The 116,246-nt window shown below is 39.2% G+C and overlaps 5 protein-coding genes across 6 annotated transcripts; 4 read left to right on the top strand and 1 right to left on the bottom strand.

Moving 5' to 3' along the window:
• Positions 1 to 3,834: 3,834 nt before the first annotated feature.
• On the top strand, positions 3,835 to 5,573 carry LOC124263631 (M-phase inducer phosphatase-like; the record flags this gene model as incomplete). The annotated part of the gene is made up of 5 exons (XM_046698280.1): positions 3,835 to 4,083; positions 4,215 to 4,376; positions 4,679 to 4,806; positions 4,952 to 5,069; positions 5,266 to 5,573. Coding segments are annotated over 5 exons (825 nt in total), but the record flags the coding sequence as incomplete, so codon positions are not given.
• A 6,040-nt stretch (positions 5,574 to 11,613) lies between these two features.
• LOC124263635 (M-phase inducer phosphatase-like) lies at positions 11,614 to 12,947 on the top strand. Its single transcript, XM_046698283.1, has 5 exons — positions 11,614 to 11,673; positions 11,835 to 11,996; positions 12,137 to 12,264; positions 12,401 to 12,518; positions 12,780 to 12,947. The coding sequence occupies exons 1-5, from the start codon at positions 11,614 to 11,616 to the stop codon at positions 12,945 to 12,947; spliced, it is 636 nt and encodes a 211-aa protein (XP_046554239.1).
• Positions 12,948 to 22,117: 9,170 nt separating this feature from the next.
• Positions 22,118 to 23,524, top strand: LOC124263633 (M-phase inducer phosphatase-like). Its single transcript, XM_046698281.1, has 5 exons — positions 22,118 to 22,183; positions 22,344 to 22,505; positions 22,651 to 22,778; positions 22,915 to 23,032; positions 23,311 to 23,524. Exons 1-5 carry the CDS (start codon positions 22,124 to 22,126, stop codon positions 23,476 to 23,478), a joined length of 636 nt encoding a protein of 211 aa, XP_046554237.1. The 5' UTR covers positions 22,118 to 22,123; the 3' UTR covers positions 23,479 to 23,524.
• A 28,727-nt stretch (positions 23,525 to 52,251) lies between these two features.
• On the bottom strand, positions 52,252 to 74,285 carry LOC124263641 (histone acetyltransferase KAT7-like). 2 transcript variants are annotated; one of them, XM_046698291.1, is made up of 13 exons: positions 74,156 to 74,285; positions 71,086 to 71,191; positions 70,325 to 70,597; positions 69,697 to 69,779; positions 67,845 to 67,931; positions 62,476 to 62,682; positions 56,351 to 56,548; positions 55,873 to 55,962; positions 55,362 to 55,502; positions 54,887 to 54,980; positions 53,978 to 54,124; positions 53,249 to 53,355; positions 52,252 to 52,919 (listed from the first exon to the last, which is right to left on the bottom strand). In XM_046698291.1, the coding sequence occupies exons 1-13, from the start codon at positions 74,168 to 74,170 to the stop codon at positions 52,803 to 52,805; spliced, it is 1,665 nt and encodes a 554-aa protein (XP_046554247.1). In that variant the 5' UTR covers positions 74,171 to 74,285; the 3' UTR covers positions 52,252 to 52,802. The 2 variants fall into 2 exon arrangements, with proteins under 2 accessions (XP_046554247.1, XP_046554246.1); XM_046698290.1 differs by having other exon boundaries at positions 70,325 to 70,612.
• Positions 74,286 to 76,653: 2,368 nt separating this feature from the next.
• LOC124263636 (M-phase inducer phosphatase-like) lies at positions 76,654 to 112,703 on the top strand. Its single transcript, XM_046698285.1, has 9 exons — positions 76,654 to 76,670; positions 81,833 to 81,996; positions 110,113 to 110,255; positions 110,607 to 110,846; positions 111,336 to 111,434; positions 111,611 to 111,772; positions 111,994 to 112,124; positions 112,299 to 112,416; positions 112,572 to 112,703. The coding sequence occupies exons 1-9, from the start codon at positions 76,654 to 76,656 to the stop codon at positions 112,701 to 112,703; spliced, it is 1,206 nt and encodes a 401-aa protein (XP_046554241.1).
• The last annotated feature ends 3,543 nt before the right edge of the window (positions 112,704 to 116,246 follow it).

Here is a 116,246-nt window from a genome sequence, read left to right on the forward strand (position 1 = left end):
TGTCCGTCAGTTGAATGGCAATTAAGGAAACTTTGTATTTACTTTGCGAACAAGATCTTTAATGTGGGCACACTTTCTGCATGAATTCCCCACTAGCTGGGCGAAGGTGTAAAGTAAGCAGGTTTATCAAGGGGCTGTTAGGATGATCTGGATAAGCTGGATTATGCACATGCTTGCAGAAACCGTGTTAATGTTTAGATGGATGTTAAATGAAATTGAACCACAATGTGGAATGTTTTTATATATTATTGGTTCTAGGTTCTGTTTCAGCTTCAAAAGAGACCTGAACATATTGCCGTTGTCATACACGAAAAATGTTTGTATGCAGTTTCTTGTTAACCTTTTCTCTAGATTACTGCATTACTAAACCATTTGAAGTGTCCCTTTAGTCGAAGGTAACGGATGACTTCAGTACATGTGGCTTCCCTTTCCATGACAAGTTAGAATTTAATAAGTGGATGAGTCATTTAGTTAGGTTGTACCCCACTTTGGAAATATTTCAACCAAATCAAGAATTTAAGGCTTCACACATTGTGTTCCTGTGGGGATTGGAAACTTTCACGTGGATGCTTCTGCTCACCAAAGCTATAATTAGAACCAAAGTACACATTACACTCACATAAATAAATCGGAGCCGTTTGAAAGTCAAAAACATCACAGAGTACAATGTTGACTATGATGACCGGAAAATAAAAAAAATGTATGGAAGCGTATTTTGGATGTTCGGGTATAACAGCATATATCTGTTAGGGTTAAGTGGGATGGAGTTTATGTGGAAGAGGTGGAAACAGGTTGGGTGGATCCATGCATTGGAGGATCCACACTTTTATCGTCCTGACCCGTGTATGTAGTCTGAACGTGTTTAACTGATTTTGTGTCATGTTAGTGTGTGAATAGAAAACACATGTGTGATTGTATTTAATCGATCGTGAAGAGGATTTGCTTTAACTTGGCGAACAAAGGTCAGGTGGTGAGGTGAAATTGGGTTTAACGTCGTGCTTGAGAATATTTCGCTCATATGACGACGTGCATGCGTGTGTATGTGTAGGTGCGGCTGCTTGTACTAGCCCAGACTGAAGCTGGTTTTATAGTGCTAGCCCACTGAGATACCATGCCGCAGTGAAGCATGAATACCCCACTCAGACACATTATACTGACTCCGAGCCGACCAGTCCTTGTTGTACCCATTAATGCCGAGCGCCAGGCAGGGACCAACAAGTACCATATTTTAACGTCTTTTGGTATGACGCGGTCAGGGATCGAACCCACGACCTTCCGCTCTCCGGGCGGACGCTCTAACCACTACACCACGGAGGTGGTCCGTTGTGTCGGAGTAGGGAGGGGTGCGTATGTAAGTAGAGCGGGGTGGGGTTGTGAGACGGGATGAAGAGTCATCTTCATTTGATGTCTTGATTGAATGTGGCCGTTATAATATTTACTTTGATTCAGAGTATAAGATGTGTAAAGCATTAGTATAAATTATTAAGCATTGGTACAACAATGTACCGTAAATAATGTTATCTCATGTTGAAAAGAATTGATGAAAATGGACGTAAGTCATGGGCAACTGAAATTAAAAGATCAATATGCATCTATAGTTTTAATTATGCATGGGATTTCCAAAACACTGATTTGTTTATTCACAAGTCTCGCAGAGTGTTAGAAATTGTAGTGCTCACTGTCTTATTTCCATGTTAAAAGACCATTCTCATAGCTTTCTACTCGACCATTAGAGCAGCATTTGAAAATGAATCATTCCTATTGACTAAACATAATAATACATGATAAAGATACCTGTATATCACTTTTAAGGGTAAAGGAATTAAACATCACCGAAAATACTGGAAGAAAAGAAGATATATCTGGAGTATGATGATTTTGTGAGAATATCTTAGAAGATGAGTTGCGAGTTACTGAGTTCTAAGATTAAATTAAAATTCTCTAGGTACTTTTCTACCAGTATTGTTAGTGATATATAATAAAATAAAAAAGACGAATTAATATACAATCCCATATATTCAATGCACAGACATATATGACACAAAATGGAAGGCATCTCAGTCCAACACTCTAGCGTATCTCTCGTTTCCCCCAACCCTCCATCCCCTCAGTAATATTTCATCAGTATATGGAATCCGTTAATCTGTGCCCCCGTCCATGCATACTTACATCTCCACCTCTATACAAACTATAAACTTTCAATAAACTGCACCTCAAATCTGGTCAAAATGTAATTCTTAACATTATATGTTGCTGAAGTGGCGTACAACCTAACCAATCCATTCACCCACATACATGTAATTCTAACTTGTCGTTCAAATGGAAGCCACATGTACTATGAATTAAGTAAGTAACTGTTCAAATTGTAATGAATCTATGTATGTTTATACTACCGGTTATAACCTGGATACCATTATCAGCGGAAACAAAGAACTTACTCTGAAAACCAGAAAATAGTTGAATCCGTGCACGATTTTTTCATCAAGACCAACGCTTTAAATTTTTACAGAAAAAGAATTTAATGAACTCAACAACAACCTTATCATGATTGGTTTATATTTTTCACAAATGGCTTGTTAGACACACAAAACCGTAACTCTCTATGTTTGTTTACTTAGACAATAGTTGTATTTATTTTTCATGTAATATGTATACATATATTATTTATATAATAGTCAAGATCGATGATGTCACATCATTTCATTTTGTATTATGTGTTGTTTGGGAGCGGTGTTAACATAAGCTGTAAAGCTTGTTCGCCAATCCCAATTCATTTTCATGAATGAAAATATGTTTAAACCAAAGGAAAGGTTAACAAGGAACTACTTTTTGTACATGCAAACATTTTATCTTTACCCAGGACAATTCGTTCAGGTCTCTTTTGAAGCTGAAACAGAACATCGAACTAATAAGATAGGAGAAAAACAACATTCCACACAATTGGTACAATTTCATTCAACATCCATCTAAACGTTAACACGGTTTCTGCAAGCATGAACCTAATCTAGATTATCCAGATCATCCTAACAGCCCCTTGATAAACCTGCTTACTTTACCCCAATTCATGCAGAAAGTGTGCCCACATTAAAGATCTTGTCCCCAAAGTAAATACAAATGTTCCTTAATTGTCATTCAACTGACGGACAAACCTACCTGAATTAGGAGTTATCAACACATGGGCTACCTGTACATTTGATGTTCTATCTGGTGATTAACCCGGGATAATCCCCCTAACACCCTCCTTTGGGTAGCTCCATAACTACGGGGACACAAGCGATCGCACTTTCACACCAAGCCCAACTTCCTTAATGCGTTAAAATTTAACTATGCCCTTATTATCCATTCTAATCGATTAAATGGATAATGAAACGATCAACGAGTGTTGTCTTTGCCATGTAGACATGTTGTATTAGTACAGGTATATAGCAAGAGGAGAACACAGACACAGCATCATTCGCCTAACACTTGTCCCAAAAGAAATAGCAATATATCAGATACTTAGTATTGTGGAAACTATTTGTTCACTACAATGTTTAAAAGGGAACTCACAGTTTACATGAGGTTTTCAACCCCCAAAAGCCTCGTTTCCGATGACGAAGACTCGCGGGATAGCGGTTTTGAGTCTCTCTGCAGTGATAGCGAGGTTGGCTGAATAACATATTGCACCTGTTTTGATATAAATTCGCGTGGTCGAAAGAAATATCAAATAAAACGATTATTTCGAAATGAATATGGATGAATGGATAAGTGAGCAGGACGACTTTCCTAAGCAACAAAATGGTGTTTTTCAAGAGACATTATACAATCTAAATGCAATGAATGCTTTTTCTTCAGGTGTCTCCCCAATCTGTGGATCACAGGCGAACTAGTCTCTATGGAATAAGGAAGGCTCTTTTCACAGGAAAGAGACCACGTGACCATGCTAATGAAGAGGAGGAATATGGTCTAGCCAGGCAGATCAAGAAACACAAAACTGCCTCTATTGTCCATGAAAAGAACCAGGTTGAAGCGCCTTCAGAAGTGATGAAGTCTGCTGTGGACAAAATGGAAAATGAAGGAGACCTGATCGGGGATAGTTCACAGGTTAGTGGTTATCTAGAACTTCAAAGAACCTCCAACTTGTCCAATTAATGTGATAAATGACATTCAACCTATGATGATGGCAGTCATATAGACATATAAGGTGCATTATAGTTTTGATTATTTGTTTTCAGGTTCATAGTCTCCCAACCATACAAGGTAGACACAAGGATCTCAAGTCTGTGTCTCCACAAACGGTCAGTCAGCTCCTTTCTGGAAAGTATGATGACGTCATTTCCTGTTACCAAATCATCGATTGTCGGTACCCCTACGAATATGAGGGCGGTCATATTGAGGTACGGCTGCTTCATATCTCTTATCTTACAAATATATGCAACACATGTTTATGTTGGTTTTGTACTTTTACACACAATATACAAATCTGAAATGACAGAAATCAATATTCGTAACGTCAGTAATCAAAATACTGTTATGCATCAATTCAGGTAATACTCTTTAATATCTGTCCACTTACATACATATGTGACACATTTTTATGTTGGTTTGGTACTTTTACACACAATGCACAAATCTGAAATGACAGAAATCAATATTCTAAACGTTGGTAAATCTAAATACTGTTATATATCCACTTCAGGGTGCGGAGAATCTTCACAACCAGGCTCTGATCACAGATTTAGTGACCAGTCTAAAGCAGAGTAACCCCACTCGACGGAACATCATCATCTTCCACTGTGAATTTTCCTCAGAGAGAGGCCCCAAACTGTAAGTATTTGTTGTTGATATAAACGACTTCAGATATACGTGGATCGGATTATAGTTTACTAATTGATGTCAGATTCTAATGAAATCAAAATAGATTATCTCTTTTAATGTAACGTTTCATTCAATGATATATCATCTGATACAGACTGAGACACCTGAGAAACCTTGACCGGAAGCTGAACAGTGACCGTTACCCTTTCCTCTTCTACCCGGAAGTATACCTGTTAGATGGTGGATACAGGGCCTTTTATGAACAGCATCAGGTAAGTCGAGAAACACCTTTAAAGTAGACCGGTTTCTATAATAGGGCAATATAAGAATTCCTATATTGAAGTAACACTTATAATATGAATATATATGATAAAATATCAATATATTATAGTTACTTTTGTACAATTGTGTTGTTTTTAGCTTTTGTAGAATTTTATGTATTAATGTACAATTACAACTATGTTTCAGTCTCAATGCAATCCAAGAAACTACGTTCCTATGCTGCACCAGGATTTCTCGAAACAACTACGTCACTTCCGAGTGAAGTCCAAGTCATGGACAGCAGGAGACAAACAGAGCATGCGCAGTCGACGTCATCAAATAGACGCGTCTCCACTCAAGATGTGTCTATGGTAATTTGGAAGATGAATTAGTGGCATGTGGAATTTCAACCGCTACCCTGGCAATTGGTCTTGAGGGATTTGTTATGTATTACTATTGTTTTTGTTGTGTTTTTGCCTGAATGTTGAGGCAATAACTGACTACTTTACACATACGTTGACCTGTTTAATCAAACATGCTGTGATATAATATTTCTACATTACGAATAAACACAGACTTACACTTTGTTCGTTTCGTTGTCTATCCATTCTGTAGTAGGAGTCTGTGATGTTTTACTGAAACTAAATGCACGTCTATGCAACCAAGATAACACTCGTTGATCTGTTTTCATTTATGCAACTAAAGTTAATTTAACTCCCATTCTTTAACATTGTACTAAGGTGTAAGTCACTAAGGTAACCTTAGTGCAATGTTAAAGAATGGGAGTTAAGGTTAACCTTAGCAAAGGTTGCTTCGTGAAAGGAGCCCCAGGTTGATTGTACATTGTTCAATACTGGCTAATGAAAGTCAAGAGAAACATTACAGTGTTCCGCTGACTCTGTGGGCTTGGGGTTAAAGTACGATTTCTTGTCTGCCCAATTTATATCAGTTACTTAGGTTTGAGGGATTATACAATTGTAATCACCCAGGTAGGACTTCGAATTTTCTGATGTAATATGGTACAGTGAAGTCCTTTCATTGTCAGCGGGTTCGATCCCCGACCGCGTCATACCAAAAGACGTTAAAATATGGTACTTGTTGGTCCTCGGCATTAATGGGTACAACAAGGACTGGTCGCCACGGAGTCAGTATAATGTGTCTGAGTGGGGTATTCATGCTTCACTGCGGCATGGTATCTCAGTGGGCTAGCACTATAAACCCAGCTTAAGTCTGGGCTAGTACAAGCAGCCTCACATACACATACACACACATGCACGTCGTCATATGAGCGAAAGCATGCACGTCGTCATATGAGCGAAATATTCTCCAGCGCGACGTTAAACCTCAATCACCTCACCTCACCTCACCTCACCTCACCTCACCACCTCACCTCACCTCACCTCACCTCACCTCGTTGTCAGCGCAATACAATTAAGAACGATATTTGACTGTATTTCGGACACAAAAATACATGATAGGTTTTAAAGTAGATTCTTTCGTGACTAAAACAAGGAAGGGGAAAAAGACGGTTTATATTCCCTTCTTGACATAAAATTCTGAATCTGAATAATGAAGATTCTTCGGAAAATTCAAGATCGTGACCTAGTCTTAAGATGGCTCTCACACTTTATACAAATAAAGGGGAAAACCATTTTGTCAACATTTTCAGTTTGTCACATGCAAAGGAATTAGAAAACGGACATTGCATCTTATGTGTCGTATGCGAACACAGAAGGAAACTATTGAACGTATAGTTACAAGATTCAAGCACTGGCCTGTCACGCCCAAGAAATCGGTTTGCTGCCCTTAACCTGATGTGGCTCTAATGAGGAAAATGCTTTCACAACTCAGCTCTGTAACCCTTTAGGACGTATTGTAACACCTCAACTGAAGACCAAAGGAAACTCTACCTCTAAGTTCATTTTGTCATCTGCGTGATTTTCAGTTGACAATATCTTAAATTAGCGATATAATCTAACAAAATGAACTGTACTGTCGCTTAGTCAGCACACACAGAATAGTGTTTATTCAAAAATGTGGCGTGAACAATTTAAATTGATTTATACCTTAAAGATTAAACAACTAAATAAGTTCGCATAATATATTATACGACACATCACGACGAAGAATTACTACGTGTAACAGATTGGATAAACATATCACCGGAGAAGAGATTGAGAATTCAATCAAGTCAATTAATCGGGCAAATAAAATATGCAAACTCAGCTGTATCCTATTTAGAATATTATTCAATGCTGCATTGGGTAGCGGTGTTTTCCCCTAGTTGAAATGTCGGTATGATTATCACAGTGTATAAAAAGGGGATACATAGTATCCAAATAATTACCGTGGTATTTCTTTGTTGAATGTAATGGGAAAAATATTCGCTTCTATTCTTGAACCCTGAATACGGCTTCAGGTTGATGAAGCATTAGATGAATGTCAAGCAGGTTTTAGAAATTACTATTCAACTATTTGAAATCGATTTGTCCTTCAATCAAACCAAAGCACAGATGAAAGGCAGCTTTCATAGATTTCCGTAAGGCATTTGACTTGGTTGAAAGAAACAAGCTATTGTATGTATGTATCTATTATGAAAGGTGAACATGGGAAAATGTTCAGAAGTTTTAAAGATGTGTATGCCAAGGTGTCAGTGTGTGTTAGAGTTGGAAGTTCGAAAACTAAATATTCACGACATCATGTTGAGTACGCTAAGGATGTATGCTGAGCCCACTGTTATTTATATTTTCCATCAATGAGGCAATAGAAGAAATGACGAAATGTAGACTGAGGAGTGTTTGTCAGAGATGACTGAACGATATCATGTTGCTCTTATCTGCAGAAAATGAAACATTGATTGAAGACACCGTGATAGGCCAACAAAGAAAAACTCAGAAGTTTACCTACAGAAGTCACGTATTATTGTTTTTAAAAATGGTGGATAGCCACGAAATGCAGAAAAATTGACTTATGTTTGTAAACAGATGCAAGAAGCATCCCACTATAAATACCTTGGAATTAATCACTTCATAACTAGATTAGTTTGGTCTAAAGCGTGCGAAAAATTAGCACTACAAGCTAGAAAGGCTTCATTTCCTAATCTTATTCTGAAGGGTTATCCTACTATTACTCTGAACACTTATTAGCAATACAAAGTGTGAAGTTTATTTAAATTGTCGCGATGTATTCAAGAATAAACCTGTTCATTTAATGTATAATAAATAATATATCAAGATAGTATAACATTTATCCCACCTGTCTCTGTGAACAAGCGTGATATCATGTGGTTTCTGAATAAACGCCTGGTTGTTGTTCTTGAATTCCCATATTGTCGACTCAGATTTACATTATTGTAGGATTCGTGTTGTTTCAGTTTCATTCTTATCCATATCTCTATTGAACTAATAGAATTTTCACAATATTGCCCAGTCATAGATTGCGCTTTTAATGTTGCAGGAATGCGAAAAACCAACAAAAAAAAATTAAACTTTAACAACAGTTCTTTCATTTTTCAGTTACAAGAAAACACTCTTGGTATACTAGTACCATTTTCACTTACATTTCTATATTTATCATTTTTGTCTTTTAAACACGTCCGTAAACAACAACAATAATTTATGCAATGATGATTGATTTATGATCTAATGTTTATTAAACATTTTGTATACTACAGGGACCCAGCTTTGCAGAATTTGCAGATATATACTATTCCAAAAAAGAAACGCATAACCCAGAAATCTGTTGCGAAAATGTTGTATTTTCAAACATGTATAACTCGTCCACAAATAGACTTTAGTACATGAATTTTTACATCAGTTTAGAAAAAGGTAATGTCTATACCACCAAGTGGATAATTTTAGATAACGGAGACGCTGAGCGCGATGGTGACCACGTAGCATGATCCCAACGTCAGTTCTCCTGGCTCTCAGTCCAATCTTCTCAACCTGTTCCGTACCGTTTGACCGGATATCCTCCGAAGTCCAGGCACCCTGGCTGCTGTGCTCTCACCCGTGGCAGTACGATAACGCAAATGTAGTACCCGGATTCGAGGTCTGCCTATAGGGGGACAGTCATTTGTTATACCTGTTTGGTTGTAACGAGCTGCAAGCAGTGATATCGTACTCAGACTAACATTCAGACGCCTGGCAACAGAAAATTGGTAATCTCCAGCGTCCATTCTTTCAATGGCGATGTTCCGTGTCGCAGCTTCAAGACGTGGCGTAGTGATTTGACCTTGAAATTCCTTCAAAACGAATGCCGATTTCCAAAAGTATCTGGATTTTTATAGCCAGACAGTGCATGCTGTTTGCTGCACAATTTCAACCAGTAGGTGATTTTTGTTGCGTTGTGGCTATGCCTTTTTAATTCTTGTAAGAAATCTCATCAAAATCAACATTTTCAGGTAAAGTCGATTTGTCACTTGTGCAATAGTGTAAAATCATGTTATCAACACTTTTGTTACATATTTGGACGATTGTTTGAACACAATAGGTAATTAATAGATTTTTCAAAATATAAAACGCCTATGCGTTTATTTTTGTGGGGATAGTATATAATCCTTCTCATCAGTAAGTATTATGGTGATCAAGGAACTCATGATATCCCATCTAAATATACGTCCTGTCCATCAATTAACAGAATCCGTAAACTAATGTCATCAGAAAGTGACAAGCTGCTGCCTAATGTGGCTACATTCATACACCTTGTACGGTCAAGATGTAAATATACATGAACCACTCACCCATAATAATCATAACAGGTACGAGGCCAGTCCTCAGTATCTGTACAGTATTCATTGATGTTTATATGTTGGACAAAGTACGGAGAACACCCTGTATTCTCTATCACTCAAAACCTCTTTCAAGTATTTCATGTCATATAATTGGTTAAAATATCGTCTGATATTAATTAAGTTAATGATATTTGTAATGAATGTCATGAATAGCCCCACTCTGTCATCTGTGTCTGTACTTGTATTCATTGATGTTTATATGTTGGACAAAGTACGGAGAACAGCCTGTATTCTGAACCACTAAAAGAATCTTTCAAGCTTTTCATGTCATATAATTGGGTATATTGTCATCTGATATTTATTAAGTTAATGATATGTGTAAATCGTGTCATGAATAGCTCCAGACTGTCATCTGTATCGGCACTAGTTTTCATTGATGTTTATATGTTGGACAATGTACGGAAAACATTCTGTGCGCTGTATTACACGAAGTAGAAATAAATATATAAAAATATGTTGTTGTTTTTAAAAATAACAGGTACTACCGGCCTTTGCCCAGAAATATACAGACACGAGCTAAATGCAGATATCTGAAAGGTAGAAAACCAAATTACACAGTAACCACGTCTGTATTGTAGTGTCATTTCTGAAGCTGAAACAGAACATGAAACCAATATAAAAAATACAAAACATTTCACTGTGCTACGTAATTTCACGTGCGTTCTAACAATAACTTGGTTTCTGCAAAGCATACCTCTAATCCAGCTAATCCAGATCATCCTAACAGCCCCTTGATAAACCTGCTTCCTTCACACCCTTACCTAGACTCAAGGGAATCCAGGCAGAAAGCGTGTCCGTATTGAAGATCTTGTTCCCAAAGTAAATACAAATTGTCCTTAATTGTCATTCAACTGACGGATAAAACTACCCGAATTATGAGTTATCAAAACATGGGCTACCGGTACATTTGATGTTCTATCTGGTGATTAACCCGGGATAATCCCCCTGACACCCTCGTACAGGTAGCTCCATAACTAGGTGGTCGCAAGCGATCGCACTTTCACACCAAGCCCATTAAACCGATCTCCTGTAATGCGTGAATGTTTATGCTGCTTTCTTTAACAAAGAGAAACAGTGTACGATCAACTGAATAACGAATCGATCAACGAGTGTTGTCTTTGCTATGTAAATATGTTGTTTTAGTACAGGTATATAGCAAAGGAAGACCACAGACACAGCATCATTCAAATGACAACTGCCTTTATAGAAAACACAGTATACCAGATACTTAGTATTGTAGAAGCTATTTGTTCACCACAATGTTTCCAAATGAATGTCAGAGTTTACATGAGCTTTTCCAGCCCAAAAGCCTCGTTTTCGACGATGAAGACTCACGGGACAGTGGCATTGAGTCTCTCTGCAGTGACAGCGAGGTTGGCTGAATAACATATTACACCTATTATGTATCTAATAGTGAGACAGAAAGATATATGCACAAAACGAAAGACAGTTATTTGGAAAAGTACATGGATGAAAGGGTGCTTGAGTAGGGCGACTTTCCTTAAATATAGAATTGTGTGTTTTCCATAAGACATGAAATAATCTGAATACAATGTATGTCTTTTTATCTTTAGGTGTCTCCCCAATCTTTGGTTCACAAGAGAACTGGTTTCCACGGCACAAGGAAGGCACTTTTCACAGGAAAGAGACCACGTGACTATGACGATGAAGAGGAGGAACAGGCTCCAGCCAGGAAGATCAAGAAAAACAAAACTGCCACCGTGGTCCATGAGAAAACCCAAGTGGAAGTAACGTCAGATGTGATGAAGTCAGCTGTGGACAAAATGGAAGCTGAAGGAGACCTGATCGGCGATGGTTCACAGGTTAGTGGAAAGTTCATTTTCCCACTGCGAATGGCGGTTACTTAGAGCTTCTGTATTACCTAATCAATGAGAAAGAGAAGGAAATTCAATATCTTTGTGATGTCAGTCACACAGACATTTTTTTTTGCAGTATTGTTATAATATATTTCATTCTCTTTCAGGTTCATAGGTTCCCAACCATACAAGGCAGACACAAGGATCTCAAGTCTGTGTCTCCACAAACAGTCAGTCGGCTTCTTGCTGGAAAGTATGATGACGTCATTTCCGGTTACCAAATCATCGATTGTCGTTATCCCTACGAATATGAGGGCGGTCATGTCAAGGTAAAATTATTTCAGGTCCCTCATTTTACTTTTAACCCATTTGTATGTTAGCGTGTTAATCATATTGTAAAAATCTAAAATAACATAAATCAATAATCTGAAATGTTTTTAATCGAAATATTGCCATTTTTCAACTTCAGGGTGCCAACAACCTCCACAATGAGGCTCTGATCTCAGACTTAGTGAACAGTCTGAGGGGGACGGACTCCAATCAACGGAACATCCTCATCTTCCACTGCGAATTTTCATCAGAGAGGGGCCCCAAACTGTAAGTATATACGTGGTTGATGTGAACGATTTCAGACCTAAGTGAGTTCAATTAAATGAGTGAAGTACCAATTACGTAAAACGTCATTATCTTTGTTAATGTAACGTTTCACTCAATGATATATCATCTGATACAGACTGAGACACCTGATAAACCTTGACCGGAAGCTGAACAGTGACCGTTACCCTTTCCTCTTCTACCCAGAAGTATACCTGTTGGATGGTGGATACAAGGCCTTCTATGAACAACATCGGGTAAGGTGAGCAACGTTTGTAAATTGAGGGGTGTACCTATAGGACAATATAGACATGCCTAAAGTTTAATTTAGGGTTCAAGGCCTATGAACAACATCAGGTAGGTTAAGAAATGTTAGGAACTAGCTGGTGGACAATCTATACAGATCTGCCTACACTAAAGTTATACTCTTTGATATATATGCCAATGTCTTTTTTAAAGTTCAGTTATTTGTACTGTAATAGTGTATGTATTTATATGTCTTTACAAATATGTTTCAGTCTCAGTGCAATCCAAGAAACTACGTTCCTATGCTGCACCAGGATTACTCTAAACAACTACGTCACTTCCGAGTGAAATCCAAGTCATGGACAGCAGGAGACAAACAGAGCATGCGCAGTCGACGTCACCAAACAAACACGTCTCCACTCAAGATGTGTCTTTGGTAATCTGGAGGATGAATTAGTGACATGTGGAAATTCACATGCTGCCCTGACCATTGGTCTTGAGGAATTTGTTATGTATTACTATTGTTTTTGTTGTGTTGGTGCCTGAATGTTGAGGCAATAACTGACTACTTTACACATGCGTTGACCGGCTTCATTGAGCATTCTGTGATATAATGTTTGTACATTATAAATAATTATAGAATTACACTTTGTTCTTTGTCCTCTATTTCTGTTCCATTATAAACCGTACAAGGAGAGATTTGTTGTTGGACCCAGCAAGTGTACCCCCTAATCCCTGTCGCAAAGGTTTAGTCAAATCCTATATAAAATCAAGGAAACCCTTTCTCAAAGCGTATTGAAACAAGTGGAAATATTTAGGTGTGGATTCATACACCCATACCTCCAAAACAATAAGTGTCGTTTGCCTTATAATATGACACTTTAGAATTCTACAAAGATGTTAACATCCAACTATTTTGTGAGTCTTGCTTGTGGAGGCTCTTCTGAGTGAGGACCGCCAGTAAAATCTGAATTTCAAATGTTCTGGTGAATGACCTAAGGAAAAAAAGTTTTCACACCTACGTTGCATGTTTTTACTTTTAGGTAATACTGTCAACCCATTATTTTAATCATCTCTCTCTCTCTCTCTCTCTCTCTCTCTCTCTCTCTCTCTCTCTCTCTCTCTCTCTCTCTCTCTCTCTCTCTCTCTCTCTCTCTCTCTCTCTCTCTCTCTCTCTCTCTCTCTCTCTCTCTCTCTCTCTCTCTCTCTCTCTCTCTCTCTCTCTCTCTCTGGTAATCACCCAGTTAGGACTTTGAATGTATACATATGGTGTGATGCAGTCTTACATAGTCAGCTTAATTACAATCAAGAAAGATATTCTGAATGTTAAAATGTATTATAGTCTGTTTGCAGTGAAAACGTATCGATGAATTTCACTTTAAACAAGAAAGTAAATCAAATAATGTGAAATTAAGATTGCGAATCCTCATAACTTCACCTTGCCAATTGAACATTGAAATCTCCGAATTTTATTCAACTTAGGATAAAAGTTGTTTAACAAACGATCATAGTTTCAAATCGCTATTATTGGTGTGTATTACAAGGGGGTATGCACATTAAATGAAACCCCGAGAACAAGAAGGGTTGGTTTCTACGGTAGTCTAAGTTAACGCTCATCACAGACCGCACGTGTGCATTTGTTTCACTATTCCAACTACTGCGTGTACACCCTTGTTTGTTATTATTATTTGCTGAACAACATTTTAGAACAATATGCAGATGCGTGTGGTCTAACAGTAAATTTGGAGAAAACAAATATTGTAGCTTTTAGAAGAGGTGGGCTCTTGTCGAAGCACGAAAAAATGGTTTTATAAAAGAAATAATGTTATAACAGTAGATTCGTATATATATCTAGGTATTCTCTTTGCGTCCTCATGTAAATTTAATAAATGTCATCTAGGGGTAAAAGGTCTTTATTGGAAGTTATTCATCACCTGTATTAACTAGATTTTTGTGGACTCTTCTGTTTTATTTAAGATATTTGATACGCAAATCCAACCAATTCTTTTATATGGTGCTGAAGTTTGGGGTTATAATAATTTCTATAAAATTGAAAATGTCCATCTCACTGCATGTAAAAAGTCGGTCCACAAACGTCGGTCCACAGACACCAAAAGCCATTGTATACGGTGAATGTGGCCGATATCCACTGTACATAAATGCACAATTTCAATTTATAAAATATTGGTTAAAACTTGTATCTATGGGTCATTATAGAATACCAAAGAAAGCTTATGACATGTTACTTTATGATGATAACTGTGGATATACAACTTATATTTCTTATGTTCGTAATCTTCTATTTTCACATGGTTTTGGGTATGTTTGGTTGTCTCAAGGTGTTGGTGATATTTCATTTTTCCTTGAAATGTTTCAGAATGTTGCAGTTGATATGTATTTACAGTCATGGAATGGTATTATACAAGAAATATCTCGATATAGTGTATATAGACGATATGAAAGCCTACTAGAACCAGAAAAGTACCTTTCTCTATTAACTAGTAAAAAACAACGAAATATAATGATAAGACTTAGGTGTGGAATTTTAAAATTAAAAGTTAACGAGGGAAGGTGGTTGGGAATTGAATTAAGTCAGCGATTATGTCAGTTGTGTAACAATGGAATTGAAGATGAGTATCATTTTATCCTTGTATGTAAACACTATAGGAATTTAAGACAGCGTTATCTACCATGTATGTATCACCACAATGCAAATATTCACAAATTTCAAAAGCTAATGAATTCAATGTGTAGTGATATATTAAATAAGTTATGTGGATATGTTTGTCAAAGCCTAATCTTAAGAGAACAAAATGTTTGAAATCTGTAACATATATAATACATCCTTGTATACTGTACATTGTATGTAATTAATGCTCGATGTAAACGTGCTATGTGTATATGGGCCAATGGCCTTCATACAAATAAACAACTTGACTTGACTATTAAATGTTATGAGTAAAATATTTAGTTCTATTCTTTAATCCATAATACGGATTTGGCTTCAGATACATGATGTATTACAGGAATGTCAAGCAGGATTTAGAAATGACTTTTGAACAGGTAAAGATTTCCTTCGATCTTTATGTGAGAAGTATTTGAGAAAACAAAACACAGATTTCATGCAGCTTTTATAGATTTTCGAAAGACATTTAATTTTGTTGATCGAAACGAGCTATTGTATGTATTTGTTATGAAAGGTGTACATGGAAAAATGTTGAGAACGTGTCAGCGTGTGTTAGTATAGGAAGTTCGAAAACTGGAATATTCAGGACCAGGCCAAGGATGTGTGCTAAGCCCCGTCTTATTTATATTTTTTATGAATGAGCTTGTAGGTAAAATAAAGAAATGTAGACTGCAAGAAGTGTCTGTCAGAGATGGTCTGAACGATGTCAGGTTGCTCTTATTTGCAGATAATGCAACACTGATTAATGGCACTGTGATATTCTACAAAGAAAACGTGACACGTCAAAATGCAATTTGTTATAGTGAGTGAGTGAGTTTTTGTTTTAAGCCTCTTTTAGCAATATTCCATCAATATCAACGCGGTCGACACCAGAAATGGGTTTCACACAGTGTACCCACGTGGCGACTCAAACCCTGGTCTTCGGCGTGACGAGCGAACGCTTTAACCGCTAGGCTACCCCTGTTATTGTTATAAATGGGGCTTAAGTTAACCTACAGAAGTCACGTATTATTGTTTTTAGAAATGGTGGATACTTACGAAATACAGACTTAACTGGAGACTGGAGTTGTGAACAGATTCAAGGAGTATGCCACTATAAGTACCTAGGGATTAATGCAAAGCTTAATTAGCACTACAAGCTAGAAATACTTCATTTCCTATTCTTACCTCACTAAAGGATTATCCACATATTTATCTGAATGGAGCATCGACAGTATTTGACAGTAAAATAGCCGGCCGCCTTGATTGTTATCCCTTACATTTGGTGGCAGTGGTAAAGAAAATTGAAGTTACAACAGATGAAAACCCGAAGTGTGAGTGAAAAACTGACTTTGTTTTTTATTATCGTCGCAGTTTTTGTTGAGTGTGCCACACGGAGTGAGATCAACATGTCCGTCCCGGAGGGAGAGAATGCTGTTGGCTCCCAGAACGCTGACCAGTCGTGTACTTTCGGAGGAGGTTTTAAAATGCCAGTTTATGACCCTAAGCAAATGATCTACGAAATTAAAGCCTGGGCATTTGGCTGGAGTTCAAGACAAAAACTTCACGGACTTGCACTTGCTTTACCACCGGGTCATTGTGCTAGAGCGTTTGGTCTCTGCCCCACTGAATCAAAATCTGACTATGAAACTTTCAAGAAGTATTTGATAAAACAAATTGACAGAACTGTTGAACGTAAACAAAATGCAGCTAGTGATTTCCATACTTTGTCACAGAAGGTTTCTGAAACCATTGATGAATTTGCGCATCGTTTGTCTTTAAAAGTAGATGTGGCTTATCCTTCATTTGCTAAATCAAATAAGGAAGAACTGTGTTCTCAGCGTTTCTACGATGGTCTGTATTCCAAATCTGTTAAGGGTCATTTACAGGTCATTGTTTGTCAGCAAGCTAAACTGCCCAAATTTGAAAGTCTTGTAGACATGACTCGTCGCCTGCAAGATACTCAGTCCCAAAACAATTCTGATAATTCTGCAGTTTTGCGTATTAAGTGTTCGTTTTGCAAAAAACTTGGTCATAAGGAGAAAGAGTGTCGTACTAAATTACGCTTAGCCTCTAGTCAGGTGGGTACACATTCTGGTGTTATGTCAGTCCTTTGGGCCACGTAGTGCAGCGAGTTCCAGGAGAGGTACGCATCATGAGAGAAGGTGTTACCAGTGTGGTATGCGAGGTCACATTGCACGATTCTGTCGCAAGAGTATGAATGTCGTACAACCTTCTGCTTCACCATCCAAAATTGTTGAAATTGGTAGGCTCACTACGCAAGCAGTCATCGATTCAGGTGCGTGTGTGTCATGCATTAGTGTTAGCTCGTTGGAGAAGGCTGTTCCTAGTGTTGTGTCCATACAGGAAACGAAGTCGAAGCTTAAGAGTTTATCTGGCGAGTCATTAGATGCTATCGGTACAGTTAATACGTGTGTCCGTATTGACGGTAGTATCTACGAGTGTACTTTCCATGTGTTGGAAAACAGTACTGAGAATGTTCTGCTTGGCTGGGATTTCTTATCACAATTTGACAGTGTTACTCTGGTACCTAAACATAATGAAGTCAAACTGGGTAACTTAATCGAGTCTGGTGACAGGGTTGCTACAGTACATTTGACGTTTGGACCTGAGAAATTTGAATGATCAGTTGCTTGACGAACGTTTCCCTTTAATGACTCCTAATGAGGCACTGATGAGATTCAAAACATGTTCTTGACATGAACTCTGCTTATAATCAGATTGTGTGGGATGAAACTTCTAGGCCCTTGACTGCATTTGAGACTTCGTCTGGTGTCTGGCAGTTCTCACGTATGTGTTTTGGCTTAAAAGCTGCCCCTTTAGCATTCCAACGTACTATGCATCTTGTCCTAAGTGGGTTGTCGAAAGATCACGTTTTGGTGTATCTGGACGATGTGTGTGTCCATTCGACCACGGCCGATGAACATTTGTCACTGTTGCGTGAGGTGTTTGAGCGAATGACGTCCGTTGGTTTGACATTAAAACCTTCCAAATGTCATTTCTTTATGGATACTATAGCATATCTTGGTTTCTCAATATCTGCTGATGGAGTTGGTCCTGGTAGAGGGGATATTGAGGCGGTTCGGAATTACCCGGTTCCTTGTACATGGGAGCAAGTGAGGTCATTTCTTGGTTTGGCTACATACTTTGTTAGATTTATTCCCAACTTTTCCGATCTCGTGTTGACACTCAGTCGCATGGTAGAATCTCGTACGTATGTTTGGCATGAAAGTGAACAGAGTGCGTTTGACAGAGTTAAGGCTGTTCTCACTAAGGCGCCAGTGTTATCACATCCTGACTTTAGTCCTAATGCTTCTGCATTTGTTGTTCAGACAGACACCAGTAAAACGGGTGTAGCAGGGGTACTTCTGCAGAATGATCATCCCATTTGCTATGCTTCGAAAAATTTGTCAAAAAATGAACGGAATTATTCCACTGTACATAGGGAAGCTTTGGCACTTATCTGGGCAGTACGGAAGTTTAGGGAATATATTTATGGTAGGAAGTTTGTAATCAAAACAGACCACAGGCCTTTGACATTTATTATGTCATCAAAATCTGATAAATGCGCAAAATGGTATTTAGAACTTTGAGATTATCAGTTTGATGTGGAATATATACCTGGGAAAGATAACATTCCAAGTGACATTCTGTCAAGATATCCCGTGGAAGATTCAGAGGAATTGCCTATATGTGCCTTATCAACAGATAAGGCACAGATATGTTGTTATCAAGCGTGCTCATGATCTTGCTCATTTTGGTGTCATACGTACATGGAATTTAGCAAGGATGACTGACAAGTCCATTACACAGAGACAAGTTCGAGAATACGTCAGTCAGTGTTCAGCATGTATAGAAGGCCCTCATGCTGTGCCCCGGAGTCCCATTGGTGTAACTCGGACGGCTTCAGTACCATGGCAAACTATCCACTGTGACTTTGTCGGACCTCTCCCTACGTCATCGAAAAGTTGTGAGTACGTGTTGACATGTTTGGATGATCTGACACGTATGGTGTTTGCGTTTCCCGTACGATCAGCTACCTCTGCGTCAGCAATGTATGCGCTTGAAAAACTGTTTTCCATCTTTGGACCGCCACATTACACACTGATAATGGTTCAGCTTTCACGTCCGCTGAATTCAAAGATTTCATGGATCATTGGGGTGTTGTGCGCAGTTTTACCCCGATAGCTCGTCCTCAAGCAAATCCAGTGGAAAGGGCACATAGAACTTTAAAATCATCTATGGTGAAAGCTGCAACCAGTGACAAGAATTGGGACAAAGTGTTACCCAAAATCGTGTTGGCTCATAACTCGTGTCCAAATAGAACAACTGGAGTATCATCTTATTTCGCCATGTTTGGCAGATCAAGTGACGTGTGTCGTCTCTACAGCAGTGTTCCTTCTGGAGGGGAGGAAGTAGCAGATATGAGTTGTCTGTGGGAACTGTGTTCAAAGAAACATGCTCAAGCCAAACATGAACGTCAAGAAGAAACGTGTGAGAGACAATCGAGAAACTTTGAAATAGGTGATAACGTTGCAGTTAAAGTTGTAACTGGTCCTAAATGTCGTAAGAAACATTTTCAAAGGGGTTTTGTTGTGAGTAAAATCTTTGGTGAGTTTCAATGTTTATTTCAAACAGCTGATACACGACGTAGAAATATTTTGGTTAGTGAAGATCTTGTAATTTTAAATCCCACTGGCGGGGAGGAATGTGAGATGTAAACATGAGACGGATGGTCCCTTTAAGTATTGCGATACCCGTGCATCACACACTCGACACGGTGAGCCAATCAGGTCTGAGTATTGTTAGCGGGTCGTCCGTGCTGCATGTGTGCATCAGTCTCGTCTTGTCTTCTGTCCTGTCTAGTCGTCATGAATAAATGTTGTGTGTGCCGGCCGGCCGCCTTGATTGTTGTCCCTTACAGTTTTTTAAACGATATGTACGCGATAATAAAAAAGGTATCAACCAGTGCGAGGTGTGTAGAACCCACCTATGTGTTAATTATTTTAGTCACTGTATAAAGTATTAGTGCAGACGGCTATACATGGATTGTTATCGATATCAGATCATAACATGCTGAAATCACTGGATGAAAGCGGCAGCCACAACTGGATAACACATGTTCATGTACTACTGTTAGAAACTGGATGTACATATGTTTGGATTGCACAGGATTGCGGCAACATATCAAATTTTACCCAAAGCTTAAAGCGGAGATGTAAGACTACAGAGATACGGAACTGGCACGCTAAAGTTACTTTTTCACTATTTCTAAAGCATTATTTTACAAACAAGTCAATATTCGAGCAAGAGAATTAGAAATACATTATGGGGTTTGCCCAAATAAGGACCTTTTCCGAATATACTACAAATTCCAGCTGATTTAAGATCTAATGTTTGTTAAAACGTTTCATGCTACAAGGAACCAGTTTTGCAGACTTGAGACGGATATAATATCATTGGCATCAGCAAACATGATGATGTCTAAGGAGTCATTATTTCCAATCTAAATATTCATCCTGTCCATCAATCAACTTTTCCTGTAAACTAATGTCAACAAAAAATGGCCAGCTGATGTGGCTTCATTTATACACTATGTACGTTCAAAATATAAATATACATGTACCACTCACCCATAATAGTCATTTCACAGATAACACGGGCCTTTGGTCAGAAGGAGACACGAGTTACATGTATGTATCAGACAAACAAATTACACACTAAACATTTCTGTATTGCATTTTTTGTCATTTCTGAAGCTGAAAGACAACGTGAAACCAAGAACAAAATACAAAACATTTCACTGTGCAACCTTTTTTCACATGCGTTCTAACAATAAGTTGGTTTCTGCAAAGCATACCTCTAATCCAGCTAATCCAGATCATCCTAACAGCCCCTTTATATACCTGCTTCCTTCACACCCTTACCTAGACTGAAGGGAATCCAGGCAGAAAGCGTGTCCGTATTGAAGATCTTGTTCCCAAAGTAAATACAAATTGTCCTTAATTGTCATTCAACTGACGGATAAAACTACCCGAATTATGAGTTATCAAAACATGGGCTACCGGTACATTTGATGTTCTATCTGGTGATTAACCCGGGATAATCCCCCTAACACCCTCGTACAGGTAGCTCCATAACTACGGGGGACACAAGCGATCGCACTTTCACACCAAGCCCATTAAACCGATCTCCTGTAATGCGTGAATGTTTATGCTGCTTTCTTTAACAAAGAGAAACAGTGTACGATCAACTGAATAACGAATCGATCAACGAGTGTTGTCTTTGTTATGTAAATATGTTGTTTTAGTACAGGTATATAGCAAAGGAAGACCACAGACACAGCATCATTCAACTGACAACTGCCTTTATAGAAAACACAGTATACCAGATACCTAGTATTGTAGAAGCTATTTGTTCACCACAATGTTTCCAAATGAATGTCCGAGTTTACATGAGCTTTTCCACCCCAAAAGCCTCGTTTTCGACGATGAAGACTCACGGGATAGCGGCGTTGAGTCTCTCTGCAGTGACAGCGAGGTTGGCTGAATAACATATTACACCTATTATGTATCTAATAGTGAGACAGAAAGATATATGCACAAAACGAAAGACAGTTATTTGGAAAAGTACATGGATGAAAGGGTGCTTGAGTAGGGCGACTTTCCTTAAATATAGAAATGTGTGTTTTCCATAAGACATGAAATAATCTGAATACAATGTATGTCTTTTTATCTTCAGGTGTCTCCCCAATCTTTGGTTCACAAGAGAACTGGTTTCCACGGCACAAGGAAGGCACTTTTCACAGGAAAGAGACCACGTGACTATGATGATGACGAGGAGGAGCAGGCTCCAGCCAGGAAGATCAAGAAAAACAAAACTGCCACCGTGGTCCATGAGAAAACCCAAGTGGAAGTAACGTCAGATGTGATGAAGTCAGCTGTGGACAAAATGGAAACTGAAGGAGACCTGATCGGCGATGGTTCACAGGTTAGTGGAAAGTTCATTTTCCCACTTGGAATGGCGGTTACTTGGAGCTTCTGCATTACCTAATCAATGAGAAAGAGAAGGACATTCAATATCTTTGTGATGTCAGTCACACAGACATTTTATTTCCAGTATTGTTATCATATATTTCATTGTCTTTCAGGTTCATAGTCTCCCAACCATACAAGGCAGACACAAGGATCTCAAGTCTGTGTCTCCACAAACAGTCAGTCAGCTTCTTGCTGGAAAGTATGATGACGTCATTTCCGGTTACCAAATCGTCGATTGTCGTTACCCCTACGAATATGAGGGCGGTCACGTTAAGGTAAAATTACTTCAGGTCTCTCATCTTACAAACACTTTTAACTCATTTTTATGTTGGCATGTCAATCATAGTTATAGAAATCTAAAATAACATAATCAATATTCTGTAACGTTTTTAATCAAATATTGCCATTTTTCAACTTCAGGGTGCCAACAACCTCCACAATGAGGCTCTGATCTCAGACTTAGTGAACAGTCTGAAGGGGACGGACTCCAATCAACGGAACATCCTCATCTTCCACTGCGAATTTTCATCAGAAAGAGGTCCGAAACTGTAAGTATATACGTGGTTGATGTGAACGATTTCAGACCTAAGTGAGTTCGATTAAATGAGTGAAGTACCTATTACGTAAAACGTAATTATCTTTGTTAATGTAACGTTTCACTCAATGATATATCATCTGATACAGACTGAGACATCTGAGAAACCTTGACCGGAAGCTGAACAGTGACCGTTACCCTTTCCTCTTCTACCCGGAAGTATACCTGTTGGATGGTGGATACAAGGCCTTCTATGAACAACACCAGGTAAGTTGAGCAACGTTTGTAAATTGAGGGGTGTACCTATAGGGCAATATAGACATGCCTAAAGTTTAATTTAGGATTCAAGACCTATGAACAACATCGGGTCGGTGAAGAAATGTTTTGAATTAACATATAGGAAAATACATATAGATTTGCCTATACTGATTATATACTCTTTGATATATATATTTTAATGTCTTTTCTTAAAGTTCAGTTATTTGTACTATAATATGTCTTGTATAATTATAATTATTATATTATATGTCACAAATATGTTTCAGTCTCAGTGCAATCCAAGAAACTACGTTCCTATGCTGCACCAGGATTACTCCAAACAACTACGTCACTTCCGAGTGAAATCCAAGTCATGGACAGCAGGAGACAAACAGAGCATGCGCAGTCGACGTCACCAAATAGACGCGTCTCCACTCAAGATGTGTCTTTGGTAATCTGTAGGATGAATTAGTGGCTTGGGACATTTCACATGTTTTGGGGGAATCAGTTTTGGGGGACTCCTTATTTATTGTTCTTCTTTATGTTGTGTTGGTGCCTGAATGTTGAGGCAATAACTGAGTACTTTACACGTTTGTTGACTACATTTATCAAGCATATATATTATTTATACCATGCGAATAAATACAGATATACACATTTTTTGTTTTCCTTCTTTTCTTCATACTGTTCTATAAATATATATTCGTGGATTCTCAAAAACCCTGTTTGTTGAGTAAACTATATTCATTTCACCACTATCCCACCTCAGAAACGTAAGAAAAACTTCATTCCTTGATCCATAGAGCAGTTGTCACTTATTGACCTCGTACATAGTGCATGAGTTCAGGACATGAAAGTTGTTGTCATCTGAACTGGCCGAAGGTTGTGAGGTGAGGTGAGGTGAAATTGGGTTTAACGTCGTGCTTGAGAATATTTCGCTCATATGACGACGTGCATGCGTTTGTCTGTGTATGTACGGCTGCTTGTACTAGCCCAGACTTAAGCTGGTTTTATAGTGCTAGCCCACTGAGATACCACGCCGCAGTGAAGCATGACTACCCCACTCAGACACATTATACTGACTCCGAGCCGACCAGTCCTTGTCGTACCCATTAATGCCGAACACCAGACAGGGACCAACAAGTACCCTATTTTAACGTCTTTTGGTATGACGCGGTCGGGGATCGAACCCGCGACCTTCCGCTCTCCGGGCGGACGCTCTAACCACTACACCGCGGAGGCGGTCCCGAAGGTTGTGAATACGGAATGGAATGTAGAAAGATATCCAAAGTATCATAAGTTTTAATTATGATTACACCTTCCCAGTAAAACACAGATCTTAGTACTTGTTTAGACTGCCACTAGTCAGACCTCCAATTTGTAGAAACCGCAGGGTCTGATTGGGTTAGATCGACTCTCTGAAAGTGAGTAGAGAAACGCTTTCGTTGCTTATATTTACCAAAACATGACTTGTTTGCGTTACTGGCATAGTTTTCAAGTTGTTTCTGCAATGTTAATGACTGAATAAGATAGCAGGCGAATAGTACTTTTGAAAACGCAGCTTAGCTAAAAGAAAATGTCATACACTGAATTCATGTGAACACAAAGTTGCCTCACCAACATGATTAAATGCAATAATTCAACTGATGTTTTAGAATTCCTAAATCCACTAAGAAACTGCTTACAGCCATATGTGCTCTTACACATTGGCGGTAATTTGTTCTTAGACCAAATAATCAACGGAATATTTTAATATTATAGAGAACAGTTTTTTTCTAGAACTTTTCATCAGATGAACATTTTACTTGTGTTTGCATGTGTTTATGACGTGTGTGTCAGGTAGTAGGTTCATCCTGTAGCAAACATCTGGTATCATCACTATTTGACAGTCATTCATAAACAGATGCACATGATATACATGTGACAGGAGTCGTACATAGAGAATACTACACTCGGTCTCATTACATACGAATTATACGAAACGAGTGTCCTTCCTATGGTATCTGACCGAGCGAGTGTGGTATTTTATTTATTACCCACGTCTTACATGCATTAATTTGACAAAATAGCGTATTTTTGTTATGTTTTGGGTTTCATACCGAAACCGGTTTCAGTCTCAGTTCGACTCACAATTAAAAGCGACACGGCAACGTTCGCAATGTTTTCCCACAATGCATTTAAGTTGTAGAATGAATGAATTCACGTGTTTGTTATGAATGAAAAAACTGTTACGTCAGAATGTGACCTAACTGAGAGGTCATCGGTTATCCAATCAAATCGTTAGAATCTCAGGTCAAGTCGTTACGACACAGGTCACCGCGATACGACACTCGTGTGACGTACGAGATTAGTATGCAACTACCCATACGTTGACCACGTGGGTAATAAAATCGACTGTGTGACGAGTAGAGATTTGTAATACATGTGTAAAAGGTTTTGTCCCTTACATTTAGGAAAAGGTCTTAAAGCAGACCATTGTTTATATCACTGATGTACGAGGTGCTTTTAAAACTACTTTTAAAATTGTAAATTATACAGTCATTATTTTGTCAAGTATATTTTCGGACAAGTTAAATCCTAACATGAGTTTACCTAATGAATTCACAAAATCAGATACACTCAGTGGATTTACAAAAACGTCGAGGAATGAGAAAATTAAGACACGAGTATCTTCGAAATTTTAAACGCTAAATAGTTCTCATTTACTGGAATCACACACTTACAAGCATGATCCGACTAATACATTTCATCCTGAATACCCGCTGACTGAAGTCTGTGCCTTCTTGCAGACAGTGCACCTTAAATAAATAGTCGCAAAGTGAATAGAAAAAGAAGAATTTATTAACGTCTCACTTGTACACGACTGCCTCCGTGGTGTAGTGGTTAGAGCGTCCGCCCGGAGAGCGGAAGGTCGCGGGTTCGATCCCCGACCGCGTCATACCAAAAGACGTTAAAATATGGTACTTGTTGGTCCCTGCCTGGCGCTCGGCATTAATGGGTACAACAAGGACTGGTCGGCTCGGAGTCAGTATAATGTGTCTGAGTGGGGTATTCATGCTTCACTGCGGCATGGTATCTCAGTGGGCTAGCACTATAAAACCAGCTTCAGTCTGGGCTAGTACAAGCAGCCGCACATACACATACACACACATGCACGTCGTCATATGAGCGAAATATTCTCAAGCACGACGTTAAACCCAATTTCACCTCACCTCACCTCACCTCACCTCACCTCACCTCACCTCACCTCACTTGTACACAACATTACGTCAAAGCAGCTAAAATATATAGAGATACATTAAAATTGTATACAACCAATCGCACAGCGATTTATGAGAGACGGTACATGTTTAGCAAGCCCATAGTAAAATATAACTAAATTAGATATAGCATTATCCATATGTACATAATACAATATTTAAGACTCAATGATATAAAATATTCCTTCGAGACCCTTTATCGTCCTTAATTGCCATTGATATGAGGTTCGGGTGACGATCCCCGACATGAAAAGTACCCTATCCAAACATCGCCCCGGTACATGTGGCCTACATACTGATTAACACTAGATAGCCCCCACCCCCACCCCCACCCCACCTCGTAAGGTAGTTCCATATCTATTCTGGACACAAGCGATCGCACTTTCACACCAAGCCGACTTAACCGATCTCCTCTGTGTTAATGTCTGTTGTAATCTTTATTACGTAGTATATTTTAGTGCAACGAAACGATCAAGGTGGTCTGGCTTGTTGTACCGCGCGTCCGGTAATTCTGCGCAGCTGCAATAGCGTACTTCCGTATCGAAGGTAAACATCGTCTGCTACCACATTTACGCTTGAAATCGGGACATTTCTACAAGGGACTGGCTTTTAATCACTAAAGGTAAGTAAATAACAGTAATTGAGAGATAAATTGACAGTTTTATGAAAATTCGTTTTCTTCAGACTTTTAAACCTTTTTCTTCATTATTCATAATTGGATTTAATATGAAACACTCTTCCTTACATTGATGAAGTGATTTTTGAAAATATTCTGGCCCTACGCTTCCATACTTCGGATCTCCAGCTGGTTGTTATGCGCATCAGTTGCTGCGCTGAATTACCGGACAGCAAGCGATGTTGTCAGAACGCCGGTAAGGTCAACCGTATGACATAATGCAACGTTAGAATCTTATAGTCGTCAATAAAAATTATATTTCTATGTATATATGATGCATGCCAGCATGTTTAGTCACGTAAACCACAAAAAATAAGAGACGTTAGTTGCCGTGTTGCGATCGATGTGCGCGGAATTACCGGACGGTAAAACTCATTGTATACATATGGTGTTGTTTTTCCCCAGTACTGGTGTGTGTGTGTTGTCGCCCATATACCTAAATGATCTTGAACAACACGTCTTTGCCAGTAGTTGTAATGGTTTTCGATACGAAACGCAAATTAACAGTATTGACCTCTTACATAATTTTATTATATTGTTATACGCAGATGATGCCATACTGTTCAGTGAAAATCCAAAGGATTTACAAAAATCCCCGAATGTCTTCTTTCGTTACTGTAAGAAATGGAAACTTAATTTGTCCAAAACGAAAGTAGCCATCTTTGGAAGCTGCCCTGCGAAATCTTCAAAACTTCACTTTACCTATGGAACTGAATGACAATGACAATGACAATACTTTATTACCCTAAGGGGAATTCTTTTTTTGAAAGTGGTCACATGGTTACATATAAAAATGACATAAAGGTTAATAAAACACAAAACAACACAATAGGCAGACAAAGTTAACAGTCGTTTAAAAGGCGAATACTGGCCGGAATAGAAGGATTTTGAACTCTTTTTGTTTTAAAACGGGGCATTTGGTATCGGCGGCCTGAAGGTAACAGATGGTATTCAGAAAATATAACATGGCTGGAATCAGATAAAATTCTCTCAGCGAGGTTAAGAACACGGGAATTAAAAAGAGAAGATAAATCTGAAACAGACACCCCAGAGATTTTACTTGCAATTAAAATGATTTTGTTAAGATAAGATTTGCTTTTAATATTAAGAGAGCCATACCAGCATTGAATTGAAAAATTTAAATACTTTCAACAAAACAAAGATAAAACGACTTCACCTTTTTGCTTATGTTAAAAGATCTCAGTTTGCGCATAAAATACAATCTTTGCTGGCGTTTCTTAAAAATAAAATCAGTGTTTGGACCCCACTGTAGTTTATTGTCGATGATAGTGCCAAGATATTTGTACTGTTTTACAATTTCGATAGTTTCACCCTTGATATCAACAGACACAGTGTCACTTTTATGGTTTCTAAAATCCACAATGAGTTCGTTGGTTTTCGCAACATTTAATGGCAGGTAGTTGTCGTCACACCAGTGTACAAAATCCTATACGTCTTTTCTGTGCTTGTCGTAGTCAGACTGGTTAACACATGTCATCGTATCTCAATCAAGTGATCAACAGCATGAGCATCGATCTACGCAAATGGGATACGATGACATGTGTCAACCAGGTCGGCGAGCCCCACCACCCGATCCCGTTAGTCGCCTATTACGATAAGCATGGTTTGCTGAAAACCAATTCTAACCCGGATCTTTACGGGTTAGTTATATTTGGGAGGAACCTCGAAACGTTGCAATGACAAACTGAAAGTAGCACTCGGACACACGTCAGTGCATTAATATGATCTCTATGAATTCCAGTTAAATTGTTTCCTTAAAATTATAACAACACGAAATTTTTTTTATTATGTTTATTATTACTGTCACCAATATCGGACACACAAACACATGAATGAACAGTTCTGACCTGCAGAAACCCGACACAAAGTTCAGGGGTAAACTAATAAATAACACATACAACAACAAGACTACACACCGGTGTGGGCAACGCGATAGCTGTAGGTAACTCGGAGGTAAGTATTTCCATTTGAAATAAATCTATGTTAACGAAAACAATAAATGTAATGTCTTTAACGGTTTGCCTCGTCTCACTCAAAATGCTGATGTATCTATTTTTTTTAAACTTCCAGGGGCGGTGGGGTAGCCTAGTGGTTAAAGCGTTGGCTCGTCACGCTGAAGAACCGGGTTCAATTCCCGCATGCGTACAATGTGCGTAGCCCATAGTGGTGTCCCCCGCCGTGATATTGCTGGAATATTGCTAAAAGCGGCGTAAAACCATACTCGGTCAGTTTAAAATGACCATGTATTACCCAAGACTACTTGTTGAACACTGTCGACGGTGGGAAGTTTACCAGGGAATGAGCACTTCGAACTAACATGCTGAACTGACAGCCGCCATCAGTGCTTGGAATATAGTAAGTGATAGTGGTGGTCCGATTAATTGAAATAATCGAAGATTGGTCGTAGTGACTAAACGACCAAGCAATCGATCATAATTTCTCATAATCAAAACACAACCAATTCTGGAACACTTGTTTTCATTAACAATATTTTTCACATGGTTGGTTTTGTCTGTTACATTTCATAAGAACTACAAGCTCGTTTCAAGTCATGATTGAATTTATCTTAAAGGCTCCAAGAAATTTATGTTCCTAACATACTAGTCATCCTTTAAAGATGTGAAATTTTTCCAAAAAGCCCCAAAAGAAATAAATGGTTTTTTCCTTATTTTTATGTGCATTAACAAATTTCATAAATGACGCTAACCAATTATTTTCGATGATTGATCGGTTGTAATGAACCAATCATCAATTATGAGATTTTAACCAATTCCCAACACTAGTAAGTAGTCATTTATAAAATACTACATAGGTTGTCGGCTCCTGAAATCAAGTAGGCCAATCCGAGGCTGAGACGTTGTGTCCAGTAGACCGATATTACAGGTGGGTTAACCTTACTGCCAGATGAGGCAGGCATGCTGTTTCTTCATCTTCAGTTTTCGTCACTAAAGAAGTTTAAAGGCGCACAGTCGTACATGGAAAACTGAAAATTGAAGTAAATATTTTAGCGCGGAAGAATCTAAATGCGTATTTGTAACAGTTTCTTAATCTCATGTATGGAAGTTTCAACATAAATGCAATTGTTCCATTGTATCTGTAAAACAACAAAGCGTCTATGAAGCATTTAAAGTGATAATGGAATATTCAACCCATTGACCCTTTAAATCTGATCATAACTAGGATATAACAATCAATGCCAAGTCTATAACACGGAACAGAAACCAATTCTAGACGATATAGGTATGGGTTGTCCGAATAAGGGAGTCGGGCTGTGACGAGAACCAAGATTATTGTTTAAATGGCCGGATAATGTTTTTATACAACACAAATGCAATGGCCTCCCTTTACGAAACTAAGGTATGAATGGCGAAAACGAATCGAAAACAATTTAAGTGGCTATCTGGTATGTGTCCTTATATATAGTTGGGTGATAAGAAGTTATGGATTTACCTCATCAAAGCTGCCCCTGTATGCCAGGAGCCCGTCCCCGGCGCCAACCCTCAGAGCTGACCGTGGGGCTTTCATATGCTCCGTGACTCCTGTGGTCATCGAAAGGCGGAATTAACTTACAAGTCACCAAGAACTGATGCATTCTTATCATTGATCATGAGGACTGTAATCTGTTTGTTTGATAACTCAGCACTCAGTAACAATCCAGTCACGTGACGATGGTCTGTCAATGATGGATTCGGGGGAAACAAGGCCACCACAGGTAACGTCCTATGAGGATACCGTGACAGAATAAACCACGTGACCAAATCTGACCATCTGATCCAATTGGTCATCTCCTACGACAAGCACTGAGCAGCTGGTGGTCTATTTGACTGACTGACTGAGTTTGGTTTTACGCCGCTTTTAGCAATATTCCAGCAACATCACGGCGGGGGACACCAGAAATGGGCTTCACACATTGTACCCATGTGGGAATTCGAACCCGGGTCTTCGGCGTGACGAGCCAACGCTTTAACCACTAGGCTACCCCACCGCCCCCTGGTCTATTTGAACACCGCAATGGTCCCGTTTTAAGATTTATCAAAGTAGATTTGTCCAGTGTGATAGTAATGACGGGAAAATCAAGTCAATGTTGTTTGATGCAATAATTATCATTAGTTTGTCTTTTTAACGCCTGCATGTAACTGATCAAGTGTGGACCAAGCAAATACATGACCAACAGCAAAAAAGGGAAAGTGTTTCCGTTAAAAAAGTCAAATTGTCGGAATTAACAATATGTTTCACACGTTTCCAATATCAAGCGGAATGTGTTTCCGGTTAATTAGGTGCAGACTGATGGGATTTGTCAATATATTGTGTAACATTAGTGAGGTGTTTATGTTCAGTGCTTGCAACACTGTAACATAATGCAGCTAAACTAACAGTCACATTCACCAGTGAGTAACAGGGGACGGTTACTTTTTGAACCGACGTGGGGAATCGAACCCAGGAGACGTGAACGCTTTATCCACTAGACTACCTTACCGGGTTTATCAATATAAAAAATTAATAAGGTTACCTCACCTACAGTGGTCTCCTGTATAGCACTCTCTCCAACCTGGAGCCGCAGCACGCCATTGTCTTGGGCAAGCCGCACCTCTATCTGGTACAAATACAACACATTGGTGATTCAAAAACTCTGTGTGTGTGTGTGTGTGTGTGTTTTTCATTTAAAAGCGGCGGTCTGCACCAGACAAGCCAGTACTCAAAAGCATGAGCACCGATCTGCGCAATTGGGAACCGATGACGTGTCAACCAAGCCAGCTAGCCTGACCACCCGATCCCGTTAGTCGCCTCTTACGACAAGCATGGGATGCTGAAGGTACATTCTAACCCGGACCTTCATTTCACTTAATGAAAATAAATGGGTATATGTACCTGACAAACTATATATAAGGGAAAACACGGGACAGATTAAGATTAAAGTTGGCCCGTGGGCGAAGGGCCTGGTTCAACGCCGACTGAACTATATTTCAGATATGTCACGGAGTGTCAGCTCAAGTTGGGAAGAAAGAAGCAGACTTGGATGTTTACATCTTTGGTGAAACACATGGACACAGGTGTGCACCTGTGCGGCAGGTGTAGGGGGACGCAACGACCGAATCCCAACTATGTCCATAAGAGTGAGTGAGTTTAGTTTTACGCCGCTTTTAGCAATATTCCAGCAATATCACGGCGGGGGACACCAGAAATGGGCTTCACACATTAACCACTAGGCTAGACCACCGCTCCCCTTTCCAGACGAACTATGATAGAGTTGTCACGTTTCTAGAAGTCCGAATGTTCCATTTTTTCAGGAACCGTTAAGAGTTCAAAAAGTATGAATACTGCTGAAAGGGCACTCCTTCACAGTTATTAGCTAAATATAGATCAGATTACATTAAGAATTCCTATTTCAATGAACCAGTGTACAAAGTTATAAAATCGCGATCATGATTCCTTTCTCGACGAAGGCAGTGTAATAAAATCAATCAAATATTAAATGTTTCTTAAATGGAACATTATTTGAGTAGTCAAGTATGCCTTATTGTTTCCCATGATTCTGATGTTCTACTATTAAGTTAACCTGTTATGTAGTATTACCTCGTCTGGGTCTTCTTCCTGCAAACCCCTGAATATATTAGGGATTATCAGGAACCGGTTCCTTCTTGGAACCACGACCCTTTCTTCGGGACCACGTGACGTTGTAGTTGGAGGCATTGTCGTCTGCTGTTGTAAGCTGATACCAGACGACATGTGAGTTGAGACATGGTCCGCTGCTGTCGTCTGCTCGGTGGCAGTGTCAATATGGACGGAATGTGTTGAAGGTTGTCTATGTACAACAAAATCAGTCGTGGACTGTGGTGTAGGCGTCGTCTGCTCGCTAACACTGACGTCAGGTGCTGAATCTGTCAACGTTGTAGCAGCGTGGAGTGAAAGACGGCTAGATGTGCACCCACCTTGTGGGGTGGAAGAGTTTGTATCAGCCTCTCTGTCTGAATTTGTACTCCTGTTGTCTGTAGAAGTCTGTTCTATAGTTTCCATGTCTTCGCTATGGGTCGTCATGGATTCTGTCTCCGTCGTGTCAACATGCGTTGCCGTGGAAGGAGTGTCCGCGTTGTGGCTGTACGTCGTCGTGGATGGTGTATGCGGCGTCGTGGATGCTGTCTCCATGGTATCAATATTCGTTGTCGTTGAGGGAGTGTACGTGGTGGTGGACTGTACGTCTGTGATGTCGCTGTGAGTGGTGGTTGACGCCGTCTCTGTAATGTCGACATACGTTGACGTCGACGGCAACTCAGTAGTGATTTTATACGTTGTAGTGGAGTGTGTGTCCGCGATGTCGCTATACGTTGTTGATGTTGTTGTGGTGGTGGTGGACAGTGTAACCTGGACGTTGTTGTACATGCTGGTGGCGACGGACGGGTTCTCCGAGACAATGTCTACGTGGTACGCCGAGCTGTGGGTATTTGTTGTGTCCTCTTTGTACAGTTTTCGAACTGCAATGATGTCATTGTTCACAGTCGACGCCTGTAGAAGAAAACATGTCTGTGTCAGCACCATACCATGGATTTCACTGGTAAACGTGGGAGACCTGCATCAGGCTTTCATACCAACTGACGCGACGATAAATAGACTACTGGTTAACGTGGCGTAAAACCCAACTCACTCACTCACTGAGATTGATTATTGATGATTGGTTGATTGGTTTGTTGTTTAACGCCGCACTCGGCAATATTCCAGCTATATGGCGGCGGTCTGTAAATATACTCCTTAAAAAAAGTAGGGGAACCTGAACTTTCAATTTGAATAGGAAGTATAAACGTTAACAAACCTTTCAAAAACAGACATCTTATGAACGCACCACGATTTCTCTTTATTACCATCCCTAAACACAACGCATGGGATGCACGTGCACAACGCAGCAGCATCATGCACGTGCCATTCATTTATTCATTCATTGGTGTCATTCTTGATTTTGACAGTTTTCAAGAAGGTCGATAAATCACTGTTGATCATTAATTTGGACAAACATTTTGCACCATCCAGTTGTTAGTGTTTGCTTCTCGCCGTTTTTTGTTGTTGTTGTTTTTAAATGAAAATCGTACACATGTAAATGTCATGTCACACACCAATCATCTTTCAAGAGCGATTACTGTACAAACAACTATGGCCATAAGGAAGTGCAAGTGGCGATGCCCTCTCAAAACATTCATTATTTTCATATCAACATTGACTGACTCCGATATATCTCCCAATGTTTTTCAATCGTAAATTAAAAATGAAGTTCCTGTAGTATAATTGAATCTGAATCAGACAATCCAGTGATCAACAACATGAACATCGATCTACGCAATTGGGATACGATGACATGTGTCAACCAAGTCAGCGAGTCTAACCACCCGATCCCCTTAGACGTTTTATTAATGACCTTTTCGATCTTTTGGAATATGTATAATTTATAGCATAATGAAAATTACTGTCGAATTTCAATTACAATCTTACTCCGTTATCTTCCCGAGCTCCGTCGTCTGCCACGTCGCCATGGTTACCAGAATGTTCACCGGAAGAGAAACGTGGGCCTTTTTCTGAGGTTTCGAGTGGCCCTGTAGTGTCGTTCTTGGTCTCACCGTTGTTCATGTCATCGTCTGACTGGAGTGGGTCGATGAAGACGTCTGCCGTTGTTGCCGTGTCCGAAGAGCGTTTAAGCCTCTGTGAAAATAACAGTAAGATTCTCCGATGTTTTTGAGCATGTTGAGTTACGAATATCATATCAGTTATAAAAACGGTGTTACTAAAGGAGAAGGTAGCACGGATGCTACACCCTCGCTGCTCTGTAGATAACTGCGTGAGTGAGTGGAATAAACGTAACGTCGCATCACCATATTGAGTGAGTGAGTTTAGTTTTACACCGCACTCAGCAATAATCAAACTATATGGCGGCGGTTTGTAAATATTCGAGTCTGGACCAGACCATCCAGTAATCAACAGCATGAGCATCGATCTACGCAATTAGGATACGATGATATGTGTCAACCAAATCAGCGAGTCTGACCCGATCCCGTTAGTCGCCTCTTACGACAAGCATGGGTTGCTGAAGAATAGTTCTAACCCGGATCTTCACGGATCCCTCGCCATGTATCAGCCATAATCCGAGTGGGTGCGTGAATGGATTAAAACGTAACGTCGCATCACCATATCAGAATATCGTCGCATCACTGTAAATATTCTCACCGGGTACAGTAAATGCTAAAACTGACCTTCTGTTTATTATGAGTGAGTATCAGAATATCAGCATTCGGCATCAAAATGTAAACTGTAAAGTATTTTCAAGGAATCGGGTACTAGTAGTAAACGTCTGAGACTTGCACCACTAAAACTGACCTTCTGTTAACGTTATTATTGGAACAAAATTATTTATGCGGGAGGAAATTTTTATTATTTCTTATTATTACGCAGTAAAATATTACACAATAATTACAGAAAACGCAGAGCTATTTCACAATAAAACTGACATGATATATTTACAGGTATACATTTTCCGGATTCAAATTTGTTGCATTAACGAATACTTTTTGAAAAATTTATGGTGGAAGCCTGTATATCAAAATGCTGATCAAATTGTCAACTATTTTCTTTTCTTTACTGGCGCTCGCGAATATACATGAACACCACATAAGCAAAAATTGGGAAAGAAATGGACAGATAAGGAAAAGAGAGATAAAAGATAAAAAAGATGAAAGAGTGCAGAGTGCGGCGGCTCAGAAAACCTCACTACATATATGTCAATTTGTTAGATTTAATCATTTGGTAATTTTAAAGACACTGAGACATAACCATTTTTGGAACAATGGTCAGAGCGGCGTTAAGACCCTTTCCATTCACTGACCATAATCTTGTGTAAGATCTTCAACATCGATTATTTGACTTAACATGCAAAGTTGAGTGCCTTCTTGAACATCAAGGTATAGCACCAATATCACAATAAGATATAACTACAAGAGCAGTTTGAGAGGACAGTTAGTATTGCATGTATGTATATCAAGAATACAGCTCAAACCTGTATCTGTTTTGTATAATCCACACTAAGTTCCACATTCCTGCTGAAGTCGATTCCTTCCGCCGGATTCCATGTTTCAGCTATCTCAACAACCTTGACCCCGAGACACGTGCCGTTATGAAATACCGTCAACGTCGAAGATCCAGCGTCCACGCCGTTGGTGATGATGGCTACTCGGCCGCCGGGTGCTATTTTGGCAGGTTTGATTTGGAAGGAGAAAGCAAATCCTGTTCGCAGATCGTTGTGTGAAAAGAACGGATAGATGAGAGACCCGCGACCGTCCAGCCACGCCTTGCCCCCTCTGAAGGTGACCTGCCCCTCCAAACCTTGCCAAATGCCACCTTCGTATTGCGAGGGGTGTCCTCGTTCAAAGTCGAAGTGAAACTTTCGTCCACAACCTGTCAACAACATACAAAATTTACAAATCTGATAACTGTGTATCTTCCTATGATTATGATTAGACTGAAAAATAAAATTCTGTAGTAGAAGCATGTTCATCGTGACTGGACTCAAAATGTGACATCAATCAGACTTGTTTTCTCGAACGGCCTTGCTGAAATTAGGTTTGGCTGAGATAACGTGGTTGAATACCTGTTATCAATTATTAATGTGTCCATGCGTATAATGAATTCTGAGTTTGGATTTACGCCGCTTTCAGTATTATTACAGCAATGTCAGAGCGAGAGACACGTTTAAGGAATCGAACACGGACCTTCAGCGTTACAAGCAAACGATATTCTCAAAACCATTGATCCTTATTGAAGATGTGGGGGTTTTGCATGTGTTTGCTTCTGGGTATTGGAAATTGTTAGAGACGAGTGAACAGTCTATTTCAGGTGATAAGTCACAGTGTCCAAGGTAAGAAAAAGTGAATATTTATGGTTCTTTGGTCAATGACGGCTGTCCAGTTAATCAGTTTGGCTAGCCATATTACGTACATGTCAAGAATTGGCTACCCAAATGTTGCCAGGTGGACAGTCAAAACGGGTCATCGGTATGAAGAGCCAGCGCTTTACCACAGGGTCACACTTTCATGAACCTTTGAAGATCCGGGTTAGAATTGGTCTTCAGCAACCCATACTTGTCGTAAGAGGCGACTAACGAGGTCGAGTGGTCAGGATTGCTGACTTGGTTGACACATGTCATCGTATCTCAGTCACGTAGATCGATACTCATGCTGTTGATTATTGGGCTGTCTGGTCGATTATTTAAAGACCGCCGTCATATGTCTGGAATATTGCTGGGTGCAGCATTATACAACAGTCAAACAATACATCTTCACGTCTCAAGTATCAGAAATTATTTAGTATATTAATCTAGTTTCAATACCGAATGTTTGGTTATTTCACACTACTAATAAAAAGGACCCAAACCCCCATAATCATAATCATCCACTATAAGCATGGTTCTTTTATGGACCCGACTATAATATATAGGCTTGCGTTTATGAACCAGTATCGACATGTTGACAAATTAATGTCCTGTACTGAATGTACCATGTGTAAAAGGAACACATGAATTATGTCCTTTTGTACAGATATAGACAAAAGTAAGCACCATGTTATAGTCATGTTGATTTATGTTGTTGATTTATTGCACGAACGATTGACAGTATTGACAGCAGACGGGGGCGGTTCTGAGTGAGTCATGTTTGTTATTGTACGTCCTTGACGATGTATGGTTTCCGTCGATAACAAGAGGGAGTGTGGCCTTGATGGATCTGTCTTGACCTGTCAGAAGAAGACATGTTCATTGTACCTGGGCTACCTGTAAAGTCGTTATCGTCAGTCAATCAATCACGAGCACTATGTCAGGGACTGGGCGTGTGCCGTATTCACGTCCGCTACTTAGACTTTATAACAAAGCATGTATGTATCTGTCTGACGGTCATTGAGTGAAGCAAGTACCGAAAACAGTATATAGGATCTCATTCTACGGTTGGTTGGTTGTTGTCTTACGCCACACTCAGCAGTAATCCAGTTATATGGCGGCGGTATGTAAAAAATCGAGTCTGGACCAGACAATCCAGTGATCAACAGCATGAGCATCGTTCTACGCAATCGGGATACGATGACGTGTGTCAGCCAAACCAGCGAGCCTGACTACCCGATCCCGTTAGACGCCGTCTTTTACGACAAGCATGGGTTGTTGAAGACCAATTCTAACCCGGATCTTCCCGGGCCTCAGTTCACCGCTAAAAACATCCAAGATGGCTATCAGATTGCAAGTTGTCACAAAAAGTATCTATTTGTGGCATATAAATTCATTTGATACTGTTTTCTTTCTATATTGTAGTCCTTGTTCTTACAAATAAGTCGTGTCTATAAACAGTATTCATAATGCAATGAGGAGTAATATTTTTACATGCATCTGATATTTCAAAACGAAAACTAGTTCAGCCAGGTACAGCATTCATCGCCGAGACGTAGCCGTTAGTTTGCATTCAAAATCGGCCAATATTTATCGATATTTACCCGTTTACATGTAATTATGGTGCGGTGGGGTAGCCAAGTGGTTAAAGCCTTGACTCGTCACGCCGAAGACCCGAGTTCGATTCCCCACATGGGTACAATATGTGAAGCCCATTTCTGGTTTCCCCGCCGTGATATTGCTGGAATATTGCTAAAAGCGGCGTAAAACGCACTCACTCACTACATGTTTTATATGGCATGTCGATGACTTTATATGGCATATCACAGACAGAAGATTCCAACCCGTTTTGAAGAATCTGATGCAGAGAAGGTGACAGACATATTTGAAAAGGAAAATTTAGACCTTTTATTTAATCATAAATGATATGTCATATTTTGAACTTCACTTTCTCACGAGAGCCCTGCTCCATTTGTGAAAGAGGTACATAAAGGACGTGATCTAAACTACCCGTTGTCAGACTTCAGTTTTATGGAAGGCACGGTGGCCTTGTGGGTTGGAAAACTGCCGATTACGTGCCTTACTCTAACAGTGTGGGTTCGAATCACTAAGGGAACCAAATAACACTCAATTCACTCTCTGACTCACCTCGCGGCGATGGCCGGCTGTCGCAGTGTGACGTCAGAAGAAGGAGCAGTATCTGTATGGGCCACTGCGAGTTCATTGATTGGCTGAAAACATTCATATTATTAATTATTCATAACAATGTTACTAACGAATACCTAGGCGATTTAAAATTACCGATAAACAAATGCGAGTAAACTATAAATCGTAAGAAATATTTGACTATCTGAATACATCATGAGCCTGACACTACCACTAACGTCTTGTCTGAGCCACTAATACCAAGTGTAGGTCATAAACACACGCAAAGGTAAGTCAGTTGCCACTAAATACAGGGACACATACGTCCTTGTTTTCCGTAGGCAGAGTCACGTAATCGTGCCCACACCTGACAAACTTTGACAGTCAGTATATTCATCTTAACGCTCTGTTGATTTTAATAAATTTTAGTGATAAACTGCACAAAAACGTCTTGTAAAATACAACACTTGACGATGAACGACTGTCACGTCGTTATCGTTGATGACGATGTCGGTCGTCGCGGTAGTTGCGGTCTGCTGTCAAAAGATGACTGTTACATGACGTGACTGACTCCCGCTGAAACTAGAACGCGCTCCAGGAGTACATAGAACGAGATGTTAAGAAGCGTTAATGCTAATTTTGACTAATCATATTTGTTAATTATATGCTACAACATTTGGGGGTTTAACGAACTTTGTTTTCCTTTTGCCTTTGTAAAGGTGTGGGGCTTAATCAATTACAGAATAATTTCTTTGAGTTGCATTTTGGAAAGTACAATATTGAATCAACTTTATGGATAACAACTTCTTTTATTTCGTGAGTGCGACGTTTCGATACAAGAATCTGAATCCGTATCGGAGCGTTGCACTCAGGAGTTATAAAAATAAAAGACGTTTTTCTCCCTCGTCAAACTGACTTGCTGTAATATATAACTAAAATATAAAACATTTGTACATAGCGGTGTTAACTAACTCACTCACTCACTCACCGTGGTGTAAATGTGAATGTAACAATTTGCTCGGTAAAGACGTTATTAATATCATTTTTACATATCCGAGACAGAAAACTGACCCAAGTCTGTGAAACAAGTTCACCACCCAATAAAAAGTGGAGATTTTCGTGACATGAAATACATCACAGCTGCCACCCAAAACGTGACAGCCTTGTGTCGGTCACTAGTACTCTCGTTGACGTTCAGCATGCAGTTGTATATGGTAAACGCTATTTACAGTTAGAAAGTGTGTTGTTCACATTTACAAAACACGTGTATGGATCACGTGCTCCCAACAAACACATCTCTCGCACATACAAACACACACACAAAATGTGCACCATTCATTGACATGCACGTGAAATATGTAAAGCATGATCTCAAAGTCTCTTCATGAAATCTATTGAAGGATATATATTTAATTTGTTTTAAATATATGATTCATTGAACTTCATATGAGGCAGTTATTTCTTCCAATGCTACAAATCAATTTCATTATCTTAAATATTTTATAATAATTTAATCATGAATATTATAAACTACTACAGAGCGGGCTGATCACATACAGTTTACAACCTACCTTAACAGAGGCAAGTGCCCCTCGCACCCGGCCACCAACGCGCTCGAAATGAGAAGCTGAATAATTTCGTCAACATAAGACGTCCCCCGAGGCTAATCGGCACAATCGCATGTTTCATATATATATGAGGAAATATCGTCTTTGAAGTTTTGCCAACAGGTAGAATTTGCATATGTCTCGGCGTGGCTGATATGACAGGTGTGATACACTTCCACCTCCAGTAGCGGGAATCATGAACCCACCTGCCCCGGGGAGTGGGATAAAACATCTTATTGTATCATATATCAAGATGACAAATCATTATGAAATGTGTTACAATTACAATGAAATCGCAATTATTTTCCCTGTAAAATTGATTTATACTTTATGTTCATTTCGGTCGTCGTCACTGAGACTCCATAAACCATGACTGCAGTATCAGCAGTGACTGGGTACCCGATAGGATGAGATGGTAATGTGACTGTTATACTCCATAGGAAGCTGAGGATGAGTGAGTATGGTTTTACGCCGCTTTGTTTCTTGTTAATCTGAATTACGGGAGATAATCACAGCCATTCAGTGTCAATGAAGTGTCAGCGTTCCAAGTTCCAAGTAAATTATGAACATAATATCGTACACATGATTTATGACGTCACACAGCTTTCGGAAATTTATATTAATAATATAGGAAATCGAACCTGACAATCGACGTGACTTAAGCGTCTGTCTGCCTTTACTTATGATGGGTCATAATTACGACAGGTGTTCGTCAAGGTAAGCGTGTATATCATAGACAACACATTTGTTCTAATCCTCTTGTCACTGAAAGACCTCGGTATATCCTGCTATGGAAGAGTTATACGACATACACGTTTCTGGCCAAGTCTCATTACGACAAGTTGATCCTAGTTTATGTCCGGGTGAATACATTTACATACACCATATGTCTACATAGACACGCAGGAAATGAAAAGTGAATTTAAATAGAGAAGAGCAAAACACCGCTTATTATACATAACTATGCAGTGAAAAACGTCAAGCGCGGCTAACTATATATACACCAGAAGATAGGCTAACTATATACACCAGAAGATAGGCTAACTATATATACACCAGAAGATAGGCTAACTATATATACACCGGAAGATAGGCTAACTATATATACACCAGAAGATAGGCTAACTATATATACACCGGAAGATAGGCTAACTATATATACACCAGAAGATAGGCTAACTATATATACACCAGAAGATAGGTTAACTATATATACACCAGAAGATAGGTTAACTATATATACACCAGAAGATAGGTTAACTATATATACACCAGAAGATAGGTTAACTATATATACACCAGAAGATAGGTTAACTATATATACACCAGAAGATAGGTTAACCATATATACACCAGAAGATAGGTTAACTATATATACACTAGAAGATAGGTTAACTATATATACACCAGAAGATAGGTTAACTATATATACACCAGAAGATAGGTTAACTATATATACACTAGAAGATAGGTTAACTATATATACACCAGAAGATAGGTTAACTATATATACACCAGAAGATAGGTTAACTATATATACACCAGAAGATAGGTTAACTATATATACACCGGAAGATAGGCTAACTATATATACACCAGAAGATAGGCTAACTATATATACACCAGAAGATAGGCTAACTATATATACACCAGAAGATAGGTTAACTATATATACACCAGAAGATAGGTTAACTATATATACACCAGAAGATAGATTAACTATATATACACCAGAAGATAGGTTAACTATATATACACCAGAAGATAGGCTAACTATATATACACCAGAAGATAGGTTAACTATATATACACCAGAAGATAGGTTAACTATATATACACCAGAAGATAGGCTAACTATATATACACCAGAAGATAGGCTAACTATATATACACCAGAAGATAGGCTAACTATATATACACCAGAAGATAGGTTAAGCACCGTTCAAAGTATACAAATAGAAACATGTTTAGAACTTGGAAAAATCGTTTTGCACCACTTACATTATATACAACATGAAAAAAGGTTATGTGCCTGAGAAAACTTTAAGTACTTTCTGTATATACACTTGGGAAATGCTAATCTGTTCTTACAATATTATATCATAAACTGAGGTACAAAAGAAAGCACACTTTTTTCTAGAGCTTTTGGGTTCTATATAAAATAAAACAGCGAAACTATTTACGCGTAGTTTGAAAGTGTTTTGATTGTTATTTTCAAATACTTTCATGACTGATGCGGTCGGTGATCCAACGTTACTGATGACGATGACGTCACTATGAGCATCCGGTTGCGCAGATGGAGAATGCGCAGGTGATAGTCATCTTGCCGGGTGGTCACTCTTGGTCTTCCATTTCATGGACTGTCAGATGTCAAGCCAGTCTGGTTGACGCGTCTCATCAGTATAATGATGATTTGCAGAAATTTCTAGAAAGTCAAACCAGTTTTCATAACATTTAATCATCCCCCCAAACAGGTGTGTACTTTCTTTTGAACGTCAGTTTAGTTATAGGCCATGTGCTACATTATACAGCTCGTAAACAGTCAGCATCTGGCAAAATGTTAAGTACAACTTAGTATTTAGTATTTAGTATTTGCATACGTCAGAATTCGATGAGAAAGTCTTATTTTATAACTGCTTTGACACTATTTCATCCCAACATCAATTTCGTAAAAAGAAAATATTTTCTGTCGTATGAAGTTAACCAATACTTGTATCAACAGTAACAACACGTTCAACGTCCATAACAAAACTGCTGAAGTCAGCGTCTATTCTGTTATGGTCGTTTACTGTGTTTATTTATCCACTAGGCATGTTATTATGATAGCAACACGACCGTGAAATACGGCGAGCTTAGGCAAATTACGAACTGCACGGGAGTTTCAATAGTTAGATTAAAACAGTTTGTGTCACTGTGTCATGAAAAAGTGTATTTAATGAATAGAGGATGTGATACTAGTGAGTTTGGGCGCTATGTGCTGAGATTGTGCTCAACGAGAGAAACAACGCGTTCTCTCTCAGTACTTAGTTCATCTGACAGATTCAATTACACTAACCACTTCGTATCGTTGCTCCAAGAGCGGACATAAAAGTTCTCCGAACAGTTCTTAATTTGCTTTTCTACTATTTATACTCTGGAAAAAGGAAACGCGGAAGTGGTTTTCAGATGTATAGTTTATGTCTTATATAATAAATAATCAACAGATTGTTCAAATCTGGCACAAGTCAATGTCACTGACCGAGGTTCATCATAGCACACATGAAACAAACGAAGGCCATCTGTTGTCAATATCTTGTATGTTCACCCATTCTTGCAGCAGTGAGGTGAGGTGAGGTGAAATTGGGTTTAACGTCGTGCTTGAGAATATTTCGCTCATATGACGACTTCAGGTGGTTTTATAGTGCTAACCCACTGAGATACCATGCCGCAGTGAAGCATGAATACCCCACTCAGACACATTATACTGACTTCGAGCCGACCAGTCCTTGTTGTACCCATTAATGCCGAGCGCCAGGCAGGGACCAACAAGTACCATATTTTAACGTCTTTTGGTATGACGCGGTCGGGGATCGAACCCGCGACCTTCCGATCTCCGGGCGGATCTTGCAGCAGTGCTTGTGCCAACAGCTGGAGATTCTGTGACGTGATCAAGAGCATCGATCGGGTTTAGATCTGGAGACCTTGAAGGCCCTTGCAATATTGGATGTTGTCTGTCCCCCAAAAAAAGGTCATTGTCAGTCTTGCCATATGAGGTCTGACGTTGTCGTGCTGAAAATGACTGTGACGCTGCCCTGCACCAAGTTCAACCGTTATAATGTGAGATGGCAGCCCACGTCATTACACCTTCTCCATTAAACCTGTCCACTTCTTGTATGCAGTTTCGAGCATAAAGTTTCTCAAGATGTCTGTGAACAGTGAAGCTTCATCAATAAACCAAACACACTTCCATTCCTGTTGTGGCCATACACTGTGGCCTTGACACCACTGACGTGGCCTTGACACAGAATGATTTCCTCGAACTGGTCGTCTCGGGCGAATACCTACGGCGCGTAGACGGTTCCTCAATGTCTGGGCTATAATCCTCGCGATCCCAACATTGCTGTAGCTGTAGAGGTGGCCGTGGCGAGTCTGTCAAGTAAATGACGAATCGGAGTGAACCCACCACCCCACCCCAATCAACTATTCTGGACATAAGAAATTCATATTCGGTATTTTTTTTGCATGAATACCAGCAAAACTCCATCAGATATTTCAAATTTTTCTACATTTGCATCTTTTGGTTTTGCAGAGTATATATCTCCATGATATCCTTATTATAAGTGTGCACATTTATGTTTTCTTAGTAATACTTTTTGTTGTTGTTTTTTAATTCTTTACATATTTAATCAATGAAAGGCCACGCGATATTGGTAACCATGGATTCATGTGTATGTACTTCTGTATGGTCTATAATTAGTTCTTGGTCATTTCTTACCGTTTACCTGTGATAAACTTCGAGAACTTTCTTTTGGTCTGATCCAGATCCTGATCCAGATCTGACCGGGAACCTTGGTCATCACAACGTTCTTGTGTTTCACAGAGTAGTAACGTCTACGATCAAGGTTTCCTGTCGAGTTTAAGCTGCTGCTTCGTGATATAACGGAAATATTGTTCAAAGCGGTTTTAACTCATGCCATATTCTTGGAATAATGGATATAATTCGACAGATTAGCTTTTAAGCTTAAATGTAGGCAGGTAGCAGTCGATTTGAATGCATTTGTAGTGTCATGAGTGAGTGAGTAAAGTTTTATACCGTTTTCGTATTGTCCCAGCAGGATCACGGTGGGGATGTCAAGGAAATTGGGCTCAAATATTGTAGCCATTTGGGTGGAATCGAAGCTGTGTCAGGCATGATGGAGGAGTTACCCTTTAACCACTAGACTGTAATACTGGTCTGTATGACTAAGAAAGTGTGGCTGAAAGTATCGAAGGTTCACATGCAAATACACACACGCATTCACGTGTACACACACACATACGTATGCACTCACACACTCACAAGCGCTCATGAACACACACAAACAACAGAATGCACAACCCCACTCATTCAAAACGTTATATTTTGGATTACACTTTCTCAGTAAAGTACAGATTCTAGTACTTTGGATGGGTTGAGTCCCATCCGGGATTCGAACCCACATTCCTAGAGTCAGGCACAGAATCGTCAGCACACAAAGTCGGCGATCTAACCCACTCAGCCAGCGCGGACAACTGGTACTCTAGATAACGACCTTTGCATGCTCATGCATAAACGCACGCATGTATTTGCACATTCAGAAGCACAGGCGACAACACACACATACTCAAACGCACGTACGTTCACACACACATGGAAGCATTAACACACGCTCAAGTCTGAGAGCAAAACGTTATGACTGCGAATAGGTCTGGAGTGTTTATCATTCACAGAATTCAACATCGAAGTGTAATTTGTCACCGCACATCGGGTGTAGTCAGTAGATGACAAGTTGACAACGTACCAGACAACAATGTTTCCAGATCTTCCCAGGCGTCTGTTATCCCCAGATTGATGTCTAATCCGACACACAGCCCCATTTATTGTGCGGCACGTTGAGACAGGTTCGCCATGATGCCCTGTGGGCCACTCGAGGTGGCGCAGTCTGTCGGCTTCAGATGTATAACCACATACATCACTGCAGGTGTTACGTTTGTGAGTCCAGACGTCAGGTGTTGATGGTTTGCCAGCATACGGTGGAGACGTACACCGTACTTCAAAGATAAAATTGTGTATCGTTCTCCCCCATGTCTCTGTGGGATTAACTGCAATTGCACACACCAAAATATACCCTTCAGTCCATACGACTGCTCTCTAGTCCATTATTATACATATGATATCATAATAAATGGATATATCGTATTTTTGTTTTTTTTGGTTGATTTGTTGTTTAACGCCTCACTCGGTACTATTCCAGCTATATGATGGCGGTCTGTGAATAATCGAGTCTGTACATCCAGTGATCAAAAGCATAAGCATCGATCTACGTAACTGGGATACAATGACATGTCAACCAGGTCAGCGAACCTGACCACCCGATCCCGTTAGTCGCCTCTTATGACAAGTACGGTTGCTGGAGACAATTCTATCTCGAATCTTTACGAGTAAATGGATATATAATATTTATACGATAAATAACTATATATACTAAGCAGCAAAGTGTGGAATTTTTCTTCGCAGAAACGGATAACTGTAAACTCATTTAATGTTTTGATTGTATATTTTTGACAACATCTCCAACTTTACCTGATCAAAGACATTCCTTCCCAAACTCAGAATGGAACCCAGGAAATGGTCTCAAAATCGCAACCTGATCTCGGAGATGGTACAGTGTTCTCCATGTTTTTCATGCAACTCATGCTGCACGTGCTGTTCACAAGGACCAGCCCTATAAAATGCACCACAAAACCTGGTTGAAACATTCACATTACAACGTCAGCAGGATGTCGCGACTCACGACAGCTCAGAGGAACCAGGCGCTAGGAAGACTTGAAGCTGGCCACACTGCACAAGACGTTGACAATCACTTCCAGGTCAACGTTCGGACCATCTACAGGCTGCAGCAACGTTTCCGGGCCACCAACACCACAAATGATCGCCCCCGTACTGGCAGACCAAGGGTGACCACAAGGCGACAAGACCGCCATGTTGTGCGACAGCATGTACAGAATCCCTTCATGCAGGCATCCGAAACAGCACGCCAGACAGTGGGAACACACGGAAGACCAATCAGTACTGATACAGTACGCCGACGTCTTAACAGCGGGAACCTCCATTGCCGTACACCTTAACGTGGACCTATCCTCACCCCTCGTCATCGGCGTGAACGTCTACAGTTTGCCTACAACACCAAAACTGGCGATACAGGCAATGGAGAACTGTTGTCTTCACAGATGCGAGTCGGTACTGCGTATCACTGCAGATGGCAGAACAAGAATATGGCGACGACGTGGCCAGCGTTACTCAGACCAATGTGTTATGGAAAGAGACTCATGGGGAGGTGCAAGCATCATGGTATGGGGTGGAATAGGCCTGAACCAGAGAGTGGGTCCTGTGGTGTTCCAGAACCTTGGTCCAGGAAGAGGAGGCGGCATCACAGCGATGCGCTACATCGACCAAGCTCTCAGACCCCACGTCATACCACATTTCGCACGTCACCGGAACAACATTTTCCAGCATGAAAACGCCCGGGCCCATACTGCCAGAGCTACACGGGACTTCCTACAGCAGAACGGTGTCAACATTATGCAGTGGCCAGCCCTTAGTCCTGATTTAAACCCAATTGAACATCTTTGGGATGAAATTCAGAGGAGACTGAATAATGTCATACCAAGGCCGAACACAGCCGATTTATTGCGCCAGGCCTTTCTCAGAGTGTGGTTCAAGGTGCCAATGGCCTTCATCAATAGATTGGTGCACTCCATGTATAGAAGCTGTACTGCAGTTATTGCCGCTCGTGGTGGTCACACTAGATACTGAAGTCAAGAGACTGAATGGACTGCAAACGTTCACGTAATGTCTTGAAATTGTGCTGAGTTATTCATTGATGTGTCAAGATATTGTACACAAAAAATGTTTTTGATCCGCTTATTATGTCCATTTCCGTTTTGATTTGATTACAGTGCCTATCTAATTTTGAATTCGTACTTGTGGGGGTTTTATTTTGCTGCTGAGTATATAACATGATATGATATTTGTTTGGTAATCGAAGATGAATTATATAATGCATCCGAAAAATCGGAAACCCCGCCCAAATAACAGGTATACAAATTAGTAATAATAGTTCGTAATAAAGTGGGCTAAGAATAGCCAAGCGGTCACTAGCCACGCCCAAGACCTGGTTTCGTTCTCCTAATGTAAACCCACCTGTGTCTCAAACTGAGATGTTGCTTGAATAATACCTGGCTTGATGTACTTGTTACAAATGAAGAGTAAATGTTTTGCTCCATGTCAGCAATATTGCAGCTGTACCACGAGCCTGGATTCCAACCCGAGGCTGACAGCATGAGCAACAGTTATGTCGAAAACCTACAGAGATTTCATGAAATAATTTTGTCTCTTATGGAACACGACTTAGATCATTATGCTAGTTAGTTAATATGTTCCTTTTGGGGACTAGTCTGGCCCTCTGTCCGTCATTGGTTCATACTAAAACCGAATATCCATATCGTCCCAACGTGTATCCAGGTATCGTTACAGTGAAACAATGTTTAACACGGTGAGTTTAGTTTAACGCTGTTTTATACAGTATCCCAGTTATATCACGGCGTGGCAGGCTATATAACGTCACAGAAAAGCCCGAAGTGATGAGACGTTTTCAACTTGATTGAACCAGCGAGTACAGGTATGGTGCTGGTCAACACGGGCTCCTGGCTCATCTAAGGGACATTGAAAAGTGCGGTGGCTCAAACGGTGCCACCAGTATGCCCCATACATTCACACCACGGACAGAATGAACAACCAGCTCTTCTCTGCCGCCTCGGCAGCCGACGACATATTCAGGCAACATGGTATTTTAGCAATATGTATGATGGCGCCATGATAACTTACTAAATCCCATGTCGTGCTCGCAGAAACGGGTGAACAGTGGCTAACATTCTCTTCCCACAGAGGTTACTTAATTCATATCTTCCTACGTGGGAACATATGACTTGAGTAACCTCTGTGGGAAGAGAATGAGTGGCTAAGTGAATCTTCTAAAATTATAAAATACAAAATATTACTGCATCATTATGGATTCCTGGAAAAGCACCCCCAAACGTATTTGGTATAACTAACGCTTTGAACTATATTCTTGTCATTCCAGTCAGCCTGGTTATGGTGAAAGTCCCAAAGCGATGGAGCACTCAATCTTTAAACCTTCAAACCCAGAAACACAACCAGGGCGAAGTCAATACGGGAATGGATTGGGTGATCAGATCAGAGACGCTATTGATTGTGAGTCAGTATACCTGGATGCCAGTGCCTAGCTTACAGACTGTTTTCAAGTCGCTGTCATACAGCAGGGATACTGTGGAATGCGGTGTTGTCGGTGCTGACAAGATCACAAGACCGCCTCCGTGAAGTAGCAGAGAAGGAGAGCGGAAGGTCGTTGGTTCGATCCCCCTGTCGCGTCATATGAAAGACGTTATACTGTTGTACTTGTTGGTACCCTGGCTGGTGTTCGGCATAGGAATACAACATGGAGTGGTAGGTAGGTATGTTAAGAACCCACATGGTATCCCATTGGTCTGGCAGTATTCAACCGGCATTAATCGGTACCAGCACGCACACGCACACGCACATGCACACTCACACGCTGTACAATTCCAAGAATCTTTAACAGAATGCAAACGTATTTCACCTCACTACCACAATAAATACAACAAAAGACGGGTATTTTATTTAGGTGTTTAATTACTTGTTCAGTTCAAATGTAACAGATACCTGTTACTGTATACACCCACGTGTAAGTATGTACAGACTGCCAGATATATTTGATTGTTTGATCCACCGTTTGTTGTAGAGACCTACAAGAGAGCTATAGCAAGACCTACCCCTACGTCTATCAGTGGATGCAGTTCACACACGCAGTATAGAACCCTTTTTAAAAATCTGTACAAATATACATAATTTATCATAAAATTCATTCTCAAAAGTTACTCACATATAACTTAACATCAACAATATAAATGGTAAAACCAATAAAATAACGGGACAGTCTGAGAACAAACTTTTAAAGATATACACAGAGCACCGCGGACGTTGTAATCAGTTTTACTGTACTCTTGTCCCTTCTTTCTGGTAACCATGGTAACTGCTGTAGTGGAATATATGTCACCCGTAATACTGGCAATCTGTAGCATCTCTTCAGTCTCCATCTTTACCCATAGACTTGCTGGCCCCATCAGCGGCTGTTGAACATGCTAAGATGGCATTACCGTTAGGCCCAGGCCCACCCCATTTTCCTGATGAAGCTGAACGTTAGTAATGCCCCTGTGACAGGTCGAGCTGTGTCCTGTTCATGGTTGTTGGAAGGAGGTTAAAGCGGTGGTCATTAAGGTTTCAAACACATGCCTCTTTTAATATTCCAAACGTGAAGATCCTATGTTCAAAGATAAAAGCTTCAAAGATATACATCTCACCTTAAAGCTCAGATAAAAGCTTCAAAGATGTAGACCTCACCTTAAAGCTGAACTCACGATCCAATGAAGATCTCGCTTTCAAGGACAAATATCTCACTTTAAAGGATGAAGGTCTCACCTTCAAAGTTTAGGACCTCATGACAAAATATTTTCTTATTCAGCAAAGAAACTATCTAAAAGGAATGCACACTTTAGGAAAGGATCATTATTCTTGATCAAGTTAAGATTGTACCAAAAGTAGTTTCTTCTAACTTTAATTGAAATTTCTCTTCTCTTCAGCTCACTGTGAAGTGCATGCAGGTGAGAAATACATTAATGTCTTTGGAAGGCCTGTTAACTTTAAAAAGAAAAGCTGTCATAATTCTTAATTCCAACAGGAATGATAATTCTGATGGGCAGCTTGGTAACTTATTAACATCGTGACCTGTTTACCCCCTTAGTTTCATAACTGCCTGAAGAAGGTACATGTATATGAAAATCAATTCCATTGTAATGTGCAGATTGTGAGGAAACATTTCTGTACACCTTTAATAAAAAAGTATTGCAAACCATATGAGTTTGGAGTCTGCACAGCTGTGACACAAATATTTGATTACATCAGATTCAGATACCATTTCCTTCTGTTGGACATGTTTTTCAGATCTCTAAATTTCATTCAATAGTTTGAATTTTCTTTTTTAAATTACACTGTGTACCATGTGTCTGTGGGTTACCAACCAACAACCTACAGAATGCTTTGATCCCAATGTTACAGCCAGCTACACTCCATTGTAGTCTAGTTCCAACTGAGCAGGTCAAACGTTCATCAACCAGCTAATGTTCTGCTTGCCTTTTATGGTCAAATTTTCCTTCAGAACACCTTGACAACAGTACGTAACCATCTTTACTTGTCTTGTTCCTTGTGGGTAGATCACTCCCTGTCCAACCTGACAATCTTCTGTACCTTCAACACAACTGTCTGGTCCCATGTAGGTTACTTTGTGAAAACAGAATCACAGAAACAGTTCTCTCTTCCAGGGTTACAGAATCATTCTCACTAACCATCTCCTGCACCACACAGGGGAGTGCCTCACATGACAAGCACAACTCCTACCACACAATGGACAAAGCTTTGTCTTTGAAAGCTAGACGTATCTTATAAGAGCGTAACAGGCGAGTCTTACCATTCCTGCCTTCCTAGTTCCTCAAACGAGTTTTTGATTGGTCTTCATAAGCTGAAATACTTCATACCACTTACTGAGTTCCAGGATTTTTCGCATAAGTCTGTGAAGTGTTCTGGGCAACCACCAATACCTTACATTACTTATTGCATTCCAGGCTGGTGCTTGCATTCCCAGGATACCAAACCTTGTGGTATGGGCTTGCTCTCACAACAGGACACACCTCATACCTCAGTTCTAGGTTGGTTCTTGCAAGACTGATCTGCCTTGTATACCAAAGTGGCATGAGATTGCTCTTACAAACCAGAAATACCTCACAATCATCATGGTTTCTTATGCAAGATACAAATACCTTCTATTCATAGTATGAAAGGTAAGTTCTTGCGAACATCACATGACACCAGGGGTACAGGATTCTGCTGTTTAACTAGTATCTCTCACACAGTGAAGGGGTAGAAGGTAGTCCTCAGTGACATCAATACATAACAGTTTCAAGATCCACGACATGTTCCTGGGAGATGAATATCAGGCAAGTACTTCCTCAATGTTTTGTTCACCATTCTGACACCAGAACACTTGCCCTGGACAGTGTACAGTCAGCCTCTACAGATGCCGGTTTTCCACACATTTGGGTCTGATCCCTTGAGTTTCTAACATGACACGGAGTGTTCACATTTATTTCCATCCCTCCCTCCAAATGTTACAGACTCAAAAATCTCTACTTCACACCAAGTTTTGAGGACACAGAGAGTTGATGGTACATGTGGACCCTTACACTCCTGGTGCCCACTAGAACCGGAGGTATCCATGAAACTCGACATGGGGGATGATCATAAAGCTGTATTTGTGCGTTTTGATGGGGGTGTCCATTTAAGACATCCTGAATCAATGGCCTTGTGGTCAGGTGGACGTTTCGCTTTCTTTTCCAAATAATCATCAATCAGATCCTGGGAAAAGAAACGATTTACAACTGTCAGTAATATGACAAGCAAAATGAAATACAAAAATACGAGTGGATTGAATCTCAGTTTGATTTGTTTGTTTCACAATCTAGTGATCAACAGCATCAGCATCGATCTACGCAATTGGGATACAATGACATGTGCAACCAAGTCAACAAGTCTGACCACCCAATCCCTGTAGTCGCCTCTTTTGGCAAGCATGGGTTACTGAAGACCAATATCCGCATTACAATGGAAATATTGTCCAGTATGCTTAATGGGTCATTGAAAATCTGTTACAGATGGTGTGAAGATGTGATGAAGATCTGACTCACCTGACGTTTGAGTACCAAGTGTTTTCCCTTCCAGTATTTGAGCATTCCCAATGCTTGTAACGTGCTGACAATGTCATTAGCATTGATTGCTGTTTCCTGGCTCACATCTGGAAAAATAACAAGTCACATATGTGTCACAGATTTCTTATAAATATGCCACATGGTGCAGCATCAGAAATTAGGAGAATCATGATTCATTGACATATCACCAATATATACCAAAGCACAATGCCAACCTACATACTTATCAAGTCACAGGTGGCAGTAGAGGTGAGAATGTGATTAACAGTTAAAGAACATGTAGCCTATGCATATGTAACACAAATTGAATGTTTTTATGATACTTGACTATTAAGACAAATAAAAAGTGCAAGATTGTTTTTGGGTAGCTTTTACCCACACCCACATATGCCTGAAGTCAGCCAGTGGTTTATCCTAAGCTTGCGTAATAAAAAATAATCATTAGTCAACATGGGCATTAAATACTTCGTTCCAGATGCAACTGAACTGAACTCCAAGCTGAAAGTTGAAAATGGGATGGTTTCTGACCACTCATATGATCAGCGTAACCGCTTGATAATGGTACTGATTATAAAGCTATTGTAATTTCAACACTACTTCCCAAAAATGGTCCAACAACTATATAGGTCAGAATGTCTCACAAAATGGCTTCAAATAAATATAATCATACTATCTGTGTCTGAGATAGCATTTAAGAAGGTGTGTTACCTTTAATGCAGATCTCGCTCCCACTGTATTTGTGCAGGTAACCCAGGAGGACCTCCTTCCAGTAGCTGCGGTACGTGATGAGACCCAGGTCCGACAGGGGGCGCCCCGGTGACCCGATCTTCTGTTCCACCTTGCTGAGTAGGTAGCCTAATGGGGGCAGAGAAATACAGATTGGACGAGGACTACTTAAAATGTGGAAATTGTGGCAGTAGAGATTGTTGAACGTTAATCTGCAATGATTGTCACATCTCCAGGGATCACATTTTGTTAACCCCATGCAAAGATACAAGTCAGGCTCCATAGGCACCGATTCTCCCTCTTTTTCTGCTATATATATACACAACTTGCAATGAAATGTCACAAAACATCTTGCCCAAACGAATCTAACTGATATTTTAGTTCCTGTTCATCATTGATGCCACTTAATGAGAAATATTTCTACATTTAACACAAACATAGGTATTGTGCTGACAAACAAAGAGCCTCAGGATGAATTCATGATAGTGAGTGAGTGAGTGAGTTTAGTTTTACGCCGCACTCAGCAATATCCCAGCTATATGGCGGCGGTCTGTAAATAATCGAGTCTGGAACAGACAATCCAGTGATCAACAGCATGAGCATCGATCTGCGTAATTGGGAACCGATGACATGTGTCAACCAAGTCAGCGAAACTGACCACCCGATCCCGTTAGTCGCCTCTTACGACAAGCATAGTCACCTTTTATGGCAAGCATGGGTTGCTGAAGACCTATTCTACCCCGGATCTTCACGGGTCGAATTCATGATAGCCAGATTCTGGCACAACTAGGGGAAGTAACTCAGCAGATGCCCTAGATATCCTGAGCCTACACTGCACCTACACACCAACAGACAGAGGTTCTGATGGAAGTGATTCTGGGAGGTACTCACTGAAGTCTATCAACATCTTGCCGTAACCCTGGCGCATGTACTGAGGTAATGTCAAAATGCAGGACACATTGTAATTCAAGAATGAGTTCTTCTCCTGCAAAACAAAACAAAAAAGTTATGAATACAGACAATTTGACGTACGTAATTGATGTGGAAAATGAGTGCTGTTATACAAGACCTTCAGCTCTACCACAAGATGGCCAATTAGGGAACTTAACTAAATTAATTAACAGTAGATTCTAGAGTTGTTGTCCACTGATTAAAGAATGTGTGTGATGCAAGATGATTGTTAGAAAATTCTGTAAAGCAATAAGGTACTGAAGTTGAAAATGATACACTGGGTGTCGATATCATGATGGAATTTTGTGATGTTTATTTGTATGCAAGCAACTTAAAATTATTTGAGTAATAGTGTTTATTTTGCACTTTTACATAAATGTGCAGCTCGTCTAGGGCTGTACGTAGAGGTACCAACCTTCGAGAAGTAGCCGACTATGTGACAGCCTCCCTGGTCATTTTCGGTCATCACATAGAAGAGGAAGGGCTCGACATCGAAGTAGAGTGTCTTGTGATCTAGAAACAACTTGGCCAGCAAGCACAGATTCTGGCAGTACACCTGCAAACAGGGATGTGATTGTATGTAGTCTTCCCAACACAAACGTGACGCCGATATCGGTAACAATTTCTAAATTGGAATGAAAATAAAAGAATTGCCATGGAGTGTTATTGTAGTATTTACTACAACTGTGGCCCTGCAGACACTTGTACCTTACATTTCAGGTGAACCTGAACATAAGTTAAGTCAGCTATCACAACAAATATGGGGTACTGGGGACCTAGGCAGCTCTTAAAACAAATATGTTGTAGTGCAGATTAACTCCAGGTCGCCACACAGAGAAATACTGGGATCCTTGGCAAAAACAAAAGATGAAACAGTTAAAGAAGCAGTATGAGGTAAATAAGAATCAGTTAAGATTGTTTCTCACCTTGTTCTTCTTGCCGTCTACTTCAAACACTGATATAGAACCCTTTCTGTAGATCTCATCTCCAGGCGGATGACGCCAGACACATTTGGCCTGAAGAGAAACATACATAGAAATAAACTCATGGTCACTACAAATAAATCATCAGGTTATTCTGGTTTAAAAAATTGTGGGGATGAAGGAGTAAGAATATTCTCCAAAACATTGTGTTCCTCATAATGAAGAAGCAGAGATCCATAATTTTCAATAATTATTTTCAGTTCTCATCTAAAGTTTACATAAAATTTTGTAACCTTACACGAGCATGTGTGTTCTCTTCACCAGCGACGATATGATATTGACCGACAAAAGATCAAATCCAAATATTACTCTAACAGCAAGCACAGTTTTCGAAAACATTCTAACACTGACAGCTCACATCGTGATTATCACAGTTCTACAAGAGACTGAACAAGTGATACAATAATACAGAACAACCTACCAGATGCCTTCGTAGAATGGTGGCTGTTCTCATATATTTCAGACAGAATTCACAAAGGTAGATTTTCGGTAAGCGGGCATATTCATCTGGATACGGTGACGAATACCACGTGGTCAGTTCCCACCGTCCAATCTCTAACTTTTTTATTCTGTACTCTTGCTGCTCGCTCCTCTGATAGTGCTGCGTTAATTCATGCTCCTGGAAGAAACGACAAATCATTCAGTTTACTCTTGGCTAAATACAGAATTGCATATAAAATCAGGGCTACAGAACAAAATGGGAGCTCAGCATGTGATGACACTTCATCTTCTTGGGGCTTTTTTCTTGATACTGTAAACGTAGTATATCAGACAGCAGGATTATTACCATTTTGAGCAAAACATTTTAGAAAGAAAAATTTATACACCTTGAATAAACCATAACACATCAAGTTTGAAGATAGAAATCCTGGGAATCTTAAAATGATGACTGATAGTAGCATAAACAATCATACTTAACTGTCGCTGTAATGGATTTCCCAAAACATAATTAAATAATGAGCCAAATCCCATCACAATTAGGGAAAACAGCAATGTGTGTTGTGGCCGCCATGGAAATTGGTCACATGACAGATGGTTTGATACAAAACAGATTACCATGAAAGCGACTTCGGAAAGAAATAATACAGCAGTATTTTATTTATTCATTTAGATACAAACGTTATATCATCATGAAGCGAATAGTCACTTAACACTCAATCATCTCATTCACAACAACCCGGCTTGTTTGAAATCACAAAAGCTTCATATACAGTATAAGTTAATTAATCCAGATCGTCAGAATGAACATAAGACTGATGTGTTTTTCATCTCTTCCGGGAGTAAACGGGTTAGTATATCGCACAGATAGGGGACAAATGACAGGTTAAGTTCACTGCTATTGTCAGCTGGCAGTCCGGCAATTACTGATTGCGCGAATAATTGAAATCGATGTAGTCTAAACTGTCAATTCCGCGAAAATTGCACCACGCGAAAATAAGTACGTTTACAGTAGTTTTGATCACTAACACAGACATTAGACAGCAGATTATACAATTTTGAGCATAAAAATGTCAGAAAGAAAATCAGTTACATTTTTCTTCTAAAACTCATGAAATCAGAAAACATGCCTGTGGTGGTAGAAGCTGACAAGTATCAACTCATTAATGTCTCAGAAAACCACCCAGTGGTACATGATACAATCATATATACTTTTCAGTATGTACAAAACACAACAAAACATCATACTGATACTGATATTGGAAATTTTAATATAAATTGTATATTTATATACTTATCCTATCTCACGGTATGCACTTGTCTCTCTTGATTCGACACTGAGTGGAACGATGTAAACTTTTTTCCCTAGACCTCTCTTGTTCATATGCCCAAGCACTCCATGCTACCCTCATTATAAGACAGCTTCCTAGCTCTCATGCAAAGCATGCGGCATACACCACATGACTATCTCCGAATCATCATTGTCAATCTTGGAGCCACTGGATAATATCCATCTTGGAGAATCTGCATAGCAGGGAGGATGGGCGGGAATCCGTTGTGTGAGATAGGATAAGTATATGAATATACAATTAATATTAAAAGTCCAAATTTTTAAACTGATCCTATCTCATGGTATGCACTTATCCCACGGTCGGACGGCGGGACGCAGATACCCTGTGTCTTGACAGTGCAAACAGCAAGAACTGTGCAGACTGATGACAACCGTAGATAGCGATGCACAAGGGAGGCCTGTTACGACTAGCGCAACTCCTATGCTTGTGCTGAGTTCTCTTGAACTCCTTGGCTTACTAAGCACAACGTCTCCCAGGGAGATGGGTGCTCCCGTAGCGATGTGGTGTTCGGCCGCAACCTCTGAAGAAGGACGCAGCTCAGCGAGAAAGGATGTCACTTCGCCACGATTTTCAAGGTCATAACACCTCGTTTGCATCGAAAACCTCTGCATCGCGTATTCTGATGCCTTGGTATGGAAGCCAAGTGAAGTAGTTCTTAAACCCATAACTTGAGAACAATGATTGAGATCCTGTTCAACTTTGTTCCGTATGTAGAAAGAAGCAGTAACGCGCAAGTGGAACTGTCCCTCATGAGGATTGGCGGCAGCAACCCTGCAAAGTGGAGGCTCACAGGATCGTGCCACGCATTCAGAAAGCCAATGTGGCTCAGGAAACCTCAGCTCTGGAAGCGAACAACAAGGGTATGAAGAGGCGCTTTCGTAGCCATCGACGAGCCTTGGAGGCAGCAATGTAAAGGTGTAGAGCCCTAACAGGGCAGAGTGTCAAATCTTCAGTGTCATCAGGCCCAAAGATGGACAACAGGGGAATGGTAAACATCCAGTCCGGTTGCCCTGGCAGTTGGTTTTTCACGATGAAGTCCCAGTGGAGACCCAGGAAAAAAACTTACCATGCTTCTTCCGCTCGAACCGCACGCGATTAACAACAAGCGTGTGAACCTCAGATATACGAGCAGCAGTAGCCATGCTACCAGGAAGAAGAATGTCACTTCACTCGAAGTCCCTGTCTTCTAAAGGTTTGTAGTCTGTAGAATCACATGACGAAGGACAACGGACAATTCCCAGGCCGGAAGTCTGAACTTCCTGGACTGGTCGGTCAGTTGTAGAAGTGAACAAAACCCGTGTTAGTAGCCAAACCGAGTTGATAGCAGCCAGTTAGGTAGCTAACGTAGTACCCTAGAGTTCCCTAGTAGCACGGAGATGTTGCAGGAACGCAGAAACGACCTGAGTAGAGGCAGATTGGGAGATAGATTTCCCTAATGTTACAACAGCCTTCAAACCTTTTCCACTATCGTTGTAGAAAGAACGGGTCGAATTACGATGAACTTAATTGATAGCTGTGGCTACTTGACGAGGGTAGCCTTGGCTATGAGTAATTGGTGGAGATGCGCCAAGGTGTAGATTAAGGTTCTGAGGGGTCCAGAGGCGTAGTTCCGGGTGAGGGTGAAACAGCAGGTTGCCCCAGTTGGGAAGCAGTACTGGGTTTGGCTCTGCCAGGCTTCTTAGGTCAACAAACCAACTTCTCGCTGGTCAGGAAGTGCTCGACCAAAAGCAGTAGAATCTTGCTGGGGATCAACAGCTTCTGTATTACGCATGAACACCAGAAATGGGCTTCACACATTGTACGCATGTGGGGATTCGAACCCGGGTCTTCGGCGTGACAGTTTCGGGAAGATGAATCAGTTCCTTGGGATTGTTGGGCTGAAGGTACAGGCACAAAAAGTGCTGTAACGGCCGAGGCTGAACTCGGTATGTTAGGGCTTGATCTGACGTCAGAAAGCCTAGTAGCTCCTGCCACTGAGATAGCACTGGAGCAACACATCGCTAGATCTTCATCCACCTGTCTTGAAGGGCGAACATCATCCCATGACTGGTGTTAAACAATGTATCGATGAAGTGTGGTCCCTGGATTGATGTTACCCTAACTGCCGGAGCAGGATGGTGGTGAACTGCAGTTGGCGAAGAAGTACGAATGAATCCTGTTGTGCCTGGATGCAATCTATGTAGCTTCGAAGGTGAAGTAGCGCCTAAAGTTGACCTCTGTAAGTGAAGGCTAGTGCTGAGGTAAGGAGACCTAGCAACTCTTGTCATTGCTGTAGGGATATCTGTCCTGAGATAGAAACGTTTAAATAGTCAAGCTACCATGGCAGCACTGACCGAGTGCTGAATGTAGTAGAGTCGGCGTATAGAGATTGTCAGTCAATCTACAGACACGTTCACACTGTGCACGGAGTGATGAAGGTCGTAAAATCGGTGATCTCAGGAACGTTGGTTTGCCAAATGAAGTATTGGTCCGCCAGATGGAGTGATAAAGTTAGTAGATTTGACGCATGGAGATCATTGATCTACCAAAACATTCGTAAAGTTGCTGTAATGACTAAGGTAAAAAAGCCTGGCGATGCCACTGAAGGTTTCCAGATGAAGGCAGTAAATAGGTGCCTGGGGACCATGTGAGCAGAACTGCTGTGACCTCTGTACTGAGGGCTGGGGCTAACTTTGAAAGCCGAGTAACTCTCAGTGAACTGTCTCTCTCGGATGGCTGACGAATCCCAACATAATCACTCTTACCGGGAATGGCACTGTTCATCGTCACTGGCAATAAAAGGCTGGGAATGTTATCCGCTTGTAGTTGCTAGACAGATCTGTCGGTGTACTTCATAGTGACTCTTAATATAATAATTCTCCCGTAAACAAGGGTTGTCCGCCATTTGCAAATGGTACCCACAATGCAACAGTGACAAAAATCCGGGAAGTACACAGATGATCCGGAGAAGGGTGTTCCTTTGAATACCGCTTGGAAGAAAACTGTATGGGCGAAAGTCGGTTCATCACATGCCGTTTCAGTGAAGTCTTCCATTTCGGCGAATGTTGATCCGACGAAGTTCGATTAGGTGAAGTCTGTTTAGAAGACGATCGATCCGGAGAATGCCAAAGCAGTTCGGCGAAAGCTGTTCCGTAGAGAGCCGGTCTAATTCTGGGGAAGGTGGACAGTCCGGCGAAAGTCAAGATGGAGGGGAGCGGACAGGCGAAGCGTGTTTCGTCGAACTTTGATTCGATCTGGCAGGCTTCGGCGAAGCAGATCAAGGTAGCTGGACACAAGAAACCACTTCTTTTCGCCGAATGGGAAGGAGACAGCAAAGTAACCACTGACAGGCGTTGAGGCGAGGTAGACTGGTTCCTCTCACTTCTGGATGAACGACGAGAGCTAGAACAGCTTCTGCGCTCTGCGCAGTCCGGTGTAGAGATCAGCTGATTCTTGTCCGAAACAGATAAGCCAGGTTGCCGAGATAATTGGTCCGGTGAACGAGAGACAGAGAGCGTAGTTCGAAGGTCCCGCTGTGTAGGAACATCCTGTGGGGTGATAGATAAGTAAGAATCTGACGACGCTCTCATGAAAAACCTCTTCATTCGAGGGAGGGGAATGTGACTGACGAGCAAACAAAGTAGGACGCTTAAACACTGTATTGCACCGCAAACATTTCTTCCTCTTTTTTGTCTTCCATGTTGTAGACAAGTGTTGAAAACGTTGAGCAAAGCAAACGCATCCACACTCATGTGCGACAAGAAAGAGAATGATGATTCGGCGATAGTCCGGTGGGCAGCTAGTGGTGCATGCCGCATACTTTGCATGAGAGCTAGGAAGCTGTCTTATAATGAGGGTAGCATGGAGTGCTTGGGCGGATGGACAAGAGAGGCCTTGGGAAAAAGTTTACATCATTCCACTCAGTGTCGAATCAAGAGAGAGAAGTGCATACCGTGAGATAGGATAAGTTTAAAAATTATATGGACAGACAATGTAGAAGTGCAGACCAGATAACCCAGTGGAGCCCTCATGTAATGGTAATTGTGTTCTGATTAATTGAAATAATCGAAGATTGTCGCAGTGGCCAAACGACCAAGCAATCGTTCACATTTTCTCATAATCGAACATAAACGATTTTGGAACTACTGTGTTAGTCTTTGAAATACTTGATAATGGAACGTATCCTAGAAGTTGTCAGGGCCTGAAAACGTGTTTATTTCACTTCACTATCTGAAAATATTTCTCTAAGACTCCAGGAAGTTTATGTTCATGATATATCAGTCATCACTTTAAAGTAGCAAGTTGCATCATGTTATACATATCTGCAATAACAACCTGGATAGGAAAATCTGAAAAATGACGCTAACCAATTTTTTTTCGATGATTGTTCGTTGGTAATGAAGCAATCATCAATTGTGAGATTTCAACCAATTCCCAACACTAGTAATGGGACACTTTTACAGACCTTTAGAAATTTTCAGCATACAATAAAAAACGTTAAGATGTACAATTTTCGATCTGCAAGGAATAAGAGGCAGGACTGAATACCAGTTTTGGGATGGGGTGGGGGTGGGGGTAGGGGGAGGTTTAATTCACAAGTAAAATCTGTGCTGCAGAACATATCCATTATCCCACTCTCTGCAACCCATGCTGCTTAGTCTATCGGATTTATGGCTTAGATCTCAACATCTTTCAAAGCACCCAGATTAGATTAGATCTCAGTTGAGACCGTGGGTGTTGTATCTCAGTTACTGACACTCTCATTGTGACTACTCACCATTTTTTCACAGGCTTTAGCTTGTGCCTCTTTGAATAACTTAAGATCATACTCTGAAGCCAGTCCATTGAGAAGAGGTTGCCGAGTTGTGTTGTACTTCTCTCGATGCTTCCGATGTTTGTCTTTCTCCTCATCTAACAAATCTGCATGCTTCTTTCTTAAACTTCGTATTCGATCACTCTTGGCCTTTTGTTCTTCTGTTTGTACCTGCATTCAAAACATGAACAACGGATACAGACACCAGCCAAGAGAAACTGCCACTTGTCTATTAAACCATCCTTCATTATCCAATATATCTCAGTCTGTAAAGATACATCCTGGACCCCTTCATCACTAAAGCTGTTTCAGAGTGAGTGAGTGAGTTAGTTTACTTTTACGCAATTCAGCAATATTCCAGCTTTATGGCGGCAATTTGTAAATAATCAAACCTGGACCAGACAATCCAGTGATCAAGAACATGAGCATCAATCTACACAGCTGGAATACGATGATATGTGTCAACCAAGTAAGCGAGCCTGATCAAGCAATCCCATTAGTCAACTCATGCGACAAGCACTGTTTCAGAAAAGATATCACTATCTCCGTTATTACAAGCTTTGAACATGTGGAGGTCTGGGTAAGAATAGGTCTTCAGTACCCAATGGTTTGTAAAAGGCAACCATAAGGATTAGGTTTGAGAACCACTGGTGTGGCTGATGAATGCCATTGTATCCTAATTACATAGCTTGATGCTCATGATGTCAGTGGATAGATCTTATTTACAGACCACAGTCACACAGATTGAATATTACTGAGCGGGGATTTAAACAACCAACAAACTTAGCACAGAATTCCTCTTTCTCAAGAGTATTAAATCTAGTCAAAAAAGACACTCTTGAACGACAGTTTGCTGTAGATCTACCATGTATATTTCTGCCTCATGTGATCCTAAATTGACTGTTATAGCTGGGAAAGATGCAGTCCTGAGTATTAAGACAGGAATGTAAGTCTGTAAACTACAGAATGTACCAGATGTACTTCTGACAGCACATAATAGTCAAGTAGATTGATGGTGATAGTCTACAACTAATGACTTTGGTTGATCCAATGATTTATCGACCTTGCACAGGTGATATTCACCAAAATATCAATAAATCACTATATCAACCGAAACTTAAGTCAGTTACTGTTGTTTTATGTGATACAATACTGAGATGGCCATGATTTTAATATCTGACTTGATCTGCACCTATCAACCTTCTCGCCGGCCATTGTTTGGAAAGGGAAGCAACTCTGAATAAATATCGTCACAGGAACAAACTGATGCCCACCCTGTGCAGTTGCAATTTACAAGCAGGATCAGGTGAGGTGAGGTGAAATTGGGTTTTACATCGTGTTTGAGAATATTTCGCTCATATGACGATGTGTGCATGCGTGTGTATGTGTATGTGCGGCTGCTTGTACTAGCCCAGACTGAAGCTGGTTTTATAGTGCTAGCCCACTGAGATACCATACCGCAGTGAAGCATGAGTACCCCACTCAGACACATTATACTGACTCCGAGCCGACCAGTCCTTGTTGTACCTATTAATGCCGAACGCCAGGCAGGGACCAACAAGTACCATATTTTAACGTCTTTTGGTATGACGCGGTCGGGGATCGAACCCGCGACCTTCCGCTCTCCGGGCGGACGCTCTAACCACTACACCACGGAGGCGGTTAGCAGGATCAGGAGTTTACGTTATGGGCTTACCACACAGTTTAGCCAAGTGGGGTCAGCAGATTGTTATAGTAACCTCATGTGAGGTCATCAAGTGGCTATTCAACCATTTAGATGAAAGGAAATTTAGATGTGATACAGTTTAGCCAAGTGGTGTATGGTATTATTCAATTTGGAAAAAAATAATTGTTTTGGGGATTAAATGACTAAATGTGAGTTATGTCTCTAAAAAAAAATTAGGCGTGTCGAAAAGGCACCGAGAACATCTTTTATCCGTGCCATTTCAATATTTACCGTACCATGGCACACTAATATATGGGGTATTTCGAACCCTGAGGACGATTCTCAGATCTAACCTATGGTTTTAGCAGTCTGGACCTTGTGCAAAAACTGATCTCAGTCCTTCATCCATAGTAAGACAACTGCTAAATCAATGAGAACTTATGCACATGTGAACATTTCTTATTAATGCAAATTTGGAAATTTTAACTGTAAATTGTATATTTATATACTTATCCTATCTCACATAGTGTACTCTCTCTTTCTTGCTTTGACAGCTGAGTGGAAACGAGCTGTAATAAAGTTTTTGGCATCTCTTGTACCATTCACCCAAAACTCTCCCTATTCTCCCACTCATGGACAATCCAAGCCTCTGTGGAGCATGCAGCATGCCTAAAGCAGGCAAGCTGCATGCCCCTGATTGATCACGTGACTCCTCTGTATGATCATTCCTTTCTTGGATTGTAATCAGCATAATGGGGAGGTCGGGCAGAAATCCATCATGTGAGACAGGGACAGTATATAAATATACAATATATAGTTAAAATTTCCAAATTTTTAAACTTTATCTCCTAATTTTAAGGTGCAGATCCTATCTCAAGTTTGAGGCTAATCATGTAGTCTCCGGCTTCACCAGAAGGTTGACTGATACCATTCAGAAGTGAGGGAGCAGCTGTAGGTACACGCTGGGGATTGCCCCGTGTACATGTAGGTAGGCGTCCTGACGTTTGAGGCTGATCATGTAGTCTCCCGGCTTCACAATGGTTCTCAGAAGGTTGACTGATACCATTCAGAAGTGAAGGAGCGGCTGTAGGTACTGAACGTTGGGGACAAGAAGGATCACTGAGTAGAAGCCAAGGGGTTCTATTGACTGTTTTTCTAACAACGTATCTGAGTCACCGGATAGGTTCACCAAACCGGATTGAACGTCAGAGGAGGTGACCAAGGAGCAGGAGCTGATAACCCAGGGTGAAAGTCTTCAACACAAACGGGTCTTGCAGGATGTTCCAGTTCAGAGCATAGTGACCCATTCTTCTGCCGACAAGAGAGTCCGAGATAATATCCGAGAGTCACTGCTTGCTCGCCCCGGCCCACAACCTGGGTTGGGCTTGGAGGAGCGCTTGGCTGAGGAGGATCGGGTAGGCTTTCTACCTCAGGCCCAAAAGGAGCCACTACGACAAATGGAGTCCCGAAGATCCGCGTTGTTAGGCACATAAGAGGCCAGACGAGAGATTGAGAGATTGCTTGAGAGATTCTTGAAGTTGCATTTTTTGTAGATTCAGAAGCTACAAGGAAACTTAAAAGTGGTTCTTTCTGTGAACTTTAGACGCGACTTCTTAGATGTGAGAGTTGAACAAATAACCTCGGATGGGGAAAAGGTCAACTCGAAAATCAGTCCTCCCAAGCAGTGTGATGAAGGGGGCTGACCTGCGGATGGCTTAAATATATCCAAGGAAGTGAGTAATGAAGTCTGAAAATGTTCAGTTATCAAGGTCATGGCACCTCTCATATAAGTGTGGTCGTTGGAATTAGCATGTTCTACGGAGGCCATAACAGTGTCAACAGCCGACATGATAAGCTTGATCGCCGGGAGAGTGTGTCGAATAGTAGGATCCATGTGAGTTAGATGTGGGAATGGTTCCATGCAAAGAGTATCCTGGGTTGGGCTTGGAGGAGCTTTCCACCTCGGCCCGAATAGTAGGATCTATGTGAGTTAGATGGGGGAATGGTTGCATGCAAAGAGTATCGATTGCCTCATCTACAGCTGGGGAGTTAACCAGCTTCAAGAAGATGTGTACATGTGCTGCCGAGATGGAAAATCTGGGCGACACAATGCCATCGCAGACCCGCTTCAGGTTCTTGAAAGCCTCGTCGAGATAAGAAGCCAGCTGAGTGATACACATCCGTGGGGGCAGGGTAATGGATGCCAAGTCACTATCCCTCATGGCAAGTGAGTGGAGTAAATCATTAGCCAACTTGCTCCTGGGTAATTTTAGATGATCAACAATCCATGCGAGGATATGAGACAAATCAACAAAATCCACACTACCGTCAGGTGTGGACAGATCCGCCAAATGAGACGGTGAAGGAAAGGCGGAGTGATGAATAGGAGCCAAAGTTGTAGGATAAACCTGGGGAGACAGCTGAAGTACAGTAGGTTTGAACTGATGAGCTGGGCAAAATGAAGACTGTTGCATCTGCTTCCAGACAGATGAGAACGCTTGAAATATCTTGCGACGGATCCCAGGAGACAGGCAATATGGAGTGAACAGGATCGTACACCAAAGCTGCAAAGGCATCATCAGAGAGGGTCTTGCATGAAGTACAACATTTATCCCAGCTGCACAATCCAATACAGTCAATGCAAGACGTGTGAATGAATATCCGCAGAAGAGAAAATCTTCCTGCATACGGTGCAATACTTCCTTTTCTAGATGAAGAATCTTCTTTCCCCATAATGGGATATAAGTTGATCTCTAGTTTACAGCACGTCAGCACAGCTGTGTGACAAGAAATTGAATGATCATACAGAGGAGTCACGTGACCACTCAGGGGGCATGTTGCTTGCTCCACAGAGGCTGGGATTGTCCATCAGTGGGAGCAGAGGGGAGAATTTGGGTGAATGGTACAAGAGAGGCCAAAAACTTTATTACAGCTCGTTTCCACTTAGCTGTCGAAGCAAGAAAGACAGAGATAGGATAAGTTTAAAGATTTATGAAGACTTATACTACATTCATAAATCACTGCCATGGTAATTACTGGTGGTCCGATTAATTGAAATAATCAAAGATTGGTCGCAGTGACTAAACGACCAAGCAATCTATTGTGTTTTCGCATAGTCGAACACAAACAATTTTGGAACACTTGTTTGCATTAACAATATTTTGCACAAGGTTAGTTTTGTCTGTGTCATTAAATTTACATTTCATAAGCACTACAAGCTTGTTCCAAGTCATGATTGAATTTATCTTAAAAGACTCAAGGAAATTTATGTTCGTAACATACTAGTAATCCATTAAAGATGAGGAATTTGCAAATGCATTTTGTGCAAATTTGCAAAAACATCAAAAAAGTTTTTGTGCATTAACAAACATAACAGGACATTTTTATAAATAACGCTATCCAATTATTTTCGATGATTGATCAGTTGTAATGAACCAATCATCAATTATGTGATTTTAACCAATTCCCAACACTAATGGTAATGTTCATTTATTGTGACTGTCATCAATAACATTTACAATGTGAAGACAGAAAATTCAATTTAACACTTAATGGATCAACATAGTTCATATTTGGCATGAAGCCGACCCATCGCAAGCCTACACATGTAATTTTGTCAAAACAATGAGAAGAACTAATCTTATTATAAATCAATATATCAGGCTACCTGTCTCCTCAAATCTCGTCTGTCGTTTAATACAGCAACTATTTTCTTCCTTTCTTCGGAACTCTTTTGTCGGTCATCATATCGCCGCTGTTGAAGAGCACAGACATTGCCATGTAAGGTTACAAAATCTTAAATTAATTTCAGATGAGAACTGAAAATGATCAACCATGACCTAGCAATTGAGGACATTGCCATGACAACCAAAGAAACTAAGCTCTGTTTACTGAGCGGGAATGAGAGGGGTTTGAGACAGAATTGAGCCTTAGTTTCAAAGTGGGAGGACACCCATGAGTACAGTTTGTAATGACAGAAAAAGATGAACTTGAGTTTTGAAGCTGTAGATCCTGTCAGTCAGTCCACAGTGAGTTGTGGTGCCTTAAGCCAGTGAACATCATAATTAACAAGTTAATATTCCAGTCACATCAGCAATAAATCAGTCATGTTATGTACAACTGCAGGTGAGTCACATGTAGGTATATGGGTAAGCACTTGAGTGTGTACATGGTAAGAGTGGGGAAATGTGGACAATGCAGAGTTACATGAGAAGACATGTAAGGTGGTATTTGGGTGGGTACATAAGTGAGTATGTGGGTTTGTCAGCAGGTAAGATGTGTCTCTATGATATATAGATAGATATTCTTTATTTTCTCCATAACATGAAGATTACATTTGTATGATAAACAACAGTACAGTAAAGGTTCTAACGATTAGTACTTATATTATACAGTAATATTCAATTGTGAAAGAACTGGAGGTATTTATGAACATTGCCGGAGTATGCTCTCCCAACTGCGAACAGAGAGACTAATCATTACCATCAGTTCTGACCAAACATTATAATCCAGTACATCTTTACAGTGGTCAGGTATACCTCCGAGGAGGAATGACAGGAATACATCATCGTCTTCCATCCACATTTTAACAAAAATGTCTATGTCAACAATATCACAGATTCTTTCAAATGGAGAATTCCTTTCACTAATTTATACTGGCATGACATAAAAACATGTTTCATAATGTCATGAGCAACTGTTCTGCATAGACATTCCTTTGATTCTATTGGAGTTGCACCAAGCCTTATAATTCTCGCAATGTCAGTGAAGTTCTGAGGTCGTTCTAAAGCGAGTATCCATAGTCTATGTTCTCATCCTGATCTTATTGTTAGATATCTGGAGAGAGACAACCTTGTTTGTAGTACATTTACCAACCGCATTTGATCATATGTAGTTACCTTATCTTTGACTAGTTGCGACCAAGCATTTTTCTTCATAAACTTAGAATCACAAATGTAGTTACGGATTTCACTAAGCAGATTGTATTTGGAAACAAGCCGTAACAGGTTAAAACAGGTGATTTCATATCAAACTTAATCTTGTATATCAGTGATTCTTTACAGTGGTATTGGCCAAGGTGGGATAAAACATTTGTTTAAAGCTGTATCTTGTGTTGGCATTACAGAGTTTACCAAGGAGTAAGAGGCTTTGTTCATCTATATATCCTTGTAGGGATGTCTCTGTGTTTGTGCAGTTGGTGGTCGAGTGAGCAGTCTGTGAATGGACATGTAAGTGGGTACGTAAGCGATTACATGGGTATGTGACATGGCATGTAAGAAAGTAAACTGGGTATGTGATTTAATACATAAGTGAGAATGTGTATCGAGGGCATGTGTGTCTGTGAGCAGGTAGACACGTCTGTGTTTGTGTAGGGTCTGGTTTATCCAGCAACAGTTCAGATATGTGAACGGACATGTTAGTATGTAAGTGAGTATGTTGGTATGCGAGATGGTGGGTCAGTAATTAGGCATGTGAGTAGGTATGCATGGTGCATGTGTTGGTGCAGTCACTGACCATACCTTGCATTCCTCAGCTGTAGTATTGTGATACAAGGGGCAAGCGGTCAGTGTCCGGTGGGTTGCATTACGACCACTCAGATGACCTGAAACATATACACATCCAGGAATCTAATTCCTTCCTCATGTGAAACAGGCATCAGAAGATTCTCTCACCCCGATTTTTCAGATCTCTGAGCAAAATACAATCCTAAATCCACACTAAGCATATATCTATTGTGAAAGTACACCCAAGTGTTCAATGTCTTAACCCCATCTTGTTCACAGATCATTCCGATCTTCAGTGCATAAACTTTGATATAGTGCAACGCTGGATTTATTAAACACATTCTTTACTGTTAGCAGCTGAGCGCTTTCAAATAACCAAATATTGAGTCAGGAAAGGACAGAACACAAAAACAATTACAAAGACTGGCAGCTTAAAATGGTAAAAATGTTGATGACTAGCAGACTAGCAAGTACTATTTCATAAATTTATTTCATGTATCTGTATGTCTACTTATTGCTTATCAAAACTGGCACAGCTATAAGCTTTAAATTGTAATTCTCGTCACTGCTTCAAACAAGCATTACAGTACTGGGGACCTGTTTCAACCCCGTAAAATATGGTAGTGTATCATATCATAACAACCTTTGGAATCACAGCCAGGCAAGGGACACCGTGACGACGTCTCGTCATAGTTTGTTTGAGGTGTTGCTCGTTTCTCAGTCACTGCCCACAGAGGGAAGTCAGATGGTATATCGCAGTCTTTCTTATTGTTTGTGTGACTGTGGTCTGTGAGAACTCGCGGATGCTTTCCTCGACTCCTCTTCTCTGGGGGGCCTTTTCCGGACTGGTCAGGTTCTGACTCGGACCCAGACACCCGCGGCTCTCGTTTCCTCTTGAAGGCTGGCCGCTGGACAACTGCAACACCAGGCTCTACTTACAGAAATACTGAACATTAAAACAATATCTGGAAAAACAGAACCCTTCATCAGAGGTCATAAATACACATACATAGTGTTCAAAGTCATGGGGGGCTGGGTTATGAACATTTGCTGTTATTGAAGGGAATCTGTGGACATTGTAAATCTTTAACTGTTTAACAAGGGACCTTAACTTCATATCCGAACACTGCAACTGATAAGGATGCAAGATATATACATTCAGTTATTCAGAATTTTGGTGACATTTTATCATGATTTAACATAAGGACTACAGAAGGATTGTGAAATCACCCAAGTTTTTAATCTGAAAAATTGTGCTACTTTTTAATTTGAGAAATGATGTTTGTTTCCAATCAATAAATCATAATAGTTTTCAATGTGAAGACTTGTAAATTCTCAGAAATACAAACATTTGCAACAAAGTTCCCCTAAATATTGGAGATGTGAAGACGTAGTGGATCTCACCTGTAGATCGCCGCGTGACGCGGACTGGCATGAGGTCATCATCACTGTCGTCCTGGGTCCCTGCTGACATGTCACTCTCCTCCGACACCGACTCAACGTGTGACCGCTGAAACAAGATAACAAGTCAGTCTGTGGGTTTAATGCTGCAGTATAACTTTATGCCACTTTTACCAATATTCCAGCAATACCACACTGGGAACACCAGATATGGGCTTCACTGATTGTAACTATGTGGGACATGAAACCTGACACCTGTTATATAACAAGTGAAGGCCTTAACCACTAGGCTACCACAATGTCCCTATTCAAGGAATGTAGGGCTGTGAATAATCCATTCTGGGCCACACACAAAGCGAGGGATGGTACTAGTACAGCTGAAAGAAATCACTGAATTTGTAAGTTCCCTGAGTGCAGCAACACTGCCATGTTTACAGGATGTTGGAATGATCTATCTATGGATACCAATTTAAGAGATGTCAGAAGGCAATTTGGGAAAACCTGCCATATTTGTTTGTAAAATTGGACTAAGTTCTTATTTTGTTTCTCAGAAGTATTTCAACACTGCATTCAATGTAATAAATTAACACTACTGACTGACTGAGTTTTCGCCGCTTTTAGCAATATTCCAGCAACATCACGGCGGGGACACCAGAAATGGGCTTCACACATTGTACCCATGTGGGGATTCGAACCCGGGTCTTCGGCGTGACGAGTCAACGCTTTAACCACTAGGCTACCCCACCGCCCCAAATTAACACTAAGGATCAAAACATTTTCATCTTTATAGGTCCTGATATCAGTGAAATCAAGTCACTTCTACAAAACATAACATTTGGTGTAACTTCTAGCTTTAACTGACTTATGCTTTGGATACAGTAAAGAAGATTGGTCTCTAAACATGTCTGGATAACTACATATATCTGTTACCCAGATTTGAAGTATTCAAATCATTCTGAAACTGGTCTGTGCATCCTACTTGCTCCCTTACTATTGAAACAATCAGAAAACAATCCACTGACAACACAAAAACAGCAGCCATACACCCATCTATACACTGCAGCCTCCATAAAAGGAATGCCTGCATGAGAATACTAAACAAACCTGAAACACACACCGGATGACATGACACACTAAATGTGAGTTAGTGTAGTTTTATGCCGCTTTTAGCAATATTCCAGCAATTTCACGGCGGGGGACACCAGAAATGGACTTCACACATTGTATCCATGAGGGGAATCGAACCCGGGCCTTCGACGTGACTAGAGAACTCTTTAACCACTAGGCTACCCCACCGCCCCCATATACTAAATGTTTATACAGAGCATCTTCAGTGAAACACTGTAGTGTCAAACTCTGATGTGTCAAACTTTTGTCTCGCAATAAAAGCTTGGTCCCTGCATATTCACTATTTATTTAAACAACATTTTGTGGATGTTCCAAACCTCCGGTTACTAGAAGTATTGTGTGTGCCTTTAACTTGGACACAATGGTGTTTGACTTCATTATGATGTTCAAACCAGGATAAGGAATCAGTTACCGGTAATCTCATAAATCACAAAATATTGACATTTCACAGCACTTTACCGTGACCAGCTCAGAGACCCAGGGTCTGAGGAAATGACAATACAAATTCCAATATTAGAATATAAAGAAAAAAGGCCATACTTGCATTGTTAAAATACAACCTTAAACCATCTCTAAGAAAATATTAAACAGGGGAATATTCTTTTCGATTATTGTATTTCAAGTGAATGAAGACCTGTTGATTGATCAGAGCGTCAGTTATTCAGTGAGTGACATATATAATGGAAAACTTGAAATTGAACAGCATTTGAAACGTACATTAACAGGTCCTGGGTGTCTTCTGATATAGGTCAGGTGAAATGTGTTTCACATCAAGCTCGCTCACGGTTACTGCACTAATATAGCAAAGTGTGATGTTTGTATTAGTCTGGACTTGCTGGTTTTAGCATGCTAGCCCACTGAGATACCATCCCGTAGTTTAACATGTATATTGCAGATAAACACAGCATACTGATCACCAGCTGATCAGTCTTTGATAGCACTTCAGTCAACAAGTACCAACATTTAACATCTTTTGGCTTAATTCGAATGCTGCTAAGCATTGGTTTTGGACAACAAAAGACACTTATTTCAAAATAACTGTTCCTGACAGAGTACCACCATAATATTTTATGTTTACACTTTTACTCTCTTGCAATCAACACAACATAAATACATATTTTGTACATAATGTGATTCGTGAAAATGTGTAGTTAATCAGAATGAAAAGTTATGCCTCGAATGCTGAAATATTTGACTTAACTAAATGAGCAGGAAGTGTTTCAACTACTTGTCGCCACTGATTGTTTGAATATCATAAACATATACATTTACTACTAAACCTTAATACTGTGTTACCATGGTAACAATATAGGTACAAGTAGTAGGTACACAAAATGCACAAAGACAATGCTACAGTTTGACCATTAAAACAAACAAATCAGTGGAATACAGACTACAAGTCTATATAGGCACTCCTCTACCACTAAACATACTGGCTATTCTATCACTTAAGTCTGTTATTCATCAAGCTGACACCAAGGATTTTAATTCACCATAGACAAACTATCAGTCCATATTTCAGGCAACGGAGCCCATATCTAAATATATAACATGTCAATTGACAGAACAGACTGGTCAGTAGAGGTTAAAACAACACTAGTCCTGAACAAATCGTTGTTTACAACTGTTTGTTGTGATTTGAAATGGATCATGATTACTCACACTCAACCTCTATTAATGGGTCACAACAAGCTATCGACATTAGAAATACGGATTCACGTGCAGGCAACATACTACAGGATGCCTTAGAATTTCAGAAATTGCTTTACAGCTTTTCGCCACCAAGCAGGAACTTGTTTCTACGATTTTCTTCGCCGTTTAAAATCCCTAGTCGCCATTTCATTGATCAGAAATATTTGCTGATGGCGCGTAATGGCGATCTGTCGTGTTTCATGACGATCTGACAGATTATGTATGAGATAAAGATAGTGATGTGGGTGTTTACCGTTCGACGAGGCATTTTTCTGTGAAATTATGAAGTTTTTAAACACTTGTGGCAGGTTTCCAAGAAAATTTCGTAGGCATTAGCCGCCGGTCGCGGTAAAATTTGAACTTCCGGTTGCATTTAATCTGTACTTCCGCTTTTTACGCGCTCCTGGTGGAGACTATGTGAAACTAGAGTTATGTCCCTTTACTATAGGGTCGTCATATTGGAATGTGATGAAACCGGTGTGGTTTCACATGAACGCTAATTAGTTGTCAAGAATATTGATATTTGTTCCTCAACGTTATGATTTTATACATTTAGTTATCATTTTGTACTATGATATCACACAGACTTATTTCTTTCCATTTGAGTTCGTGCATTAAGCCCTCTGGCTACACATATTGCGATCACTGGATTTCATTTTCAACGAAGCAGGTTATTTAACCAATATTAACCAGTCGCAGATTATCTTAGCGTTGTCAAATTGTACTCAGTCGTTGGAATTTAAGGATGTCAAGTTGTTAATTAGATGGTATATTCTTTTTTCATCTCTACGAAAGGAATTCTCACATGCAAATTATAAATGTTTTTAGTGCGGTTTAACGCCACATTCAGCAATATTCCAGCTATATGACTGCGGTCTGCAAATAATCGAGTATGGACCAGACAATCCAGTGATTGATATCATGAGCATCGTTCAACTCCCATTAAGACACGACAACATGCCTCAGCCAAGTCAGCAAATTAAGAAAGATGAAGGCCACAGGCCTTATATTAATAACGTGGACCTTTTGTCATATCTTGTCAAAAAACACAATTTGCTGGACCTGACTTCTATAAAATAACATGCGAATGAGACAATTTCTGATTTTGAGAGGGCGGTGGGGTAGCCTAGATGTTAAAGCGTTCGCTTGTCACACCGAAGACCCGGGTTCGATCCCCACATGGGTACTATGTGTGAAGCCCATTTCAGGTGTCCGCAGCCGTGATATTGCTGGAATATTTCTAAAAGCGGCGTAAAACTAAACTCACTCACCTAGTTTGATAAACCTGTTTTCACAATACATGTCATATTATAATGTAGATAAGCGTCTGTTCTTATCATTGTTGGCCAGAGCGCGACATCTATACATGCTTCCGATTATATATGCATTCTACTAGTCATATTTGTGAAATGCACATGCATATGTTACATCAGTGGACAATACCCTAAAACTCTGGTAACCCGGGTAACATCAGATTAAGGAACTGGTCAGTCAGGCGTGCTTTTCGTAATTTTACACACAGTATATCACCAAAACGTACTTGTCTGAAAATGTGTTTGGCATCAACACTTTGATTTAATATCTTTACACGATAATGTTTTTTCCCTACTGTTTTCATTTTGGACACGGATAGTAACTGTTGCCATTAAAATTTACGCCTGCTTCGGAAGTTATTGCGAAACATCAACTGAATGTAAATCATCAACGTTTGCACGTCGAGCCGAGATAAATATATTTTACGGCGCTTCGTTATATTTTCATTATTTTGCGTCTTTTATATAACAGAAATTTTAGATGTAGCTCAGTGCGTGTGTAGGTTATGTTTAATTGTATTTATTATTTTTTGTTGTTATGTTTGAACGCACTTAGTAATTTCATACATTAGAACAACATGCGTCATCGGAATGAGTCATGATTGCAGAAGTGAAATCGATATGTACTAGAGTTATGCCCCCTTGATCACGATTTTAAATATCACCCACAGGTTAACCGCAGTTCATGGATCTTGGCGGTGAGTTGATCACGCCAGAGAGTTGAGTGCAGATTTGTTTAAGATTATGTCCAGTTTATATAATAAAAAGGAAATACACTTTCAGTTTTGCCTACAAGTACAGCGAAAAGTAAATTATGTTACACTTGTGTTAAAATATTGATAATGTGTACTTGTCAGTTCCTCCAAACAGAACAGGAACGTTTTGGTACTATTATGTTACTTGCTTTTGCATCGTATGTGGCCGAACAAGTTAATTATATTCTTTCATTTATAACAAACATCTAATTATATGATCCTTTGCTATCAAGCGGAATGTTGGCATGGAAATTATCAGACATGTTCAAACAGATGGCAAAACTCCATTGTTTTTCTCACATTTTCGACTTTTGGAATTCTTAATTAGTGATGAGATTCACTCAAAGTGAAAAGTTTTTGTTATGCGGATATATTAAACAAAACCTTTATTTGAATTTTTGGATTGTAAAGGGGAAACTTTATGAGAAGGTTCGGAGAAAGGCAACCTCTGTCGTACCCAGGTGTTACAGGACATACGCCATCCTTGACAGTTCAGATTTCACTCACTCAAAGTAATAACAAGAACCAACGGATATTTAACGAAGGCCGGTACGTTTATGTATGTTGTCTCCTGCCGCATTAAGCTATATTCAGAGTAATGATGGCTGCGGTCTGTAAATAATCGAGCCTGGGCCAGACGATGCAGTGACTGACATCATGACCATCTACACGACTGAGGTACGATGACGATGTCGGCCAAGTAAGCAATCATGACCATCGACCCCATCAGTTTAGTTTTTCGACGCTTTTAGCAATATTCCAGCAATATCACAGTGGGGGACACCAGAAATGGGCTTCACGCATTGTACCCTTGTAGGGAATCGAACCCGGGTCTTCGGCGTGACGAGCGAACCTCTAGGCTTTCCCACCGTCCCTTCTCTTTTAAGGATGGGTTTGTTTAGGACCAATTCTTACCGATATCTACAGGCTGAAAATTGTTAGAAACAATATAAGTACGGTCGCCAATAAAGAGCTTTCTCACGAAATGTCTTTGCTATAGACAAGATGGAATGACTTGGCATCACTAAATGCATATACGTCTTTCAGGGTAACAAACGAGACTGTTTTTTTCAACATCAGTGGCCGTTGCTAAAACTGTTAGCAAACTTAGCACATCTTTCAATTAGAATATTTCTGTACTTATACATAGGACAGTTGAAAAACACTACACGTTTAGAACATGCCTCACATACGTACACCAAAACCTCTCGTGTCTCTCAGGATTATGTTTTCGGTTACTAAGCGTTAGTCTTCAAATAACCATTCCCCGTGATTTCTAATCGAGTATATTATATGATCAGTAGGTTATTCAACTTCAGAAGTATAGAAGACTTCATCATCATCATCATCATCATCATCATCATCATTCTGCAAGGTGGATAAACACTGATAAGTTCCGAATGTTTCATCCATGGTGTGTGTGTGCGTGCGTGCATGTATGTATGTGTATTGTGCACTCAAGATGAAATATTTATTTAGACTGTTCTTTTACTCACCCGTTTACAAATTGTATGATCATTCGATTCCATCCACAATTAATGTCGTAAACGAAGATTATTTGTACAGTCAGTATGTTTGCAAAGTTATCAGATCTTCATCCGAGACATGGAATGCACGCGCTTTACGTCAGATCAGAGCGTAGATATGACTGACTGACTGAGTTTGGTTTACGCCGCTTTTAGCAATATCACAGCAACATCACGGCGGGGGACACCAGAAATGAGCTTCACACATTATACCCATGTGGGGATTCGAACCCGGGTCTTCGGCGTGACGAGCCAACGCTTTAACCATTAGGCTACCCCACCGCCCCGCGTAGATATGAGGTTTAAATAGTAGATAACAGTTGCATTCATCTTTCAGGGATTCAGTGGAAACCAATTTTGACAAGACATCTCTTGTTCTATTCCATTGCTACCGGTAGCGCAGGACATGCTTACCCTGTTCGCAAATATGCGTCATCACTGACTTTATATATTTGGCCCTTTACGTCGAACAATTTGTTTCTGTGTATAATCGATACTCTGTTTCTGTATCGTTTTGTATTTCAATGGTTATGATACAGAAACACTGAATGATGATTAATTAATTATTTGATTATACCAGACAACCATAATCACAATTAAACGTGTGAAAGTTGATATTTTGATATATTGTAATGCTACCACAGGTTATCAAATAGCATTGTTTCATGTGCAATTACGTTATCAACAATCTAAAATTAAATACATAACTGGCATTAAGTCGTTTGTCACGTGTCATAAATAAATGGAAACTGTCTACCGGTAGATAACATCGGGCTACGGTGTCGTTAATTGAAGCAGTTTATCTCGAGCCATCTTTGGCAGGTGCTGGCTGACTAGCCGACGTATTTCAATTAATGCTCCGATTACCTCTCCACTAAGTCAGTGAATGTCTCGTGGCTGGGTTACGTCTTGTAACGAGAAATGTTGTCACGGTGAATCATCGTGTAACGGTTAATGGACCTCTGTATGGACATGATGTATAGGTCTCCCGTACTGAACAAGGACAGGTTACTGTTTTAACCACTCGCTGGACACAACAACTGGACTGTTGTGACTGAGTGTGTCCACTGTAAGACATACCTGGACAAGGTATTGATAAATGATTGCATTAATTACGATTAGTGATTATGAATCAGTGAAAGTGAATGTCAAAGCAATTCTGTTCCTTGTTTCAAAGATTCACTGAATCATTGTGTCTAGACACAAATAATTAATCACAACAAACTGTAAATCGGGGAATACAACATATGGAAAACTAAACAGATGATGAAAAAGAAGCCCGCACGTCATCGTGAATTTATTGTGTAATGATATCACATCATAAAAGCACTTCTCTTCCTGAAACAAATACGTTTTATTTTAAATTATTTTTATTTCATAAACGAAATATGGACTGGTAAACAAGCAAAGCATTGCTCATATAAATAACGCACAAATATATATTTGAGTTAAAGGGCTTAACAAGTGTATATGCAGCACCAAATTGTCATCATACCGATAGGTCGTATATATTTAGAAAAAAACAGAAGAAAATATTCCATATTAGTACCTGAATATAAGTGTCAGTTCAGTGTTGATATGTTCTACTTATCGGATTGTAACTATTAGATTATCGTACATATATGTTAAATATCATCTCAAGAGATACACATGATTTTTAATATTTGTATTAACTTTCAGTACGGTGTTTTGGATTTGATTCTTTTAAATATTTTATTTTTATGGATATTTATGTTCGTGGGTCCTAAGTTGTATTTTGTTATGTGTGAATAGTTGTTCGTGTTAAACCATTGTCAAGTTCACCACCTAAATAACTAACCGTGTATGTTTCTTTCATGATGGAAACAGTGTAGAAACCAAATCATGGCCAGTTATCTTGCTTTGTGAGTATATCAACATCAAAGTCCGCATTACGACACTCTCTGTGTAAATATTGGTATTTGTATTGACCTGGTCGGAGACGATCAGGCACCTCCAGGATTACTTGGAAGATAATCGCTAATCTGAATATCGTCCTAATCCCAGGGAGACTACCAGGGAAGGTTACTGGCGTCACACGAAGACTGGGTCCATGGACTTCCAACAGATATAGACACGTAGTTGTGCTGTCATGTGTCAACAAAAACAAATACAGACGGGTGGTGGACATTAAAGTGTTATTGTATTGTTGAGTATGAGGTGTGCAACACAATGTATAATTCATTACATATAACGATTATAATACATTCTATATCAGAATTGTAATTTCATAAAAATATATCTTATTCCAAAATTCCAGAATAAAATCCAGCCCAAACCATTGCATGTTCATTGCAAGAGAGAAATCTTCATTATTTTTGAGAAGGCAAGCAAAAAAATGAAGTGTGATTGTCTGTTACCCCATTGCTTAAACAAGCCTCTATGACCTGTTTTGACAAACGGGTGTTTGTATGGACGTCAGAAAGATAATCAACCTTTAAATACATTTAGCCATGTCCATATTATAAATATCAATAATAATGCTCAGTTATTGACGCTTGTATATGTTTACATATGTAGTTGGTATATCAAAAAGTACTGACAACAAAGTGACGCGATCATCGTGGATATTCTTGATCAGTCCTCGATGTTTTTGTCAAATATTAAAGATTACAGTTGAAGTAAATCCAGCATTTATGATTGATACATTTTGGAGACAATCTATGAAACTGACATGCTGCATTCTTCAGGCTGGACATCAGTAGGTGTAGCTAACGGTTACTGTCTACGTGTAGGTATTGTACGTGTATATTCATCTTGAACAGGTTCAAAGTTTATTTATTCTTTTCGTGGAGAAGTATTTATATGAACATTTTTTCTGTTTGTCTACCATTTGGAAGTTTTCATTTATGAAATAAGAATATGTTTGTTTTAAACATATTTTATTCACAGAGAAAGGATTAGTTCTCCAACTTAGAATACCCTCTCCTTGGTATGTACATAGGTAATTTATATAAGAATATGTCCAAACCATAACATATTGTGGACAACGTCCAAGCAGTGTATGGGAGACATTTCATCTACCAAGCTTAGTGCTCACTCGTTAAATCATATTCTGATAATACAGAAACAACGTTAAACATGCAACCTCTGTTGCCATATTATTACAGCGTGTTCACATGCGACTTACACCATTCCTTCTAAAACGACTTCAGTTTCTGGCTTGTCAAGGCTTATAATAGCCATTTATAGTTTTCGTCAAAGAAGTTGAAACAAAAGAAGAACGGTATGGTACTTTATGGAATGCAACTTCTTTATTATAATTATTATTATGATGCGACGTTTCGGTATAGATTCTTATACCGCTGTCAGGCAGTCACACCACTCACGCCATATAGTAGCATACCTTTCTTATTCTTCATCAACTTTTAAAAGGCCAATCAAACAGATCAAGTTGAAACAGATCGATCAGCTAATGAAACTACTATTGAAATCATAACATATACATATTTACTGTGATAAAATATTTACTAGTAGCCTAATTTGATGTTTCAGTCTTTTATTTTATTCATTTTCTAAGATATTTTTATTTTGGCTGAATGAGGATGCATATCTCTTGCTGACCTAAAAAGTATGTCAAAATCCTTTAAATATCAGCATCCGGTCAGTAACTTTTACATCGTCCTAATATTTGTATATCGGGATCTTAATAGACAAAAGAACAATACTGACAGCAGTCCACTGTGCAAATATTTGCCCTTAATGACCTCCCCAGACATAAGGAGTTGAGGTGATTGACACATCGTCAGACAGTAGGTTCTTCCCGCTGTCGGCCATTTCCGGGTTGTTGAACCCAGCAATTAGACACTTGAGAAATAATGTAATTACGAGATAGACATCGCTTCCTTCTACTAAGACATGGGTTGGGAGATGTTCCGTGCAGAAGTGCCAGCTCGGGGGGTCAGGGATAAAGCCCTGGGGGTGGGGAGAAGAGATAGGACAATGATACTGGCTTTATTGCATATGTATTACTCATATATTAGCTAGAGATATGCATGTGTCATCAAGACTAGAAAATCTCACTACTTCGATGCGGTGTAATGGAAATAATAAATATTTATTTCATATTCATTATTGAAGATAAATAAATAGATGTATAATTAGTTCAGAATGCACTCAAAAGGTATACAGAGTTTTCAATACACATTCTTGCGATCTAATTGAATGAGAAAATCACGGAATGCTTCATTATCAAAAAAGAGATCCCATGTAATAATTTAAGGGCAAGGTCTAAGAAAGCCCTGCGCAAGTTTGCTCCGAACAGACAAATTCATTTATATTTATGAGGAAGTTTCAGAGCTAAGCTTTGCTTCTGTAGGTCTCACCTGATGAAGGAGCAAGAATTAGCTTTGAAACGTCGTGGCAACAGAAAAAGAATCATCATCATCATCACCACCATCATCATCACCATCATCCTCTACTATACAAACCACCACATCATCATCCCCGCCGTCGTCACCATCATCCTCTACTATACAAACCGTCATCATCGTCATCATCATCATCATCATCATCATCATCATCATCATCACATCATCATCATCATCATCATCATCATCATCCCGCCGTCGTCGTCATCGTCATCATCATCATCATCGTCGTCATCATCATCATCATCATCATCATCATCCTCTACTATACAAACCACCACATCATCATCCCCGCCGTCGTCGTCGTCATCGTCATCGTCATCATAATCATCATCATCACCATCATCACCATCGCTTTACACATCATACACCTAATTGCAATTAGAAGGATCACTTTTATTTGTATGACCAGCTCCTTAACTTACAATTCATGGATAACTGCATCACGTCCCAAACATCAAACACAACGCCGCCGTATACCAGTAGGCCTGGGATAGGGTACCACGATTTAAACATATAACGACTTAATTAAGAAACACCATCCCTATGAAGTAGCTTTGTCGGCGTGTAACGCATAAAGACGATTATACCCGATAATCTCCTAATCGGATAAGTTAAATCTATATTATTAGTGATCACTAGTAATGTTTTAGTGTTTTATTTGTTTTGTAGATCTAACAAGGCGATACAGCCCTTGCCTTAATCCAGCACTCAGTAGAAAATAAACTTTATGATTTTATTGGGGTCGAGGTACCTTATTGTCAAACATCACACTTCATGAACCAAGTAAGAGAATTCATGTTTTATTGCCACATGAAACAGAAATTTAAACTTACGACATGTCGGGCTTACGTTTCACGGCTGAATCCTGAATCATGAAAGCTGAATCATGGTTGATGAGAGTATGTCCGTGCTGAAGCAAACGTTCATGATGGAGACGGTAATTTATCATTCTCCATTCTTACAAAACTCTGAAAAGTACATTCACAAACTCTGACTTGACCCATAAATTACCAACGTTATCAAGGCGTCATTAGCCTGAAAACACTCGCCAAAACACAGCAAATGTCCAAAACCAATCTTTTTATCCGTATCGAATACAACCATGCATCGCTGTATGTAGCTACTTCCCTTTAGCGTGCCAGGATCCTACGGAAAGGCGTAAATAGAATGAATAGATAACGGATACTCCGTCCGGGTGTTCCAACTGATTAACGTCTAAAGACTGATCATTGATCGTCTTCACACATTAAGTTCACACATTATGAACCATCCGTAAAATCAAGACAAGACACGACACTGATAAGTTAGCCATTCCTCCAAGATTTGGTGGGAAGATATCAATGTCAATGAAGGTAACTTCTATGTTGGAATGCCGAAGGTACCGCTAAAGCCCTAACTCACTCATCCATGTTAATGTTTTTATTATTTTTACCACACTTCATTTAGTGTAATTTATTTTATTTTTCTGGTGATGCCAGTTACTTCTTATGGCATTACGGTACGGTTACTTCATCTCACGTAGAAGCTGAACTGTCTCACTGACGTCAACATCACCCCAGAAATGATCAGAATACATAAATGGTTGGAATCCTGGATAGGAATTAACCCCCCAAAATATTAGAATCTGTACTTTACTTGCTGTCCAACTATTTATGCAATGCGCTAATACGTTTTGCGCGTAAGATTATTAAGTACCTTATAGGCAAAAGTTGCTAGGATATCGCTCATTTTAATTCGACATTTTAAGCATAATATTTTACAGTTTACTCCATTTCATTTACATGTTAGGTACCTACAAATATGAATCTCATGCTGTCAAATTTATACGAGTGTCGTGTTTGTACAGAGATACGCCTTGTCATTCAAGCACAATAAAGATGTTATGCATAGTAACGTTTCATGCTTCTATGTTCCCCCAACCTTGAGATGCAAATTAAAAACGGGTTTGGATACATCTCCGGTAGCCTATACTTGAAGAAAGAGGCGACTTGATGTAATGTGTTTACAGGCTTATGCCATGCATGCACGTACCTCATATTTGCGTAGGAGCGGTGGGGTAGCCTAGTGGTTAAAGCGTTCGCTCGTCAGGCTGAAGACCCGGGTTCGATTCCCCACATGGCCACAATGTGTGAAGCCCATTTCTTGTGTCCCCCGCCGTGATATTGCTGGAATATTGCTAAAAGCGACGTAAAACCAAACTCACTCACTCACTCATATTTGCGTAGATCGATGCTCATGATGTCAATCACTGGATTGTCTGGTCCAGACTCGATTATCTACAGTTCGCCATCATTTAGCTGGAATACTGGGCGGCATTTAACAACAAAGAAAACAAAATATCCTGGCGGTTTTATAAATATGGGCGTTAAACCCGGGGTAACTCACTCACTCACTCATTCTGATTATTAAACCAAGCCACGAGGGACATCCTGCAACTAATTAAACTAAATTAATATGAACATCAGTTAATATTGATGTGACTGTTTCTGCTCGAGTCAGCAATAAACACCACGAACACAATCTAATTGAAATTACGAATCTTATTAAGCTCCATAAAACTCAATTGGGAGTTTTCAACATCTCTAAACATGGTAAAAAACTGTGTGCTGAAAACACAAACTGCCATTTCAGGTTCATTTCATCGAGTTCGTTTAATCCGTTAGACCGTTTAAGATAATATCAGATAATGAAACAGATTCCCAACAGACAGTTTTATGAGGAGTAGATGGGGGTTTTTTAAAAGTAGGATGCTGTAAACCAGACCCTGGAGGACAGTTTGTAGACGAGGGTGCTAATTGCTGTACCCAGGGTACGTTGATCTCTTCAGCTGGCAGCATGGCTGTCACAAGGTTTCATCACACAAAAACCTGTAGTTTATTGAACAACGAAAGCTACGGAATTCTATTTGAACAGAACTTGGATGCATTGTTATTTTAATTGTTTAACACATATTAACAAAGCATCTATGTGTTATTAACAAAGCGGGAATGAAAGAAATGTTGAACCTGTTTGTTACATAAGTAGAATAGATGAAAAATAACCAAGCGTCATGTATATACTTCATGTCGAAAGTTTAAACTCACTAGTGCAAACATAGCCACTTACTCCAGGCAACTGTTCTAAACTAAATTTTGCAAAATATTCAATACTGTTTAAAGGTACTGTTTACACATGAACTGAAATTCGTAACGTTGAAAAGATTATTGTCATGAGTTCAATTTATGATGAAAATCAGTGAAAATTCACGAATTCTTAACAAAACTTAACAAACCAACACGCAGCTGTTCACATGCACAATATTTGCACATGCTTTTCAGCAATTTGATGCATAATCCTCGTACAATTCATTTGCATAAGGTTTGCAGATGGTGCCCCCAAGTTAGTGGAGATATCAATCTTTGATGTAAACATATATGTATACATAACATATAGTGTGTATACACACACATAACATATAGTGAGTGTTTTATGTGAGGCTAAACTTTTGAATGGAATCATATAATATCCGTTCCGATGGCCTATGAAACAAGTAAATCTTCTGGTCACTTGTATTCATATCCACAAGGCAGATAAAACTGTAAGAAGCGAAGAAAGTATTTTGATTTGAAATATGTTCTTCAGACACCGATGGCACATGGGACAAGACTGATGTAATTGTGAATAGACACACACCTCTGTGTGCGTATGCGTCCGTCCGACTCAAATCATAATATAGTTGGACTATTGGCGATTCAACTATTTAAAATTGTAATTCGTTTCAGTTCATGGAATAAAACAACTATAGGGACAGATTGTTTTTACTCTTGGTTAGGATCTACATTCTACATTCAAATAAAATACTGTTAAATATCAAAATTTCTGTCTACAGATGGTTGAAATATGTTGTATCCTGCCAAGGGCGATGGCGATTTACAACTGAGTTTAGGTATTCATTACATATGTATTGTGAAATCTGTGTAACAATCTGGGAGTAATATGACATAGATTCTCATATCATTTTGTCTAGTAATTGCAGTACTCCGAAATGTGTGTTTTGGCTGAATTGTCTTGTTTTGTAATATGATATACACAAAGTAGTTACAATCTAAAACAGGGAAAGCATGGACACCATGAAACAGCTCCAATTACACGATGCGTCCTTCCGTGATGGACTGCTATGTACAACAACCAGGAAGTGGTCCACAAAGAAGCGTGCCTCTGTGTCAATCACCTCAACTCATTAAGGATCGAGAGGTCCTTAATGGCAAATATTTGCTCAGTGGACTGATGTCAGTATTGTTATACACTGTAATGTCATTGTTCTTAAGTCGACGTTAAGTGTCCCTTGGGTAAATAGTTTGTCTATCGTTACGTTTCCCTCCTTAAAAGCCGGATGTTTCCAGTTAATGGATTATGTACCTAACGGGTATTACTTTCTATCGATAACATGCAGGTCTTTTGAACAGTTTATAATAATGAATATGACAACTGAAATTTCACTTTTGTTATACTAAACTAAATGAATAAGGATACATAATCAAATTTATTAGCATGTGCAAATCTGCTTATCGGATTACGTCTGATTAAAATGGTTTGCCAAGTTTGATGATGTGTGTTGGGTTGCAACATTCATTCATTCATTCATTCATTCATTTTTTTAAGATGTAAGTTGAATTTCTTATCACGCTTACCAGTGACTGTTTATTTCAATATATGCAGCACCTTACACTATAATAACGTGTTCTTCTTCTATTTGGGACGCTTCTTGAAGAACACAAAAACAAACATATAAACGATGCCAGAAGCAAGTACTAGTATATGCATTCATATACAGAGAATAGTTGTATACAGAAGTATTACACAAGTACAATGCTCGAATTGACATCTTCCATCATTGAGGTGTAGGTGTGTGTCAGTTTTATGTAGTTAACAACTTTCTACAGCAATCAGAGGTTTTGTTAGGAGGCAGTTTTATGGTAACCTTGAGGTAAACATATCTACATGACGGTTGTAAACTGTGTGCCTTCAGGTGATCGCGGGTAGGGAGACGTTAATAGCTTCTGATTTGGAACTCTGAAATCTTGGGAAAGTTTAGTAATAAAACTTTCATTATGTATATTTAAATACTGATGTTGTGTCCATGTATACTTATGACAACGGTATGCCAGAATCTTGTTAACTGGAACGCTGGTCAATTAGACAAGGTCATAAAGTATGTCCATCTCTGAGTTAATGACGTATATGTATGGTCAGGCTGACATTGCAGCATTATATATGTGCTTCTTGATTGCTGGTTATTAGAATTGTTATTATTGTTGTGGTTTACAGGTGCTGGGGTCATCAGTTTGTTATATAAGGAGCTGACAGACATGTTGCATCATTTGTATATATGAGACCGTAATAAAACATATTTAACAAACATTTGTGTCGTACAGGTGAAATATTTCTTGTATTGCATTGTGAATCATTTGTAAAGTACCACCTTGCATTCTTGAAATCTTATTTATATCTTGCAGACTGTAAATTCAAAATGTCAGACGCCAGAGAATAATCGGTCTTGAATGAAATAGAGCGTTCAATTGAGACAAAACAGTGAGGGAAACTATATGAAAATCGGAGAAAATGGTACAACAGAAATATTTTTCAGATCAGCTCTATTGTTCTACAAATAAGAATGAATAATGAATTCCAGTGCTTAAAATACGATAATAGTATTTTGGTTATTACGTCACGCATGTTGAAATAAATCTTCGTATTTTATGTAATAATTAACATGTTGGTGTTATTGTGGTTTTAAGTTCCAATACAACTTTCCCTTAACGTCTACAGAAAGGATTTTATGCACTCGGTAGAGAGTGGAGACTTTTGGTTTTTTCTGTCGTTGAGGTCATAAGTACGACCTCTACTACATTATGAGAGCATCTGCTGAAGTTGGTATGACCTGTGGAGGGCTATTGCCTCAGATCCTAAATTTGTATTGCTAATATCATTCTACATGTTGAAGTGTAATTTCATTATCTGGTTTAACTGTGAGGGTAGTGTTAAATTTGATATTGTTTTTTTCCGATTTTTTTTAAGCTGTGAAAGATAGTTTTGATTTCATTCTCGATATGACCGTGGCATGCATTGATCAGAAGTTAGATTACAATCTCGACTTTAACAAATATTGATTGGAACAGGACACAGCAAGACAAAGCCGTTTCAGGATGGTATACAATAGAACTGTTTACAACATAGCCACGGGTGAGAACAGTAAGTAAATATTGTCTCTATCCCTGTTGCTGCCATATTGTGGACACCATGCAGAAGACGAGTAAACATTCGCCTCTCAAAAAACAGGATACACCATGTGTTTTGCCATCAATAGATGTAGAAGGATGCAGTTTGGGACATCTGTAACATGTGTTTACATCATCAAGGAGGGGGCGTTTGTACGTCTGACTACAGACATTAAGAACTTAATCAATAATCGATTATGTACATGAACATCCGAATGTGTGTTGAACGCTTTTGCTTCATAATGAGTTTGAAAATCAAACAAGCCAATAGTCATATAAATATGTGCTTACATCAGATACCATTCAATACAATAATGTAAGAAATACCAGTTAAAGACCGCGTTGATTGCTTACATCTACCAGATTATGAAATAAAGGTATATATATTCGAAATATGAACAAATAATTGTGTCAAAGGATCATCGAAGTTTGTATTACCAATGTTTAATTCTAAGTTCTTCCTTTGCGAACAAACGTGAATGCATACAAGGTACTTTGTATACAAAACTGCATACACTCAAAATATGTGCATTCGAAAGTATATGCATTAAAAAGCATGCCTTTATACTTGTTCACGTTAAAAAGGTTAGATTGTCATTAAGGCCGTCAGTGGAAAGAACTCCACACGTTTCACAGCTACCTATATATACATATCTATATATACATACATATACCTTTACATACATACATTGTATATATGACGTTCCATTGCCATATGTGTGATGCATTTCAGGAATCGAAGCACTGGTCCAGCTGCTAACTGTACATCGCAAAAATATGTACACAACTGTATATTTTGTTCAGTATTCTTATTGTGTATATTTTCTGTACGTTCTCTGTATTTTTCTGTCTATTGATTGTTTTATCCTGAAAATGTTTTCGTATAAGAAAAATTCGTCCACCTAGTTTCTTGTAAATTGTGTAAATAAGTGCGTTAAAACGAATACATGTCTATTCAGCCACTACAAAGACGCCGAGTTCTACTTTCCCAGCGCAAATTCTTAAATTATCTTAGAATTCAGTGGAACATCAAAGACCTTCTTCTTTATTAAATGGCAGGGAATGATTTCCAAGCAGACGCCCCTCTCTGACACCTTGCACAACCCGAGGGTACCCGGGGACTCCATCTGAGTAGCCCCGTCCCCCCTGTTCACAGCTACACTGTGACGCTCTGTCATTATCATCAAGCACCTAGTCTAATTACACTGTACATTCACAGGGCTGGCCAGCTATTCAAAGACAAATTCACACCAGAAAACGATGATCAAATCTCCGAGTTACTGAAGGATAATTTTCTATTCATTAACAAACCGGAAATATTGAGAATGTGGTTACCAGAAAGCTTAGCCTTTATGACAAGGCCACGAGGCATCGTAGGAACATTTTATATTGAGAAAATAGGAAAACATGTACCTCTCCATCTTGTTGTCCATGTCTTGGTTCCAGTGTTCATATTAAATCAGTATATAACGGGGGTGTTTTATCTTTTCATATTAAATCAGTATATAACGGGGGTGTTTTATCTTTTCATATTAAATCAGTATATAACGGGGGTGTTTTATCTTTTCATATTAAATCAGTATATAACGGGGGTGTTTTATCTTTTATATTAAATTTCACGGGGTGTTTTATCTTTTCATATTAAATCAGTATATAACGGGGGTGTTTTATCTTTTCATATTAAATCAGTATATAACGGGGGTGTTGTATCTTTTCATATTAAATCAGTATATAACGGGGGTGTTTTATCTTTTCATATTAAATCAGTATATAACGGGGGTGTTTTATCTTTTCATATTAAATCAGTATATAACGGGGGGTGTTTTATCGATAGCGCTGCGAGTCCCATCTAGAGTTTATGCGACACATGTTCACATGTTACTATACTATTCACACTTTGCTAAGGATCAAACCATTGATTCAACAGAAAACTATGATGTGGGGTCAAATTTGGTTTAAATATCTAAGCTTATTGTAAGCATGGATCCTATTTTTCAGTATGTCACTGCATCTGTGGATCCCATACCTGTTATTGACAGGTGTTGTTTATTTGTCAATGACTCGTTCCATGATTTGCAAAATGGTTGATTGGTGCCATGAAAACCATTTTTATGGTTACTCATGTATAAGGTTAGACTAAAGTGATCCTTAGCAAAGTGTGAGTAGTATAGTATAAGTTATTTTCTAAATAATAGCGGCAAAAACCTTTCATTTTCCAATGTACGATTCTGATCAATTTAAACATATCATATTCACTCAATCTCCATCGGTAGCCAAGGTAGGAAGGCTTATGTTAATACCTTTCTATTATAAGATATACTTATGGAGGTGTTACACAAAGTAATACATAACGATAAACTAAATATTTTATAAAATCAAATGATCATGATCCCGATCATATTATGATCATAAGTTTATAAATGACTATGGAATGGTGACGATACCACGAGTTGACGATAAGATGAAAAGACTTGTCCGACCGGTTGCAGCTCTCGCACGCACACACGCAATGCCATGTCAACTGTTCATCTATATATAAACAAACACGGGATTGTATCGATATGACACACGTCAAAAAAGAGAATTGCATCGGATATCTAATTTGTCACTGTATCATCAAATATGAAAATGACAAAAAATTGAAAATATCCATCGCTCGGATCTGAACACATATCTAAGTATGCTTCTTGGGGAGAGAAGTACTGGGCAAATAAAATATTCTCACAAAATCCTTACGTTGTACATTGTATCCTTGAATTGATTGATTGTGTGCTTGTTGTTCAACGCCGCACTCAACAGTCTGTAGATAATCGAGTCTGGACCAGATAATCCAGGGGTTGACGTCATGAGCGTCGATTTATGCAAAAGGGATCCGATCAACCGTGAGCGAGCCAGACCGCCGGATTCCGTTGTTTCCTTCTTTCAAGAAGAATGGATTCCTGGAGACCAATTCTAACCCGGATATATTTAATATGAAGAAATAAAAACACCAAACCTTGATTTAATTTATTATGCATTGAGTGTTTACAATAATAAACAATAATAATGTTTACGTGTAGTATTTTGAGACAAATTTATATAAACGATACAGCTACGTATTTCGTATTGAGACCAGGGCCCTGTCTCACAAAGTGGTCTTAGCCGGACTCATCAGAATCAAGCAGGAAAGATAAAACATGAATCGTGCCTTGTTCATTTCATCATCAGTAAAATGGACCATAAAAGCGACGAAACCCATTTCCTTAACAAAGTTTGCAACTGTCACAAACACATGCAATGGCGAGTCAATTGTTCCCTGCAAAATCTAAATAGCTAGAACTCTTGTATGCCTATATGATCACTTGTTTTCATTGCAGCACTTATCATCATATAGATAATTGCATCTTTGCTTCATTTACTTATGAACACATGCTTTATTTATCTATGAACACATGAGTTGTTAATTATTGTCGTTTACTTGTAACCATCACGATTTGTGAATTGTTATGCTGCTGGGGCGATATTTATATAAGCACAAAATACTTGTTTACCAACCCAGGTTTCAGAAAATGCATATGTTTAAACCAATTGTTCCCTGTAAAACAGGGATCATATGGTCCAAAAAAATGGAATTTCATCACGCGTCAAATTTGGAAATGCCAACATATAGCTATCATATAATATTTGACTTTGGTTTAAACATATATTTATTTTCAGAAACCTGGGATGGTAAACAAGCATTTTTATCCTTAGTTTTGAATTTACCTAAGTCATTGAATGTTGTTACCGGATCAAACAAATTGTCGACCAAGAGTCTGTCCCCCGGCATAAAGATAGAAGCACGAAATGTTTAAGCTAACCCTATCAATATGCATATAAAAGAACTTACTTTAAAATGTGCATATATTTGATCGTATCAACAGTATTTTGCACTACAACTGTTGGTAAAATCTGGAAACAGACCTTTTGCCTGTTTAACGATCTAGTGTTCGTGTTTGAAACTGAAATTGTGTTTACACCATATATAAAGATATTTAGTACTCATGAGGATGAATTAGCTTGTGCAATTATAAGAACGGGTCACGACACTGTAGATTCTGAATTCTCTAAGCATCATGTCGCCATGTAAACGCAAGATTGGGCATTAATCTTATTATGAGGTACTGAAGGCCGCCTCATTAAGGACAGCAAGGCTAATGATCGACCGTTTGTCTGTCTGGGAGAACAAAAGGATTAAAGAATTGCGTTAATCCAGTTAATCCATTTCAATCGTTTAAGTCGATGAGGTGTGTTTAATTGACCGTGAAGATTGAAATTCAATTTTTAATTATTTCACTTTATCGCTTCTTTGATGCAGATTTCGGAAACAATATGTCGAGAAGCTTTCGAATTCGTGATCGCCTTGTTCTATATATTTCTAATTGAACTATTCTGTGTCAAACTGCAATGAGCAGATGATTGTTATAATTACTCCATTCAAGCTTAATGTTTGAAAGAATCGAAGAAAAAAATGACGGATTTGGAGTACATTGTATATGTACAAATTGTAAGTGCCGTAGTGAAAAACATGTCAAATGTGGCATTGTTTTGAAAAGTTCCGTCAACATTTTTCAAGTAAAATATCTACTCTTAAAATATATCCAAGTTAATTTTAAGATTGTTTGTAAACACTTTAATTGATGTATCATTTAGTCATCTTGTTGTACATTTTGTATGTACTCCTTTGTTATACTCATGTACCACCGATATCTGTTTTCCCGCCATTGTGAACTACCTGAGGGAAGTTTATCTGTATCATAAATGGTTATGAATGCAGAATTGAATTCCTCACTAAATGGCTGGAATAATGCTGATGTGACGTCAAGCCCAATTCAACCTTTCTGGCACTCCACGGCCACGCATAAAAAGTAGTGTTTATTATCCCCTCAAAGGCTAGAAGTCTCCACATTCCTATGTTTTGACTGCATGATCCTACCAATCATGTTATATGGTTGCGAGGTGTGGGGACATTCAAATATAGACATTTTAGAAAAATGTTCACAGGTTATTCTTGAAATCTGCCCTGAAACTATGCAAGAGTACACCATCCTAATGCTCTACGAAGAGACTGGACGAATTCCTATCTCTGTATATATCAAAAAGTGAATAAGCTCACTTTGGTTTAAACTGGCTATTAATGTACATCAAAATAAAATTCACAATGTTTCATCACAAATGCTAGAACATGATATGTATGCTTCACCATGGCTTGCTAATGTTAAACGTATTTATTTATTTATTAAATTTCTACCATGACTACGGTATCAGACGACGTCTCACATTTCTTTGTTTTTCTTGTGTATTGAGAGTCCCGGGAACGCTAAATTCAGTGTTCACTGTAGCTTGACCGTTCCCACGAAAGCGACACCTAAACTGAGGAGGTTTGGTCCAGAATTCGCTTTCCCGGGCCATAACCTCATCGTCAACAGTTGTCAATACAGTAGGCTGCAGCTCAGCTTGCCTTTGAACTCAAATGATATAAACTTTAAATTTACAATAAGAACATTATTTACGACTGTTAACGAATTCAAACACCCACAAGAAAATGTGTCCTTTGTTCTTTACTGTGAGGGTTTGCACAGCTAATGACAAATGTAATTAAACAAAGTGTATTTCATCAAATTAAAAACTGATCTGGAATATATATATGAAAAACGACTCAGATTAATGTAGCTTCATAGCATACAATGCCGGTTGAGAAATAGTCACTTCCACAAAACAGGATCAGACTTAAAACCTTAACAACATACACAACGATTGTCTGAAGGTCAATATTTGTCCTCGTGACGTTTTCCCCCCAGACACAACGACGCCGGAGAGATTGCCCCCAAAACATGGAGAGAGCAATGTTATGACGTCATGAATCGGAGATTGCTGAGCAATTGTTAAATGACGTCATTTCCTTGAAATTTTCCACCCGTTCGCGACAGATAATTTTTCGAGTAGTGTTATCTTGATGTAATCAAGGCAACTCGATAACCAAAGAGGGAGGACGTGTCATGTATCTTAAAGTCAGTTTAGTTTGGGATTTGTAAGTAATTGTATTAAAGGATTTTGGGATTTAGACTTTAACATTGACTGGATTAGCCTGTTTCCATATTGGATGTATTTGATATTAGTATAGCTGAAACACCCACAGTTATCCACGAACACCTGGTGTCACCACATATTTAGTAGTGATAAACACATGGCCATAGTACAGTCGGGATCGCGCAACGGCCATACAAATATTTCTTGTGAATATACAAATACTTTTGATGCTTTTATTTATTGATTAATTAATACGTACCATTTTTCAGATATATTGTTCATTTCAATTGTGTATTGTGTTAAAACGTGCTCTGGGGAGGTATTGATAAAAGCAGAGTTCTGCGGTTTACCAAACCAGATTCTATAGGAATCAAAATATGTTTAAACCATAAGCAACATAAGCCAAATAAATCTGAGATAGTTTTCTAACATTGTTCTATAATCTGCACTGTTTTAAAACTTACCGCACAAAGCTTTATGAATTTAGTGCAGCCATCTTTAATAAAACTAGGACTAAAAATGATCTGCTGTTATTACCGCTACTTGAGACGTGACAATAGTCCGTATGTTTACAATGCATTAACACCAGTGTCATAAAGTTTATGTTCATTTCCAGGCATATTGCCACCGTACAAGAGTTGATCTAGTTAATCCAGTATCTTAATACAGGGATTAGTCCGGGAACCCGTGATGGTTTTATGATATCTTCAACAAGTAAACATGCCACGTAATAATATCCATAGCTGATTCTAAACAATGTGTGTATATTACACACGGATTTCTTTATGGCGTATTGAATTGACTGTAGCATGTATACAGATAGTGGTGTATATGTCATGTTAATTTCACAGCTAAGGATTGCATTGCTTTGCGTATATTTAATCCTACACATTGTATGAAGGTACTCGGTGTCTTCATTAACTGTTTAGGTGTAAGATATAAAAATGTCATCTGTAGACCTAATCAAATGACACATAATTTGATTTTGATTTTTTGAAATACTTAATACTGTTAACAGGGTTTGCCTTGAAACTAGTTCGAGGTTCATGTGTTCATCGAGTGTTCAGTATTATTCCTTGTTCATACCATGTGTTCCCCGTTTTATTTTCCAAGGAACAATTGACTTGCCTTTACGTGTGTTTGTAAAGGTGCCACTGGTGCCTACCTCACTTTGCTTTACATTCTAGTTCTGAGACCGACCTGATGTCGTCACTGTAATCAATTCATACCACATACATGGTGAAACTATGCTTTAGCTATGAAAAGTGATCATTTTTTACAGAATTTGAATGCAGTGATGTACATAATTTGAACAGTGTCTTGAAATGCAATGTTTCCCGTGAAGATCCGGGATAGAATTGGTCTTTAGCAACCCTGCTTGTCGTATATCGCAAACAACGGGATCGTGTGGTCCGATTTGCGGATTTGGTTGACACATGTTACCATATCCCAGTTGCATAGATCGATGTTGATCACTGGATTGTCTGGTCCAGACACAATTATTTACGAATATTGCTGAGTGCAGTGTTAAACAACAAAGAAAATCAAACGGTATGTAACTGTTACATATTTACAGATACACCTGGAGACAAATATTTCTGTTTATCTATTTTACGAAAACATGTACATGAATCAGCGCCGTGTGAACTGATGATTGATATAATGAGCATATTTCATTTGTGCACGGGACCGATCCATCCCCTCCGGATGCGCTGTCATCATATTGATACGAAACCGACACATGGATGATCGTCGTGTGCTTATACCTCAATAATGAGGGTTTGAAGCACAGGCGACACAGATGTTACCATCCCGCTCAGTCAGACTGAAGTATAGACACGTGTTGTTTCCGGTGACTGGTGAAAATAGATTAATCAAAATGATTAATCAAAAATACAATTGAAATCCAAATATTTGTATTAATTCTTATGATTAGGCACGCGTTTCACGACCTGTTAAGTAGGAAGCAGGCTGTTGTCGTCAGTGTAGTAAGATACATTAGTAACCCGCTGGGCAACACATTGTCATCACACCAACAATATCTGATCATCATGATGAGGCCATCCATCCGGCTTTCTATATGTTTCTCATCTCTAACCTCAACCAGCAAGAGAGTAGGTGGCGAAGAAAGTAAAGAAATATAAAGATATAACAAAATAATATTAATGTCACTTCTTGTGTAACTTATATTTATGGAATTCTAACAGTTACTATTATTTTCCTTCTTTTCGTCTTGTTATTTTTTGGGGGGGGGGGGGGGTGTCAGTGTCAGCTGTCCTGTATGCTTTTTTTTAGTCTCTGGGTCAGGGGTGTACTATAGTAGTATATGTATGTAATGTGAGAGTTTCTGTTAAATTTAACACGATGGATATGACATAACACGTGAGAATAATCAGTCCCGATATTCATCCGACGGAGCAGATTCCATTGGGCACACCTGGGTAAAAGATTTAAATAGAAACATTATATGAATAGATCACTGAAAAGGATGATACCAGGTGTTTGCGAATAGGGAAAGTCCTGGCCAACTGGTAGCAGTACTTTCCATGTATTTGAAAACATGGTGTTTACGTCTTGCTGACATGTGAAGTATTGGAATCCAGGACAAAATCCACCCGGACAAAATCCACCCCAAAATTGCAACCTAGGACAAAATCTAGGAACAACAGCCAATTAGGAAAACGTAAATGCTATCAAAACAATGTTTGCAATGCTTGAGAAAAACATCTTGATCAAAGATCAGGACACACTAAAACTTTTAACTACAGCAATTTGAGAAGGGTGGATTTTGTCCATTTTTCTGTTAAGAAGAGGTGGATTTTGTCCGGGGTGGCAATTTTGGGGTGGATTTTGTCCTGGTGGATTTTGTCCGGGTGGATTTTGTCCGGTTACCGAAGTATTGGTATTGGTAGGCCATGTGGAACTTCTACGATAGTGACACAGCAATACAGCTTCATCTTATGATGGGTACTGATGGAGATACGGTGACCCAATCAGACAAACCTAGTATCAAGACTACAAGTGAAATAGCAAACAGAAAGTGTTTATAATAACCATCATCATCCATCATAATCCATGAAATATTGTATAACGTTCCCTCCTATGAGGTTTGAGCATGGTTTCCCGAGTTTTCAGGTCTTCTGTATTGAGGCTGAATGTGGTGTCTGTTGTTTAACGCCTGTACTAAGTAATTTTCCAGCTGTACCACGGCAGACTGTAAATATTCGAGTCTGGACCCGACTATCCAGTGATTGACATTTTCAGCATCAATGTCAACCATTGGGATACTATGACATGTATCAACAAGTCAGCGAGCCTGACTACCCGATCCCGTTAGTAGTAATGTCCCGTATCAAGTATGGGTTGATGAAGATCACTTCTAACACGGATCTTCACTGCGTCATGATGTCTTGAAATATTTTGACACTATGAAATAATCATATATAATAAGTGGGATATTTTGTTGCAAAAAATTATTATCTTACGTATTCCCATTATTTGCGTTCATAATACAGACACACTCAGTACATTATACCGTTTTATGATAGTGATATTTTATGATAACTGTTATAAGACCTTCCATAATAGCAAATATACATAAAAATAGTACTATATTGAAGTGATGAGATCATAAACCACAATACATTTACGATTATTATACCAACGGAAGCACTTATTCAAATCCATTGTTTTAAAGCATCATAATCGTTAAACCACTTTCGAGACAGTTTATTTACTCATTACACTTCAACAACGAAACATCAATCAAGAAGTATTTAACTCTCAAAGGCGCTAGTCAATATTGAAGTAAGTTATCAGAATATATGTTTGATCGGCGCGGAGAAGCAATGGTAACAATAGCCGTAATGACCTTTAATCGGATAATGAGTAACGACTCTTTGTTTTTCTCATTAAAATTAATAGGGTTAATGAGTATTGGTACTGTATGCATGGCGCCGAGCGGTCTGGGGAGAGCTGGTGTAGACGACAGTCTGGCTCCGGGGTCGGACACAGCGATTCTGTTGGAGCAATATATATTATATGATTTAAACATATTTATTTCCAAAGAAAGGAACCGGATTGGTAAACAAGCATAAGCTTATATGAATACCGCTCCGGGATACAATGGAAGGAAAAGTAAACATGTCATAATGAATGTACAATGTGAATGATTATATAAATATTGCAAAAACGAGAAATAACGCCAATCATTGTTAAACAGTATATGTCATATGAAGAAATTATTTTGGTTCAAATCTGCCTGTTAAATTTATAAACGAGTGCACTGAAATTAAAAGTTATTATATATTATATTTACAAATACCTATGATGACATTTCCTGTTTACAAACAAAAATTACAACTTAGACACAGTTTTAAATATTAAAAGCAGAAACAAACAAAAACAATAATTGAAACAAGGTTCCAATAACTGTCATAGTATATGTTATGCATGCGATTACACTTTTTGGTAAAGTCCAGATTTCAATATTAGGGGGGTTACACCTCACCCCGGATGGAATCGAACCCACGCGCTCACAGTGAGGCATGTAATCGTATTTCTGATTGTAATTTACTTCACAAAATAAATTAATCTCCAAGACCATTGGTTCCTCTTGGAACTTTTAAATTTCCGAAAATTTAGAAAAAAACAATTTTGCAGAATTTGTTTGTTTTGCATTTGAAACAAGCATAAAGAAACATATTCTCACATAATTTTGCATTAAATATATTATTACTTTCAAGCAATATTTTTTTCAGACTTAAGGCGGGATAATTGTTCAGTTTGTACAAACTTAGAAACCTCATCTTGAGATTATAAACTATTACCACTATGATTTAGCTTTGTGTATACTGCAAGGGCAAAGGTGTTTCCAACGTTAACAGTGAGCCAAGCAATGCAATTTTAACTAATAAAGTTTCAATAAGAAAATATTTGTGCTCAAGGTTGTGTGTGTAAATACCGCGCACTAATGCTGACGTAGAACAACAGAGTGATGTCAGGTATTGAGGGTGTGAGCCCTCGTAGCTTGGGCCAGACATCAGGGTGCCGGGGTAATTACCCCACCCACGGGACAGGAGTAATTGTTACTCTGGGCATATACAATAACGCAATTTAATAGCCAAGCGAGGGTAAAATTAACGCAAGCAATGTTTTAAGGACAAAAAGGTGTTAAAGATCTCTGAATGTGGAGATATAGGAACGGATAAGAAGCACTCGTTGAACAATAATAATAACAATAACCATTTACTACACTACATCTATATTAAATTCCAAATCTCTATTACTCTTTACCTATTTCATATTTTTTACCTTTTTAATTCGGTCCTCCATTCAAATTTTCCTTAGTACTCAGTTGTTTTTTGTTGGTTTTTTTTTGCTTTTTTGGGGGGGTAGTAACACAATTCTTTTAAAATTTCTATTTTTTGTTCCCCCTCAATTCTTAATAAGTGTACTACCCCGTCGCCGAAATACCTTAGTTGTGCGTGCGACGTTAAATAAAGCAAATAACTACTACTATACTCGTTGAATTTCACGAATCTATTATTAAAATGCATTAAAGAAAAGTAATTATGACTTTTAGGATGTTTCGTATGGATAATCCAAACTGGTTATTTTCTGGCGTTGACTCCCTCTTTCTGATATATTATCTTAAGATATATAGGTATATCATCTGCATAATCTAACACGGAATTTATTTCATATATATTCACAAAGTAAACAGTTGTATATTTTAATGACTAGACACTACAGTTCTTCAAGCCCAAACATCCATAAAATGCAATACATATTATAAACAATGTTAGTTTGATACTTATGTAAAATAATTATTTATAATTTCCCCGACACCTCTCCAGCTTACTAGCAGATTATTGTCATGTATTGTACATTTAACATTATCATGATTATATTAATTCACTAACAGTAATATGTTTCCCCATAGCGGAATATGTCCTAACAAAAAACAACTGTAAACCATTTCAATATTCATAAAAAATCTCTTCTGTGCAATGTATAGTTTGTTTACCAGTCTGGATTTCATGAATGAAATACAAATATGTTTAACCCAGACATGAGATAACTTTATTATGCACACAGAGGTCTAAGTGATAGCACGATACATCTATTAAAATAATTATGACGTTTACAGTATGTGTTACTCATTCTGATTATTTTAACAAACGAGAAATGTAGTTTTGTATGTATAGACGTCTAATATGTCAGACTCTACAGACTGTCGGACCATGTTTGGGTTGGTCAGACAAGATAGACATCCAGATTTGTCTGGGAAGCGATTCCGACGTCTTTGCCAACAATCACTACTTCCTCCAGTTATTGAGGTCCTGACGGTGATTTATGACATGTGAGCCATCTTATTGCAAGGTCAGACTAATATGGTGATGTTGAGACACACGGCGGATTTCCTGTAAAATATAGCGACTGACGTGTCGTTTTCATGCTGTCAGTTTGGACGCCTTTCCTGCCACCATGTCCCCATAGGAATGACTTCGCCAGACAGCAAACTGTGAACATAAAGCACATCTACTGAGTCACGAAATATAATAATAATCTGTAGTGTTTATTTTGTATTTTAAACAATTCAGATATTGATACAGTATCTTAGTTTAGATTAAACATATTTTTATTTCGAAATACAAGAAATGGGGAACGGGGAACAAGACAGTTGTTTATGCAAATACCTCTCCCGTACAACATAGAGAACAAAATATGGTTTAAACATGTTTATTTTCAGAAAACTGGGTTGGTAAACAAGTATTGTTATGCTTATATAAATACCGCCCCAGCAACATAACAATTCCAAAATGGTGATAGTTACAAGTAAACGAAAATAATTAACAACTCATGTGTTCATAGATAAATAAGCATGTATTCATAAGTAAATGAAGCAAAGATGCAGTTATCAATATGATGACAAGTGTTGCAAAGGACTGTAAAGGCACAGGCGTACAAGAGTTCTAGCTATTTACAGTTTGCAGTCATAATCATACAAAACTCGCCTAAGCATTTACAAATGGATTGTGGTGACATCATTAAATAATCATGTGAGTCTTGTTGGCGAGTGTAATCAATATAGCAGCAATATTGTCATATATCAATCAAAATGATACAGTATATTAAAAGGTATCTTCATATTTGACTCTTATTAGTCCCACGAATTATCTCTCCGGTATATATACTGGCGGAGGAAAACGAAAGTAAAAGATATATGTTTTATTGCGTACATATGTGAAAGAATATGAAATGGGTATTCGATGTTAATGTATTTGACATATGAATCGTAGTTATGACTATACCGTAACGTTGCGCTGTTTCGACGACTGTAACAACCTAGCAACGTTTAGTTAATGTTAGTCATCTTTGATCACATCCAGGTTTCAAGTGTTTACGTTCTTTTTCCCTCTGTTTATGACGAACAACAAATATTTGATTAACGTTAGCCATTGTAGGCAAATTCTTCAGCGTCAAAAGATTAACTTATTCATTTCTTTTAACACAATATTTTTGAGATCCCGTTATATTGGGAGTTAGCATAGAAAACGATACTTCCGCTATGGGGTAGCAAACAAGGCTTGCTAATGCATTAATCCCAGATTAGAAATGTATCCGTTCTCTGTGCACACACATCAAAGTCGGGTATATCTACCCCAACTACCCCTGCTGGCCAGGATTGGGGAAACAAAAGTTGGAATTAACATCGTTTATATTTCTGCTTCATCCTACAATAATTGAGAATTAGCATTTTGTTTAGCAGCTGATCTAGCGTAACATGTACCGAAATATGTTGTAGATATTCGCTCTCCTTAATCTCCTTTGAAAAACATAATCTCTTGTGAAGAATACCATCTGAGAAGACCTTTAAACGTTGCTACAAAAATTACTGGTTTCGAACAAAATCTCCAAACAATATCCTCTTTCGACGAATAGTTCAATTTATATCTAGTATCTCACACATCGAAACCTTCTTCTCATAATTGAAATATATTTTTCTTAAAAATGCAGGCAGATATTAATGGGTCTAGATAATGTACCAAAACAGATTCCATTGGTCCTGAAACGCAAAATTGATGTGGAAATTACAATGTATATAAATGGATCACTGAGAATCAGCAATAACACCGGGTGTTCGTGATAAGGGGTTATTTTGTATTCATATTGAGCTACATGGCTATCTCTAAAGTCTGTGTGTAAATAGTTAATCGCATTTATCTGATCTTTTCACACAGTTTAGGTTACATATGGATTTTAGGCTATATTTTTAATCAAGCGTCTGTTTTCAGATAGACCAAATAGAAGAAAAAGGGTTTATTTTGCACAAAGGCCATACGACCAATCGTACAAGGTGGCACAATTGTGATTTGAGTTACCATTTTCAACGGCTATATCCCAAAACATCCACATCCCAATAATGCTAACAGATGGACCCATGTACTGTTACAATACTCGTCACGCAGATATAATAAATTCTAGATAATTGAATGAGACTTGAACTGAATTTAATTTAAATGTGGATGTGAAAGTGACATGCTGGTGATGACAATACATTGGATGTAAAGCATCACAGCTTCAAACCAGCTCGGATAGTGAATTAAAATCTTGATGTATAAATATCGTATATTTTACAGCAATGTTCTAGAGAGTATCGATCCACAAAACAAAAACATATATAAAAGTGTCACATGAATATGGGTTGCTTGAGGACACAGTTGTTTTGAAATGTATGACAGTTGTCGATTTCAATCCATGTGTTTATTTCACTGTTGTTGTTAATCTTGTTAATTGTGTGCGTTAATCCCTTTAAAATCAGAGCGGACATGTTTATGGTTTTATAGCAATGCTTTTAATGTTTTATTTTTATCTTTTTTGTTTAAGATTGTTTACTGTCGATGGTAATGTCATAAAACGCACCTCCGTAAAAGTCGGATGTTTAATTACAGAATGTCAAATAGGCGAAATGAAAAATAACAAACAGTGAAAATAAAGTTAAAATAATAACGAACGGCATACTCTGGAGGTTTATGTTTGCCATGGTTAAATGTTTCATTGTTTCAAATGGTACTGTGGGGTGTTTTGTGTTAACTAAAGTGTCATACATGTTCTGTATCCTGTTAGCTATGATTCACAATGTTCTTGAAACAAGACTTACATCCATTCCACAATTAGGGAACAATCAGGAATCCCGATCCCGACACATCAAAGTAACACATCAAAACGTCAACCTGATCATCTCATCCTTATTGATTGTGTAAGCAATATTTCTTCCCCAAATTATACATACACTGGAAGAGATAGTAACCTGAAAAATATATGCGTACATAAATACGTCGTACTGTAATTACAAAAAAATTCTTAAAACATAGGTGTTATATTATGTTGTCTTTGGTATCAATGTATAACAGAAACGCTTTCATAAAATATCATACAAACATGCACACGTATATGTTTAAAGTGACCTTGCATTGACTCAATATTGTCAATTGTCAGTTATGATATGTAAAGGATGGTCTGTGGGATCGTTTCCGTGTTGTCAATGACAAACTACGAACATGGTAAACAGACGCCTACCCATGAAATAACACAACTATAAAAACAAGTAAAATCTGTCCGTTTATTTTAAATCTGTCAGCTTACTTAGTTCATTTGAATTAATTTGTGTACATACATACTTTTCCCGATGTCAGTATTATGGCAATGCAGCCGAGCACGTCATCGTTCAGGTAAACAAACAACAACAACGCTAGATCCTGGCAGAGTAAATATTGCTTCTCTTAACGAGAGATTAATAATCAGCGTGTCGGATTAAAGTCGATACGCAAACATAAAACTAGATTTAACAGATTTACTGTTATGTATACACAGTATATGTCTACAGAAGACTATGATAATATTTACAACGATTTAAACTGGATTTAACAGATTTACTGTTTTATAAACACAGCATATGTCTACAGAAGACTTAAATAATATTTACAACGAATGCAGTGTCGGGTTTTAAATTTACATTGCACAGAACGTATTGTTGGAGCAGATTAATCCACCATGCATATGCTGTGACATGTTTATCCACACCACAGTTGAAATAAATTTATTGTCCGATGGTATGTTATAATAATGGTTCAGACTAAGATCGTTTTAGGAACACAGTGAAAGCAAAACATACTATTTTCTATGTATTTGTGTAAACAGTTCTCAAAACATTTCATGCGCAAAACATGTACGTCAAAAATATATCCCTCCTCTTGTCCCTTCACTGTCTCTATTTCTCAAGGCCACTTCCGGTTCAGACTAACAGTAAATAACTAATATGATCGGAAAGAAAACGCAACGTAGGGCTGTTTGACCCAACCCTGGCTGCCAGAGAAAAGACGACTTATAGTTATTTTGTTACATGGGTAAGGTCCATATGTGATAATCTGCGTTTAATATGGCCGATAACTTGGGATTAGGGACAAACACTAACTTTTGTCACCTTTCCCACTCTTATCCTCCCATCAAAGGCCCCTTCTTTTGCATGAACCTCCACAATGAGCTAAGCCCCGTGGAACTACACCCGTCTAATATCGTGGCGGTGCATTCCTATTGTATATAACAAAACTGTAGAATTAATATTGACTTAATCTAAGCATGTATCTTTGAAGTGTACGACTTAAAACCGATCTAAGGTGTTTAAGCTTGTGGGCTACTTTTTAAAAAATAAATTTTGTCTTGTGTGGGGAAGAATTGTAGCTCTGTATGTGTGGAGGTTTGGGAACGTTATAATAAATCAGATACCGGGTTGTTTGTTGTGCTCTATATCTGTTTTCAAAGCTTTTTAATATTTTGTATACTTTATGCTGTTCAAAGCGGCATTAACTCACTGACACTATTCGTTGAAGCGTCATACAATCTAACCTGTATGGTCAAGCTTGGCGGAAACTCGGCTTGACCGTGAAGACTTTTCCCGTTGCCACTCATACCCATGTTAGACTAATGCTTAGTCTCTGAATATATATAATTTTGATAGAAATAAACAAGCCCATTTAAATTGAAAAGGAGCCCCAGGGAGACCAGAGATTCAGAACCTGAACCTGAGGAAATCTAGACTTGCTTTATTTAGGGCTTCAGCACTGCAGAGAGGGCTTGGCAGTAGGGAAAATAATGTGGTTCAGGGACTGTGAGACAGACTAATTGCCATGTCTGTCTCTCAATATACAAATCATAACCGCATCTATTTCATATTTAGATCACTGCATGGCGATTAAGACTGAAAACAACTCTTCTTGATATGATTTAAACATATTTTTATTCATGAAGATGAATTGGGATTGGTGAACAAGCATTACTGCTTATGTTAACACCGCTCCCATGCAACATATAATACAACATGAAAAAGGAGGATTTGACGTCATCGATACTGACCATTGCATAAATATAATATATTTAAAATATATAAATATATATAGATTACATGAAATACAACTCTTCTTGATATCTATTCACAAACACGTTTTGGGGAGCTGTGACCGTCTTACATCAATGTTAGTTATATACGTAATTAAACAGCATTTGAACTATCATGATATATGTGAAATATGTTTTGTATTCCGTTTATTGATTTAGATACCATGAAATCATGTTTGAAGAATTTGTTACCGCGCTGTGATTTGCAAGGAATATAGATATACGAATACATCATTTTATTCACATTGGTTTCAATCCTGTTACTTTTCTTTCTCGTCCATTTACAAGTCTAAAATCAGTGTCAGCGCTTTTCAGATTCATTTGTAATACTAAGATAAAATATTTAGAGTTGTCCAGCGTGTCTGTGGACAGCGTGACCGTCACGTGTGATCTTTGTAATAAACAAACATTGACATAAACAAACATTGACATAAACAAACCCTTGACAATACAGCATAACGAGAGATCAACTGAGTGGTGTCTGTTTCACAACAGCCTGTCCTTACAGTCGTCGTATGTTTTAAGTCAACCCCAAAAACAAATATTAAACTGTAATGGTCATAATATTTTCTGAAAGACTTAGTAATCGCATTCACAAATATAATTCAAGGAAAATTTAAACATAATCCCCTCTCCAGACCGAACCAAAACATGTTAACTGCATTTTTAGAAAACAACAACATGCAAATAGAATTCAAATGCAGTCGTTACAAAAAGAGTAATAAGGAAATCTAAACCGACAAATTAACATACGAATTGCAACTGAAGGCATAAATTATCACGCATACCTTCAATATCCGTAATTTTGAAAGATCAAGGTAATAAAAGACGTTGGACACCCAAGCCAACCATAGATCTTGTTACCAAAGAAGCGAAACGGTAGTACACGCGCACCTGTTAAATTAATTAGCTTGAAATGCACCCCTTGTCGCGCACGTTTTACCACGACCGATGTTGATTGATTGATTATCAACTTGTTTGTTTAGTTGTCGATTTCAAAGTTGGGTTCATTTCCTGTAATAAATGTAAACACGTTGATTGCCTCTCCAAATATATACCTAATGATTCTGACATGGATCTTTATGAATATACACTTACATAACAGCTAGAGGTTTTCTATGATGTGCTTTATTACGTTGTGAAATATACAAGGAAACTGTATATTGATTAATGATGTACACGTGTTGCTAAAACCTTGCAGGTGTAATCTACATCCATATCGTAACAGGCATGTGACATATCCTATGTGTATTGATACGATTAACACCGGTATTCTAAGTAACCATTCCGACAATCTATAGATATTTGTACATCTGTAATGAAATACTGCATACACATTAAGTCGAAAACGTAACTAAATGGACAATGAAACGACATCACATGCAGATATATACAAATAAAAATGCACTCATGTGACAGTGTTTTCCCACTATATATGTGAATATATATCTGCCATATTTCCTATATTGCACATAAGCGTTTCTATGTAAACAACACGATAACGTTATATTGCATTGTCATAGTTCCTTGTACCATGGTGTAATAAAAACCTCTATTGTGACCTGATCATTGTACTCAAAAGGTGGCTCCAATCCAGTTATGTTATGAGAACACTCAACTTGCTAGAAACACAAGTTCATCACAAACGCACGACTATGTTCGACACACCTGCCAGGCCTTCCCAATTGACCTCTAAACATATGTAATAGTTTTCAATACATACTAAACACGAGAGGCGGAAGTTTTCGCTCATTTTTAATTTGTAACATATCAAAATTAATCTTATTTGCTTTGCTATATGAAAGTTCAAAGGTTTGCGAATGCGACCATTTGATAGTTTCCAAAAATGTTTTGTTTGTGTCTCTCTATCTCCAAATGTTTTATGCCAACGATGTAATAATGTCATGTAACATACTGTAATTTACATATTATCAAACATATTAACCTATTACACGTGAAAACGTCTTAAACTGATTCTGGTATGTTTAAAATATATTTACAGTTTGTAGAGGTATGAATGAAAATATAAATGAATCTTTTATCAACATTGTTCATGCTAGAACTGTTCTATTGAAAAATGGGGATGTTTCTTCCTTTGTTTGCAGGAAACTTCAAGCATCGTGTAGGTGACGATACAAACATTCTACCAGATTGTCCGACTTGGTCTGGTGCCACCCTCTGACCATTCCTCACACGTTAAGGTGCCACCATGTCAATGTCAACTGACCATCGGCAGCACGTTAGCAAAATTCACCCAGTTTGGAGGATTGGTGTCCTAACTTCGTCCGAAAGGGGTCAATCTATGACCTTTTGTCCGAGGGCACTCTGATGTAACATAATTATCAGGGTCCATTAATGTCCGTGCAAACTATGTCTGGACAATGAGATATGGTCATCGTTGAAGCCGCAGTCAGGCGTGACCGGTGACCAGCCATCACCCATCCGTGTCGTGTGCTGATTGCTGACCAGTCGTCACGAGGCGACAGAAAGGGGCGGCCCCTGTCAAGAAGACGATTATGCTTCGCTGGCTGCTTACGTCACACGGCCAAGGTGAAGGGAAGTCATTTGCATATATTCAGCGATGCGTCAGCCAATGAAATTGCTGGAAGATGAGCAGACGACAGAAGGTGTGAAATTGTTGGGCTGGTGGCATATATACTCCCGTGGACTGAGGGGATAGCATCACTTGCCTTGTGCTTTCATTCGGACAACATCTCGAGTTCAACAACTGTCAGTGATACAAACGATAATCAGGATTATTATTCCAACTTGTGACTCTTCCGTTTGGGATATCGTACCAACATTTCAACACGATGTGTGAAGGTAAGGCATTTGAAAAACATTGTTACAGTCAATTCTGACGGTTTCCAACTCTTCTTCAAAAGTGGGTCCGTTGTGTAGTGGTTAGAGCGCCCGCCCGGAGAGCGGAAGGTCGCGGGTTCGATCCCCGACCGCGTCATACCAAGACGTTAAAATATGGTACTTGTTGGTCCCTGCCTGGCGCTCGGCATATTTCATATGAGCGAAATATTCTCAAGCACGACATTAAACCCAATTTCACCTCACCTGAAAAGTGGGTCATTTTACTATGTTAAGGACAGTAAAAAGTGTTTCGTTGGCAACGACAAACCGGAAGTGGGTTAAAACGAAACGGTTCACACAGATGATAATATATGTTCCAGAAAAAGTCAACTTTGTAAAGCTTACTTAGAGGGAGTCACGGGTTAAGTCGAACAATAGCGCCCGCTTGGGCAATCGGCGTAAGCTTGCTTGGGTTTATGTAAGATATACCATAAGCTGATTTGGGGCTGGACATAGTGAGAGAAGGATGTATATCAGGTATAAGGTTTTATTGTTGCAACTGTCAATTCAAAGTTGTTTTGTGTCTTATATCGTGCGCTATCTGCCATGTCCTATCATGAGGATGTTTATATGATTATACTCAGAGCAAATCCTGCCTTACCTGAGGTTAGTGAACTCGCTTCGAGCCCCTTGATTAGGTAACATAAACATGTTTATCTTTACACAGAGGTCAGGTATGTAGCGGGAAAGGGTCAAATCCTTGGGGTCAGTGTTTCAAGTTGAATTTTGCCTCGGGTCTGTGTGCGTTGTGTTGTTATGAACAGGAAGATTGTTCAGGGTAAACCTTAGGGTAACGACCTTAGATTGACGGCTTGAGATGTAACATTACGCTGCTTCCATATTTAGAAAAATCTTGTGAGGTCACCAGCTTTATTCCAATCGTACTTTCTTTCAATTTCATGCAAATTCTGGTTGATATTCCTTAAAATCCCGGGGTCATCATAAATCTGTTGCTTGATAGGTTAATTAGAAATCTTTTGTATTCAGTTCTTGAATAGATTAGCAACAGATTAGCTAATTACCGTAGCTGTATAGAGGATCAAATAGTCCGTGCCCTAGTGACTAGACAGTGTGTTGAACCTTAGGCGCATCCTGTCCATTGAAGGTATGTCTCCATAGTATATGCAGTAACAATCGTCTCTCCGCTGTCTGAAAGAATCTCGCACCGTCAGTTTTCGCAGGCAAGCTGTCCCTCCGGCGGACCAACTGGAGTGTCTTCACTAGTATTCGTTACACTTCGGGTACGAGCCCTAGGGTAGGGGATAACCAGATTTACTATTGAGAAGGACTCTTCAGGGGCGCTAGCCTTTCCAAACACCAGACCGATAGGGGACAAATATTGTTGCGTCTCGAGGTCAGTCTGTGTTAACACGACCTAGGCCACTTCCTGTCGTCCGTCACCTCCATTGTTGTCAACTGTCGTCTGCTCATAGTCTTGTCTTTGTCGTCTTCACATCAATATCTTTGTGTCGTCTGCACTGGAAGCAGGTGGCTCCCGGCCATTACCCTGAACGGAGGTGTAAGCTGACACACACTTCACATTCGGACTTTGATAGATGTGTTTCTGACCATGAGTAACATCGGTGAATTTTCTTCAGCTTCTCGAATCAACATGATGCTGGACTTCGACGACTGCGAGATGGAAGCAGCCGACATCTTCCTCAACAGCCCCGGTTCGGTGACGTCTGGCTACATCAGCATTGACGATGACACCAGTCACAGTCTCGGCGAATTCAGCAAGGTACTTAATTTCACACTCGCTTGGATCACTCACCCCCCAAAGTCCATTGTAAAGAGTTATACAAAACACGTTGAAAAATAGCCAATAACGTGCTGAAAGGCTTGCTCATTCTGTGACGACGAAACGCATTGTGTGTGTGTTCCACTCTAGGTTGTAAATTGTGCTTGTTGATGTAATCCCATCTAACGTCTGTTGGCAAGAAAACAAGGCGAATAGCTATTGTGTTCAACAACCTTTACAAGCGAATGTCCATGCGTGTATTACCTGTCAACGAGAGTTACTATTGAGTGGTTTATGACGCTTTATGTCGACAAGACAGTATTTCTTCATGGTGCTCTTGTTACTTTTCAGTCCGAGGATATGGACTTCGGCATGTTCCCCCTGGAGTCTCTGACCAACCAGTCCCTCACACAGAACGGCAAAGACTTCTCCATCAGAACCCCACTACGACGATGCAACTCCCTGGACATGAGAAAGAAGTTGTTCCAGAGCCAAAACACCTCCCCCTACGATGGTGAATGTCGTCCCACCCGTAGACCCACCAAGATGAGGAGACTTAGACTGTCTGGAGAAGAGAACGTAATTCCTCAGGTAAATCCAATTCCTTTATATCTCGAATAAAATCAACACCACAATCAGACATGGGAATTCGTGTATGTCGTCCTTAAATATCAGTCTCAGCTTTCCCGAGCTCATTTCAGGAAGATATCTCCTCCCAATTGGACAAATTAATGAGGCAAAGCGAGCTTAAAATGTGTAATTTTCTAGCCACTGTTTGAGAGGTGGATATCAAAGGCTTGCGTCTCGTGTTGGGTATCAAAGAAACTACCCGCAGTATTGAGGGAAATCACGCACCCCTGTCCGTGTTTCCATAGGTCGTTACCATAGGAGCTCAGTGAGAGCCCCGGGATGTAGCCCTCAATCTCCAACTGTTTGAACCAACTCAGCCATTTCATCCTAAAATCGCCACAAATTCCTGTCTCTTACGTAAGACTCGGACTTACGATTGAGGTCAGATAGCCCGATGTGTTTCGGATAACCCAGTCGACCCAGGTGTAATATTCTGTTTTGTTGTTCCAGCAGCCGTCCTCCCCTGCTCCCCCATCTCACGAGCAACTGAGAATCCAGGCAGCAGTTGAACGCCTGGAAAGTGCTGAGCTCATTGCTGACGGAAGCAAGGTATATATTGCTCATGACTACTCACTGCAGTTGATAAAGACGTAAAACGTTCTGGCGTTGATCTCCTTAAGTAACTGCTAATACTTGTTTCTGTGTCTCAGTAGATCATTCTTACAACTTCTTAAAAATTATTTATAGTTTCCAAACACATTGTCATTATTTTATTATTATTTCAGACATACGCCCTGCCCCTTCAGCAAGGTAAACACAAGGATCTTAAGTCTGTGTCCCCCACCACAATCGCCCACCTCCTCTGCGGCCACTACGCTGACACCGTCGACGAGTACGCCATCATCGACTGCAGATACCCTTACGAATATGAAGGAGGTCACATCTCTGTAAGTACTATAAACAATGCCAACAAAGATTCAATTGACGTCAACTTCTAACGTGTTTTTTCCCTTTGAGAACTATATTTAACATTCCTCGTTGATCCGTCTAAATCCCATTACGCAAGTCGGCCATAAATCGTTCGCTGTCCTGTAACGATCCTATTGTTGGTTACCCAACTGATGTTATCCTGACCTGAAGTGACGGTTATCTCCCTTTCCTCCCGCAGGGTGCTGTCAACATGTACACGTATGACCAGATCAACGAACTCCTGGAAGAAACAACAAAGATGGGCCCGACCAACAAGCGACGTGTTATCGTCTTCCACTGCGAGTTCTCATCCAAGAGAGGCCCTTCTCTGTAAGTATTATTTTCATCATTCCCTCTGGTTCGTATTTTGAAAATAATTTTATGTAAATTTATGCTGTGTAATATCCACATGTATTGTCTCCCCGATATTGTCTAAATATTGCAAGAATTTAGGGAAAGTCTCACTCACTGACGTTTCTTATGATGTTTATGTTTATTTTCCAGGTTGCGTTTTCTTCGCTCTCAAGACCGTAATATGAACTCCGAACACTACCCCAAGCTGCATTATCCTGAAATCTACATCCTAGAGGGTGGTTACAAGGCTTTCTTCGAACAACACCAGGTATGCATCCACTGATCATCATAGACTTGATTCAGTTCAATTACGACTTGGATTATGATTCATAAACGATTTCTTATAAAAAAGATATACATTAATCCGTTTATTACTTGTCTTGGTTTTATTAAAAATACCAATGATTTACTCTTTTTCTCCAGAATCTGTGCGATCCTCAGACATACACCCCAATGTTGCACGAGGACTACTCCTCTGACCTACGTCACTTCCGCACCAAGGCCAAGTCGTGGACCGCTGGCGAGAAGAAACGAACACGCTGTCTCCGCTTCTAGGGACCATACATTGTTATTGTTTTTACCATTGTTGACTATTTATAAATATGTAAATATGTGTGTGAGAGAAAGCGAGACGGATGAATTGTTTTATACATAGTGTATATACAACATAATATATGAAGGGATAAATTATCTAAATTATTTTATAGCTATGTATAATTGGAAAACATTTTAAATGTTTTAATTAAACCCTTTTTTGTGAGGATTGAAAACAAAAAAAGATTGTTTTAATGAAAGGTAATGCTTGAAATGAATTGTATCCAGTAAATCCCTAGAAGGTGCTGAGAATCGAAAGCAGGGATGAATGCAAATTGATGCTTGAAGTTACTGACTTAATGCTTGACATTACTGATTCATGTGAAATCCCACAAGTTTTGTACAGCTATGTGTTTGTATGCTATGTCCACGGACTTGAACCATTTGATGCAATAAACGCCCCCCGCTAGTGCTAAGGCAAATATATACCACGAGTCTGTTTTACCTATCTATCTTATACAATGACTGAACCGGTCTTCACAGCTGTGAAAGGATATTCCAAGATGGGTCTTGTGCACCCATAGCAACCGTTTTTTTATAGGTCTTGTAATGACAAGAAACGACTGTAAGCATTGCTCATTCGAATGGGATCACTGGATTGTCTGGTCAAGACTTGATTATTTACAGACCGCCACCATATAGTTGGAATATTGCTGAGTGCGGGGTAAAACTAAACACACTCACTCATTCGAGTCACCAAGCAATGTCCACATGGTGCAGATACCCTAAACATCCACGCTCTTGCATGTAGTTGACTTCCTGGAACTTCACATGCAAGGATCCCAGTGCTGACTATGTTCGTATAACCATGAGCGTATTACCCGATCTCAAGCATCTTACAAGACGTTATCCTGTATAGTGTACAGTCGTACTGACGTGACAGAGGAACCGTTTGAGAACAACGGGCTGGGCTATCAGTGCCTGATATACTTCCGATTCTGATCTGCTAAATGTGTTCACCCAATTTTCCTATTTTGACGACACAATATGTTTCACTCTGCACGTGTTTGTCACGGAGCGATCAATTAGTCATGGCCATCTTTTTGTCGTACACGACATGTATTGGAAATGTCATACAATGGACTCCGCTGTTAGTTGATATTTCATAACATTATGGAAGGGTATCTGTCTGGACTCGCGGGTACCCTGACGAGATGGGAAGGTGTATTATATTGTCAGCTACAGCATGGTCCAGCTCTAGGTGGCCATGAACATTAACACACTAGCACATGGCGACCATATTTCCTGCACGAGCTCTCCTTTGTGGAAGTCGCAGTGGCTGAGCGGGTTATGCGGCTCTGACTTTGTGTGCTGGCGTTCAGGTGCCTGACTCGCAGGGTGTGGGTTCGAATCCCGGATGGGACTCAACCCAACAAAAGTACTCAGTAGAATCTGTACTTTACGAAGAAAGTGTAATCCGAATTATTACACATGTTACATTTGACCACTTTTTCAATTGCATTGCGTAATAATTTCCTGTGAAATACACACGTTCCTCACACTGAGGAACGCAGTTTCACAACGATAGGTCGACTGTACGGCTATACCACAAGCACGAGTTCATGAACCACCAAAGAGAGATACTTGCGTGTCAGAATACGAGCGGATCCTGCCGCACCGATAGCATCCATCACAAACACATGCCAAGGCAAGTCAAATTGTCATCGCACAACAAAATACGGAGGGAAAGTTACAGTAAGCAAAGTATATGAAACCAGGGCTCCAGATAAAGGCCGTATCGGCGTATGTACGGATATAAAATAAGCACGATACGGTATGAAATAATTTAGAAAACGTAGCAGATACGCACCACAGCAATGGTGTGCCGTCTTGGAATCATTTACAGACGTATTTATCTGAAAGAGTGTTGTTTTATTGTTTATTGACCTGTTTACACAAGAGTAGCAATGTTGTGGTGCATATATGAAACAAAACACAAGATACTCCATTAAATTCCATTCAGTACTCTAAATGTACTCTTATCGTTTTCCAGTACTCCTATAGGCCCCTATTGAAAAAATAAGGAGTACGTACTCCTGATCATGAAAAAATATCTGGAGCCCTGTGAAACAACACCTGCATGATAGATACTACGAATCATAGCATTTCTCACTTATCAGACACGATGTTTTTCAAATATTTATCAAACCATTCAAGGATTTGTGGATAAAGATTTATTTTGAAAATCGTAAAATGTACTATAATGTCACGGTCTGTCTGTCCTAGCTAGTCACAGAGCAGTCAACAGTAATGTACGCTTGAGAAGATTTATATGTGACGCAACACCACAATCGTGTACGCGTCATTAATTTTAAAACATATTGTCGGAAACATCAAAGTTTCTTCCAGGTAATCCTACCCCTTACCTGGGCAATTAATTAACCTGTAGGTAGCAACATAGGTAACAAATTACCAGGTCACGCCCCTCCTTTATTTGAAGTACTGCACGGATCATTGACGAAAATATGAGTTTCTGATTGATTCGGTGTGGGTGTACCTCCCTTTGTGTCACATTTATTGCACACTCTGTCTAACTAGTAATTAATGACATCTACCAGCATGGCCTCCGATCTCTGCTACAATAGAACCTGGCGGGTAACTCCCAAAACGTATTGCGGTGACATGAAAAAGATGAATTTTGCCAGAAGGGTGTAAACTTGGAGTTTCAATTTATAGGAAACAGAAAGGTGTGGGATTTTTAATTTGCAAAATATTTAGTTCAAGACTTAATTGTGTTATTAAGGGATCAAGTTGATACGAATCTTATTTTGACGAAAATGAAGGTTAAATAAATACGGATTTTGGTTAAAGTATTCTTTGAAAAGGATGTGACCCTTTGTGCGAATGTGTATACGTGAGGATCTTAGGGTAACGAGACATGCCTACTCTTTTCGTGAACACCTGGTGTTATTGATTTTTAGTACCAACCTTTTCATCTTGTGCCGTTTGGGTTCAAGAGAATATGGTTTTACAGCAACCAATGGGATCGGGTGGTCAGACTCGCTGACTTGGTTGACACGTCATCGTATACCAATTGCGTAGGTCGATGCTCATACTGCTGATCACTGGATTGTATGGTCGCTTATTTACAGACAGCCGCCACATAGCTGGCATATTGATGTGTGCGACGTTAAACAACAAACAAACAAACACTGTTTTTACATACATCCGGGGCTGCTACAGATGCTAGTGTTCTGGAACTTACCTGTATTGGCTATTTCTGAGTCAAGGGGACCCTCGGATACATCCAAAGCATAGAGTGAACGTTCAATGCTGGCGGAATGTGGCATGCATTGCTCCATTTACAAGGTATTTGAAGAAAACCTGTCTTTGCACATGCTCGGAAAGCCTTTAAACTAATATAGTTGGGGATTTCAATGTCACACTGACAAAATCAGCCAGCGACACTCGAAGTGTATTTCTTACCAGATTATGATTTTATGCAATCAACAATATTTCAGAATTTAATGTTTAAACATGGTATTCCTTTTATGTTACACGCGA

Source organism: Haliotis rubra, unplaced genomic scaffold, assembly GCF_003918875.1.
Source record: "Haliotis rubra isolate DU_JTF1 unplaced genomic scaffold, ASM391887v1 Scf891, whole genome shotgun sequence".
NCBI classification, from domain to species: Eukaryota; Metazoa; Mollusca; class Gastropoda; order Lepetellida; family Haliotidae; genus Haliotis; species Haliotis rubra.

Bases quoted from the DNA above. Each gene is read 5' to 3' on its own strand.
- LOC124263635 (XM_046698283.1), top strand. From the start codon at position 11,614: ATGAAGTCAGCTGTGGACAAAATGGAAGCTGAAGGAGACCTGATCGGC. The intron at 11,674-11,834 runs GTTAGTGGAAAG...ATTCTCTTTCAG, and splicing joins TGATCGGCGATGGTTCACAG to GTTCATAGGTTCCCAACCAT. The intron at 12,519-12,779 runs GTAAGGTGAGCA...AATATGTTTCAG, and splicing joins CCTTCTATGAACAACATCGG to TCTCAGTGCAATCCAAGAAA.
- LOC124263633 (XM_046698281.1), top strand. From the start codon at position 22,124: ATGAAGTCAGCTGTGGACAAAATGGAAACTGAAGGAGACCTGATCGGC. The intron at 22,779-22,914 runs GTAAGTATATAC...CATCTGATACAG, and splicing joins TCAGAAAGAGGTCCGAAACT to ACTGAGACATCTGAGAAACC. The intron at 23,033-23,310 runs GTAAGTTGAGCA...AATATGTTTCAG, and splicing joins CCTTCTATGAACAACACCAG to TCTCAGTGCAATCCAAGAAA.
- LOC124263641 (XM_046698290.1), bottom strand. The intron at 56,549-62,475 runs GTGAGTAGTCAC...CGTTTCTTCCAG, and splicing joins CTAAAGCCTGTGAAAAAATG to GAGCATGAATTAACGCAGCA. The intron at 55,503-55,872 runs GTGAGAAACAAT...CCCTGTTTGCAG, and splicing joins TAGACGGCAAGAAGAACAAG to GTGTACTGCCAGAATCTGTG.
- LOC124263636 (XM_046698285.1), top strand. The intron at 111,435-111,610 runs GTATATATTGCT...TTATTATTTCAG, and splicing joins TCATTGCTGACGGAAGCAAG to ACATACGCCCTGCCCCTTCA. The intron at 112,125-112,298 runs GTAAGTATTATT...TTTATTTTCCAG, and splicing joins TCCAAGAGAGGCCCTTCTCT to GTTGCGTTTTCTTCGCTCTC.